Source organism: Colius striatus, chromosome 18, assembly GCF_028858725.1.
Source record: "Colius striatus isolate bColStr4 chromosome 18, bColStr4.1.hap1, whole genome shotgun sequence".
Lineage (NCBI taxonomy): Eukaryota > Metazoa > Chordata > Aves > Coliiformes > Coliidae > Colius > Colius striatus.
This window is the reverse complement of record NC_084776.1, coordinates 373,316-498,203: the sequence shown is the minus strand read 5'-3', so window position 1 is coordinate 498,203 and position 124,888 is coordinate 373,316. Positions and strand designations below refer to the sequence as shown.

The following is a 124,888-nucleotide window of genomic DNA, read 5'->3' as shown; positions in this document are numbered from 1 at the left end:
ATTTTGTACCTCTTGTAAGCAAAGGCAATCAGGAGGCCCTAGAGAGCAGAAGAGGCCAGTGTCAGGGCTGCCTGGCCCAGGGAGCCCGTCCACACTCCCTCCCCAGTGGGGCAGGGCCGGGCTCTGCTGCGGCTTCACTCACCCAGGAGAAGATGGAGAAGAAGCTGAAGGTGATGGCGGCACGGGCCGAGTCAGCCCCGATCAGCACAGGCTCAGCCAGCGTCCACTGGTTAGTCAGGAAACAAAAGCCAATGAACCAGAGGAACGTCCAGAGACCTGCGTGAGGGAAGGCGGCGTGAGGGGCCGCGGCCGCGGCCAGGCAGGTCCCCAGGCCCAACCCTGCTCCCACCGCGCTGCCGCTGCCACGGAGGGGAGGCCGAGGCCAGCGCGGCTCCCTGCGGCTCCTTGGAGCGCGTCCAGCAGCAGCGCATGGCCCGCGGGCAGCGAGCCAGCACGGAGCTGCTCCCTTTGCCAGGCACCGGCAGACACGTCACGGGACAAGGGCAGCCATTGTGGCAGGGGCGGACGGCGCAGCCCTGCCCTGTGGCTGCTGCTACCTGAGAAGCCGAGATCCGCCAGGACCAGGTACTTGCGGTTGGTGGTGTTGCTGATCTGGGGGAAGTAGATGTCCACCATGAAGAAGAAGATGCAGGCGAGGAAGGCGAGGACGCCGATGCCGATGCCGTAGCGGCAGGCGTCCTCGTTGCGGTTGAAGATGCAGAAGAGCTCGGAGGAAATGGGCGAGTTGCTGTAGCCTTCCCCGATCAGGCAGGAGAAGACGACCAGGGCGAAGACCTGCAGAGGAGGAAGCGGGTGTCCGGCGGGCAGCACCGGGGCCGTGAGGTCCCGCCAGGCCCGGGGCACCGGCCGGGGCTGGGCTGAGCGCCCGCTCCGCAGCTGTGCCGGGGCAGGGCAGGGGACGGCCGGGCCAAGCGGGCCCTGGGGCGAGCTGTTAGGACGGGGAAGCCGGGTCGGGGGAGCCCGGAGCCGGCGGGCGGGAGGGAAGGGAACGCTGTGCCGCGAGAGAGGCAGCGCGGGGGGAGGCCGGGCCCGGCGGAGCCGAGCCCGGAGTGGCCCCGTCCCGCCCCGGCCGGACTCACCGCGCTGGCGATCCGCGCCAGGACCTGCGGCTGCTGCAGGAACCGGCCCAGGTCGAAAGGGCCGCCGGCCTTGGCCGCCCCGTACGCGCCGCCGCCCTCCATCGCGCCGCAGCCGCCGCCGCGGTCGCTGCTGCTTCTGCGCGACACCGCCCCGGAGAGGGATGGGCCGGGATGGGCTAGGCAGGGGTAGGAGCAGGGGGCGGGGGCGGAGCGAGCCGTGCTCGGGCTGGAGGGACCGGCTCCGTTCCACAGCCCTGCAGCCGCACCGCCCCGTCCCTCCCGGTGCCGCGGCTGCGGGGACGGGGCAGCGCCGGACGGTTCCCGACGCCTCCCGCCGGTGGCGGGGCCCGGTGAGCGCGGTGGGCGCGGTCGGTGGCGGGAGCGACGGGCTGTGCGGGTGCCCTGCTCCCCGCCCTCTGCGCTGGGGCCCGGCCCGGGGCGCCGCGCTTGCCTCGTGCTCGGCGGCGGCGGCAGCCCCGGGGCGCGACGCGGCGGTTCCTGGTACCGGGCGTGCGAGGGGCCCCCGTGCTGGGACGGGGTCGGGCCGGGAGCGGGGCGCGGGCGGGGCGAGGAAGAGGGAGGGGAGGAAGGAGCCGGCGCGGGAGCCACTCTGGTCCCGGGACGGCGCTGGCAAACCGTCCGTGCTCCGGTGTCCTCACCCCGTGCCGGGCGGAGCTCGCCGCGGCTGCTGTAGGGGCGGGAAGCGGCGGCGGCGCCCGCCCCGGGGCTACGAGCCCACCGCGCCCTTCCCGAGCCGCCGGTGCCGCGGCCGGGGGCCGCTCGGACGCTCCCACGGTCCGGGCCGGCCGCGGCCCTGTCCCGGAGCGGCGGGCGGGCTCCGGGGCCGGTGCGAGCCCCCGCCGCTGCTCTGCGGAGGCTGCTCCGTGCCTCCGCCGCCAACTTTCCTTCCTTCCTGCCGCGGGCTCAGCCCCGCGCTGCCGCCCGCCCCAGGCGCCGCAGCGCAGCGCTGCCGAGCGCCGGCAGCTCCCGGGGGGCCGCGGGGGTCGAGGTGCCGGCGGTGCGGGGCTGCCTGACGCCGGCGCTCGCCGTGGTAGGGCCGTGAGCCGAGCCGGACGGGCGCGGGGCGCAGCGGGATGGCCCATCCGACCGCCTTCAGCTTCCGCGTCCCAGAGGACGCCGAGAGCGACGAGTGAGTGTGGGTCTGTCCTGCCCGTGCCCTCCCGCTGCCCGTGCCGCGGGACTCTGCGGGAGACAGCGGCCGTTGTGCCCGGCAGGCAGCCGGTGCTCGTGCCACAGTGGCGTGGCCGGGCTTTGGGCTGGTGCTGGAGCTTCGCCACGGCTCCATCCCCAAGCCCAAGCGCCCAGCCCAAGGTGAGCAGCTCTGTGTCTGCAGCCAGGAGCCAAGCCCGGACAATGAAGGAGCCCTGCACACCTCCTTCCACCAGCTCATCCAGGAGCAGAGCAGCTTGATAGAGGCGGATCTGGAGCTGGAGCTACAGGCGAGGGGCAGAGGTAAATCACCGTGGCTGCAGTGGGGTGGGATGGCAACGGTGTGTGCCCAGTCCAGCTGCTGTCAGACCCTGCCTGGGCTTGTGCCAACGCTGCAACCAAAGCCCACTGATGTCTTCACCAGTGCAGGCAGGGAGACAGATGTGTCCTTGGGGACGCTGTCCCCAGAGAAGAGGGTGCTCGAGCAGGAGCAGACAGCAGCACAGGCGCCTGGCCTCCATGCTGGAGCAGGGCAGCGGGGCCAGAGGGACTGGAGATGTGGTTGCCTTGGCTCTCACCAAATCTCTGTCCTGCTTTCCCAGTCCCAGAGCATGCAGCACACCTGCCCCCCCCAGATGCCTGTGCTGTGGCCTGGCCAGAGCCCGGGCAGGGCGACCAGCAGCCCGGCTACTCCTCTGCCTCCCTGCGCATCCTCGCCAGCATGCCCAGCCGCACCATCGGTAGGTGCCACCCACCCTTCCACCCTCCCCAGCCCCAGGAGCCCTCCGGGAGAGCTCTCCCATCTGCCCTGCTCTCCCGTGGCCTCCCACCCCCCGTCTCGCTGTCGCCCGCAGGCCGCAGCCGCGGGGCCATCATCTCCCAGTACTACAACCGCACGGCCCGGCTGCGGCGCCGCAGCAGCCGCCCTCCCCTGCAGCAGCTCTGCCGCTCGGCACGGCCCAGCCTGCGGCACTACGACCTGGAGACCGACCCTGCCAGGGCCACGCTGGAGGGTGAGCGGGAGCAGGCGGTGCTGGGCACCGTCCTGGTGCTGGGCACTGTCCCCACACTGGGCTGGGGATGGACATGCTGTGTCCTGGACAGCTGTGTCCCACTAAGCCTCTTGTGCCCCAGACAAGCGGAATCTGCTGGTGAAGGAGCTGCTGAACCTCTCACCCAGCCAGCGCAGCCACATGCTGCTCACCGTGCCCCTCAGCCTGGCAGAGAAACGCATCCTCCGGTAGGTCCTGTCCCGTGGGCCCCAGCCAGGCAGGGCTCCCGCAGCCAGAGCTGTCCCGGGGCCTGTGCCGCCCTCTGACATCCCTCTCTGCGGGGCAGGCGGGAGCTGAGCAGGCAGAGGGGCCCCCCCAGGCAGCACACCCAGCTCCAGGCCCCCTCCTCTCCGTGCGGGTGGTCCGGAGACTACATCATCCTCGTAAGTCTGGGGCAGGGGTCTGTGCAGCAGCTGTTGGGGGCTCTGGAACAGGCTCTGGCGCTGGTGCTCTCCCCAGGCTCTCTCTCCCCAGGGTTGCCGGGGTCTCTGGTACAGGCTCCTCTCGCTGCTCCTCGCTGCACAACCCTGGCACTATGCCCTGAAGCAGATCGGCAGCCGCTTCGGCTCCAGTGTCCTCTCCTACTTCCTCTTCCTCAAGACGCTCCTGATGTTCAACATCATCTCATTCCTCATCCTCCTCGTCTTTGTGGTGGCCCTGCAGGCTGTGTACCCCCCCGCCTCGGCCAGCTCCCAGCCCTTCACTGGCCTCGAGCTCCTCACAGGAGCGGTGAGCACCATGGGCACACAGTGCCAGCCCGTCCCCAGGCCAGGAGCTTCCCCAATCCTGGGGCTCAGCCCTACATCCCCCCACAGGGATGCCCCAGCCCTTGCACTCGCACAGCAAGGGCCCTGGGACAGCCAGGGCTGTGGGTGCAGAAGGGATGCCTGCTGCTACCCCAGCCCAGGGCTCTGTGCCACAGGGGATGGCACAGACGTGCAGGCTGGGCAGAGAGCTGCAGGCAGCAGCAGGATCACTGACCATGGGCCCCATCATGCACTTTCCCACAGGGCTACTTCACTCACTCGCTGCTCTACTATGGCTACTACAGCAACGTCACCCTCAACGACCCCTGCGCCTCGAGCCCCAACGGCAGCACCTGCGCCCTCACAGCCCCCCCGCTGCCCTACAACATGCCCCTGGCCTACATGTTCAGTGTTGGGGTCTCCTTCCTCATCACCTGCATCCTGCTGGTGTACAGGTGGGTCCCCAGCACCTCCAGCACCGCCTCCTTTGCCCCTTTGCCTGGGGCTGACACTCCCTTTGTTGCAGCATGTCCCGCTCCTTCGGGGAGAGCTACCGCGTGGGCAGCTCCACGGGGGACCTGGCTCTCAAAGTCTTCTGTGCCTGGGACTTCAAAGTGATCCAGAGGCGCTCAGTGAAGCTGCAGTGTGAGAACATCTGCACACAGCTGAAGGTGAGAGTCTGGGCTGGAGTCAGTCCCTGTGCCACGCAGAGCCAGGGCTCAGCACCCCTCCCCTTCCCGCTGCACAGGGAGCCCTGCAGCTGCAAATCCCCCCGACCCAGCCGTGCACCAGCCCTCTGGGTCCCACCTGGTGCAGCAGGACAAACCCTCGCTCCAGAGCCGAAGGCGGAGCGTGTTCAGCAGCACTGTCTCTGCTCTCTTCCAGGAGCTGCTGGCAGAGCAGCGCTCCCGCGCCCGCCCCCGGAGCCTCTGCCAGCGCCTGGGGCACTGGGCTGTGCTGCTCCTGGCCTGGGGGCTCTCGCTGGGCACGGTGCTGGGCTGTGTGCTGGCTGTGCACTACTTCTCAGAGCACATGCACGGGGTGAGTGCTGCCCCTTTGCCCTGGGATCTCCTGCCCTGTTCTTGAGGGGCTGGAGCACTGGGGAGGGAGGCAGGGGCAGCCGTGTTGCAGCTCCCTTCCCGGCCTGTCTGTCTGCTGCCCTCCCTGAGGGCGCTGGGCTGCTGGCAGCCACCCTTCATCCTGGTACCTGCTCGCCAGGTTCAGCAGGACCAGCGAGCACAGGGCAGCAGTGAGTGGCGTCAGGAAGCCATCCTGCTGCTCCTGCCCCTCGTTGTGTCCCTCCTCAATGTGCTGATGCCCCACCTGTACAACTTGCTGGCCATGTGGGAGAAGCAGGACTCCCCTGTGGCACGGGTCTACGTGGCAATCTGCAGGTAGGCTGGGGCAGAGCCACTGTCCTGCATCCCCTCCCCATGGCTTTGGGGTCCATGGGGTTTAGTCTCTCCACCCCAGGGCTCAGAGACTCACAGTTCCCCTCCTGCTCCCCAGGAACCTCATTCTGAAGATGGTGGTGCTTGGCCTGCTCTGCTACCAGTGGCTCAGCCGGAGAGTTGTCTGCTCCACAGAGCAGGTCAGGGCTGCCGCGTGGGGCTGGGCTCTGTGCAGGTCAGCACAAGGAGCACACGCTGCTGGCGTGAGACAGCTGGGCTGTGCCATCCAGACCATCCCTTGTGCCTTGCTCCTTGCCCGGGGGGTGGAGCAAAGCCAAGGCTGCAGTCCCAACACGGACAGGGCTCTGGCAGCAAAGCATCTGCTGGACAGCACTGCAGGCACCACCTGCGCCATTGCTGGGAAGGGAGGGTGACAGCCAGACATGGGCACCTCAAATGTGGGGTGGCTGGGGAAAGGGCTGCAGGAGGGGAAAAAGTCCCACAGGGTCCATGGGAAAATCATGGGGGAAGAGAGGCCCCATCACCCACTCAACGCCACCTTTGCTTGTCGCCCCAGTGCTGGGAGACGTGTGTGGGGCAGGACCTGTATCGCTTCGTGGTGATGGACTTCATATTCACCCTGCTGGACATGCTCTTCGGGGAGCTGGTCTGGAGGTACTGTGCCCCTGCTGGGGTGGCAGCCCCGTGATGCTGCGCTGGAGCCTCAGGCTGTCAGGGGCAGCAGGGTGCTGAGTGTGCCCTGCAGCGGGAGAGCAGGAGCTGAGCTCCCCTCCTTCCCAGGCTGATCTTGGAGAAGAGGCTGAGGAGAAACCAGAGGCCCGAGTTTGACATCGCCCGGAACGTGCTGGAGCTGATCTATGGGCAGACTCTGACCTGGTGAGGTGCCTCCTGCCCAGCACAGCTCATGGCTCTGCTGCCAAACGCCTCATGGTCCCCTGGGAGCCCTGTGGCTGGCAGGGACCAGCCATGGGGAGCTGCACATCTTGCTGAGGGGGGTTGTGGGAGACCCCCATCAGCTCTACATGGGTGGGATGAGCCAGACGGGTGGGCTGGCAGTCACAGCACCAAGTGTCAGCACCTTACAGCCACACACCCAGCCGGGAGGTCTGTGAGAGCCATGGGGAGATGCCACTTGCAACACCCGGGAGCTGCAGAAGCCACAGCTGCCCCGGGGTCAGTGGGATCTCACCCACTGCCCAGCCCCAGGCCCTTTGTGGAGTTTCTCTTTGCATTACCAAAGCCAGACCTGGCCGTGGGTGCCCTGTGGCTGCCCAGCTCTGCCCTCCATGGGGCTCAGACCCAGGACAAGCTCATCTCCCCCCTCCTCTCCCAGGCTCGGTGTTCTCTTTGCCCCGCTCCTGCCTGCTGTGCAGATGCTGAAGTTGCTACTGCTGTTCTATATCAAAAAGGTGTGAAGCCTCCCCACCCCTGCAGCTCCCCATGTGTGCCACGACGGGCAGCCCTGCAGTGATGCTCTGCCCTGGCACAGCCTCTGCCACAGCAGAGCTCGGTGCAGCCAGACCCTCCTGGGAGGGAGGAGGCGTTGCTGGGAACAGGGTGTCCCTGAACTCACCCAGGCTGGCGGGTGGGAGGATGGGCTGCTGAGGTGGGGGCAGATGTCCTGCTTGTGCTCTGTCAGCGTGTGGAATTCTGCTCCCTGTCTGCAGACCAGCCTGATGCAGAACTGCCAGTCCCCCAGCAAGCCCTGGCAGGCATCTCACATGAGCACTGTCTTCATCACCCTGCTCTGCTTCCCGTCCTTCCTGGGTGCAGCCGTTTTCCTCTCCTACACCATCTGGTCGTGAGTACCCCCAGAGCACAGCTCAGGGCACAGAACTGCCACCTGCCTGGCAGAGGGACGTGGGGAGACAACAGCTCCCTGGCCCTGATGGCACACGGAGCAGACGCTGCCCAGCACAGGGAGATGCTGCCCAGCAGCAGTTGGCCTGTGCTCACGTCTTCCAGCTGTTCCCACCTGTTCCTGATGCAGGAACTGGGGATGGCTGGGGCGGGCGAGGCTTGGTGCCTGGAAGGCTGCACAGCTGAGGCCAGGCCATGCCCTGGGCTGGGGACAGGGGCTGTCAGAGCTCTGACCAGCCCCCTCGGTCTGTCCTCTCAGGGTGCGGCCGTCGGAAAACTGTGGTCCCTTCCGAGGGCTGGAAAGTATCTACAAGTCAGGGAAGACCTGGGTGCAAGTGCTGGAGAAGTCCAACCCAAACATCACCTGGTTCACCTGGGTCCACCAGCACGTGGTGGAGAACCCCTCCCTCCTGTTCTTCGTGTCCGGGGTCCTTCTGTGAGTACAGACCCGAGGCTGAGCCCTGGGCTCACGCTTTGAGGCTCCCACAGCCCCAGCCAGGTACAGCATCCCTCAGCTTCCCGTCCTGCCTGTTGTTTCAGAGCCGTGATCTACTTCAACATCCAGGTGGTGCGGGGCCAGCGGAGGATCATCCGCCTGCTGCGGGAGCAGATCGCCAACGTGCGTGAGCCCAGCGCTGCCCCTCGCCCGGCCCCGCTGCCGCCCGCACGGCCCAGGCTGCTCACTGCCACGTCTCTGCTCTTGCAGGAAGGAGAAGATAAGATATTTCTCATTCAGAAGCTTCACTCCGTTTACCAGCAGAGAGAGAGACGTGCCTGAGCCCCAGGTGGGGGCTGCGTGAAGGGGCTCGGGGGCTGCCGGGGGGCTCAGCCAGTGCTGCCAGGGGCAGGAAGGTGCAGGAGGTGATGGGGAACTCCAGCATTTATTTTCCCCTTGCTCTGCTGGCTCAGAGGCTGGGAATGAAGGGCTGAGGGTGCTGGGGGGATGCCCAGGCTGCCCTGTGCCCAGCCTGTCCTGGGGACGCTGGATTCCTGCTGCTGCGGCTGCAGCCCGGGGCTGGCACCGGCTGCCAGCAGAGGTGGGACAGGGAAGGTGACAGGGACATTCAGAGCCCCTCCTCTCTGCTTTCAGCATGGGGCAGTGCTGTCTGCCCCTGGCAGCAGACATGTGGGGTCTCAGGGCCTGTATCTCTTCTCTCAGTGCCAGACCCCATGAAGGAACAGAACAGGATGCAGGACAGGGTCTGGATGTGGCCATCGTTCCAAGCCATGCTGGTGTAGCACTGGAAGCAGCAGGACTGGGGGGTAGTGGGGAAGATCCTGTCCTCCAGGCTGCAGTGGTCAAGGACCCACTGGGACACATCCTCTGGCAGCTCCCCTGTGGCAAAGGGACGTGGGCAGTGCTGCTGACAAGAGCTGCCGGGGCTGTGGCAGGCGCAGCAGGATGAGGGCCCAGACTGCTGCCACGTCCCAGGGCACAGCTCCCACACAGCCCTGTCCCATGCGCCCTCACTGCTGGCACAGCACAGCTCTCCCTTTGTCAACACCCCAGCTGGCCTGGAGAACAGCTCTGTGCTGTTTTCAGAAGCCATCAAGGGACAGTGACGCTTTCTGGCTGCACAGAACCTGCAGCCCCTTTGCAGTGTCCAGGAGCAGCGAGGCCTGAACTGCCCGGACCCAGCCCAGCCCAGCGCCTGGCTCGCAGCAGTTGGTCCACACCTTGCCCAGGAGCCCTCCAGGCTCCCCCAGCCTGGCAGCCCCCGGCACTGTCCCTGCAGGCAGGACGTGCTCAGAACCAGCGGTGCTGAGTTCTGTGCAGCAGAACCCCAAGGCTCTGTCTGCCCCACTGCAGGCTGACCTGGCCCATTAAAGTGTAGCTGTGATGGAGAGCTCCCAGCTGTGTGTGGACCTGTGCGGCTGGAAGCTGGCTCGTGGGTTTGGTGCGTTCACAGCAGCAGCCGGGGCAGGCTGTGCTGGGGCTCCTGGGGACAGCCCAGCTCAGCCCAGGCCACAGAGGCTGCTGCTGCTCTCGCTGTACACCCCAGGAGCAGTGCGGCGGCTGCTGCCCCAGCTCCCGACCCCACTCAGGTGCCCCCTGCTCTTTGCACACTTCCCCAGGATCCCCCACGGTGCTTTAGCTGGCACACGGCCTGCAGAGCCAAAACTGCAGCCAGGAGCTCTGTGTGCCCTCAGCGTCCAGCCTGGGAGCTCTCAGCAGCCCCTGCCCCGCTCAGCCTGGCCCAGGCCCCCCAGCCCCCCGCCACGCTCCCCGCGGCGCCCGCACAGTCTGGCCTGAGGCTCGTGCCCGCCCCCTCCCCGGAACACCAGCTCCCACCCGGGCGCGGGGCAGCCACCAGCACGCACAGTTCAGGGTCAGATTTACTGTCGAGGCCCCGCAGCCTCGTCCCCGCGTGCCGGGAGCCGCGGGGCCGCAGCCTGGGCCCGGGGGGGCTCTGCCAGGGCGGCCCGGAGCCACCGCAGGACCTCGGCCAGGCCGCTGCCGCTGCGGGCGCTGGTCTCCAGCAGCGTGACGGGCTGCGTGGCACAGGACACGATGTCCTGCATGCGGAACAGCGACTTCATCTCGGCCAGCGACATGTAGCAGGGCAGGTCACTGCGGGCGAGGGGCTGCGTTAGACCCCGGGACGGCTCTGCCGGCCGGGCCAGCCCAGGCCGCTGCTCCCCGCGGCGGGACGGGCGGCCCCGGCGTCACCCGAGGGAGCCGACCCAGCCCTCGTGCTGCCCCCGCCCCGGGCCGCCCCCCGCCGCCCTCACATCTTGTTGAAGAGGACCAGGACGGGCACGGAGGCGAGCTCAGCTGCGGACAGCACGGACAGCAGCTGGACGCAGGACGAGGACACCTGCGTGGGGTCGGCGGCGTCCACCACAAACTGGAGAAGGGAGAGCGGCGGTGTGGCTGAGCCCCGGGGCGGCCCCTCGGGGCTCGGGACGGGGCTGCCGCCGCAGCCGCGGGGGTCCCGGGACGCCGCTCACCAAGAGCGCGCTGCACTCGCCGTAGTAGCTGTGCCAGATGGGGCCCATGCAGCCGCCCACCTCCCGCAGCGTCACCCGCCGCGGCAGCCGCAGGTCCGTCAGGTTGGTGCCCACCTGCGGGACAACCGGCGGTGGCCTCGGTGCGCCCGCGCCGCGGAGCCCCCGCACCGCCCCCGAGGCCCCGCCGGGCCCCCTGCCTACCGTGGGCAGCGTGGCGGGAGGCTCGCCCAGCTCCGCGACGGCCGCGCCGGCGCTCAGCTGTGCGGCGGGTTAAGGACGGACGGTGCCCTGGAAGCGGCCCGGCCCCGCCGCCCCCGCCCGGAGCCTCCCGCTGCCCCCCGCTGCCCCCCGGTGCCCGCGGATATGGCGCAGCCGCCGCGCCACGAGGCTCTTCCCGCCGCGCGCGGGGCCCAGCAGCAGGCACGTGGGCACGCGCCCGCCCGCCGCCGCCATCGCGCGCGGCCCCGCCCGCCCCGGCACGGCCCCGCCCCGCCGGAAGCGGCCCCGCCCCTGCCGGAAGCGGCCCCGCCCCTGCCGGAAGCGGCCCCGCCCCTGCCGGAAGCGGCCCCGCCCCTGCCGGAAGCGGCCCCGCCCCTGCCGGAAGCGGCTCCGCCCCTGCCGGAAGGAGGAAGCGGAAGCGTAGCGACGGGGCGGAGGGCGGCCCGGGCCGGCGGCGGCGGCGAGGAACACCATGGGCCGCGGCGGCGGCACCTTCGAGCGGCTCCTCGGTACCGGCCTCCCCTTCCCCCGGCGCGGCGGGACGCGGGTGGGGCGGGGGACGCGCGTCTCGGCAGCGGGGCCGCGGCTCGCTGCCGCGCGGGGCCGGGCCAGCGGGAGTCGGGGCACCGAGCGCCCGGGGCCAGGGAGAGCTGTCGCGTCCCGGGAGGAGCTGGGGCCGGTGGCCGCGCGGCCCTGGGGCGGCGGGGCCGCGTGAGGCAGCCGGGATCGTTCGTTCCCCGCAGACAAGGCCACGAGCCAGCTGCTGCTGGAGACGGACTGGGAATCCATCCTGCAGATCTGCGACATGATCCGTCAGGGAGACACGCAGTGAGTGCGGCCGGGGCCGCGGGGCGGGGGCGCGGACTCTGCCCGCCGGAGATGCGGCTGCTTGCCCCCTCCAGCGGGTGCCGGAACGGCAGCACGGGGCACCCCAGGCGCTGCCCTGACCTCGGGAGCGGCGGGTCGCCTCTCGCCTCAGGTCCTCAGGGAGACCCAAGCTGGAATGTGCTTCCCCCTTCCCTTCCTGCGGTGCCCCTGAGCTGACTCCTGTGCTGGGGGCAGTGGGTGGCCATGGCGTGCGGGGCCTCTCCCTGGGCCCTGCTGACCCAATGTGTGCTGTTTCCTTACAGAGCAAAATACGCTGTCAATGCCATCAAGAAGAAAGTCAATGACAAGAATCCACACGTGGCTCTCTATGCACTGGAGGTAACGTGAGCCACAGCTGGGGCTGCTCTGCAGCCTGCACAGACAGCCCTGGGGGCCTGGCCTCCAGTTTGCCTTCTGCTGGCCCCAGCACCAAGGGTTTACGCCTGATCAGCAGGCTGGGATGTTCGTGTCATTCCATCTCCATTGGAACAGACAAAGCTGGGGCCTGGGACAGTGTCCCTGGGGCTGTGTCTCTGCCCAGGCCACTGCTCAGCTGGAGTGTGGCTGATGCTTTGTGGTGCTGGGGCTTTCCCTGGCTGCACTAGCACTGCCCTGGCACGACTGAGTGCTGCAGCGGTGTCCCACTGTGGTGTGCTGGCCTCGGGGAGCAGGAGCAGGCGCTGGAGTAACGCTCTGCTCTGCCCTTGCAGGTCATGGAGTCGGTGGTTAAAAACTGCGGCCAAACTGTCCATGATGAGGTGGCCAATAAGCAGACCATGGAGGAGCTGAAGGAAATACTCAAGGTAAACAAATCTGAGGTTGCTGTCGTTTGTGAACGAGGCTGGAAAGGAAGCAGCAGCAGACGTGGGCACCCGCTGCCGTTCCCTTCGTGTGAGGAGCAAGGGAAGCGGTCTCAGGGGTGGTGTGACGGGGGGAGGGCAGCAGTGGGCAGAGCCTGCTGCAAAGAGAAGATGCCACAACAGCTAACGTTGGGCTGCACAGAGCAGGGTAGGAACATGCTGCAAAGGCCTGGCCTGTGCTATGGGCTGCAGTGTTTGGCCTGGCTGGAGACAGCAAAGGGAGCCAGAGGTGATGGTCAGATGGTTGCACTGAGGACCTGAGCAGCAGGGAGGTGAATCCCCTGCACAGCACAGTGAGAGACACATTGGGATGTAAGCAGTCAGGTAAAAACTGGCAGAAGCTTCCTCTTTATGGTGGACATTTCCTTGGCCCGTGGACCTGCTGGAGGAGCTTTGCAGGTGCAGGCCTGGCCACTTCCACTGACGAGCTGCTGTCACAGGCTGCTGCTGGTTCACCACGGCAGAGCCCTGCAGGAGCTCCCCGTGTCTCAGGCTGGAGCCTTCCATGGGTGAAGTGGAACTGGGAAATTGTCTCCAACAGCAATGCCCAGACAACGCCTTGGCTGTTCCTTCCTCACAGCCTCCATCTTCTGCCAGGGATAGAGTGGATGACCCAGAGAGTTGTGAACATGCTGTGTGGGTCCTGTCATCTCTCACAGCACAGGGGGGTGTCCTGTGTCCCTGCTGCCAGGGCTGGCTCTGGCTCCCTGCAGCATCCCCCATGGTGGGTGCAGCAGCACAGACACTCTGAGCACTGAGGTCAGATCAGGACAAGACTTGGTGTTTCTCTCCAGTCCTTGTCTGCCTCTGTAGCTTCGTAACTGCTATAGACTCCTTCTCTCCTTACACTTGGAACTCTGCTGCTTGTGAATGCCCAATGTGGGTGAAACCATCTCAGCCCTGGTTCAGGGCTGTGACGTCTGTGGAATGCAGGGTTTTGCCAAATCTTGTGGAAGTTTGGAGCTCCTGGTATCGTCAGCAAGTCACACTGTGTGGGCTGAGCTCTTGGCTGAAACTGGAGCTGCTGCTTCCTGGGGATTCTGGAGCAGCCGGTCATGTGAATGTGTGATGACTCGGTCAGCTGATGACGAAGCTCTTCTTGGAGCTGGCTGGGAGAGGAACAGGCTTGCCAAGTTTCCTCTGGCTCCTTGAGCTGTGACACAACCTCCTTTGCCTCCAGAGAGCAGCCTCCCGGCTGTCCTAGGTGGCTCTGGGTGTCCCTGGGCTGGAGTCTGGCAGCTGGAGGTGCTGACAGCCTGTCACAGACACTCTAGCTGTGAGCTTTTGGTGCCTTGTCAGCGCTGTCCTGGGGAGCTGTAGGTCCCACAGCTTTCTGAGTGGGGACAGGAGCTCTGGTGAGGAGGTGAGCATTGGCTCAGGTGGGCTGAGCCACTGCCAGTCAGTCCCTGCTGCACTGAGGGAGGTGGGACATGGGGAAGCTGAAGGAGTGTGTAGTCCTTGCTGTGAATTGTCCTTAGTGCAGCTTTCTGACAGCTCTTACCTTACACGAGTACTCTACAGTCTGTCTTTCCCTGAGTGGTACTTCTGGCATCTCTTCTGGGAGGTTCACACCAGCCTTTGGGTTTCAGGGTCTTTTCATCGGGTGTTTTTTTCCTCCTGTCTTTGTGCAGAGGCAAGTGGAGACGAGTGTCCGCAGTAAGATCCTGTACCTCATCCAGGCCTGGGCTCACGCCTTCCGCAACGAGCCCAAGTACAAGGTGGTGCAGGACACTTACCAGATAATGAAGGTGGAAGGTGAGCACTCTGGTGGCAAAGGTGGGTGAACAGTTGGCCTTGCAGGAGAAGGAACGTGTGTTAGGACCCTGCCTGGTGTTAGCTGAGCTTTCCTCAAACAACATTGAGCTTTTTCTTGGTGCACAGTGCCCAGGGAACCTCTGTGAGTGACTGAATCATGCTGCAGGGAGAGGACAGCCCTGTTGACCCAGAACTGGGGGCTGCCTTGCTCTGGGTCTCCAGTCCAGCTAGCATCTCAGGGCTGGCAGCAAGGCCTTAAAACCAGGAGCTGTGAATATTCTTCAGGAAACTGGCAGCAAATCAGCGTGTCCCCTGAGAAGGGATTTGCAGTGAGGCTGTTCCTCCCTCCCAGGATTCCATTAGTACTCCACTTTCTGACACTGTCAGCATGGCCCTTTCTGTCTTGTCCCAGGCATGGCAGCGTTCCCTGACAGCGTTCCCTGACGTGCTGCTGTCGCTGCCTCTCTGCACCAGAACCTCCCTGGGCAGTGGCAAAGCCTGGAGGTCCTGGTCCCCCACCACACTGGTGTTACCACACTCCTGATGTTCCAGGGATGAGACCCAAAGTCCTGCCTGTCTCTGCTTTTCTTCTGCCCATGTTGAGTTCAAGGACATTATCCAGAGGGCCCCAATGTGCCTCACAGGCATGTAAGGGAACCCAAGAGAGCTTTGTGCTGTGTGTTTGAGAGCGTGGCCAAGCCCAGCTCTCTGCAGGCAGCAGCGAGCACTGCCCTCTGGCCCCTGCCTGGGGAGGACTGCTGATAGCTGTGTCAGTCAGGGAACAGGCAGGCAGCGGGGCTGGGCTGCCTCTGACTGTATGGCTGTGACACAAGGCTGTGGGCACCACGGAGCCTTCACAGCCAGACACTGTCACTTCTCCCACAGGTCACGTCTTCCCAGAGTTCAAAGAGAGCGATGCCATGTTTGCTGCAGAAAGGGTGAGCTCTGCTGCTGGGAGGGAGATGGCACTGCAGGGCAGGCAATTTGCTCTTCTGTCCCCTTCCTACCAAACCTTCAGTTCCCACATTCCTCCCCTGCCTGTGGCCTGGGGCCCTGTCACACACAGACGGAGGGGGAACTGACCAGGACCAGAGGGAGTTAGTCTCTTCTTGCCCTGCTGGGTGACCTTCCAAGAGCATGGCATGATGATCTAGGTGGGACCTGATTTAGCAGGGGAGTTGGACTGGATGATCTTTAGAGGTCCCCACCATTCTGTGATTCTGAAAACTTAAGGAGATAATTTGTGGGGATCAGAATTTCCTGTTGTGCTGCAAATGCTTTCAGTCTTATTCATAAGCACACCTTGGCTAGTGCAGGAGCTGCTGAAGGGCTCTGTGGAGACACTCTCCCTGAGGCCCTCCTTCCCTCCTTACATGGTTTCCCTTGACCCTGGCAGGCTCCAGACTGGGTTGATGCTGAGGAGTGTCACAGGTGTCGGGTGCAGTTTGGCGTTGTGACGCGGAAGGTGGGTGCTGCTCCTGCCCCTCCGGGTTCCCTGGTCCTGCACAGCCCCCGGGACCTGTGGGACTCCCTGAGCCTGCTTGGAGGTGTGTCAGGGCTGAACTGTGTTCCCTGGCCACAAAGTGTCTGAGGGATGTTGTCTCATGGTGAAGGAGTGTCTTGGTGCCACACTGATGCCTCCCATCCTTTGCAGCATCACTGCAGGGCCTGTGGGCAGATCTTCTGTGGGAAATGCTCTTCCAAGTATTCCACCATCCCCAAGTTTGGGATTGAGAAGGAAGTGAGAGTCTGTGAGCCCTGTTACGAGCATCTCAACAAGTCAGTACATTTGTGATGTGTTTCTTTGCCTACAACAGCTAGGACTGTGAGGGAGGAAGCTTGGTCTGGAGCCTGCTAACTGCAGAGCGGAGCAGGGGTTGCAGGCTGGGCTGGGCTGGGCTGGGCTGAGCCTCCTTCCTGCCTGGGAACAGGGGTTACAGCTGTAGCGTTGTGCAGAGCTGGGCTCCAGAGAGGAGGAAGAGACATCTCAGCCTGCACTGTTGCCTCTTTTCTGCCTACAGGAAAGCTGAGGGTAAAGCTGCTGCCACATCTGAGCTGCCTCCTGAGTACCTGACCAGCCCCCTCTCTCAGCAGTCCCAGGTGAGTGGCTGCTTTGCAGGTCATCCAGTGTTCCTGACCTGCCTGGTGATCCCTGTACTGACCACCTGCCCATCTTTCCTCTTGCAGCTGCCTCCAAAGCGCGATGAGACAGCTCTGCAAGAGGAGGAGGAGCTGCAGCTAGCTATTGCCTTGTCTCAGTCAGAGGCCGAGGAGAAGGAGAGAATGGTTTGTGCCCTGCTTGGCGCCTGGGAGTGGTGGTTGCTGTATGGCCCGGATGTGCTGGGCATCTCCTAGCTGTGTGGTAACAGATCTCCAGGCATGTCCTGGCGTGAGCAAGGCACAGGGCCTGTGGAATGAGAGGGCGGAAGCAGAGCCAGGCACGTGCTGTGTCTCGGAGCAGGCTGTGCCCCAGCTGCAAGCCCTGGGACACACTGGCCTGTGGGATCGCTCCAAGCATGAGGCCGGGTCTGCTGGCCACGGCCAGGAGCCTCACGTGCCCAGCCTGTTGCTGACTGGAGGAGACTGGGCAGTCCCTGAATTCACTGTTTTTCCTCCTACAGAGACAGAAAACAACTTACTCCATGTACCCAAAGGCTGAGCCCACACCCGTCACATCGTCGGCTCCCCCGGTCAGCACGCTCTACTCTCCCCCCGTGGTACGTTCACAGGAGCCCTTGGACATGCACTGGCAGGACACAGGCTCCTTCCTTAGCCGAAGTTTGCCCTGATGGGATTAGGTTCAGTCCCTGTTCTGAGACAAGAGGTTTGCCCTGCTCAGTCTCTCGCTCTTTCACAACAGTAGTGTGTTTTTAGCAAATCCTCATCCGGCATTTAGGTGCCTCCAGTGCCTCCCGTGGCTGCAGGGTGTGCCTGGCTGAAGGAGATGGCTGGCTCCTTGCAGTCTCTTGCTGGTGCTCAGCACTGGTGGCTGTGCATGGCCAGATGCAAGCAGGACATCTCTGAGGGAGCTGTGGGGCTCTGCTTTCTCTGAACTGTATTTCTCTCTTTCCAGAACTCCTCTGCGCCCTTGGCTGAGGACATTGACCCAGAGGTGAGGCTCCTGGCCTAGTATTCCACAGCACAGGCTTGCTCCTGAGCCTCGGATGCTCATCTCGTGTCTCTGGCAGCTGGCTCGGTACCTGAACCGCAACTACTGGGAGAAGAAACAAGAGGAAGTTCGCAAGAGCCCGACGCCGTCGGCACCTCTGTCCCTGAGTGAGCCCCCTGCCCAGCCCGGGGACGCCCACCCTGCCCCACTCGGGGTTGTGGAGGTAAGGAGGCACCTGGACCTGTGTGTAGCAGCTTCTGAGGGGAAAGAAGTGTCTGACTGCCTCCCTCAGCCCAGTCCTGCAGCGCTGCGGGCCTTGCTGCTGGGAGAGCCGTGCTGACGGGCTGCCCTGTCCTTCCAGCAGCAGTACCAGAACGGCGAGTCTGAGGAGAACCACGAGCAGTTCCTGAAGGCGCTGCAGAACGCCGTCACCACCTTCGTCAACCGCATGAAGAGCAACCACATGCGGGGCCGCAGCATCACCAACGACTCTGCCGTGCTGTCCCTCTTCCAGTCCATCAACAACATGCACCCGCAGCTGCTGGAGCTGCTCAACCAGCTGGACGAGCGCCGGCGTACGTGGGGCGAGCGGGCGGCTGCCCCTTTGCTTGGTGTGGCGGGGGGGCCCACAGGACCCTGAGGTGTCTCTTCCCCTGCAGTGTACTACGAAGGGCTGCAGGACAAGCTGGCGCAGATCCGGGATGCGCGCGGGGCGCTGAACGCGCTGCGGGAGGAGCACCGGGAGAAGCTGCGCCGTGCGGCCGAGGAGGCAGAGCGGCAGCGCCAGATCCAGTTGGCCCAGAAGCTGGAGATCATGAGGCAAAAGAAGCAGGTGAGGCAGGGAAGCATTTCTGGGGCTGTCTGTCCTGCAGGAGGGACGCTGCCGTGCCCCAGCTCCCAGCCCTCACGGGCCTGTTCCCGCAGGAGTACCTGGAGATGCAGCGGCAGCTCGCCATCCAGCGGCTGCAGGAGCAGGAGAAGGAGAGGCAGATGCGCCTGGAGCAGCAGAAGCAGACCATCCAGATGAGAGCCCAGATGCCAGCCTTCTCCCTGCCTTATGCCCAAGTACGGCTGCCAGGCCAGAGACCCTCCCTGCCCAGCCACCAGGGTACATGGCCTAAAGCTTGCTCTCTCTTCCCTGGGCAGCTCCAGGCCATGCCTGCAGCCAGTGGGGTGATCTACCAGCCCTCTGGGCCCACCAGCTTCCCGGGCACGTTCAGCCCGGCCGGCTCAGTGGAGGGCTCTCCCATGCACAGCGTGTACATGAACCAGGCGGCGCAGGGGGGCACGGGGCCCTACCCCACCATGCCCGTCACAGGGACAGGTATGTACTGGGCCCATTCTGTGGGGGGAGGCTGAGTGTGGGATGGTCGCTTCAACCTCTTCTCTCTCTGCCCCAGATCCCGCCATGGTGAATGCCTACATGTACCAGGCAGGGGCAGGCAGCGGGCAGGGGGCTCAGCAGGGGCCAGCAGTGCCCACCACCACCCCAGCGTACTCATCCTACCAGCCTACCCCCACGCAGGGCTACCAGGCAAGTGAGGGCAGAGCCGCCGGTGCCCGGCTGGGGCGAGGGCTCGGGGGTGTTGTGTGGGGCCAGTGCAACTCTCCCCATCTTGGTGGTGGGGTCTCTGAGTGGGGGGAGGGAGAAAGGGCAGCTCAGTCTCAGATCTGCTGCTTTGGCTGTGCGAGTGGGTTGGGGTCTGAGGCAGTTGTGGGCTCCCCACAGCGCAGAGGGAAGGAGAGGCGCTGGTTCCAGGGCCAGGCTGCAGCTGTGGGTGCTGGTTTGAGATGGGCCAAACCAGCCCCTGCACTGCCTCTCACCAGCCTTTCTTCCCCAGAGCGCTGCCTCCCAGTCGCAGAGCATCCCGGCCATCTCCCAGGCACCCCAGTCAGGCGCCATGGGCTACATGGGCTACCAGCCCTACAGCATGCAGGTCAGCACGGCCTGCGCCCGCGGGGGGGGTGCGGGGGGTCTCTGTCCCATGCAGCCTTCCTGGGCCCGTGCTGCTGGGCACGCGGGAGGCCCTGCCCCCTGCCCTGCGCGTCCCCGGGCCCCTCTCACCGCCGCCCCCTCGCTCCTGCAGGGCCTCATGTCCGCGCTCCCGGGCCAGGAAGCCGCACTGAGCAGCCTCCCGGCGCCGCAGTCCTACCTGCCCGGGCAGCAGCCGCTCTACCAGCAGGTGAGTGCAGTGCGCCGGGGCTGGGGGCTGGGGGGGCCGCACGGGTGACGCAGCCGTCTCCTCTGTTGCAGATGCCCCCGGCCGCGGGAGCTGCCCCGCAGCAGCAGCCCCAGCCCCAGCCAGCCCCCGGGCAGCAGCCCCCGGGCAGCGGCGAGGCACAGCTCATCTCCTTCGACTGACGCCCGGTGCCGGGATCCCCATAACACTACGGTCCTCTGGAACCGCCCCCGTCCTCCGCCTCCTCCTCCTGCCCCCGCCGCCCCCTCCCCGCCCCGGGCGCCGCGGGACCCCGGTCTCCGGGCCGCAGCGGCTGCGCTCCGGCCTCTGCCCCCTGCTCCCCGCCGCCTCGGGCACCGCGCTGTCCGGCGGCAGCTTCGCCCCGTCCCGTCCCCGCCCCGGCCCCGACTGCGCCCTCTTCCCGCCGCGGGCCCGTCTCTGTGGCACGGCCGCTGCCTCCCGCTGCGGGCGGGGGAGACCGAGCGCGAGCGGCGATAATAAAGTGTTGGGAACGAGCTGCGGTTCTGTCCAGCGGTGCGGGTACAACACGGGCTGCGGTTCCGTCCCGCGGTGCGGGTACAACACGGGCTGCGGTTCCGTCCCGCCGTGCGGGTACAACACGGGCTGCGGTTCTGTCCCGCGGTGCGGGTACAACACGGGCTGCGGTTCCGTCCCGCGGTGCGGGTACAACACGGGCTGCGGTTCCGTCCCGCGGTGCGGGTACAACACGAGCTCCCGTTCCGTTCCGCCGTGCGGGGCGCGGGGCGGGCTCAGTGCGGGAGGCTGGGGCGAGCGAGTCTCGGCGGCCGCGGCTCCGGAGCGCCGCCTCCTCCCCGGCGCCACCAGCGAGACGCGGCACAGAGCGGGCGCGGCGCGGGGGCCGCCGGGAGCTGCGCGGGGCCGAGCCGAGCCCGCCGTGTCCTCTGCGGCCGCCATGCTGCCCGCCGCCCGCCTGCCGCTGCCCCGGGCCCTGCCGCTGCCCCGGGCCCTGCCGCGGCCCCGGGCCCTGCCCTGCCGCCCGCCGCACGCCTGGCGCTGGGCCGGGCCGCGGGCGCTGTGCACGGGCTGCGCTCGGCGCTCGGAGGCGCTGGCCGGGGCGCCGCTGGACACGGCCGCCAAGGAGTATTCGCCCAAGGTGCGGCAGCTGGTGCGGGACATCGCGGGGCTGACGCTGCTGGAGGTGGCCGACCTCAACGCGCTCCTCAAGGTGGGTGGCTCGATCGCGCCCGGCCCGGCCCGGCTCCTCCCGGCCCGCGTGCGCCGTCTCACCGGCCGCCCGTGCCGCTGCTCTTCCCATAGGAGACGCTGAAGATCCCGGACGTGGGGGTGATGCCGGTGGCGGCGGCCGCGTCCCTCCAGCCCGCCCAGGCGGCTCCGCAGGTACCGGGCTCTCGGGGGGGTGGGTTCGGGAGGCGGGGCTCTGTGCCGGCCTCGTGGGTCCCCACGCGTGGGGTCAGGGAGCAGGGCTGTGGAGCCTGGCTGGCTGCCTTCAGCGCGTTCTGGCTGCTTCCAGGAGGAGGAGGAGGCCATCCCGCTCAAGAAGGAGAAAACACATTTCACCGTCCGCCTGACTGATCTGAAAGCTGCTGATAAGGTGAAGCTGATCAAGGAGGTGAAGAACTTCGTGCCTGGAGTGAACCTCGTGCAGGTGAGGAGGGGGCTGCCCGAGCCACCCGCAGTCAGAGCCCTCTTCTGAAGCACATCCTTGGCAGCAGCCTCAGCTCTCTGTTCCAAAGGGAGCCTGGGTGTCTGCATTTACAAGAGAGAACAGGCTGCCTGTAATAAGCAGTAGCAGTTTCTGTTTATTCAGCTCCAAGGAAGGTGTAAAATCTCTTATTCATACCCCAGGATTTGCAGAAAATCTTCTGACCTGCTCCCATTGACATGTGGCAGAGCAAACAAAGAATTGTGGGGGCAGAGCACACAGTCCCCTAACACAGAGCTGTGGGGACAGAGCACACAGTCCCCTAACACAGAGTTGTGGGGACAGAGCACACAGTCCCATAACATGGAGCTGTGGGGACAGAGACGTGAGTTTCCTTGGCTGACCATCAGCTTGGGTAGTCTGGCACTTGTTTATTCATTATCAGCCCCAAGCAAATGTTAAAATACCAAAAACCTGTAACGGACACGATCAGTTCAAAGCTGCCTGGAGAGTTGATGCTAAATCAGCTTGGCCCAGTATGTGGAACCTGTCAAGCAGGGTGGTGACTGTCCTGATGCAGTTCCAGGGTTGGTAGGTCCAGGTTACTGCGGGTAAACCTCGTCAAGTGTGACTTACCTGACCTGGAGCTTTGCTTCACACACTTAACAAAGCTGCTGAGGCTGGCTCTGCTTGTAGCACCTTCAGGTGTGTCCAAAGCATGGCTCATACATTTCCATGTACATTGTCTTGCCATCCAGTTGAGGCATTTTTAGTGAGATCTGCAGGGAATCTGTTCTTGGCTTGTGAGGCTGATTTGGAAGAAAGCATTGCTGGTGAAGTCCCTGGACGCTGACACTGATGTGAGTGGAGCAGGACAGCCCTACAGGAACGGCTGCTGCTGAGCCAAGTGTGTGAGTGTATCCAGAGCCAGCACAGCAGCGTCTCACATCAACACCTATCCGGTGCCAGTGCTCCTGTGTGTGCTGCTGAGGTTGGAAGCGTGTGGCCCCCTGCCCCGTGGCTGTTTCTGTGCTGGTCCAGCTTGGCTCAGGCCCTGCTCTCTCCTGCTGGGAGCTCTGAACTGTTGCTTCCTTTGACCGAGGCTGCTCTAGGACAGTAGTTAAGCATTAGTGAGCAAGGACCTTAAACAAATAACCTTGATTGTGCTGCCTGTCCTCATCTCAGCAAGCCAGAACAGGCTGCTGCCCAGGTGCTGTCCTGGGCTGTGGTGCATGGCAGTGTGCCTGCCCTGCCTGCCCTGCTGCACCTCCCATCCCCAGCACGGACACGCCGTCACTGCGCCCAGCGTGAGCTGCAGCAGCGGGACCTCTGTCAGCGGTGGTCAGGGGAGCTGCACAGAGCAGTGCCACACAGCAGAGAGCTGGCAGTGCCTCCACCTGAGGAACGCCCCCAGGCTGTGCTTTTGTGGAGCTCTACGGCTTTGTTGTTGCTCGGTCTAAGAGCAAGACCATCTGACTGCAGCAGGAGCTCGTCCTCTCAGGCGTCCCTTCCTGGTTTTTACTGCAGGAAGTCACTTTAAATCACTTCATCGACTTTTTGACTTGCCTTAAATACCATGGTGCTGTGTATTACCGGTTGTTTTGTGTAAAAAGCCCTGAAAACACCAAGACTGTGTTGACAGGCATAGTCTGTCCTGGAGCCCTTTCACCCTGCACAGCAGGTTCCTGCACAGCTGTTGCCAGAAGCATGCAAAACATTCACCCTGAAAAAAGCCAACCCAAGGCAGGCTGGTGGCCACCTCAGCAGGTTCCTGTGTGTGTCTTCAACTGAGGCTGCACTGCTGTGCATGTGAAGGGATTTATGGGCAGTTAGGCACTGAAAAAGGCCTTCCTGGGTTAGAGGGGATGTGCTGTCGCTTGCAGTCGGGTTTGGAGGCTTTCCACTGGAACATGCTGTGGTTCAAGTGAAAGTTTTAGAGCAGTCAGTGAGTTTCGCTGGTCAGCTTTACCCAGAGGTCAAGCTCATGGCTCTAAATCTGTTAATCCAGTTAGCGAAAGCCCGTTCACAAGCCGCGTACTTTGTCCCTCCCGCAGGCAAAGAAGCTGGTGGAGTCCCTTCCGCAGGAGATCAAGGCCAACGCTTCAAAGGAGGAAGCAGAGAAGATCAAAGCAGCACTGGAGGCAGCAGGAGGGACTGTAGTGCTGGAGTAGCAACCTCTGTCTCACCACGAAGGGACTGACACAGCCGCAGCCCTGCCCGTGTTACCGGGCAGGCGCCGGACATTTCCAAGCACGAGACGCCCCCCTCCGAAACGCTCCCCAGAAGCGATCCCATGCGGTTTGGTGGGGTCTCGTTTCCGACATCGCCACGAACTCTGGTAAATGTCAGGAGAAAAAGAAAACACACCCCCTTCCTTGATGAAGTGGTTTGAATCTGTCAGTGTCAGCGTGCATACATCCCGTCGGGTTTGAGGAGGTGGGAATGAAGTGCTTTGGAGCCCGGGGTCGTCGTGGCAGCTCCCCCGCGCCGCGGAAGCGGCGTCGCCCCCGGTGCTCGGGACGGCGGCCCCGGTCCCGCACGCCCGGTCCCGCGCGGGGGCGGGGCGTGGCGAGGGGCGTGGTTTGGGAGGGGGCGGGGCCTTGGAGGGGCGGGGCTCGCGTAGCGCAGAGCCAGCGCCGATGGCGGAGCGGCGCGTGTCGCGGTGGTACTTCGGCGGCCTCGCGTCCTGCGGGGCCGCTTGTTGCACCCACCCGTTGGACCTGCTGAAGGTGAGGAAGGGGGTGAGGATGAGCGGTTGTGATGGAGGAGGTGGAGCTTGAGGGAGAGGTTGTGGGAAGGGCGAAGCGGGGGGAGGCGGGAAGCGGCTGCGGGAAGGGTTGTGATTGGGGGGAGGGGATGGGGAAGCGCTTTGGGGGTCCGGGATGGGTGGGAGGGATGGGGAAAGGGTGGTGAGAGGGTGATGTTGAAGGATTGGCTGCGAGGGGGGTGAGGAGCCGTGCTGGGAGGTCGGGAGGTGGGTGCGGGGACGGCTCCGAGGGCCGTGAGAGGACGGTGCTGGGGGGGGTGGGAAGCGGCTGTGAAGAGACGGGGAACTGCTCAAGGGGTCCGGGAATCGGCTGCGGGGACGGCTCCGAGGGGCCAGGGAAAGGCTATGAGGGGACGGCGCTGGGGGGTGCGGGAAGCGGCTGTGAGGGGCTGGGGAACGGCTGTGGTGCGAGGGGGATGCGGGAGACAGCCGTGGGAACGGTTCTGAGGGGCTGGGTAACGGCTGTAGAAAGGACGGTGCGAGGGGTTGAAGGAAACGGCCGTGGGAACGGTTCCGGGGGGCCGGGAAACGGCTGCAGAGGAGCAGGGAGACGGCTGCCGGGGAGAACCGGTTCTGTGAGGACGGCTCCCGGCTGCCAGGGGACAGCACTGAGGACATGGCTGTGGGGCTGGAGCACGGCGGGGTCAGGGCCGAGGGGACGCGGGGACAGGCACGAGAGGGACGCGTTTGAGGAGATGCAGGTTGGGGCCGTGCCGCTGAGGGCTGCAGAGGACACCCTGGTCAGCCCTGCCCGGACGCCTGCCAGAGGCACGGCGTTGGCTTCGGGGCCGCTGGCGTTGGACGCGGGCCCACTGGGCTCCATGTGCTCGGGCCAAGGTGTCACCCAGGCGCCGCGGCAGCCTGGCATCGCCGCCGCCACACAAAGGGCAGCGCGCGCGGCCCCGCGCTGCCAGGCCCACAGACGGGGCTGCTGCCAGCGCTGCCCTGTGCTCTGACCAAGCTGCCGCGGGTCTGGCGGCCGAACAGGGAGCGGGAGAGCCCAGCCCAGGGCCTGCCGGGCCCCACGGCGAGGCTGGGGACGGGCAGCCCCTTCCCACCCGCTGCATGGAGCGAGGGGCCGATGTCCCAGGAGCGGAGCCAGCGCTGGCAGGGGGATGCTGCTGCCTGCTGCCGTGCCCAGCTGTCCCCATCTGCACAGCGACGGTGGCCGGCAGCCCGAGGGGGCTCCTGGAGGGTGCCCTGGCCAGGCGCTAAGAAGGGGAATTAGTCTGGCACATGCCTCTAGGCCCGTCTCTGCCTCTGAGCCAGCCGACAGGTGCAGTGTTGTCTGTGTCCCTACACACTACCCCTGCAGATGTGTGTTCCCTGCGCGACTGCGAGCAGCCCAGGACAGCGGCTGCTTCTGACAGGGCTCAGCCCTGATTGCTGAGTGCAGACCTGCCTTTGGCCCAGAGCTCCCCTGCAGCCGGTGCCAGGCCTGTGGGAGCACGAGCGGCCTCTGGGTCTGGCTGGGCAGGGGACCAAGGGTGTTTTACTGCGCCTCTGGACCTTGTTCCCTGTGGAGGCCTCAGCCAGCCCGGCTGGAGGGTGCCACTGCCCGCCCACGGGCTGCCAGCGCCGCGGCAGCAGCCACAGTGCTGCCCAGCTCCTCCCCTGCCCGCCTGCAGGCCCTGCCCGGGGTTGGGCAGGCCATGCCTCAGCCCGGCTGCCCGGCAGCCGCTTGCCCAGCTCCTTTGCACACCACGAGCTGTGGTCCCGGCATCCGAGCTGCAGGCGCCAGGCTGGACACAGGCGCTGTCCCTGCACCCCGCCGCTGCCCGCAGGATGCAGAGGCTGTTCCCAGCCTCCTGCTGCGTGTCCCACGGCCCGGCCGTGCCGGGGCTGCGGTAACGGGAGCCAGGCCTGGGCCCCTGCCAGCGGCACTTTGCTCTCTTTAATTTTATCTCCTGGGGCCTTTGACCCACATGTGATCCCCGCAGCGTGGGGCCGGCCGGGTGTGCTGAGGGCACACACCAGCATGGCCTGACACGGCTCCTGGGGCCGGGGCAGCCCCCGTGCTGCTGCAGCCACCAGCCACGGTGGCAGTGCCGGGCTGCTGTGCCCAGACGCCGCGGCTGTGCCTGGCCGTGGCAGCAGCCGTCTGGGCTGGTGAGCGGGGCTGCCAGGTTCTTCCTGCCCTGTTCCTGTGCTGGGGAGGAGGGGAAGTTGCTTCTGGCAGCCTGTTGCCTCAGTGGTGAGGGCGTAGGGCAGTTGGAGGTCACAAACTCTCAGGCCCTGTTGTGATCCCTCTGAGCAAAACCAGCTCTGTGTTTGCTTGCTTGCTCACGTGCTTCAGGATCCTCCCTGCCCCAACACGGCCCAGGGGCCTTCCTGGAGGAGCAGACGCTATCGCTTCATCTGCTGAGGCCACCAACCTGCTCCTGCTGCCAGCCACCAAGCACCCTGGCTCTGGGCTGGGCCGGCTCCCAGGCGCTGCTCAGTGCGAGCCTGGAGCTATCACTGTGTGCAGGGAGGCTCCTGCATGGGTGATAACAAGTGACTCTGCCTTTGTGCCGAGCCCCGGGCCCGGGGGCTCCGCACCGCGCTGGGCTGTGGCACTGATGCTGCTGCGCTGTGCCCCAGGTCCACCTGCAGACGCAGCAGGAGGTGAAGATGCGGATGATGGGGATGGCGATGCGCGTGATCCGCACCGATGGCTTCCTGGCTCTGTACAACGGGCTCAGCGCCTCGCTGTGCCGGCAGGTGAGTGCCAGCGAGCGGCCCCTGGTCCCCGTGGCCAGCAGCTCCTGCCGCTCGGCTCGGCTCGGCGCGGCGCTGCCGTCCCCGCTGGCGGCCGGGCTGGCATGGGCAGGTGCCCGGCGGGACGCGCTGGCTCATTGTCCCGCGCCGGCAGATGACGTATTCCCTGACCCGCTTCGCCATCTACGAGACCGCGAGGGATCGCCTGGGCCAGGGCAGCCAGGGGCCTCCCCCCTTCTACCAGAAGGTGCTGCTGGGGGCCGTGGGAGGTGAGTGAGCAGAGGGTCCCTCGGGCCTGGGCTGCCCTGTGCGGCAGAAGCCCCCTGACCTCAGCTCTCCTTTGGCCGCAGGTTTCACCGGGGGGTTTGTGGGGACCCCAGCAGACATGGTGAACGTCAGGTCAGTGCTGGCTGCGTGCCGGTGAGGGAGGCATGTGGCAGCAGTCAGGATGGTGGAGTGCTCCTTGTGCTCCTGACCCCCATCCTGACCAGGCTGCCCCACGGTCAGGAGCCCAGTCCCATGGGGAGCTCTGTGCCAGCAGGGCCCGGGGTTGTTCTGCCGCTCAGGGTGACAGCCCCAGCCCCCCACCAGCTTCTCTGGGGAGGGGGTGAGGGGGGCTGGAGGCAGCTTTCTCGTCCCTTTGGGAAGTGGCAGCACACTGGGCTGGGCTGTGCCCGCGGTGCTGAGCGGGGCCAGACACCGCGCCCGTCTCACCAGGCTGCTCTGCCTTCCAGGATGCAGAACGACGTCAAGCAGCCGCCTGCTCTGCGGCGCAAGTGAGTCGGGGCCGGGGCAGAGCGAAGGGGACTGGAGGAGGGGCTGCGAGGGTCGTGCGGCCGCGCGGGGGCAGCACCGCACCGGCGGCACCGCAGCGGCAGTGCGGCTCAGGCACGGGCGGTGGGGCTGGAGCTGCAGCGCCCGCGCGGCGCCTGCGGAGCCCCGCACCCTGACACCTTCCCGTCTCTCTCCTTGCAGCTATTCTCATGCCCTGGACGGCATGTACCGCGTGCTCCGGGAAGGTGAGGCCGTGCCAGCCGGGGTAGCGTGAGCCCGCCGGGGTGCCCTCGCTGGCGCTGGGGAGCTGTGGCAGAGCAGGGAGCTCTGCGGGGGGCTCCGCTGGGGCGGGGAGAGGGGACAGACGGGCCAAGGGAGCTGAGGCTCAGGCAGGGCCCCGCACCTTGAGGTATGAGCAGTGTCCCAGGAGCATGCTAATCCCAATCTGCCTGTCTGCAGAGGGCTTGAAGAAACTCTTCTCGGGAGCTACAATGGCATCCAGCCGAGGGGCCCTAGTCACTGTTGGGCAGGTAGGACAGCTCTGCTGGGCAGCAGGTGCCCGGGGTAGGGGCAGGGGCAGTCCCTGGCATGGCAAGGAAGGGGGGCTGTGTCGCTAACATGCTGTGTCTCTGCAGCTCTCCTGTTATGACCAGGCCAAGCAGCTGGTTCTCACAACTGGGTTGCTGTCAGACAACATCTTCACTCACTTCCTGGCCAGCTTCATCGCTGTGAGCAGGGCTGGGTGCAGGGAGGCAGGACTGGGATGGGATTTGCCTGCAGCCAGGCTCAGGACCCCAGGCTGAGGCTGCCAGAGCTGCTTCTTGGGACTCTGCTGAAGCAGGGCTGGGCACAGAGGCTCCTGTGAGGCTCCCCATCTGCAGAGCTCCGGGTCTCTGCAGCGACTGGCAGCGCCTGGGTCTCCTCCATGAGCGGGAGCTGCTGACCCCTGCTGACTCTCCCCAGGGTGGATGTGCAACATTCCTGTGCCAGCCCCTGGATGTGCTCAAGACTCGCCTCATGAACTCTCAGGGCGAGTACCGAGTGAGTAGCCCATCCTAACCCCTCTGCACTCTGACCTCTGCCTCCCAGCACCTCCTCATCCCTCTCCCTCTCGCTCCAGGGTGTTGCCCACTGTGCTATGGAAACCGCCAAGCTCGGCCCCTTCGCCTTCTACAAGGTACATGGAGGCTGCAGGATGTGGGCTGGAGGGGACTGGGCTGGGCCAGATGCATTGACCCGTGACAGCCCTGGGGCAGGAGCCCTCCAGGCTCTGTTGCTGGCAGCCTGGCCCAGGCAGCCCCAGCATGGGGGAGCTGTGGTCACCTCCAGGCTGCAGCCTGGGTGCAACTTCCCACAGCCGTGCTGCTGCCTTGACACCTGCTCCCCGGTGCTTCCAACCTCCTCCTGCTCCCTGGGGTTTGGGCTACTGGCCACCCTTGGCCCTGACGAGAAAGCCCAGCACCAGGCACACTTTGACTCTCTCCATTCTTGCTGTCCCCTTCCAGGGCTTCGTTCCTGCTGCCATCCGGCTCATTCCTCACACCGTCCTCACCTTTGTCTTCCTGGAACAGCTGCGCAAATATTTTGGGATCAAAGTGAGCACCTGAGTAGGAGGGATAGGACCCTGCCTCACCCTGGAGGGTGAGCCTGTGGGTCACTGCTGACATCCCAGAGCCCCTCTCCACTGCCTGGGGCCGGTGCCAGTCCTCCCCCTTCCCCGCTCCTGTGCCTTGCCAGGGCGTGTGCCCAGCTCCTCTTTTCTCTCTCACCCCCATTCTCAGCACCTCATTACTTTTGGGCTGTTCCCAGGCCTCTTGTCCCCCTGCACTGTTGGTTTGGGGTTGGCCACGAGGTCTGTCCTTTTCCACCAAGCCCTGACGTGTCTCTGCGCACAGGACTGTGAGTCCTGATGAGGAGGGAGTCACAGCCCAGGCCGCAGGGGGCCTGTGCTAGGGGCAGGGGAGCACACCGCCAGCCCCACTGTGAGTGGCAACCCGACCCTCCAGCATGGCTCAGGGAGCCAGTCTTGGTGGCGTTGGCCCCATCAACCCAGGGCCTCCAGCAAGTCCTGCCCCACTGCCTCTGCCTGGCCAAAGTGCCCCAGCGCCCGCCGGCTGCTGGGCTCCTCAGGGATTGTGCCTCATACCAATGATGGGGGAAAGCAGAGCCTGGAGTGAGGGGCAGGGCCCGGACCCCTGCCCAGGCTGCAGCCCCTCTCACTGCCCTGCCTGTGCTTGGGGTAGCTGCCCCCCTGTCCCCTGGCTCCAGCCAGGGCCAAGTAGCTCCAACTTGGGCTCTGGGGCTGCTCCCCCTCCCCCCTGACCCGGCCTGGGGTGGGCACATCCATCCTGTCCCCCCGTGCCCTCATCTCCCATCCCCGTGTGCCCCCAGGCTGCCTCGCAGCCCCCTCGCCCCACTCTGCCCTGCACATGGGGGCTGGGGGCACTGCCCCCCCGCCACATGTCCCCTTGTGTGAGGTGGCCCTGAGGGATCAAACAACTGGTACATCTGTGACTTTGATACGTAATAAATAGTGGAACAAGGACTGGGCCTGCTGTCCTGGGGGGCAGGGGAAGCTGTGCCCCCTCCCACGGCGGGAGGGCTCGAGCTGGGTGCCGAGCAGGGCTGTGTGTGGGGGGAGCTGTGGGATGGGCCCCCCTGCACTGAGCTGTGCCCAGTCACAGCGGAGCTGGCAGCGTCGGGGCAGGGGGTGCTAAGGGTGCCCACTCGCCGCTGCCTTGGCCAGGAGCTGCCTCCTGGATGTGACACTAATTGGGCAGCGGAACCAAGCCAGAGGGGGATGGCAGGGAAGTGAAAGCTCGTCACCTTAACAAAGTCTAATGATGCTGGCTGGCACTGCGGCTTTGTTCCTGCGCCTGGCCCGGGTGGGCAGGTGAGCGGGGCCAAGCTGCGCCCTCTGTCCCGGCCGGGGGCTGGGGGCTGTGGGCTGTGTGCTCCTGCCCCCAGCCCGACGTCCCACGCTGCCGGGAGCTGCTCTGCGCCCACGCCAGAGGCCGACGAGAGCGGGGAAGAGATGGAACCACCGGCCTCGGCCCCGCTCGAGGCATCAGCCCTGCTCAGCCCCGCGCTGTCCCGGGCCAGGGCCCTTCCAGCCAGGCCACGGCCCCGCAGCTGCGTCAGCCCCGCGCTCCGGCGCTCGCTCTGCCCACGGCCCTCATGGCAACGGAGCTGCGCCGCAGCCGCGCGGCAGGACGGCGTGTGCCAGACACAGCCCGGAGCACGGAGCGTCCGGCAGCTGCGGCGCGATGAGCTCTTATCTGAGCATCGGCAAACGCGAGCCCTCGGGGCCGTCAGCAGCCGGGTGCCAGCGGGTCTGAGCTCGCGGAGCTGCTGCCCCCGTGGCCTCATCCTGCCAGGGCCCAGGCCCCCGCTCTTCCCCCGGTACTGAGGCAGCCCCCACGCCCTGCCGCTCCCCCCGGCCCCCTCCTCTGCGCGCAGCGTCCCCCCGGCTCAGCGGCGCGGGGACCATCTCCGCGGGTGCCGCTGTGGGTCCGAGTCCCGGCGCTGGGCCGGGCTCCGGGCGGGAGGGCGCAGGGCGGCTGCCGGACCCGGCTGCGGGGGCTCGGGCGGGCCCGGGGCGGCGTCTCCCGAGCGGTGCTGCCGAAAGGCCGCACGCGGCGAACACCGTCCCGTTCCCGCCGGCGGTGACCAGACCGCGGGGGTCGGGGCCGCTCCCGGCCAGCGCGGCAGAGGCTCGTCTGCGCCCTCGAGGACGGCGGGACCTGCTGCCGCGGCAGAAGCGGCCGGCTCCGTGCACGGGCAGGACCGGGGAGCTGGGCTGGGCCGGCGTGAGGGTGTCCGGATCCACCCGGGGACCGCAGGACAGTCCCGCTGCGCCCGGGGGGGACGATCCCGGTGGAGCCCGCTGCACCCAGCGGGGGCTGCACCGGCTCCTCCGGGGCTGCGGGAACCCCCGTCCCCGTCCCTCGGGGGCCAGTGCGGTCCAGCTGCCCCCGCCGCTGCGCCCGCCCCGTCCGAGCCGGCGAGCACAGCCGGTACCCGGGAGCTGGGCGGGGCGGAAAAGCCGGCGGCGGGGATAAACGCCGGCGCTCCCGCAGCTGCCGCTGATGCGGCCGCCGAGCGCCGCGCCGAGCACCCGGGGCCGGCCGCGCCGGGCGGGGCGGAGGGCACCGGGCTGCACCCCCCCCATGCCGGCGGGAGGAGCGGGGCGGCGGGACGCGGCTCTTTGCCCACGGTCCCTCCCCCCGCTCCGGTCCCTCCCCCCGAGCCGCCACAGCCGCCGCCGCCGCGGCTCCGGCAAAAGTTTACGCCGGAGCAGCCGAGCACGCCGGTCCCGATCTCCGCCGGCACCGAGATGCGCCCGGGAGCCGCCGCGAGCACGACGCCAGCAGGTACCGGGGGCGGGGGGAGGCAGGAGGGGAGCGCCCATCCTCGCGGCTCGGGGCTCCCGGTCTGGCGAATGCCGCTCGCCCCGTCGCGTGGGTGTAAACTCGGGTCGCACATCCCCGGGACTGCAGCCTGAGCCCCGGAGCGGCGGCTCCTACAGCCGTCCTGGTACCGAGTGCCGCTGCCGGCACGGCAGAGCCCCGAACCGAGGGGTGTCCTGGGCCGAGGAAGGGCCCATCTGGGCTGTTCCCCTCCCTGCCTGAGACGCTGCCTCTGGCATCCCTGGGAGGGGGCTCTGCCGTTGGGCAACTTGGCACCCCTGGGTGCTGCCGTGGCCGTTGTGAGCCTTGCGTGACGAGGGCAGCTGGGCTCTGACTCGGAGCATCTCGGGGAAGCCCCTCGCCGAGGTGGCTGCTGGATCTGTTGTGCCTGTGGCTCCTTGCCGGGGGACAGAAGCAGGGGAAGCTTTTCTACCCTTCCCAGGGCTCCCGAAGCTCTGAGTGCTACAGGGGCCCATCGCAAGTGCCCTTTGTGACTCTGTCCCCGGCTCTGCTGTGTCAACACGCTGTTGGTAAATGGCTTTGTTTAACCAGGACATGTTGGGTATGTGACCTTGCCTCCCTCCTGGTTGGGAGCGCATCTCCAAAGCAGCCGCCGAGATCACCTCTGCCTGGCGCTCCGCTTCCAGCCCTGCAGCTCCCTCAGGGCAGCGAGGGAGACCCGGGCAGGGGGGCGGCCAGCCCAGCTTCCCCTGAGCCGTGGCGGTCGGATGGGCAGAGGACAGGGCGTCTGCTGCCACTGCCCGCCCAGCACCCTGCCCTGCACTCCAGACCGCAGCTGCCTTGCCCCACGCGGTGCCTAGCAGCAGATTCTGTGGATGTCCTGATCCGTGCCAAATTCTGTGATTTCCCCGGCTTTGTCAGTGCATCAGCAGGAAAATTTAGGGCCCGCAGGACCCCTCCTTGGCACGTTAGTGCCGCCCCAGCTGCCAGCCGCTGTCCTTCCCACCAATCCTGGTTCCTCTCTGCATGCCTCGGTGCAGAGGGTTTTTTTATGTTCTGTTGCCTGGAGAGGGGAAAAGAGAGAAGGCTGACAGAGAAAAGGCAAAATGTGGATTAAAAATAGTTAATGAAAAAATGTGACCGCAAGCCCCGATGAGCACAGCCGGGCTGAGAGCAGCCGCCCAGCGCAGCCTGCGCGGGCTCGGCAGCGTCTGGGCCAGGCGGGCGCAGGGCAGATGCCATGGCAGCTCTGCTCTGTCCTCCCGTGCTCCTCTCTCAACTGCATCCTGTCCTGTCCTGCATCCTGCACAGCCACAGCCCCATCCTTGTTTGTTTACACCAGCCCGGGGGATCTGGGGAACCTGGCTGCAAGCTGCATGTATTGCCCTACCTGGGTGCTTGTGGGTGCATCAGGAGAGGGAGGGACCTTGCTGGGACCCCTTCCAGGATGGACTGCTGCGGGGCAGCTCTGTGCAGTGGCACTTGCTCATCTGCACCTCAGCAAAATAGGGCTGCTCCTTGCTGAGATACTGGGAGGATGATCACAGCATCCATTTGTGACACAAGGTGCTCTGGGGAGGCAGGTGCTGAGCTCCTGGTGCTGAGCTCCCAGTGCAGGCATGTGTGTGCTCACACCTGTCTGCACTGACCTTTTCCAAAGCTTTTCCCAGCCCTGTGCTTCCCCTGTGGCACGCTGACCACACGTGTCACGCTGTGTCTCGTGCCATCCTCCCGTGTTTCACAGGTTTTCAATGTGATGAGTAAGACAAACTCATTTCCCCAAGCCAGGACCAAGGTGCTGTGTGGCTCAGCATCACCTCACCAGAGCCGGCCATGCATCAGGGTTATTTGAGCACTGCCTGGCCGTGGCTGCAGGTCACACTTCCTCTCTGGTTCTGGGCAGCTGTGGAGGATGCCCTTGGCCATCTCTTTTGGTAGCAGAGCAGTTGTGGAGGTGATGCAGAGAGCGTTTGTCCTGATGCAACAGGGACAAGTGCTGGTTGTTTGTGTCTGTGTTGCTGTTGATGAACCACTGTCAGGCTTGGTTTAGGTTTTCTTGGTCCAAAGCGACACAGAACCTGACATTGTTGGTGCCTGGTGACGTTGACTCTCACCGTGTGCCCCTGCTCCGTGTTGCCACAGTCCTGTAGCTCTGTGTGAACAAGCTGTGGTCGTGAAGCACAGGGGCTGCTCCAGGCAGTTTGGCTGTTCCTCTGCTGCCAAAGTTACTTGGTTACAAGGTATTTGCTTCAAAGGGGGTGACAGGAGCAGTTGTGAATCACAGGTGGGGAGCAGGAGGCATCCCCAAGCTCAGGGCAGGGACACAGATGGGGACAGCGTGGGACTCAGACCTCCTGGGCCTCCCCACTGTGGTGATCTCTCCCACAGCTTGTCCTGCTCACCACAGCCCTGGGTGGAAAATGGAGCAGCATCTGCAGGGAGGGCCAGGCTCGCGCTGGCATTGCATCAGCTCTGGCTCTGCACCGTCCCCTTCCCTGCCAAGTGCCGAAGCCCCTGCCGCGCTGGCTTGTAGCTCTCAGCTCAAAGCCAAGCCAGCTGTGGCGAGCACTGCATTAGTGCACGGGGGGCTAATCCTTGTGTCTGGAGGGCTCACAGCCCCCACTGCCGCCTCCTGAGCCGCCCGTGAGCGCCAGTGCGGGGCTGTGCTGGTGAGGATGCCGTGCTCCTGCCCCGGCCGGGGACACGAGGGCCCTGTGTGGGGACAGGGCTGCACTGGACTCTGCCGACCTCCCAGCACTTGTGCAGGGCTGTGGCTGAGCCACAGCGCTCCCAGGTCACGTTGCAGATGCCCATGATTGTCCCCATGGAGGCTTTGCTGAGCTGCTGATCCATGTGGCAATTGGATGCAGTGATCCCAGATGTGGAGCTTGTTCCCTCACACGTGTGATGGCAGCCAGAGCTGGGCGCTGGCCAGAGGGGCTTGGGGCAGAATCCCCAAGGGAAGCCACCCTGGGTGGGAGGAGGAGAGCCTCTCCTCTTGGCAGAGTTGGGCACCAGCAGGGGTCCGTGCAGGCACAGAGCTGCTGTGGGGCAGTGCAGGGGCTGCACCCCCACAGATGGGAGGAAAACTCCCAATGCTTTTCCATCCATTCCTTACAGCCTGGTGTGATGCAGCGTCATGTGCCCCAGCACTCATCTCACCCTGTCCTCTCCCAGGCTCTGCCCCTTGCCCCAGCCTGCCACCAAACACCGGGGCCGGTGGCTGCCAAAACCAGGAGCTGCCAGAAAGCCAACCGGGGGAGACAGGGGCCTCACTTTGCCCCCACCACCGCAGAGTTTGGCACTGCTGGTGCTCAGGGGCTCAGGCACCAGAGGCTGCCCCCATTCACACCCCGAGGGTAGATGATGGTCCTGTGTCTGACACCTCTGGGGTGCTGCATTGACCCTTTCCCTGCCCGGGCACTGCGTCCGGGGGCTGGTTTCTCTTTCCTCCTCTCTTGTCATGGGCACAAGACCTCTCCTTGGCAGCTGCAGCTGCAGCAGCACCGGGTGTTTGTGGCCCAGCCTCCGCGGGGGTCAGCAGCCGCAGAGCTGTGACACGGGAACACGCGGCATTGCCCAACGCCGGCGTGGGGCAAAAGTCCCCTGTGCGGCCCGGCCCGGCCCGGCACGGCCCCGGCAGAGGCACCGCTGGCAGGCCGGGAACCCTCCACCCCACGCCCGTGACGGCGGGGCCGGGGGTCCCCCAAAGCCCGTCCCCGCTGTGGGTGAGGTGCTGCGGTGGGGGGCTGAGGGCCATGGGTTAGCGGTGGGCTTGGCAGTGTGAGGGGAGAGTTGGGACTTGATCCTACAGGTCTTTTCCAAGCGAGGTGACTCTGTGGTTGATTCTGAGTGTGGCGCCGGGAGCGTCGGGCACTGCAGGGAGGGGACGTGGCGAGGCAGAGAAGGGGCTCAGGCACTGGCGGCTGCGACACGTCCAGGCGGTGCCTCGGGGGGCTCGGGGGGTGCCGCGGCTGCGGCTGCGCGGCGCTGCAGGCAGATGGAGCAAAGGGCCCGGGCAGGGCCCTGCGGGGCAGGGGGAGCCCCGTGCCGAGGGCGAGCAGCGTGACCGGCCGCGCCAGAACCCCTCACCCAGTGCAGTCTGCCCAGCTTGGCCGCGGCGGGGCCCCGGGGCCGGGGGAACGGCTGCCAGCCCGGGGGGAGTCTAGGGCAGAGGCCTCCCCGCTGCTAAATCCCATTGCAGGCAGCTAAAAATAGAGACACCTCTGCCCCAAAGCTGCCTCCCCGGGACTGGGAGAGGGGCTGGCAGCGGCTTCGCCCGGCCGCGGTGCCTGGGAGCGATTCCGCCCCGACGGGGATGCCGGGACGCTCCCGCGGGGCCGCGGGCAGGGTGAGGCGGGTGGGGAGGGCAGCGTGGGGCTGGCGGGCAGCAGGGACGGAGGAGCAGGGCATGGGCTGACCAGGACAGGCAGGAGGCCAGCGAGTGCCCACTGAAGGTCCCCGTTCCCGGAGCCCACCCAGTGAGGACCATCCCAGGAGACGGTTCCTTCTGCCCTGTACCTGCCTAAATCAGGCGTGTGCGGCAGGTCCGGCTCCCCAGGATGCGTCTGGAGCCCCACGCACTGATTAATGAGCTGCTCGGGCAGCTTGCGACACGGCGAGTGGGTCTGCACGGAGGAAACGCGACTTTCCCAGGGATAAAAATAGGCTCGGGGAGAGCGCCGAGCCCTGGGAGCAGCGGCGGAGCGGCACCGCGGCGCTCTGGCTGTGCCGGGGGCGCGGCACGGGGGTGATGCCGCAGTGTCCCACCCCCCGGCTCGGCTGCCCTCGCCCCACACGGCTGTGCCGTGGGGCTGCCGACAGAATGGCCCCTTGTCGGAAAAGGCCAAATCCTGCTCAGGAGCACCGTAACCGGCTTAGGGGGATGGAGGGAATTACGATGCCGTGTGAGCCGGGCTTTGTGTGGGAGCTCCGTGTCAGAGGCGGCTCCGTGGCACCCACCTGAGCTGGGGGTGATGCAGCCACGGTGACACGGCCACACTGAGCTGGACCCGGGGCCGTGGCTGTGCCGTAAGCCGGGGATCCCTGTGGGTAAATAGTTGCCCACACCAGGACTCGGATCCATCCTGTCCTAGGGCTGTGGGCTCCCTGCCCTCCTCCATCCCCAGGTGGGTGCCACTGCCAAGACACCTGTGGGGCCAGGCTGAGCCAAGGGCCACCCCACGGGGTCATCCCGGGGGCCACCCCCACAGCTGGAAGCGGGTAACAAATTGGTGCTGCTGTGAGCAGCGGTGCTGAGGAGGTGGTGGGGAGAGTGCTGGGGTCGTGGGCTCTCAAGGCTCAGTACTGATGCACAGGTGGGCACCAGCACCGGTGGGGGTGAACCCAGCCCGGGTCTGGGGGGGCAGTGGGGGATTGATCCTGCACTCTCCTGTCCCTGGACCGGTGTCCCCTGGCTCTGCCCTGGGATGGGTCCTGCTGCCTGCAACTCATGTCCTGGCATCTCATGCAGGGTTGCCCACGTGCCAGGGCCCTCGCCACCAGGACAGAGGAGCTGTCGAGGGCCAGTAGGAAACCAGGCACGCCACGCAGCTCCTCATGTGGCTTGCAACCTGGCGGAGAGATGTCCCAGCCGCGGCTCCTTGGCCTCCTGCTGCTGCTGCTCTGCTGCCAGGTAAGGATGGGCTGTCCTGCACGATGCCCTGTGCCGCATGCAGCCCGCTGCCCGCCCCTGTGCACAGCAGCCCCTCCTCAGGTGTGCCAGTGCCCAGCTCTGCCTGCCCTGCCACCAGCACGGCACTGCCCGGCACTGCCTGGTGCACTGACCTGCGCTTGAGTGGGGCCACTGCCCAGCCCAGCGTGGTGGCTGCTGTGGGCAGAGCACGGGTGACTCTCCCTGGTGACTCCCCACCAGGGCCCCTCTGCTCAGATCACAGATTCTCTCTTTGAGAGCTGGAAGGCGTACAGTGAGGAGTGCCAGCGCAACATGAGCCGCCTGCCCGCTGCCACAGGTCAGTGCTGTGTGCTGGGGCTGGGGGCCGGCAGGGGCCCGGCGCTGGGCAGCCCCATGCGGGTGGTGCCGGTGCCGCTGCCACATCTCGTCCCTCCACAGAGCTGGTCTGTAACCGCACCTTTGACAAGTTCTCGTGCTGGCCCGACACGCTGCCCAACAGCACGGTCAGCATGCCCTGCCCCTGGTTCCTGCCCTGGTACCAGAAAGGTAACGGCAGGGTGAGGATGTGTGTGTGCATGTGTCTCTGTGTGTATGTGTGTGTGTGTGTGTGTGTGTGTGTGCATGTCTCTGTGTGTGTGTGCGCACAAGCGTGTGCACGTGCTGCTCGAGGCTGTTGTGCCTGGGCCAGTGCACAATGCTCGTGGTGGCCTCATCATGCCCCCGTCTCCCCCCTCCCCTTGTAGTGAAGCATGGATTGGTGTTCAAGACCTGTGGCCCGGATGGGCAGTGGGTGACAGGCCCCCAGGGCCAGTCCCTGCGTGATGCCACGCAGTGCAAGCTGGATGCCAAGGACCTGGAGGCGCAGGTGGGCAGAGCCAGGGGTGGTTGGTATGGGGTCCTTGCCTGCCCCTGCCCTCACTCGCTCCCTTCCCCACCAGGAAAAATTTGCCAGGACCTATGGCAGCTTCAAGGTGATGTACACCGTGGGCTACTCGGTGTCGCTGTGCGCGCTGCTGCTCGCCCTGGGCCTGCTGCTGGGCTTCAGGTGGGGGTGCAGGGGCAGATGGGCCACGGCCATGGGTGGGAGGTGGGGGTCCACAGGGGGCCATGCTGGGGCCTTGGGTGCAGGCACTGACGGCAGCTCCTGCCTCCACAGCAAACTGCACTGCATGAGGAACTACATCCACATGAACCTCTTCGCCTCCTTCATCTTGAAGGGCGTCTCTGTGCTGGTCATCGACGCTCTGCTCAAGACCCACTACAGCGACAAGATTGACGACTACAACGTGCACATCTGGCTGAGTGACGAGGTGAGTGGCTGGGGGGCTGGAGGCTGGGGGGGCTGTGGGGTCTGTGGGGGGCCGGGGCAGCAGGGTGTCCCTGATGCCTGTGTGCAGGCAGCTGCGGGCTGCCGGGCGGCCACAGTCTTCATGCAGTATGGCATCGTGGCCAACTACTGCTGGCTGCTGGTGGAGGGGATCTACCTGCACAACCTCCTGGTCGTGGCCGTCTTCTCCGAGAGGAGCTACTTCACTCTCTACCTGTGCATCGGCTGGGGTGAGTGTGGGTGGATGGGCTCCTCACCCACAACCCTTGACCCCTGTGCCCCACCGTGGCCCACTGTGACCCACCTGCCCCCTCCTCTCCAGGGGCACCTGTGCTGTTCCTCATCCCCTGGGTGGTTATGAAGTTCCTCTATGAAAACATCCAGTGAGTATCACCCACTGCAGGTTGGGACTGCTGGGTGTGTGGGGCGCAGGAGGTGCACCCGGATGCACTGAGGGACGGTGGGAACAGTGTGACAGCACCGGGGAGACTCCACATTGTTACCTCATGCAAGGAGCAGGGTGCCAGGACCTGGTGCTCACTTGGCTGGGGCTGCCAGTGGCTCACCAGGCTCCAGCAGCTGCCCAGCTGAGAGGCTGCACCACAGTCACCAGCCCTCCTCTCTGCAGGTGCTGGACCACTAACAACAACATGGGCTTCTGGTGGATCCTTCGCTTCCCCGTGTTCCTGGCCATCCTGGTGAGCCGGGGACTGAGGCAGCTGCAAGGGCCCAGACCCAGCTGTGAGAACGGCTGCCCTGGTCTGAGGGCAGAGCCCAGCCTGCCCCTGCACAGCTCTGCCCCCCATGGCTCACTCTATTCCATTGCAGATCAACTTCTTCATCTTCATCCGCATCATCCAGATCCTGGTCTCCAAGCTCCGTGCACACCAGATGCGCTACACTGACTACAAGTTCAGGTGAGTTGGGCACAGCCCTGTCCCTGCACACCCGCGGTGCACAGGCTGCTGCCAGCGTGAGCCCACCCCACAGCCCCCGCTCCACGCAGGCTGGCCAAGTCCACGCTGACACTGATCCCACTGCTGGGCATCCACGAGGTCGTCTTCGCCTTCATCACAGATGAGCACGCCCAGGGCACCCTGCGCTACGTCAAGCTTTTCTTTGACCTCTTCCTGAGCTCCTTCCAGGTGAGCTCAGCCCCACACAGGACTGGCCCTCTGTGAGGACCCTCTGTCAGAGCAAGGTTAGGGGGCAGGGTCTGGCCATGCATCTCTCACACCTCTCCTCCTTCCAGGGGATGCTGGTGGCCATTCTCTACTGCTTTGTCAACAAGGAGGTGAGTGGGCTGCATGGGAGGGGGCAGCTGGAGGAGTGGGACAGCCGGGGGCTGGGGCAGCCGGGGGCTGGGGCAGCCGGGGGCTGGGGCAGCCGGGGGCTCGGGGCCACGCCGACTGTGGCTGCCCACAGGTGCAGGCAGAGCTGCTGAAGCGGTGGCAGCGCTGGAAGCTGGGGAAGGACCTGGCAGAGGAGTACAAACACACCTACAGCCACGCACCCAGCGCCCGCAACGGCGCCGGCAATGCCTGCGAGAAGCACCAGCTGGTGAGTGGCTGCACCAACGGGCTGGGCCGCGGCGCGGCCGCCACACGCCCCGGCACACGCTACCTCGAGAGGAGCAGCCGCGGCCCCGCCGAGCACCTCGCCATGGCAGAGCAGCACCACTGCTACGAGTTCCCTGAGACCACGGCCGAGAGCCACCTCTGAGCCCGGTGCTGCAGCCTCTGAGCCCGAGGCGTGCGGGACTCTATGGCCGTGGGGACACGGTGCCCGGCACATGGACATGGACATGGCCACGCCGGCTGCAGGCGAGGCACGGCGAGAGGGGCCTGGACCTCTGCGGGAGGGGATCTGAGGGGTGGGGGGATCTGTGTGTGGGGTGGGGGGTTAATGGGGGGTGGGATCTGTGTGGGGTGGGGGTTCCTGCGTGGTGCTGCCCTGTGAGACCCTGTGCGCAGTGCTGTAATTTATGTGTAGCTGTCAATAGGTGTGAGCCCGGCCGGGCTGCAGCAGCCCCTGCGCCTCTCTGTGCGGCACCTGGGGAGGGGCACAGCGCGGTTCCGGCCCCTGAGCCCCCAGAGTGACGGACCCATGCACTGGGACATGGGCCACCCAACGTGTCTGCTGGCTGCCCCAGGAGACAGCCCTACTGCCTGCCCCACAGCCCCTCTGCCTGCCTCACAATCCCTCTGCCTGCCCCACAGCCCTTCTTCCTGCCCCACAGCCCTTCTTCCTGCCCCACAGCACCTCTGCTTGCCCCACAGCACCTCTGCCTGCCCCACAGTCCTTCTTCCTGCCCCACAGCCCTTCTTCCTGCCCCACAGCCCTTCTTCCTGCCCCACAGCACCTCTGCTTGCCCCACAGCACCTCTGTCTGCCTCACAATCCCTCTGCCTGCCCTACAGCACCTCTGCCTGCCCCACAGCCCCTCTGCCTGCCTCACAATCCCTCTGCCTGCCCCACAGCCCCGCTGCCTGCCCCACAGCCTCTCGCAGGTGAGCAGTGCGGGCAAGGCAGCGCTGCTGAGGCTGCAGCTCTGCCAGCACACACTCTTCTCTGTCCACTAATCGGCTCTGTCCTTTCGCTGCCAGGAGCCCTTAATTAAATCATTTGGCTCTGCCTGCTGGCACCCCGCTCTCCTGGGAGCTGGCCCAGGCCGTGGGCCGGGCAGCAGCCGCCGGCAGCGCCGAGCACAGGCAGCAGAGCCGTGGGCAGTGGGGCTGCGGGTGCGCTGTGCTGGGGGCCGGGTGGGTGCCGTAGCGGGGAGGGAGCGGCAGGACCGGGCCGTAAGCTGCTTGTGCCGCGCACGTGAACGCTAATTCCCGGATGCCGCAGCTTTGGACGCCACAGTCACCCAGTGTGAGGGGATTAGGCGGCAGCAGCTCCGCCGTGGGACGGGCGGCCGCCCTGTGACCCCGTCCTGCCCCGGGCACGGGCGCTGCCTGTCCCCAGGCGCGGGGCCCTGCCTGGCGCTCGGGGATGATGGCTCCCGGCCGTCGGGACCCCACGCGCAGCCGGCACAGGCGCCGTGACGAGCGGGGCGGGCGCTTGGAGCCGTGCCCCGGCAGCCGCTGGCAGCCCCACACCGTAAACAGCAGCGCTGGGAGTGCGGCGGCCCCCAGAGCCCACCCTGCCCGCCCGCGCCGGGAGCCACGCTGTCTGCATGGAGTGGTGAGGCCGCGGCCGCTGCCATGGCGCGGGGACGCCGTGCCCGCAGCAGTCGGCCCAGCACGCAAGAGTTCTCTTGTTTACATGCGCCACAGGACACGGCGTGGAACGGTTTGTGCCGCAGTGCCGGGCGCTGCAGCCCGTGGCCAGTGCTGTGGGAACACAGAACCCGTGAGGGAGGGGAGCTGTGGGGCTGGGGGCCGCTGCGGGGGGCCGCGAGCTGCCTGGGCACCGGGGAGTGCGGGGATGGGGTCAGGGATGGGGTCGGGGATGGACTCTGTGCAGAGCTGGGCTGGCCAGGGCAGCCCTGCGGAGCCGCTGGCCCCCACGACTGCTGCCATCGCTGCGGCCTCCTGACGTGGTAACGAGCCTAATTGAGGCAAATTGCTGGAGCACGAAGCGGTTTCTGGGAAGGTAAATATGGTCATCGCGTGGCGCCGGGCCCTGGGCTTGTTGCTCCAGCGTTGCCACAGCAACACCCCACTGTCGTCCCAGTGAGGTTCCGGGGGCTAGGCCTGTCTCACAGCCCCCAGGGCACAGAGACACCCAGACCTTGCCATGACTGGGACCCTTCAGGGACCCCAAGCCTGCCCCAGCCCACAGGATGTCCCTGTAGATGCCCTATGTCCCTTGGAGCTGTGTGGCAGCCACCAGCACTGCCTCATGCCCCCCCCCCACACACACATGGACTCACACACACAGGCACACTGACACGAACACAGACAGACACAAACAGGCACACTGACACACAGAGACACACACACACACACACACTCTCACACACACACACACACACACACACACACACACACACACACTCTCTCACACACACACACACACAGGCACACTGACACGAACACAGACAGACACAATCAAACAGGCACACTGACACACAGAGACACACACACACGGACACAAGCACACACACACACACTCACATTCACACACACACAGGCACACTGACACGAACACACATAGACACAATCAAACAGGCACACTGACACACAGAGACACACACACACTCACACTTTCACACACACTCTCACACTCCCACTCACAGCCCTCGGCTGCTGCGGAGCCGCTGGCAGAGCCGCAGAGTCACGGGGCGTTGGGGTCTAAACAGACACTTAAAGCTCGTCCAGTCCAGCCCCCTCCCTGGGCAGGGACATCAACTAGATCAGGTTGCTCAGAGCCCCGTCCAACGCGACCTTCAATGTTTCCAGGGACGAGGCATCCATCACCTCTTTGTGCAACCTGTGCCAGTGTTTCACCACCTTCACTGGAAAAAATTCCTTGCTTGGAGTTGCCTCGGGGGCACAGGTCAGCCTCGGGCACAGCACCAGCCCCTGGCCGGGGAGCTGAACCCGGGGTGTGGAACGGGGCTGGAGCAATGACCCGGCACCCGGAGCCCTCCCGGCTGCAGCCGCACGCCCCGCGGCCGCGGCGCCTCGCAGGAATATTCCCACTTTATCAAGCGAATTGAGCACTGCAAATTGGTCTTCTAAGCAGATTCTGCCTGCTGCCGTGCCCTCTTCTCACAGCTTAATTCAATGATACAACACATACCTCGCTTCCTCCCACCCTTTAATCTAATGATCAGCACCATCTCCGAGTCACAGGGAAAATAAACCCTTCCCCGCTTCGATTTTTACAGGTAAACAGCCTGATTTCTGTGTCCTGCGGCCTCGGCCCCTCGCAGCGCACCCCCAGCCCACCTGCCACCGGCCTCCTGCAGCGCCTGGCCGCCCTCCCCCGGGCTGTGATCGCTCTTCATACAAATCCCCTGTTTATAGAATGGGTTTTGCACGGCGTTTCATTAGAGAGCAAGCGGGCGCTTCGCCCCGGGCTTCATGGGGCCCCAGCCAGGACAAAAACAAAGGCAGAGGCCAGAGGGGTTGGGCTGAGACCCCCTGAATGTCCCCCTGTGCTCAGGGGCACCATCGCAGCCCCAGCACCACGCCGGCCGAGGCCCATGCCACGTGTCCAGGCGCGGGCAGGGCCGTCTCTGTGCCAGCCGGCAGCCGCGGTGGGCACGGCCGGCAGAGCTGGCCCTGCCCAGCTGCCAGCGCAGCCACCCGGCAGCTCCCTGCGCAGAGCTGGGGCAGCCACAGCCCCTGCCACGCAGACAGCCGTGTCCTGCTGCCCTCACCCCATGCCATGAGTCGCCTTCCTGCAGCACCAGCGGCCCCGGCAGAGCCCACAGGGCCCATCCTGAGCCATCTGAGGGGAGCTGTGACAGCAACAACCGCCACCTCATGCCCCTCTCCCCACAGGCACCCCCTGCCTGGGAGCTGTGGGCCCAGGGCCCTGGGCAGCGCTGGGGGAAGCGGGTCCAGGGGCCGCTGTGCTGCAGCCAGTGGCTGCCCCGGCACCGGCACAGCCCAGCGACGCTTTGGTGATGGGAGGTAAACAGGGTCATGACTCCATGTGGAGATGCACTTGAGGAGAAATTCTAGCAATGCTAAGTATAGTTTAAATGCCAGTGAAGGAAGGGAGGGAAGAGGATACGAGTGTATTAATAGTGTCAACATTTAAAGCTTTGGTCCAGCAACAGCTCTGAGGATGCTGGCTCGCAACAGCCCTGCCAGGGCCCAAGGGCATTGTGCTACCAGCACGCAGCCTGGGCTGCACATGCTGCGGTGAGAGCCAGAGCCTGGAGCAAGTGCAGGGGCAGGAGCCCTTCTGGGAAAAAAAATAAATAAAAAGTGAGAGGCAGGTTCGTGTTACCTCTGCTCAGGAGCCTGTTACAGGAGTCAGGCCTGAAGAGGCACGGAAAGCCCTGGCCTTTAAAGCCAGCCAGAGTCTGAAGTGGAAAACATCAACAAAGGGCTTTGGCAACAAAACAGGAACGTTTTGGAAGTCTAAAAAAGGGTGGAAGTAGGGCTCTGTCCCAGGAAAGACCAGTGATAACAGGGCAGTGGGCAAGGGCAGTGAGGAGTCACCAAGGGACTGGTCAGGGAAGGGCTCATCTGAGACAACCCTCTCCTGGCCTTCTCAGCACAGCACTGGGCACAGCTGGGTGCTACCATGGACACAGCTAGGTGCTACCACAGGCAGCACCACGGACACAGCTGGGTGCTACCATGGACACAGCTAGGTGCTACCACAGGCAGCACCATGGACACAGCTGGGTGCTACCACAGGCAGCATCATGGACACAGCTGGGTGCTACCACAGGCAGCACCATGGGGCGGGGCAGGAGCTGTGCTGGGCAGAGTCACGCAGAGGCAGACCCAAAAGGACACCAGCTTTTATTTACAACACTCCTCAAGTGACAGACAACAGAAAAAAAAAAGGGCACAGAACAGCTCAACGACTCAAAGGAAAGGTAACGGCAGCCCCAGCTTCCCCTGCAGGCCTCCTGCAGCCCCCTCCCCACGGCCTGGGTGGGCTGGGGGCCGCTCCTGCTGCTCCCGAGGGCCACCTGTGGGCACAGGGTAACCCCAAGGCTGGCACAGCCGCTCTGCTCAGGTGGCTCACGATGGCACAGTCGCTCGCCCTCACTCAGAGGCAGAAAGCACCCAGGGCTTGCTAGGAGTGAGGGTCCCTAGAAAGCCCCCCCCGCCCCAGTGTGAGTTACACTGACCAGGCAGCCCCCCCGTGACACTTCTGCCAGCTGGATCTCTTCCAAAGGTGCAGGCCTGGAAAATGGTATCAGCACAGAAGAGCACGGCGCTGCTCTGACAAGGGTGCCAAGAGGCTTCTTTCCACAGCGTCAGCACCAGCCGCCCTCCCTGCTGCTCCCTCCCACGGCGCTGAGGCAGGAGGGCCGGATGCGGCCCAGCACCCCCTCAGGTGCTGACACCCTGAGCCTCTGCGTCCACAGCAGGAGGGCAGCAGCCCCACCTCCAGCACCCCAGAGATCTGGCCCAATCTAAGGCCTCGGGTCTGGCCCCGAGAGCCGCAGCAGCACCGGTGTGTGCCGGGCACTGGCAGCCCAGGTACCAACTGAGTCCTTCCACACGGGAGTAAAGAGCAGCCAGAGTGTAACCTGCCCAGCAGCCACCTGTGCAGAGGGTGCTGAAGCGGGGCTGCCTGCCTGTCCCAGGCACCAGCACAGAGCCAGCTCTCTCTCCCTCGCCTCCCGTCCTGGCCCTGCAGCTGCGGATCCAGAGAACCAGCACAGCCCCGCGGCCCTGCCCGCTGCTCACCGGGGCCCAGGGAGCTCTCACAATCAGCAGGGGCAGAGAAGGGAGGAAAAGGGGAGAGCTGTGACCCCAGTGCCAAGTGGGGAAAGACGCTTCTAGGCCAGAGAAAGCCGGGGCTGGAATCCTTTGTGACAGGCTCTGGGCATCCTCAGCGAGCCCCTGAGCAGCTGTAATGTCAGGTAGCTTCAGAGCCAGCCCCAAAGCTGACCGGCTTCCCGCGGGCTTTGGGAGCACAGACCAGAGGAGGAAATCAACACAAAATCTCAAATTAAATCTGCCTGAGGACCTTGGGAGCAGCCGATGCGCGGGGAGGACCTGCCTTAGGACTTCTTGGCATCCTGTGTGCTCCTCCTCTTCAGATCACCCAGGTCGACAGGTTTAAACGCTGCAGGAAAGACAGCAGAGCCCGTGGCGGCAGAGGCCGCAGCGCAGCCCCCTCCCACCCGCCCGGGCGCCCCGGGGCCGGCCGTTCCCACCGGCGGGGGGCCGGGGGAGGGTGCCCCGCTCCCCCGCTCACCTTTGAGACTCGGGTTCGGCATCTTCTCCACGTACTCCTCGACCAGGCCGCGCTCGGAGCCCATCTGGCTGCGCAGGTCGCGCTCCACGCACTGCCAGGCTGCGGGGACAGGGTGAGGGGCCGCTCGCCTCGGGCGGCCGCGGCCGCCGCTCCCCCCGCCCCGCTCCCTCGGGCCCGCGGCCGCCGCCTCCGCTCACCCTCGTAGATGAAGCGCACGTTCTCCTCGTGGGCCGGCGTGAAGATCTCGCTGCCGGCGCCGGGGGAGCGCGGGCCGCCGCTCCGCTTCCCGTTGTAGACCACGCGAGACACGGGGGAGCTGAAAGCGAAGCGCGGGGCTGAGCCGGGCCCGGGGCCGCGGCCGGGCCCGGGGCCGCGCGGCGCTCACCTGGCCATGGCGTCGTGCGTGCGGCGGCGGCGGGCGCGGGTCGGCGCGGCTGCGGGAGAGGGGCGAGGCCGGGCCGGGGCTCAGGCCGCCATGGCAACGCGCCGGGGCCCTCGGCTGGGCCCGGTCCCTGCGCCGCCGCTCGCCTCGGGCCGCCACGGAACCGCCGCGCGCACGCGCCGCGCCGCCCCGCCCGGTGACGTCACGGGCGGCACGCCCCGGCGCTGACGTCACCGGCCACGCCCCCGGCGCGCGGACGGGACGGGACGGACGGGGACAGGGATGGGATGGGATGGGATGGGATGGGATGGGATGGGATAGGGACAGGGGCAGGGACAGGGCTGGTATGGGATGTGGACAGGGATGGGACAGGATGGGACAGGGACAGAGACAGGGACAGGAATAGGGACGGGGGAAGGATGGGATAGGGACAGGGACAGGGCTGGGATGGGCTGTGGACAGGGACAGGACCGGATGGGATATGGACAGGGACGGGATAGGGACAGGATGGGATAGGGACAGGGACGGGACAGGGACAGGGGCAGGAACAGACCGCGACGTTCATGGGATTTATTGGAAAAGTACAAAGTGGTTCCGAGACGCGGCACAGCCCCGGCACGGCCCCGGCACAGCCCAGAAAGGCCCTAGCACGGTCCCGGCACAGCCCCAGCACGGTCCCGGCACGGTCCTGTGTGGCTACGGGCAGCCCCGCCGCCCCAGCCCCTCGAGGCATGAGCCTCGCCACACCCCCCTTCAGTCCATCGTGGTGGCTTCGAAGAGCTCCACCAGGTCCTTGTACTCGGGGTCAATGAGGTCTGAGGGCTTCTCCCCGGCGTCGGTGGTGGCCTCCAGGCTGGCCCCGAGGGAGAGGAGGTACCTGCAGGGGACAGCAAACTCAGCCCCAGCAGCTCCCCTGGCTCCCAGAGCTCCCGCTGCTGCCGTGCAGCCCTGTGCATCCTGCAGAGACCAGGCACCCTCCTCCTCCTCCTCCTCCCTGGAGCACCAGAGCCCGCGCCCACCGCACGCTCCTCACCTGGCTATGTCGGCATAGCCGTCGCTGCAGGCCATGTGCAGGGGCGTCCACCCATCCTCATCTCTCTGGTGGATGTCAGCGCCGTATCTGACCAGGAGCTTGACACAGTCCAGGTTTCCAGTAAGCACAGCTTCATGGAGGGCTGCCATGCCTGGGAGGAAGGGACTCGTTAGCCCTGGGCCAGGGAAGATATCATAATGCTGAGGAAAGAGGGGTGCCAGCAAACCCTCACTATCAGGGAGTCTGGGGAGAGAAACAGAGACTTGACAACGTACGAGGAGCTGCCACAGGTTCTGGTTCCCCTTTTATAGCCCAAATACCCAGTGGAAGCACCAGCACAAACACCCAGTGCAGCACCCACCTGCCCCCTGGGCTGGGTGTGACATGGATGGAGGAGGAGCTGCCCTCTCCCACGGGGCTCCTGGCCAGTGGCTGCCCCGGGCCCAGACAGGACTCACGTGGGGACATGAGATGGGTATCTCTGGGGTCCTGCTCTGTCCTAGTTCTGGAAGCTCATTATGGAGCAAATATTGAAGCAATCGGTGTGGATAGGAGGAACCCCCAGCGTCATTTGAGACCCTGTCTCCGTGGCCATGTGATGGAAGCTGAAGCCAAGCACAAGAAAGGGACAAATCTGGGCTCTGCACCAGCCAGGACGGATCAAGGCATTCCATGAGCAGTTGCCAGTGAGCTTGGGTGCAACATGACACAATGCCTTTCCCACAAACATAAATGCCACAAGTCCACAGATCCAGATTTGCAAGAAAGAACAACGCTTGTGAGAAACGGACAGAGCCAGGAATGAAATGTGGAGCCTTTCTTCTCCCTGCACTTCCCTCAAACCAGGGCAGAAAGCAGGGACCCCACCATCCCATCTAGAGCTCCACAGAGCAGCCCGCGCTCTCTGCTCTTCTGGATCCCACCACACTGCGGGTGCCCCGTCGTGCCTTGAAGGGACCCAGGGGCCAGGCTCCCCCCTTCCTGCAGCCTATGCTGACCATACTGGTGAGGGGAGACGTTGGGGCGTGGGGCTCTGCTGGGCCCCGCTTGGCAGTGCTGGAGGCGCTTCTCCGCACTAGGAAGGAAAGTGGCTGCATTCCAGGCCGTGCCCCTCGAAGGCAGGCAGGGGGTCCCAGCTCTCGCCTCCCCGGCAGCCCGAGCGCTGCCACTGCGCCGATTCCAGCTCAGCACTCACCAGAAGGGTAGATGGTGTCCAGCGTCACCTTCCTGGCGCGGATGAACCTGCCCACCTGCTCCAGGTCCCCCTGTCGGATGTGGTCCTGGAAGACGATGTCGTTGGGGAAGCGCACGGTGCGCGACGCTCTCAGCCTCTGCGCGTAGCGGCTGCACCGCGGCATCGCGACTGGGCAGTAAAAGTCCTTCATGCCGACGGCAGCCTCCGGGTGGCGCAGAGGAGCGGCAGCCCGCGGGGTGGGAGCGGTGGGGGCGGCTCGGTGCCCGGGCGCCCGCTCGCCGGCCCCGAGCCGCCGCTCTCTGCCCGTCGGGTCGCTCCTGGCCGCGGGGTGCGACGGCACCGCTGCGCTCCGGGGGCTGCGAATCCCCTCGCTGCCGGGCGGGACAGGCTCTCCTACACCCCCATGCTGCCCTGGGAGGTGATTCTGGGGAGCACACAGGTCACCTGCAGGCGCCCGGCTCAGCACTGATGGTTGTCCCGGGGCAGAGTGTTATATAGGCTCCCGTGGGTTATTTTTGGGACGTGCAGCTCATGCTATTTGCCATGATACTTCGTAATCGAGCCGCCCAGGCCTGCAGCCTCCCACTTTTGGGCAGAAGTTGGTGTATCATCTTACCACCCACCTGTTGATGTGCCCATCCAAGGGCTCAAATCTGCTCTTGCTTTTGCCTGAGTAGCCCTTCAGGGGAGCAAAGCAGAACTTCCCAGCAGCAAGCCCACACACACACTCACACATACGTGTGCCAGGGAAAAGGGACATGCACAGTCACCCAGTGAGGGGATCCAGACCAGCCAGTGCAACACAGACACGCCAGAGCTACAGTGCCAAATGCATTCAGGGCTGAGTCACACTCCTGTAGCTGCATCGGGTGGAAGGAGCAGCATGAGCTGTGCTGCCCATCATGACTGTGAGACAGTGGGCAGCTAAGCGTGGAGAACATCACCAGCATGTTGGGTATCTGGTATTCTCTGATGAGGACAGAGGTGCTGCTGATGCAAGCCCAGAATAAAAGCCTACAGTGTCAGCCCAGAGTGTTCAATGTCCTACTCCAGATTTGGAACCAGCTGCTACATTAGCTAGTAGCTTCAGAAGAGCATCAGAAGAGCAGTAGCACCACCAGACAATCCCTGCATTGGTTACTCTCAGCTGTAGCTGTCAAAGGCCCCAAATGGGCCATTCATCACAGAGGAATCCTTCAGCTCCATCAAGGGTTCAAGCAACAAATACTCCTCCATGCTTTTTCCCATCATCAGCTTGGTCATTTCAGCTACATGAGCATATTGTGCTGTTTCAGGCACGTGTGTCAGCAGCCATCGAGATTTCATCCCACCCTTCCTGTGGCAGATCCTTGTCCCAAACCCCTGCGAGCAGCCAGGCTCAGCATGGTCAGCCACAAACCTGAGAAGTGCCTGCACTTGTTTATCTTCTGGCGAATGCATTGATCGTTGTGATGAGCATCTCTGCCCAGGGTTACGTCAGACAGGACGCTGGGCGGGAGGAGGCTGCGCTCTCTGCTGTGCACACAGAACACTTTTAGCCTGTTTTCTTGGAACAATAATTAGCTGTGTAGACACAATGACTCTGATGGAGTCCTGCTCTGCCAAGAGGGGCCTTGGTGTATGAGAAAAGCACCCCTCCAATTTGAACAAGTCTCAGACCATAAACAGAGGACTATGGCAGAGCTCAGCCTTGTTTACTCTTTGTCTGGCTCCACAATACATATCTTTTTGAGCAGAGTTCTATCCAGCACCTTCCAGCAGAGCACACCACAGTGCTCCCTTCCTTCACATGCTAAAACACAAGGCTGGTACTACTAACAAGCCCTGACAGCAGGCACTGCCAGCTCCATGGGGGAACAGCCATGGCAGTCAGGCTACACCGAGAACAGCTCCTCTGCTTGTCTTCAGACATGCCAAGGTCACAGCTCTGGGGAGACACCTTCACTGATCCTTCTCCACATAACCAAAGGTAACAGTCCCCAACACAGCTGTTGAGCAGAAGAGGGAGGGAGCAGCAAACACCACAATGCCAGGGCCAGCAAGTACCTGTTGAGCCCCAGGCCATGGCAGAGCTCTGCTCCCCAGGGAGCCACAGACAAGTGTACAACACTCCTGCTCTACCCTCCAGCGCCCTCGGTTCAGTGACAGGCACTGGGAGCCTCCCACACTGCCCTCTAGCTCCCTGCCCTCCCCTCTGACATTTATAGCATATTTTCTTACAAAAATATTTTCAGCAGGGACCGGTTTGGAAATAGCAGTGTAGCTCACTGGGTCATGTGAGTCTGACTAGCAGAGCTCCAGGCAGCCACAGGTCTCCCTGTAGGCAAACCCCTTGGTTAACTGTTCAAGAGCAGAGGTCCCCTCTCCCCTCAAGCCACCTGGCAAGCAGAGCCCCTCGTTCTGCAGAGCCCAGCCACTGTCCCCTCACTACCAGAGCTGGTGGGTGGCTGCCCAAGCTGCTTTAATCAGGACATATGGTCATCTTGAAGTTCTTTTCCTTTTTCTTTGTAGATTATGAAAAATGTTTCTTCAGGCTAAGGCAGCAGAAGCCACCTGTGAGAACAGACGTGTTCAGGAAGTGTAGTTTCTCTCAAAAATGTGGTATTTAGTGAAAGAGAGAGTTGGCACTCACACCCTTTTGGCAGAGACCCTTGAGCAGCATGCTAGAGCTGATGCCCCTTGAGGCCAGGCTCAAATACATTCATCCCACATTCTGATAAAGAGACAGACATGATATTATTAAAATCTCAACTTTATTTGGCCGACAAATTTGGTTCCAATGTTAGTGCAGCAGAACGCTGAGAACAAGCCTGATGCAGCTCAGGCCTCTGAGGCACGCCCCTGTTCAAGTTCCTCCCCAGACCCCAGTAATTGCAAATGTCCTATCTGATCTACTTTATCAGACCCGCCCACACCACCCACCTACCTGGTCAACCCATTCAAAATAACATGGAAAGTGATTGCAAAACAGTCTGGCATTTGATCAAGAGGATGGCAAAACACCTCAGCCTCATCCAAGCTGGTGAACCGGTGACCATCTCCACCCCCAGAGCCTGCCACAGCCAGTGCACACAGTATTCCACCCTTCTAGGTGTCTGGAATAGTCATCTCCAAGTGTCTTAAAGCAGAGGGGAAAAACATCTGGCCAGCATGAAGAGAAGCACCTTCATATACACCTTTCACCAGGACGCCACCAGCCCATTGCCTCTTCCCTTACATCTTCTAAAGGCTGATTCTGGGGAAGAACAGCCAAGACCATTAGGGACCCAGCCAGGTGCAGAAACCAACTATGGCCTCGAGTTTTAAAAGAAAAAAAGGAAAAAGCTTTCTTGGAAGATGTTAGTGGCAGGGCTCCAGAACAGTGGGCCATTGAACTCATGCTACTGCTTCTCAATCCGCTTCTACCCCAAAGAACAGAATACTTCAAACAAGCTGTGTACAAAAAAAGTACATCACAATACAAAAAAATGAGCCCAGGTGGCTGGGCTGGCTACCTAGTGACAGATCCCTTCTCAAAGCAAAAAGAAAGAAAAGACTCAAATGTACAGACAAGTGAGGGTAAAGTGTTACTTTAAAAGCCAATCCCTGGATTTCCAGTCATTCACCTTCTGCTTTAAATCTTAATGGGTTTCTGACTCACTGTGCTGCACAACAGCAGCCAATTTAGTGTCTGATTTTTGGGGTGACGTAGATCAGTCTTCTCTACAATTCATCCTTTTGGATTTTCTGCTCATCATCATCACCTTCCTCGAGGTCTGTTTCTTCATCTGTCTCCAGGTCCTCCAGATCCTGTACAGGTTAAAGACAGCTACTGGCTTCTGGCACATTATAGAGATCCAAAACCAAGCACAGAACAGCATCTCTGATCTATTCACTGTTCTCTGATGTCACATTAACAAAGCATCCAGAGACTTCTACCAAGAGCTCTCAGCTTGGGCTGTGAAGGATTAGAAACCCCTGGAAGCTGGTACTTGCACCTGTAGCACCCTCCACTCTGTCAGGCAAGGAGCTTCCTACTAGAACATTGCACATGCTCCAGGTGCTGACCAGAAAGCCTCAAAGAACAAGTCCTCTAAGAACTCTCATCAGTTTTCACAACCACCAGAGATAGTTTGTGCAGATTCAGATGCTGATATCAACAGTTTCCATGCCTAAACCTCCCAAGAACATTTATTTCCCACCCAGTTGATGTGTTCTCACTGAGTCCACTACAGGCCAAGGGCTGCACCGAACAGGTGGGTTTGTGTGGGCAGGTTTTGGTAGGGGGCCTACACTGTAACCCTGTGGGAAGCCCACACTGGAGCAAGTTCCTGGCAGCACCTGGGAACCTGTGGAGAGAAGCCCACGCCACACCAGGTTTTCTGTCAGGACTTGTGACCCTGTTGTGGGGGGGACTCTGCCACACCGGGGCAGTTCATTCCTGAAGGACTGTTTTCCTCATGGATGAGACCCATGTGGAGCAGTTCATGAAGAACTGTAGCCCACAGGAAGGACTCACATTGGAGAGGTTCATGGAGGACTGTCTCCCACAGGAGGGACCTCGCACTGTATCAGTGGGAAGTGTGAGGAGGCCTCCTCCTGAGAGGAAGTAGCAGCAAAGTCCATCTGTAATGAACTGACCATAACCCCCATCCCCTTGTGCTGCTGCAGGAAAGGAGAAACTCAGGAAGGAGAGGTGGGGGAAGGTGTTTTAACATTGTTTTTACTTCTCGTTTCCCTGCTCTGCTCTGATTGTTAATAAATCAAACCATTTCTCCAAGCTGAGTATGTTTTGCCCATGATGGTAACTGCTGAGTGATCTTTTTGCCCTTAACTCAAAAGCCCTTTGTTGTATTTCTCTCTCCCTTGTCTAGTTTAGGAGGGGGAGTGACAGAACAATTCAGTGGGCACCTGGCACACAGTCAGGGCCAAACCACCTCAGTGTTTTACCATATGGATGCTTTTGTTCACCAGTAGTATCCTTTCCTTCCATATAACAGCCCAGGATCTTACTTAGGACTGAGAATTCCAGCACAGCACCAGATCCAACTCATGTTCCATATTCTGAAGGCCCAGAGTGCTGTATTAATGTTACTCACATCATCAGCTGCTGCACCATCCTGACCTCCACTCTCCAGGAACTTTTTGAAGCCTTCTAGTGTCCTCTCCCCATTATAGTCAATTACCTACACAGGGAAAAAAATCAGGATAATGGTTATGGGCACCTACAGAACCATGGCCCTGGAGAGGAGAATTCTCTTTATGAGCAACAGTTATCATGCCAAGCAAAAGGGAATTTAAAAATTCACCTTCACCCATATGAGACGAAGGAAAACAGCTCAGCCACTAGACTTCAGAGATCACTGCGAGGAAAGAATAGCCTGCAGATGAGCACATTGTCTCTGCTTGCTCCCTCTTTCCCCCCTTCCCACCCCCACCAAACTCTGTCCTACAGCCCAGCCCTCCCCAAAGGGTCTCAGACGTCCTGTAGACTTGATGAGTTCCATTCCTACAGAGCAGAGAGCCCTCCCAGAGGCCTTGCCCAAACCAGAACTCAAGCAGGCAACTAAGCATGTCCAGCACTCCCTTGCTGTGCCATCTGTGTAAAGGTCAGCTGCCTTCTTACATTTCTGCCAGAGCCTGCAGGGAAGAACTTGAGTGTGGGGAAGCTGTGGATTTTCACTGCCTCCACTTCATTGGCTGTCGAATCCATCTTGGCAATGACAATGTTCTCATGGTCCCTGTAGGTCTCTCCCAGCTTGTCCCAGATAGGAGCCAGCTGCTTACAGTGACCACACCAGGGAGCATCTGTCAATTACAAAAAGCAGTTAGCACCAGCAACTTCAGGTACCATCACTCTTCCCTAGCGCCCCTGCCAGACAGTTCAGACATCAACTGAAGCACTCCCTTTGTGGCTTAGATTCTGAAAGATGCCTTCCTCTCTAATCCTGGTCATGCAGTATTTTGGCACTCCCTTCACGCCAGTTACTTGGCATCAACTGCCCGAAGATACTTACAGAACTCCACAAAGACATTTTTGTCCTCATCAAAAGCAACTTCTTCAAAGTTCTTCCCAACTAGAACTTTGACAGGCTGCCTGTCCCAGTCTTCAGGAAGATCTTGACTCATCAGGTGGGGCTGGAATAAGAAGTGAAATTCAGAGAGAATTTGCTACACAGCTGCTTGGAACATGCATGCAGTCACATATCCTGGAAACCCCAAGCTCACACACGCCCCTTCCAGTGCCTCAGCCACATGTGCAATCAGATGAATCTGTCACTTCCTCTTCTGCTCAGTCTCCCTCCCACCCTGAACAAGGGGAGTAGCAGGTGCCCTTCTGCAGAGCACACTGCAGCCCAGCTCTGCAGGAAGGAACCACCACTGCTGACAGCATCATTCCCACAGGACTGAGCTGATCTCAACAGTCACTACTGAGGCAAGTCACTTATGGCTGCCTCCAACAGATGATAGCTGAAAGCTTTAGGCTGTGCCACACAAGTTCACACCTTGCAGAGTGCTGTCAGAAAGAGCAAATGGGTAAAGACCAGAGCTGCCCTAAGCAGAGAGCAGGCTCTGCCTGTAGGGGTGCCTGCACACAGATCCCTTTCCTACAGCCCTCATGCCCCACTAGTTTTGCCCTTCATTTCTCAGCACAAAGCCCGCCAGATACGCTGTGCAGTACTTGGAAACACTTTCTCCAGGTGACTCACACAACTGCTCAGAGGGAGGATTTTTTCTGCTTGCCCAGGCAGCAGGTTTACCATCCGCTGCATTTATCTACATTACCTTGATCTTTCCCTCCAGGAACTTATTACAGAATTCTTTGATCTTGTCTGCTGTGAGCTCATCTGACTCAGGTTTGTACTTGGTCATTTCTTCCTCCAGTGTGATCAGACGCACAGCTGGACATTCCTCTTTCTTTAGGCCAAAAAACTCCAAAATCCTCTGGTTGTCACTGTGGTCACTGTCTATGAAGATGAACAGGATCTTTGGAGGAAAAAGAGGCAGTGTGTTGAAGACAAGCACCTCTTAGTTATCGACACTTTATACACACACTTGCACTGGGAGTAGCTGAGCTAGCCCCTCCTCCTTCTCCAGGACGATTTTGGGGGCACCTGTGAGAGCACAAGCACTGGAGCTGCATCAGTTCAAGTAGCACATGCACAGACCCAGCACAAATAAGGCAGAGTCAGATTTGCATCCACAGGACAGTCGGGAGTTAACTGCTATTCCTTCAGTAGTTGTGCAAGCCAGTGACTCAGTCACCTATTATCTGCTAGGGAGAGGGATCGCTTCAGGTCCTCCTCCACAGCTATGAAGCTGATATAGAGCTATACTTCTCTGCAGGAGATGGTCACTTAATTCATAACCCAAGAAATCCACCTCACCTTCCCCTTGAAGTTTCCAGCTGCACTCTTGAAGTTGTCCAGTTTCTCTTGATAGTCAGACACACTTTTTGGTAGAAACAGCAGAATGTGAGTCTTGATCTCTCCTCCAAAGATTTTAGGAGCAGTCTGAGAAGCAGAAAATAAAGTGAGGTAAATCAGTGTCAAGATCAACTGGGCCCTGCTACTCTGACAGGACCACAGGGGCCTCCAGTACTACATGACTGCTCTGAACAACAGGTTATGCATCCTTCCCCTGGTGTCATTCACACACCTCACTACTGTCAGCTCCAACGTAAAACACACACAACCCACAATTCAAGCCTTGCTGTACGAGTGTAGTAGCTACTGGAGGAGACCTACCTGCTCTGTGAACTCTATGACTAGAGGCAGCGCATTGGACTTGATGAAGTTCAGTAAATTATCTTTGGTGAGATCCCCTTCAAAGTTGTTACGGCCTTCATCAAACTGCAAGAACAGACATTGCATCAGAACATGCCCCATATCCCACACACAGCTCCCAGACAGTCACACCACAGCCACCACCCCGGGGTCTGGGCTGCCCTTGCTCAGAGCAGACCATCTCCCAACAAGGCCACCACGTGAAGCTGGATTCCTGCCAGACAGATCCTTAAAAGCACCCCCAGCAGCAAAAAGTGAGTGGCAACAAGACTTGGATTGAAACAAGTCATCAAGGAGGGCTTTCAAGAGGCGCTGTGCAGCTCTGCAGGTGTCCAGCAGAGCAGGAAGAGGCTGCCCAGGCAGAGACAGCTCTGCCATATCAAAGCAGACACAGACACTTCAACCAGACTGTGCTATGAGAGGTCTGACAGCAAAGCTCACCATGGTCTGCAAGTAAATAGCCATTTATTCAGCTCTGAGGGGTTGTCTCAGGCTATTAAGAGACAATAGCATGTGTTTAGCACACTCAGAGGTGTCAGATCCCTTTTTGTATCAGGGCATCACTCATATCCCTGACCAGGATTCTCAGAACCCTCTCTGGCAGCCTGGGGAGGGGCAGCTGCAGAACACCATCAAGGTTAGAGAGGATGTGCATGGTAACACAGCAATCCCATGGCAAGGCAGCACTCAAGTTACTGGCAGAAGCAGGAGTGGACTCAGATAACCTTCTGTTAGAGGAAGCCTCCCAGTTTCAGCTGAAAAGCAGAGCTAAGCACTCAACATTGGAAATTAACTTCACAAATCCTTTAGAGTATTGGACATGGCCTTAGTGCCCTCAGAAGAATTGTCTGAGGATCTCTGCAAGCCTGGACAACTCACCCACAGAATGAGATGAGAATGACTCGCCAAGGAACCCTCTCAGGAGGCTGAGTCAAAGTCCAGAAACAGAACTGTTGGTAAAATAAGCCATCTGGTTCTTTTGCTCTGGTATTTGGTTACCACTGGTGCTCATTTCCACTGTGGTTTGTATTTGAGAGCTCTCATGGCACTACCATGACATGCACCAAAACAGGACAAGGTGGAAGTCATCCCAACACCGTTCTCGCACGTACAGCAGAGCACTTGCGCTGCACCTCAGGCCTCCAGGGGCTCAGGAACAGCCTTTCAGACCAAGGTCTCTCCCACACAACAGAACAGCTGCCAAGTGAGGAAGTGTTTTTCTTTCCAGATGTACCCAAACTGACTAAACTGAGGGGAAAATCCCTTTCCTGTTAAAGGCCAGTCCTGCCACTGCCCCAGTTCTACAGACACAGAGGAAACCTTAAGAGAGCTCACAGGACTTAAGGGTTAGAGGACAGCACATGAGCTCAAACCACTACAACATTCTACAGAGCACTAAAGATAAGATGTACAAGTAACTAAATAAACCCCAGGGCAAGAACCCACCAGTGCCAAGGCCTGAGCTGTGACCTGCCCACTGCGAAGCCACCCGTGACACAGCCCAGCTCACAGCCCACTGCTGGTGCCCCCACAGCCCCAGGGAGACGTCAGCTCTACAGGAATGTTTGTTTGGACCTGTGTTTGCCAAGAGACGAGAACAGAAGCTGAAAAAGCCACGTCAACAGATATTTCAGTCCATCATTAGCCATGAATAGAGCACCCAGAGTACAGAAAGCTATGCAGGAGAGAAGAGTAAGATACAGGTAGTAAGTCAGCCAAGATCAAAATCCTGCTCCCTTTGCCCACCTCAGCTTTCCTAGATGCAAACTCTCAGCATTCCAAACTCATTAGCCAGCTAATGGTCCCTCAGACATATTGATCTGAGGGACCTCTGGCTGAGAATTTAAGTCTACAAGCTTCTACACCATAAAAACAACAACTTCAGAGGTGTAGGGCAATAAAATGCTATTTCAGCTGAATAAGAAAGTGAAAGAATGAAATAAGAATTCATTCAACACTTCAGCCTGCCTTAGGTCCAATCAGTCCGATAAATGACTGATTAGATTACAGATTAATCATAATAATCAACTCTCACACTCTTCACCTCACAAGAGTGCTGCAGGCTTCACTCTCCCCTCAGGCTCTGAGAGCTGCCAACAGACCCACAACACAGGACCTTTCACTGTTTTGTCCAGAGCTGCCCTCACTGGAGTCTGACTCAGGGAAGACTCAGTTGTGGTGCTGATGCCCTGCACCAACCAGTACCTTCTTGAAGAGGACTACACCATCCTTGCTAAGCTGGTACTTGGTGAAGACATCAGCACTGGAGGAAATCCCAAAAGGAATGTCATCCACAGCCTCTGCTGCCAGCAAGAACTCCTTTGCAGCCTCTGATGTCAGATCCTAGGGAGTAAAGAAAGGTGGGACACATCAAACCAAAGCACAATCATACCAGGGCTCAGCAGCCAGAGAACTGGAAGATCAAGTAAGGCAGGAGAGCAAGCGTTTCACAACTTGCAGAGAGCCTTCCCTGGCTGTCAGGGGCCCACAGGGCAGGAAGCAGGGAAAGCCCTGGACATACACAAGAGTTTCTCAAACAGAAGCACAAACTCTACCTTAAAGAATCCAATCACAACCACTTCACTGGAATCCACTAAAGTCTCTGCTGCAGCAGCGTCTGTCAGCGTAGTCGCAGCCGGGCCCGTGCGTTTCTTCAGCCAGCTGACAATATCATCTGCTTCTCTGCCAGCTACACCAGAGAGACAACAGCACCGGGTTCACTTCTTCCCCCGGTCACGTTTAACAACAGAAAACCTCTAAGCTTTGAGACAGAACATTCAGCAGCTGGCCCGAGGTCCGGAATAATCGAGATACCATTGTACAACTCTCTTCCTTTCAGTCCTACTGTAGCTAAGCTAATCCCTATTTGTGAAGTCAAGGTACGAGGAGCTCCCAGGAACCCACATGGCTTGTGCTGCTAGCCTAAGCGTTTTCTTCAACTTTGAGCAGCAGTAAAGCACTTCCCCAAGATGCTGCTGTTTTCCATGCAAACACGTCACCTTTTTCTCTCAAAGCCAGTGTTCTGCCTCAGTGTTCAGCACCCTGGGCTGAATTCTGCTTGTGTTGGTCTTTGCTGCACTTCTGTCTCACGTTTGGGGCTGCTCCCTTACCCAACTACCCAAGCCTTTTGTCAGCTCTGGGTGCTTCACTGCTCAAGTAAAATCAGGCTGAGCAATGAGTCAAGCCTGCTTTGCTTTGGTTTCCTGCACAACAACAATTCCATCTGCCTCGGCTCGTGCCAGGGCTCTCCCCAGCTCCAGGTGAGACAGCCTGTGAGAGGCAGAGCTGCTGCCCACACCCCGAGCCCGGCGCTCCCCAGGCCACTGGCAGCGTGGACCTTGCTCGGCCGCGGCAGCGCACGGACCCGCTGCCACGTTGATGCCCTCTGCTCCCTGTGCTCCCGGGGCCGGGCACAGCGCCAGCGCCCCTCACCTGTGTACTCCTTGGGAGCAGCCTTGTCGCCGTTCCTGAAGAACTTGATGGTGGGGTACCCGCGCACCCCGAACTGCTGCGCCAGCTCCGACTCCTCCGTGGCGTCCACTTTGGCCAGGCGGATCTCCGAGCCCTCGGCCTTCAGCGTCGCCGCCGCCTTCGCGTACTCGGGGGCCAGCGCCTTGCAGTGCCCGCACCACGGGGCATCTGCGGGACGGGACGGGGCGGCATCAGCGGGCACGAACGGGCCGAGGACACCGGGCCCCCGCAACGCGCGGCCCCCGCGGCCCGGCCCCGCCTCCCCCCGCCGCGGCCCCTCGGCCCTGGCGGCCCCGCTCCCGGCCCCCGCCCGCCGCCCCGGCCCCGCGCTCCCGCGGCCGCCCCGGCCCGGCCCCGGCCCGCTCACAGAACTCGACGAGCAGATAGCGGTGCTCAGCCAGCGCCCGCTCGAAGGACGCGGCGCGCAGCACCAGGACGCCGTCCTCCTCCTCCAGCGCCGCGGCGCAGACGCGAGCGGGCGGCGGCAGGAGCGGCAGCAGGCAGAGCAGCGCGGCCAGGGCGCGGAGCTCCGCCATGGCGGCGATGGCGGCGGCAGGACGGGCCGGGGCGGGCGCGGCGCCGCCTCCGCTTATAAACCCGCCTCTCGCGGCCGCCGCCGCGCCCCATTGGTCGAGGCCGCGGCCCCGGGCCCGCGGAGCCGCTCCCATTGGCCGGCGCGCCAGACGCGCCTCCCGGCCGCCGCCGCGGGTTGGGCGCCGACGTCGTTGCCCTCGCGCGAGCCGCCATTGGCCGCCGGCCCCGCGGCGCGTCCCGCGATTGGTCGGCCCCGCCGCGTCGCGCGGCCGCTGCCCTGGAACGTGGCATTGGGCGGCCCCGCGGGCGCGTGCGCGCGGCCAGGGGAGCGTGGTGCGCTCTGATTGGCGGCTGGGCGGGCCACGTGACCCGGCGCACACGTCACGGCGCGGGTGGGGTCGGTGCCGGCACGTGCTCGGGGCGGCTCCAGCCGCGGCGCCGCGGGCCCGGGGCCGGAGGGGGGGGGGGGCCAGGCCGGGGCCTCCGCTCTTTGGCCGCAGCCGCAGGGACGCCTCCGCCCCGCTGGCCCCGTGACCGTGCGGGCCCGGCAGCCGCTGGCGCAGCCGCCGCCGTTACGGCGCTCCCGGGGAAGCGCGGGCAGCGGCTGCGGCAGCCCCTCCGCGGGCGTCCCGCCAACGGCCGGGCGGAAGCAGTGGCGCCCCGCGTTTGGAAAGCGCGGCCGCAGAGCCGCGGGTTGCGCAGGCCCCGACCCCGCTGCCCGCAGAGCGGCTGTTGGTGGCCGGCACAAGGAGCCTTTGTTCCCGTTATCAGCGCATCTGGGCTGCTCTAACCGACACCGGGCCCCGGCAGCAGCCCGGGGGGGGCAGCCCCGTGCCCGGCGTGCGGCGGCTCCTGCCCCTGCGGGGGCTGCGTTCCAGCCTCCGCACCCTCCCACAGCTCCTGTGAGCCCAAGCAGAATGGGGCCTGTGCTCTTCCCTCCCGGCACTGCCCAGGCCTCTGGGAGCACGGCCGAGTCTTCTCGAGCACTGCAGATCCTGGAAAGAGCTTTTCCCGGCTACACTTTTCTTAACACAAACATGGCACTTGCTCTGTAAACATCCACAGGCTCTTATCACACTTCGCCTCTCCTGGGCTCTGTTCTCCCTCCAATCTCCCCATGGCAGGAATTCCACTGGTGCCTGCAGCAGGGACAGCACAGGCTGCCTGGGGCTGAGCCCAGCTCCCACGGGAACCCCCAGCTTTGACCCCTCAGAGACCCACCATTTGCACCCCCTCACACCCTCTGACTGCAGCCACGGAAAGGGACAGATCCTGAAGACAAACAGAGGCTCTTGCCTCTTCCCTGGCAAGGAGCATCCCAGAGCTCGTTCACAACACAAGCCCAGGGATTCTGGTCTTCCCCCACTCCCTGTGTTTCCAGAAATCCCACAAGGCAGAAGTTCTGCCATCCCCTGCCTGTGACCCAGCACCAGGAAGCTCCAGAACAGAACCAGCATGGGCAGCAGACGGTCAGTTCAAAGATTTTATTTAACTGTCATAAAAGGAGAAGCGGGCAATGATTCCAAACCTGTTAACCCGGGCCTAGGATTTACAGACAATATGCACCAAATCAACGTAACAAAAATCTCTCTAGGGGCAGGGCAGGGGCGAGTTAGAGGCAAAGACGTAGCTACGAGAAAGCCACATGTACTTGGTCCCAGTTCTAACATGACCTCAACGTGGTAGGATCCAAACAGGAGGGCTGTGGAGCCAAACGTGCCTGCCTGGCCTCGGGGGCCTAGGGCCGGGCTCTGCCACGGGCACAGGGGAGCCGAGTGTCAAGGCAATAAATACTGACAGGCCAGGCACGGATTCTCAAGGCAGAACAGAGACATAAGGCATTAACCGCTTCTGGGTACTCGTCCGTGGCAAGCTCTGGAGCGTCAGGAGAGCAGCTGCAGAACAGACCAGCCCGTCCCCAGCCCGAAACAGCCGGGAGGGCACGAGCTGCCCTGGGGTTTCAGTGCTTTGCAGCCACCTCGGCTGCAGTGAGAGTGAGGCGATGGCACCCACCTGCCCCGTGACCCCCTCCATGCCTCGGAGGGGCTGAGGCTGCCAGAGCACGGAGCTCTGCGCCGTCAGGGCCGGGGCTGGAGCAGCTCTGGACAGCAGGAGGGGGCCTGGCAGCACCCAGGGTCTCACACCAGCCTCCCCTCGGGCGATGTCCTGTCTCGGGTGAAGAACGGACCAGCAGCAAAGCGGGAAGTTGTGAATCTTTCCTAATAACCCCTGTGGGGCGTGACCAAGAGGAGTGCCATGCCAAGGGATGGGCTTTAAAAAGTGTAACAAGGGCAGGGCCCCCTCCCTAGAGGATACATGTTACACATTAAGGCATCATGGTTACAGGGAACATCCACAAATGAAGCTGCCAGTGCTCCCAGGACACCGGCGGAGTGGAAGGGGCAGACTGGACACCATTTTAGCCAACATACACGTTTGATAGCTGCCTGGCATCAAAGTTCTTCAGCTACTCGGAGGCAGTAGCTACCCTGAGCTGTGCACAGGAAAGCCAAGCACAGGACATGGGAGTCTCCTCACTTTGGCACCTGCCCGAGCAGAGGAAGGTGAGAAGCAGGAAAGGGCCTGGCGAGGGAGCGAAGGCTCCCTGCTGTGCGCTGGGACAGCACAGCCCCGGGACAGGCAGCTGCAGACTGGATGCAGACAGCATGGTTTGGTCAATGCACTCAGTGATTCTCTGGGGAGGGGGCACATGACAAAACTGAGCTCTCTGGTCAAATTATAACAGGGGGTGGAAGGTAAGGGGGTTCCAATGTCAGCACTTTGGTACAGGGGGGGATTTCTACGGTAGCCACTGTCTGATTCACGCTCTCTGGGGTTTGGCATTGGGAAGGGCTAATCCTTCCAATCCTTCTTGATGGTCAGGTTCCACTCCCAGGACAGGTGGTCAGTCTTATCATCATCTGTGAACTTGGATTTGATGTTGTAGCTGCCCCGGGCCAGCATGCCCTTCGGGGCTTCCTCCATGGGGGTCAGGAACTCGTATTCCTCTGCTCGGGGGCCGTAGCTCCCAACCATGTATTCAGTCTTGTCAACTAGAGGAGAGAGAGGGGTGTATGGAGGCTGCTCAAGAGCCTCCCCTGCACTTGGGGCAACGCTCCAGCAAATGAAGGGCCTGTTACTGCCAGAGCGATGCACAGAGGAGCCATGAGACAGGAGCTGCCACCCACACCACCAGCTCTGTCCCCTCCTAGAGCAACCCCCACGCTCCCAGGGCTGCAGGGGCTGCTGGGGCACTGCAGGCCACCCGCATCTCCACCACGGAAGGAGCAGAAGGCCTTGACACAAAGAAGCACCCGAGGCACAGGGAAACACTTACTTTTGACGCCTTTTCGGAACGTGTGCTGGATGTACTTCAGCCCCGACACAATCTCCCTGTTGACCTGCAGAGACACAAGCAAGGGCTGTAGGACAACCTGTCCCCCACTACAGCAGGAGGCAACCTCCCCCACCACACTGCCTGGGGCTCAGGCACTCCCTGCGCTGGGCCTGCACAGCCTCCCGTCCCACTCGTTCTGTGTTCAGATCTGGGTTCTTACCCTGAAGGAGATCTTTATCCGGTACTCCACACCCTCCTTCAGCACAAAGGCTTGCTTCTTGAAGCTCTCCAGGTCACCTACAAAACAGGAGAGTGTTGCTCAGGGGCACTTTGAAATTACACTCTGGGCCCAACTGAAGGTGAGGGAGGTGATGAGGACGGGCTCTGCAGCAGCAGGGGAGGACCCTCACTGCCCCAACAGCACGCAGCTCGTCACGCCAGGACCCCCCTCGCTGCCCTGCCCACGCTGCCCAGGAGGTGAGCAACGGTGCCCTGTGAAAGGACCCTGCAGCACAGCAACACAGTTCATTCAAGAATGCGCCTTTGTGTCACCAGGCAGGCCGGGGCCCGTGGCTCTCCCACCCAGCACCTCCCCAGAGCCAGGGCTGCGGGCGGTGGAAGCAGAAGGGCCGTGTGCTGCACCAGGGACTGTCCCCCAGCACAAGGCACTGCTGCCAGGGGAGGGCTGGCCCACACTCCTGCAGTGCTCCCCAGGGCTCTGCCAGGCTCCACATTAAGCTGGCTTTGGGCTGGGACAAGGGCAGCCCCTCTTCCCTCGCTCACCTGTCAAGTCCAGCTCCAGTGGGCCGGGGGCAGTGGCACACACCAAGGTCAGTTTGGTCACCACCACATTCGGTGCGTTGGGATCTAGAAGACAGGCAAAAAGGCTGTTACACACCCATCCCTAATAACAGCTCCTTTTTCTTCCAGGGCATTTCTAGAAAGGGCAGGAAAACCAGTGAGAACAACATCCCCCTTGGTGAAGGTCTGGGCTCGCCGCTGCCTTCAGCCTGGCCTGCGACCTCCCCAGAAGCACCCCCGGCTCAAGGCAGAGTGCTGCCCCTCAGCCCCTGTGCCTTATCCTAAGGGCCAGGGAGCACCATGGATGCAGAGCAGACACGTGCCTCGATGCTCCTGGCTGGGCTCCTGCTGAAGTGCAAAAAGCAGTGGGGAGAACAGGGGACAGGGCAAGGACAGGGCTGGTGCTTACTGGTGGAGCTGTGGCTCGAGCGTGGGACAGCACATGCTGGGCTCACCTGCAGTCACAGTGACAGCACCCAGCAGTGCCTCCTTGTACTTGCGCAGGCTCTCATCATCCTTGTCTAGCTCCTGGATCTCCTGGATGCTTTTCTGGGCAGGTGGCTTATAGTTGATGGAGTGTTCGTCCTCCTCATTTTCAGCTGCAATCTGGGCCAGCTGCTCTGCCGTCGGCTCCTGCTCTGCCATCCTCACACAGGCAACTTACACTGAAATGGGAAGGAGAAGTGTAACTGCATCCACCCACTCCACCAGCGTGGGCTCTTTCCCAGCAGCGCAGCCAAATCCAGGTTTTGCACAAGCAAACCCCAGATCCAGCCCCCAAAGCACTACAGGCCCTTCTCTTGCTCCTGGACCTTCCCCCTCAGGCATCTGCAGCTTTCAGGAAATGAAAGTGACAGATTTTCAGTGAGAGCTTTAGAGAACTGAAGTCCCGAGTCACTGACTTCGGTAGACTCCAAACTCCGTGGCTGGGCCTCTTTGAAGGTAGGAGTCTAGCAGAGCTGCACGTGGCAGATGATCTGACAGTGCCACAGGCACAGCCCCAACCCACCGAGCCCCTTCCTGCAGCACCAGTGTCCACGGGTGTGTGTCAGCTTCCCATTTCCAGACTGAGCAGAGACAAAACTTCCAACAAATGGCCTGGCCAGCTCCTGCAAACAGGCCACAGGGGCCATCAGCCAGTCGCCAGGCAGCCAGCGCTGGCCAAAGGCAGCCCCGCACCTGCAGCGAAGGGGCAACGCTGCAGGGTGAAGGGGCAGCAGCAGGGCTGGGTCTGGAGCTCACTGACTGCACGGGAACAGCCTCAGCATTCTCAGTGCTGATTTCCAGCAGCTCAAACAGCAGCTGATTTCCAGGGTCAGGCATCCTGTCCCAACCCACCCTATCAGTTCCGAACTGTGTGAGTTCGGTGTCACCTGAGTACAGAGCTGCCACTCACTGAACCACCCTCCAGATGCAAGAGTTAGCTCCCACACACCACCAGCACCCAGCCTCTGCCAGCTCCGTTGGAGTAACCACTCCCACACAGGGGTATGTGGCAACAGCTCAGCTGCAGAGGGCACAGAAAGGAACCCCAACCGAAACCCCAACGCCCAGCCCCTCGGTTGCACTCCTGTGCCTCAGTCCTGTCATCCTGAGCTAAAGACACGACCATGAACACCCCCACTGACCAGCAGCCAGCCTGCTCCTCATGGGATCTCCTGAGCAGCAGGAGCCCACTAGAGACACAAACCAGCTCTTCCGACCAATATAAAGCACTATTCCGCCCAGGTCAGGCCAGGCTCCAGCCTTCTGAGGAAGCCCTGGAGAAACACCTTTTCACTCCTTCTCCAGGTGCAGCAGTCAGGAGAATCTGTGCCAAAGCCCCCGCTGCAGTGCTCCCCAGAGGGGGGTCTCCATTGCCCTGGATGAGGGTGAGAGGCTGGGCTGTAGAGCAGGGTTGCCTCCCACAGGCCACTGCAGTTCCTCACCATGGGCCACAGTGCCTTGGCCACTGCTCCAAACAGCAGCTTTTTTGGCTTCAAGCATCTATTACAGCTCAGGATGGGTAAACCAGAGCGTTTCCAGGGTGTGAAACACCAGGCACCACCCTGACAAACCAAGTGAAGCCAAAGGACTGCCACAAACTGCCCTCACACCTCCCATCTGTGCCAGGAACTGCACTCACGTCCCATCTGTGCCGTGCTGAGATGCCAGCAACCACACACCAGCAGGCAGAGGAGAGAGGACCTGCAGCACAGCCCTTGAGGGCTCAGCTCCTCAAGGAAAGCTTCCTGCAGTGCTGCTGATCTGCAGGTAGCTGCCTCGGGCAGCTCTGACACCTCAAACCCCAGGCTTCACTCTGAGGCATTTGGAAGGAAATTCCTCTGAGCTTCTTTTGACACTCAGGAGACTTACTTGCCTTGCTCTGCACTTCATCACAGTGGCCCTCTGGCTCGTCAGACTCAGCTGAGTCACAGAACACCAGAGCTGGTGCCTCACTAGCCCCTCTGCTCTGGGAACTCAGCCATGGCCAGCGAGGAAGGGCTCGGCCCACGCTCAGCCCGACAGCAAACCACAGGAGGTGGGCTCCTGTGCCATGGGGAGGCATCTGGGGCAACAGCCCCGGGCTCTCCTTGGGTCCTTGCGGATCACAGAAGCCTGCAGAAGGCAGCAGGAGGCTGAGTCCCTTCCCACCTGGGAACTCCCACTCGCAGCCTCTCCAGGGTTCCCTAAGCATTGTTCCGCAGGACAGGGGCCTGCAGCAGGGAACACAAGGCTGCCAGGAATATCCCCCTCTTTGTTTCCAGGCACACAGCAGTACACAGTGACTTCCTCCTAGCCCAGGATGAAGCTCTCAGGGCAGCAGTGACCCGGCGTTAGCCAGAGTCTCTGCAGATGAGCCGATTGGTGCCGGCCGTGCGCTGGGCCATGGCTGCCAGCTCCTGCGTCCCACCCTTCCTCCTTCCCTGCAGCCACACAGCACACCCAGCCCGTCCCTGAGCCCTGCTACAGGGCTGCATTCCAGGCAGATCAGCTCGCTGTGAGTGCTGCTGTGCTGCAGGGACAGGGAGCCAGAGCTGTCTCTGCCAGCCTGGGCTGTGCCACAGCACAGCAGCAGCTCAAGGGGCTGCATCAGGAACCAGCGGGGCACGGGCGGTTCCTGGGGCAGGGGGAGCACCAAAGGACACGCTGACAGTGCCGGGTGCCGAGTGCTGCCCTCAATGCCACCTGGGAATTCAGAGGCCAGGAACAGCCACACAGCAGAGGCTGCACAGCAGCATCCCAAGAACTGCCATCCTGCCTGATCCCCAGCACTGGCACACACAGAGGGGGCAAGGGCCCTGCAAACAGCCCGCTGCCCGCCAGGGACTCAGCGCTCCGGAGGGGTGCAGCCCTGGGCTGCAACTCGGTGTCACATCTCTCCCTGCCCAGGGCAAAAACAGAGGTGTGAGCACAGCTACAGGCTGCCAAGCTCAGGTTATCCCGCTCTGTCGGTGCCACCCCATGGCACACAGGGGTGTCACACAGGGAACGGGCTGAGCCCGTCTGCACCCACCGTCTGTGTGGGACCCCCCGGCCATGCTGCCGTCCCCACCGCGGGACACCCGGTGACGCTGTCTCTGCTCAGCAGCTACGGTACACGCCGCCCACCTGGGACAACATTCAGACAACCAGAGCAGCGGAGCGCTCCGGGGCAGAGCCGCAGCCTCGAGGCAGCAGCGCGGCTCCCCGGCACGGCCGGGAGCTCCTCCAAAGAAAAGGAGGTTCGGACTTTCAGCCTCGCTGCAAGGAGCGCCCAGAGCCGGGGGAGCCATCGGCACCTCCCGCTGGCTGTGAGCGACAACACCCGGCACCTCCCGCCGAGCCCGGCCCGGTCTCCAGGCACGTGCCCCGGCTCCCCCGCTCCCGCAGCACCGGGGGCTACACCGGCTCTTTTGCTGCTCCAACACGGAAGGGAACCGGCCCCGAGGAAGCTGCTTCCGAGTTCCTCTTTTCGTAGCCAGAAACCGTTTATGGAGCCGTGTTCGGGGCAAACGGCAGCGCGCGCGGCTCAGGGCGCCCCACAGGGCGGGAGGGGCCCGGCGGGAGGGCTCGGGGCGGCCCCGGCGCGGCCCGGCCGGGTCCCGCCCTAACGGCAGCCTCGGGACAACAGCCCGGCCGCCGCCCGGGGCACCGGCTGCCCCCGGCCCTCCGAAGGTCGCGCAAGGGCGCCCGGGGACCCGCTCCGCGCCTCGGCCGCGCCTCACGGGACAGTGCGGGGCCCACCCAGCCCGGCCCGGCCGCCGCGGGGCCCCGAGCCCCCGCACCCCACCCGCCGCGGGGCGCCCCGAGCCGCCCGCTGCCGCCGCCCTCTGCCGGCCCCGCGCCTCCCCCCGCCCGTCGGGGGGCGCCCCGAGCCGCCCGCTGCCGCCGCCCCCTACCGGCCCCGCTCCGCTCGCCGCCGACACCGGGATCCGCCCAGCCGCCCGCGCGCCCCCGCACTTCCGGGACACGCCCGTCACTTCCCGTTATACGCGGCGGCGCCGTGCGCCTCACTTCCGGCCGCGGCCCGGCGCGCTGATTGGCCCGCGGGACGCGCGCGCGGCGGACGATCGGGAGGGCGCGGGGAAAGCGGCGCGGGCGGGCACAGCAAGCGAGCGGGGAAAGCGGCGCGGGGAAAGCGGCGCGGGCGGGCACAGCTCTACACACGGTTCTATTTTATTACAGCAAAGGTGAAAAAGCCACCTCGGCCCAACAGGCAACCAGTAAAATTTATCCCAAAAATAACTCGGTACAAAACAGGTCTGCTTCAGAATTAAAAAAAACCCTTACAGGAGTTTAAAACCTATCCCAGAACCAAAATAAAACAAAGCCCCTGCTGGGGATGAGCCGCAGCAGCCGCGCCCCGGCTGCTCTGGCCACACCGGCTCCTCCTGCGCCGCCGCCGCTTTAGCTGGTGTCCATCTGCAAGAGAGGAGCAGAGAGTCAGTCACCTGCAGCCCCGAGCAGACCCTTGTAAAACCCCGACGCTCCCACACCGACTTCCCTCTGGAACCCCGCTCACGGCCCCTCTCCCTGCTCCGGCGTCGGTTCCGCCCCCCACGGGGCACACGCTCACCCGGCTCTGCCCAGGCCTCGGCCCGGCTGCGGGCACAGAGACGCTGGAGCTGCCTCAGAAGGCAGCGAGCGCCGTGTGTGGCTCCAGGCACCAGGGCTCCTGTCTGCCGTCAGCAGCGCTGACCCTGCCTCCTGCAGCACTCCACAAGGTTATTTCGCACAGCTTTCATTTTGTCACTTCTCCAGCCCCTCATCTCGGGGCTCTCTGACACAGCTGCTGTCGGCCACAGCTGCCACTCTGTGCTGCCCCAGGGCTGAGGCTGCACCGGGGCTGCTTCCAGCTGCTGGCAAGAGCAGGTGACAAAGTGTTCTGGAGAGCAAAGCCAAAGCCAACCACCGGCCTGAGGCACCGCTTGGCTTTAGCCCAGTGCCCTGGAAGGCACTTTCTCTCCCCTGTCAGCTCTGGGCTGCCCACGTTTCCCAGAACATGGTGCCTCAGCAAACTCACAGACAGCCTCCAGCAGCACTTACCCTGGCATTGTAAGCATCCAGCTGTGCATCTAGTTCCTCTGCGGAGAGCTGCTGTTTGGAAGTTCTTCCAGCTCCTCTGCCTCTCCCTCTGTTCCCGCCACGGGTACCTCGCCTGTTGCCACCTCCACCACCAAATCCTCCCGAAATACCACGGGTTCTGGTCATGCCACCTCTGTTTACACTGAGATTTAAAAATCAACTGTTTTTCCGTGTTCTGCCTCACCCAGCCGGGCCCAGGGAAGGGGAGCTGGGCCTGTGCTTCCCTCGCAGAGAGGGGCTGGGTGCAGGGACAACACCTCACCTCTGTGCTGGTCTCCTCTGTGTGTCGATCTGTGATGTGACCAGCTGGATGTTCATGGGGCGCCCTGGGGGAAGAGCAGCCCGTGAGCTGGGGGACCGTGGCCACGCTGCACGGGCAGCGCCGGGTGCCAGGCACTCACCGTCCAGGGGACCCCGTTGTACTGCACTCACCGTCCAGGGGGACCCCGTTGTACTGCTTCATGGCCTTCAGCGCGTCCGCCTTCCGCTCGAAGTGCACGTCCGCGGTGCCCAGGCTGCGGCCAGACCTGTCGTAGTGCACAGCTGCCTTCTTCAAGGTCCCAAACTCTGCAAATAGCTCCTGAGGGAGAGAGAGGGCACGGGCGTCCGTCAGGTCCCACTGCAGCCGCTCTGGGAAACCACCAGCACTTCCCAAACCCCTGGAGACACCCCAGCAAAGGCACCAGCAGAACAGGGGCACAGGCCTGGCGGGAGGGCTGCAGAAAGCTGCCATAGCTGCAGGAGGAGCAAGGGTCCCACTCAGCACCTGCTGGGTGCGTGGCTGCGGCCTCAGCTGGGGGGACGCTGCCCTGGGTGTGTTCTCAGGGTCTTTATGGTGGGGCTGAGTCGACAGGGTGACCACTTAAACACAACCCCAACCCTAACCCACTTCACAGGGGAAGAACCCTCTGTACAATGCAGAGATCCATGAAACCAACAGTTTTCTCGTGCTGGACTTTTTTTCCCCCTTAAATCTGAGTCTGGTGCCAATCAGAAGCACAGCACAGCACATCAGACACAGCCAAACCCCAGGTCAGGATTTGCCCCTACTCAGTGTCAGGAAGGGCAGGAATGAAGAGGCAGCAACAGAGACACTCGTTGTGTTTCAAGGCACCAGTGAGGACACCTCAGCTCAGCGGGTTCCCACTACACCCTGTGCCTCAGAAGCTTCCATCTGCCCCGGAGCTGCCCCAAGGGACGGGTCACATCCTGCAGCACCAGCAGCTGTCCCTGTCAGCCACTGCCCTGGCATCTGCACTCGCCTGCTCCTCCCTCTCCTGCCCAGGGCAGCAGCTTCTCAGGGCCCCAGGGCAGCTCCTCCCTGCTCCTGCTCAGAGCTGATGTCCCACAGCGCCTGGGGGCAGCCTGGGAGCAGCCTCATGGCACAGAGCGCAGCAGGGGCGAGGGGCTGCGGCTCTGCCCAAGGCACAGGGGCCACTGAGCAGCAGCGAGAGCGCCGGGAGCGACATGTGCGAGGCTCCTCCAGTCCCAGCACTGCCCAGGCTGCCCGGTGCCGCCTTCATGAGGGACAGGAGCTGAGAGCCAGCACCGCGCCTGGGGTTCCAGAATGGGTTGCAACAAGCAGGTGCGAAGCCATTAAGTCAGCTTTACTGTTAAATAAGCCATAGGTGGGAGTGTGTCCACTCCTCAGCCCAAGACAGTGGCAGACAAGGCTGAACCCAGCTGCAGCATCAAGTGCAGGAGCTGCACAACCTGTGCTGACCTCACAAAGCCACGTGTTACACGCTGAGGCCCGACTACAGGAGATGAGGAGCTTGCTTCAATCAGTTCTCAGCTTATAGGAGAAAAGGTGGTTTTAAGCACATAGCCCAGTAACTAGGTGACCTGAAAAAGCTCCCTGCCAACTCCCCAGGCACAGCCAGTCCGGCAGGGCACGGACTGCGATGAATTAATCAATGAAGAAAGCGCAAAGGGAGTTGTTTGTTTTCCCTGGTGAGGACACAAGGAGCAGAAGCCAATATAGAGGCAGCTCTGTGCAGCGGGACAGAGCCAGCACAGCCCCCAGTGAGGACACCAAGGATCATTCCTGCACAGCTCAGTGTCCTCACAGTCAGGGGAACAGCACACTGCAGCCCAGGCCCACACAGCCATAGGGACAGACCCTGGCAGGGAAGGTCTGGCAGGGTCTTCCCTGAGGCATGGCTGAGAGAAAGGACATGACAGGCAACTCATCTAGAAGCCATAACGCTCCAGGCACCAGAGGCACGGTGCTTCCCTCACACAGCAGCCTTCCCAGGCACAGAAGTGCCCACAGGACCCTCAGCGCTGGGCTGAACGCGACGGTACCAGAGCTGCACACGCAGGTCCCAGCGACACAGGGCACAGACACACACACCACGGCTGCACCACTGCTGCAGCCACACGGCCACGAGCTGACGCCGAGCTCCGGGTTCAGCCCAAGAGCCGCGTTTACCCGCACATGCCGCGGCCAAGCCGCTCCCAACGCAACGAGCTGCTGCTCTGCAGCTGCCGGCGGCCGCAGCCGCCTCGGGCCGGGCAGAGCTGCTGCCGGGAGGCACAAACGCGCTTCCCTGCACGGAGCTGCTCGCTCGGAGCCCTGCTTCCCGGGGCGGCAGCAGCTGGGCTGCGCGGAGCTCCCGCGGGGCCCGGCAGCGATACTGTGAATGAAACCCCCCCGCGAACGCCCGCGCGGGGCCGTCCGCAGCCCCCCACCTGGATGTCCGCATCCGAGACGCCGAAGTCCAGGTTGGAGACGAGCAGCTTCCCGCCGGTCTCCACGCCGGCGCCCGCCCCGAAGCCGCTGTCGAACAGGTCGTGCTGCCACTTCTCCGGGAGCTGCTTCGGCTGCAACGAGAGCGGGGCCTCGCTGAGCGGCGCCGGGGGCCCCGCCGGCCGCGGGCCGCTGCCGGCCACGCCGCCGGGAGCGGACAAAGGGCCGCCCGGCGCGATCGCCCGCGCCCCGCCGCCCCGTGCCGCGCCGCCCGGCCCCCGCCCGCCGCGCCGCCCCGCCCGGCCCCCGCCGCGCCCCGTACCCGGCTGTAGGGCGCGGGCCGGTTCCTGCCGCCGCCCCGGGCCATCACCGGCCTGTTCCGCACGGGGCCGCCGCCTCCCGCCCGCCCGGCTCCCACGCCGCCTCGGCCGGGCCCGCCCCCGCGGGTCGCGCCGCCTCGGCCCCGGCCGCCCCGGCCGCCGCCCCGGCCGGCCCCGCGCTGGCTGCGGTTCAGCTTAATGATATCGTCCAGGGACATGTCCATCTTGTCGGCCATGATGGCGGCTCCGCTCCGGGGCCCGCACTTCCGGCCGCGCTGCGCCGCCGCCGGAAGCGGAAGAGGCGGGGCGGCGGCGCCGGGATGCGGGTGCGCGTGCGGAGCTGGCACGGCGTCGCCTCCTGGCTCTGGGTGGCGAACGACGAGAACTGCGGCATCTGCCGGATGGCCTTCAACGGCTGCTGCCCCGACTGTGAGTGCGGCGGCCGCGGCGGCGCGACCCGCGGGGCCGGGCCGCGCCGGGGCTGAGCCGCCGTCCCCGCCGCAGGCAAAGTGCCCGGCGACGACTGCCCGCTGGTGTGGGGCCAGTGCTCGCACTGCTTCCACATGCACTGCATCCTCAAGTGGCTGAACTCGCAGCAGGTGCAGCAGCACTGCCCCATGTGCCGCCAGGAGTGGAAGTTCAAGGAGTGACGGCCGGTACGGCGGGGCGCGGGGCCGCGGGGCCGGGGATGGGCGGGCGCAGAGCGGGGGCCGGCGCCGGGCCGGGAGGGCGGGGCGCGGGCGGGGCGGGCCCGGCGCGGGTATAAAGGCGGCGGCGGCGGCTCCGGAGCGCTGCGGTTCTGCCGGCACCATGCGGGCTGCCCGCTGGCTCGGGCTGCTGCAGCTGCTCTGCCTCTGTCGCCCCGCCGAGCCCTGGTACAAGCCGGCGGCCGGGCCCCGGCACTACTCGGTGGGCAGAGCCTCGGGGCTGCTCTCCGGCCTCCGCCACTCGCCCCACACCCGCCGCTCCGACACCGACGGCACCGCCGAAGCCGGCACAGGGGCGCTGCCACCCGGCTCCGCCCGGCCGCCCGCCCGGCTCCGTGCCGCGGTGAGTACCGGGGCGCGGGGGGCACGGCGGGCTGCGAGGCGCCGGGCACGCGGTCGGTGCCGGGAAGGGACTCCCGGTGCCGGCGCTCCCCTCACCCCCGCGCCGCAGCGGGACCGGCGGCTGCTGGGGCACAAACGGGCCCCCCGGCTGCCCCTCCCCGCACCCGCCGTGCCGCGGGCCTGGGGACCCCGGTCCCTGTTGATGGTCTCCCCGCAGGCGCTGTGTGTGACGGATGTGGCCCCCGAGCCGCGGAGCTGCCGGGCGCTGCCGGGAGCCCCCGGCGCTCTCCAGTGCAAGGCCGACGTGACCATGTCCTGGGACCCGCTGGAGTGCGCGACTGCCTGAGCCGGCGCCCCGGCTCTGTGCTGACAATAAACGTGCTTGGGCTGGCTCCAGCGTGCGTGTCTGTGCAGGGGTGGGAGCTGCTGGGGGGACCATACCCAGGTCGGGGGAGCTTGGGGCTGCTGAGTGCACCCCCTCCTCCCCCTAGCTTCCCTGGCTCCCTGAGCCCCACAGAGCCCCTGAGGCTAGGGGCTGCCCCAGGTCAGGCTGAGCAAAGCTGGGATGTGCTGTGCCCTGGGTGGGACGTTGCACTGTAGCCTCAGAGACTGCTGAGGAGAGGTCAGCAACAGCCTGGCTGGGAGTGTGCGATGAGCAGCAGGGGCTGGAGCTGAGCACAGTCCCCAGCCTGTAGCTGTGCTGGAACCCCCGGAGTCCCCCATCACCTGCCCTTGTGAGTGTCATGATAGGAGGCCTGGTTGGACAACTAAGAAACACCAGCTGCCTCCTGCTGACTGCCTCAAGTTGGCCACTGAGCCCTGGGGACCTGTGACAGCATCAGCATAGCTATGGCCTCACAGCCCCTGCCCCCAGGCCCTGGGGCTGTTTCCCCTCTCCCCACTTTTGTAGGCTGAAGGGGCTCAGAGACCCAAGGGAAACAAACAGCAGGAAGAGCTTTCCTGTCCCTGCTGAGCCCCTGAGCTGCAGGAGGCCCTGGGGCACAGCTCCTGCGTGACACTGAGGTACCCTCAGAGACAAGAGTGAGGTGGCAGCAGCTGCCTCCTCCCTAGAGCAGCCCCCAGCCCGGGGCACAGCCCCTGGCCCTGCCTCACCTGGCACAAGGCACTTGACCCCGGGAGCCACCATGGTCTTGGTGAAAGGAGCCCAGCTGGAGGCTGGTGTCAGGGTCTTCCCAGGAAGATGAGGGCACACAGGGGACGTGGCCCAGCACCTCCCAGCATGACAGGAGTCAGCACCGTACCACGGAGCCCACGGGTGCCAGGTGGCTCCGCTGCTCCTGAGCTCAGCCTCATCTCCAAAACCCCAGAGGCAGCTCAGGAGCCACGGCAGCAGGGGGAGTGTCCCACGGGTGGCCAGGCTGCAGCTCCTCCTGCCCACGGCTGTGCCACAGCTCAGGGCTGCTGCAGTGCCGGTGCTGAGCCCCTGCCCTGAGCTACCCTGTGTGGGAAGTGGCTGCAGCGTCTCAGCTCTCCCCACGCTGTGGCACCAGCACCCTGTGGGGTCAGGCTGTGGTGGCCTCTGGCCCCTGGCACTGTCGTTCCCTTCAGAGCTCTGGGGATGAGCCTCATTCCCCATCCTGCTCAGGGGGCCCCACACCACGAGGCTGGGGATGAAGCTGTGAGCTCCCCTCAGCAGGGGCATGGCTGTTCTCACAAGCTTTGAGGTGCCTGCCACAACTGCTCAGTGAGTTGATTCCCCTCAGAGCTGTCAGCACTCACTGCAGGCTGCAGCACGGGGGGTTCTTCCTGGGGGTGGGCACAGGAACCTGAGTCGTGAGCTGCTGTGCTTGGGGGAAAATAAACAATAAAACCCTCCAAACCTAAAGGAAAAACGCAGAAAAGAAAGTAATAAACTTTAAATTACTGCCTTTTCCCCCATAATTCCACACTAATTTTCACCCCTCAGGACTCAGAAGTTGTCAGTAAACAGCAGCTCAGAAGAAGGGCCCAGAGGCACTTGGAGAAAGGAACGTCACACACAACCGTTCTCAGAGTAAACTCAGGAGCAGCTCTGGGAGGCCCCAGGGAACAGCAGCTCCAGCTGAGTGAGTGAAGTTGACGGTTGCACACGGATCAGTCACGCCAGCAGCCAGGGGCCGGGCACAGAGAGCAGGAAAAAGCACTTCTGACATGTTTTTAATAACGAAGGTGCCTGTGTGTGTCCCAGAGGCAGCTCGTTTACATGCAAATGCTGAGCCCGGGGTGGATGTGTCACCTGCATGAGTTGTTTGTTTTTAATGACAAACTCCTCTGTGGTCTCTCTGGGGTGGGAGGGGGCCACACTCAGCTCAGCTCTGCAGATGATCCAGGGCAGGGGCTGACAGCTCGGAGTTGCTGTGTTGGGGCTCAGGAGCAGCAGCTCTGTCAGCCCCGGCAGCACGGCCGATGTGCACCCAACCAGCGGGGTCTCCCTGGGCTGCAACGCGGCCTGGAGCTGAGCACCGGCTCTGCCCCAGCACCACGGGGTCCCAGCACACACGTCCCCTGTGCCAGTGCCCGACAGCTGCTCACTTGCACCCCACAGCAGGCAGGACCCTGGCCTGGGGCACTGCTTTGGGCCCAGACTCGTGCTGCTGTCACACTCCAACTGCAGCTGGAAAGGACAGGGCTCAGCCCCATCTCAGACCCTCGGGGTCTAATTCAATTTCCTAGTGAATGCAGCAAAACCCTTTTCCCACAGTGAAAACAAACAGCTTCTGGACAGCGTGATCCCCACTCCCTGTGCTAGAACAAACCCAACGTGCCACAGCAGCCTGTCCCCAGCTCCCATCAGAGCTACCTCAAGACAGTCTCCAGTCAGGGGCCTGTCCCCTTCCTGCTACCCGGGCTCAAGCCCCCGAGAGACCAGCACAGAACTCTTCAACGTTTTATTAATCATCAGGAACGAGAGTTTACAACAAAGAACAACAGAACTAGCACGGAAGGACTGTCCAGCACAGTGTGGGAGCAGCCCAGGACACCCACCACAGCACCCTGGAATGTGAGAGGCAGAGAGGGGCTGAGCCCACCGCCCGTCCTCCTCAGGCCCCGCACCTCCCTGCAGGGGCTCATGCCGCACACCAGCCTCAGAAAACAGCCAGGAAATTGCAGCTGGGACTCTCTCCCTCAGGAGACCCATTGGGCTGAAGGTGGACTCTGGTGCCAGCAGCAAGCAGGGCTCTGAGCACAGTCTACATGCAGCTCCAGGTCCTGCTGCCTCAAGCCAGGATGAGCCTCTTGCAGTACCTCAGGGCTCCCACACCTGCCCCATAGAACTCCTTGACCCACTGGGAAACCCCAGAACCAAGAGGCTCTGAGCCACCAGCCACCTCACCTGGGCAGCAAATGACTTGCTGGTGCCAGTCACAGCACAGAGACTTCATCCAGCTCAGCCCCGTGTAGCTTTGGGTCTAATACTTGTGCAGAGGCAGCAGCTGAGGCAGCTCGCAGCTGCGGGGCCGTGTCCTGTCCCAGCGAGGCTGTTCTCGCAGCCCAGCCAGTGCCCCCACAGACCCCAGCCAGGCAGCTGAACCTGGAGGGGCACAGGGAGCCCAGGAGGCTGCTCCATTTCCCTCCTACTAAAAGCGAGAGATGGCAGAAGGTAAAAGCACATCAACTTGTTAAAACATTAGTTATCATTAAAACTGTTCTCTTCTTCGTCAAATCTCCTTCTGCGAAGGGGACGGAGGATTAACGCTGATTAACGGAGGAAGAACTAGGCAGCAGGACCCCACCTCGTTACAACTGCATCATTAGTGCAGGAGGAGCCAGCACAGAAGAGGGCAGGGCAGGACAGCAGGTCCTGTGTCAGCAGCAGTGTCGGGTCAGGCGCCTCCTCTCCCAGAGCCGTCCGCTCCTTGGGAGCCGAGGCTGCGGCTGGCAGCCACGCACCAACTCGTCCTGGCCTAGTGCTTCTCCTCTTCCAGTCTCTTCATGGCCTCCAACACAGCCAGCTCTTTTGCTTCCTTCTTTTGGTTCCTAGCTTCAAACTCCAGCCTGCATCAATCACAAAATGCCCAGAGATTCTCAGCCATGTCTCCAGTAGGCCAAAAGCCCCTGGAACAGGGGGGCACTGCCTGCTCCTGTGCTGCTTTGCCCTGAGAACACTTCAGAAACCTCACCAGTAACCCCTAGATTCTCCTTCCAGAGGCAGCAGCCGGAGCTTCCCACCACTGTCACCATCACTCCGAAGCCCTAAGCTCCCACACTGGTCAAACACCACCTGTTTCTCCCTCTGCAGAAGATGCTGCTATTCCATGCACTCACAGAACACTAAAATCAAATTTGCCACTGCCACAAGCCAAGGTCACCAAAGGTGAAGGGCTCAGGCCTGAAAGAGCAAAGCTCTGAGAGAGGCAACATGCTGCTTTCCCCTAGAATACAGCAAAGAAATTTTATCTTTAACAGAGCAGTAAAAATAGCAAAATGTGCTGTGAAGCAGCTTCTGACACTGCAGAGTTCAGCCACTCCTCCTCCTGTACTGTCCAGCACATTCACATTGGAGCAGCCTGCCCAAGCTACAGAAGATGAAGGACCAGTTCACTCTGTGCCTTTAGATAAGCCCTTCTCTCCCCGTTTGATCCCATTAATTAGTCCTCAGAGAAGCTGAATGGAACAGTATGCAACAGAACCAGGTGATGAAGAAAAACCAACCTGTTCTTGATGATTCTTTGCACAATTAAATCTGTGGTGAGATTGCTGCCACTGTCCACCAGCTGGAAAATGCCACGTCTCTTCGGCTCCTGTGAACAGACACAGCGGACTCAGCGGTGAGAAACGCACAGGACCTCTGGGTTTACAGCTCAGTGGTGAAAGCTGAGCAGAAGTCATGGCAGGTCCCACAGGCACCCAGCCAGCCATGACACGAAATGATCTCCTAGGAGGCAGAATAAACAACTGCTGAAAGCAAAGCTTCACGTATACAGGAGCTGAGCAAAATTGCCCAGGACTGGCACAGAGCAGAGATGAGAGGATTTCTCATCCTGCCATGAAGGCATCAGAAGCACAACAGAACAGTGACTAAAATGGAGCTGTGCTGAACGATTTACAGTCTCTGCTCCACAAACCCAGCCTCAGGGGTGGATTGGAAACTGGACTTGCTTGGGTAGCATCCTCTGTAGTACAAGTTCTCAGCTGAGGAACACAAACAAAGCTTTGCTCCATCCAGCAAACACTGACAAAGCGGCACAGACAGTGGCGGCGAGGAGCTCACCTCGTATGGATCAGAGCCATCCTTGTCTGGCACCACCTCAGTCATCCCATGACACACAAGTGTTACCTGCAGGAGGACACAAAGCCACTGACAAGATCCAAAAGACGACAGGGACTTTCCCTGCCGCTGCACTCGCTGCAGCACAGCTGGAGAGGAACAAAGACACCTCTCTTGTACCTGTGCACCTGGAGCTCCCTGAAATCCTGCTGAGCAGGACCATCTCTCTCCTACACCCCTGTGTTTCCCTATACACCACTTCAGCTCCCTAAGCAAATCACACCCCAACACCTTCATGTATGTCCAGATGTCTCACCCTGAAGTGATCCAGCAGATCTGCAGTGACAGCATAGGGGGCTCCAATCACCACTTCTGAGACATACTACAGAAAAAACAGGTAGAGAGCCCAGATTAAAAAAAAACAAAACACAACAAAATAAACCAAACTCCCCCCCAAACCCCAAAGACAACAGAGGCCAGCCTGCCTCCCAAACAGACCTGAGCAGGACACCTGGTTACAGTTAGAAACTCAAGTAAGGGAACAGGAAAGTGGGTTTAGCAGCCACCACTTGTCACACAGCACAGAGGCAGCAACCCAATAGGCACTTACCCTACAGGCCAAGACACTGAGTGTTCTCTCGTGGATGTTCATGATAGGATAGTTCTTCCCTTTGTAGCGATTCACTTCCTAAGGCGAAGCACCACAATTAGAAGAGAGACAAAGCAACTCCCTTTCCCTCCCACTTTCTCCCAGCTTGAAAATCCTACACTGGCAAATACATCCCTTTCCTGTCTCCAGAGCACAGCTCGCTTCCTTTGTCTTTGGACAACACCACATACAGACCTGATCAAAGTGCAGCCCAGCGATGATGTAGGGTTTCTCTGACAGCTGGTGAACCTTCTCCAGGAAATCCACGTGCCCGATGTCTGCAGACCTGCTTAAGGAATTTAAGCTAACACAGAAGAAAGGGAAACCAAGACAGTGACAGATCCACTGAAAGTGGGAGGGAGAGAGTTAAACATCCTAATCTGGTGCCTCAAAACATGACAACATCAAACAAGAGCAACGCCACTTTCTTGACAGAAGGAAGGATACGGAAGAGGTCGAAGGCTCCGGCCACGTAGATGATGGTGTCCCCCGGCTGCGGCTCCTTCCCCGACGCAAACTGGATGATCTTCTGAGACGTCTGTAGGAACTGTGACACACCAGTCCAGGGGCTGTGACCTTTTGGCCCCTGCAAAAAACACACACCACACTTGTTTCCCTTTCAGGCTCCAGCGGTGGCTTGAACACACAGAATGCGGCTGCAGGCAGCTTGTGAGCCATGTCTCAGCAGCCAGCCAGTGTCTCAGCTCTCAGCAGCCAGCCAGTGTCTCAGCTCTCAGCAGCCAGTGTCTCAGCTCTCAGTGTCTCAGCTCTCAGCAGCCCGAACTTCCCACGTTCCTGGCACCAAATCTTTACGCATCTCACAAAAGCCCTTTTTGCCCCGACAAACACAGGCGAAATCGTCCCCCCGACGGCCAGCGAAGGAGACGCCGAGAGCAAAGCTCGGGAAGGGGGAAAGCCCCGGGGCAGTCTCTGCTGTCCGGGCTGGGCTCGGCTCGCTCCGGAGCCGACACCCGGGTCCCCGCACTCGCTCCCCCCGTGCGGCAGCGCCGGGAGCAGCCGCCGGCTCCCCAGCTCCCGCTCCTGCCCGCTGCCCCGAAGCTGCACCGCGGGGCTGCAGAGAACAAACGCGACTCATCCGAGACTGGGGAAGCCGCACAAACGGCGGCATGCGGGAGGGGGCTCGGCTGGCAGCGGCCATGCAGCACACCGGGAGCCCTGACGCTGTCCCAGACCCGAGCGCCAGGAAACAGCCACGCTGCAGCAACGGCCCCGTAAAGGCCTGCTCAGAACCCTGGCATGGTGGGAACAAAGAGGAGGATGACTCAGCCTTGTCAGGAAACCTCCTGTGAGTGAAAAAGTCTCATTCAAGCTGTAGGTTCAGGTGCTTGTTGATCACAGACAATCCAAGACTCAGGGATAAAAACGGTCTGAGAGCTCTTTAGAGGCAGCCCAAGCCATGAGCTGCACACGACGGCAGAGAAGCCCAGAGGATGCTTCCTGACCAGCAGGCAGGTGAACTCTGCAGCACAGCATGCTGGCTGCATGTCTGCAACCACAACGCTTCCCAGATCTCACACAACACTTCTAAAAGCAGGAGCACTAGAAGCAGCATCCACAGAGGCTGTCCCTAGGCTAGGACTGCGGGCACTTGGGCCCCAAAGGAAGCAGCAGTAAAGAATTTACAAGCAAGGCAGAAAGTTAGGGAAGGCTGAAGGGGTGCAGCAGCTCTGCTCGCTCGCTGGCCCGTGCGGCCGCTCTCCCTGTTCCCCTGGCACTGCGGCGACGTTACGGGGGCAGCAGTTTGCTGAGGTTACTAACAAACGTGGGTGAAAAAACAAGCCTACAACACAGGCCAGAAAGCACATTTGGAATCCTCAGACAGGACAACAACCAGACGTCCACAACCAGAACTCACATTACCTTCCCAAAGTTGTCAGTGTGCTTCCGATAGTCTAGGTCCTCATCCTGAAGGGAGATAAGAGTCAAAACGTTTAAGCACTCGTGCAGCTCATCCAACCAAGAACATGCTTGTGTGTGGCAGAAGTGCTGGGAAGTCCAGGCTCAGGTTGCACACCACTGATCCCTGGCACTGGATGCTGACAAACTTACTCAATATCTAAACCAGTCGTGTCCCAGCATGAGTCAGGCGAAACGTGTCCCGCTCTGATCCCAGCCTGGCACCACACAGTGACAGGGGCTCTTTCCCAACCTGCAGAACTGCAGGTGAGCATTGCACACCTACATCCTCCCTCAATTATGCAAGCCCATAGGAGGGCAGCATCCCTTCTTCTTCCACAGACACTCCACCAGTAGAGCTGAGATCTTTGCTGTAGCACTGTGCTGTAACTTACACGTTACAGCTCAGCCAACCCAGCAGCTCAGCACACCAATAGATCTCCTGTCCCTGAACTCTCTTTTGGGTGTCTCATCCCTGCTGTTATCTAGGTGTTTCCTTTCACTGGTTTGCTTGTTTACTGTGTCAGTTCAACTCATTAATCACAATAAAACCACTTCCTTTACTTTCCTTGGGTTAGGTTAAGCCATCTACCAGGCAGTGAGATGAGGAGACTCGAGACAGATTTGATTAGACCAGAGACAGCAGAAGGCAGAAGCACGCGGCTCAGTGGGAAGCAAGAGCACTTTCCAATTCTGGCAGCACCAGCCCGACAGATTGATGTGGCTGCACTCTGTAGTTTCACCTTTGCAGAAACCACGGGCTACAGTCTGTCATCCCCACAACACTCCCGAGGCTCACACAAGGCAGCGACGCTTTGATCCCCCCACACCCTTCCACAGGCGCACGGGCTGGGATCACACTGTGACCTCAGACAGACTTCAGCAAACGTGAGCAGGTTTCTTTGCTGCCGCTGACCATCAGTTGCCAGTTCTCTGTGCACCTAGGTGCCAGACCCAGGAGCTCTACCCACATCTGGAACAGCAAAAGGAGAGCTGGCACATGCCCTGGACTCCAGACTCCCACCCAAAGCCCTGTGACTCACTATGTTGCTGTGATGAGCCTTAGTCATGAGCAGCATGCGGCCAACCAGGTCGGTGGTGGACACACCTTGGGTGCGTTTGCATTCCCTGCAGGGAGACAGGCAAAGGGTAAAGCAGAAGCCACAGGAGCACGTGCCTCTCTTCCCACCGTTACCACAGAACCTGTGACACCTGACAAATCCACACCCGGGGCTCTCCTGAGAAAGTCTTTCTACCTGTTCCTGGTGTAAAGTGTAGCACTCATTTGCTGAGCCTAAGCATCTTCTTCACAACACAGTAACTGCTCCTGGGAGGAAACTTACCTTGCACAGACCTCTCAACAGACCCAATGCCCAGAGGGGCTTTAATACCACAACGAGCACCTGACAGGAACAGCAAGGCCCCCGACAGTCAGTCACTAGTCTGTGACACTTCCCAGGAGCAAAAACAGTGGAGGCAACTGAAGTTCTGACATTGACTACAGCAAAATTAAAGTGTGCCCTGAAGATAGCTGTGTCTCATCCGACTTCCCTTCAGAGCACAAACTCACAGAAACTGCCCAAACCAGGGTAAGAAGGTAAGCAGCAACAGGTTACCTGTATCGCCCTGCTGTCTTCACCTCCTCATAGGTATCTTTGCCATCTACAGTTAAGGTGATGTCATCTGCAGAGAGAGAAAAGCCTCAGCACTGCACCCCACACCTCCCTGCACAGAAGCTGTTCTAGAACAACAGCAGCAGCTGGACAGGTCCAGCACACAAGCCAGGCTGAAACTCCTGCCATCCTATGCCTGTGCACACATAGGCAGTACATCCCACACCCCGTGGAAATGCCAGGGGTTTGCCAGGCTGCTCTGTCTGGAGGCAAGCATGTTCCATTTGCCATCTGCTCCACTGATTTTTAGATAGTCCAGAACATCTGAGCTGGTCGCCCTTGCAGGAAATCCAGCAGCAGGCACGACCGAATCGTTGTCTGAACAACAATTAACAGCAACCATCAGCCTCAGCGTTAGAAAGCACCTTAACCTGAACGTTTCTAGGACTGGTTTTAGCCCTTGGTTCACGTTACAACTTCTTTGGTCAATTAAACAGTCCTCCAACAGCCAGTTCTTCCCCTCAGTGATGGCATTTCCATAGTGACATGAAGCCACCCTTCTATAGAGTTAATTCCAGTTCATCTTTGGCACAGTTCGCAATTCACCCTACAAAAACACCTCTCACTTACTTTCAGTGATAATATAAAGTCTTCACAAGTGAAAACCTGTGCTGGCTTCCATTGGCAAAAGAGGCAGTTTGCAGTGCAGAGGCTGGCAGCTCACTCGTGGGAGTGCTCTCATGCCAGGGATGGCACACTCAGGGGAGAGGAGTTCTAACACCCCGCACCCTCACCTCAGGGCACAGGACGGGGAGAACACGCTGCAAGCACAGCTCTGTGTGCCAGCAGGGGCAGAAACAGGGGGGTTGCTGTCTGGTGCCTTCCCAGCCAAGATCAGCTATTTCAGCTTATCTTTTGCATGAACATGACCTGGCAAAGCTGCAGCAAGGGTATTACTCAGGTAGAAGCACTGAATGATTTGGCAGGAGAATAAAAACAGGGCAACTGGAGTAAAGGCCATGAGTGCTTCTGTTGCAATAATCCCTTGCCAAGTTTAGCAAAGGGTCATGTACCCCCAAAACGTTCAAGGCCAATAATTAAGTTGACAAGGAAATTGATAGCCACCCTGTCCACATGAAAAAGCTTATCTTACAGGAAAACAATGATTTATTTGCATTTAATGAAATACTTGGCTTATTGACAGCAGGATCAGGTGAGGGGAGACGTGGAATGAGCGCAAAGACTACTCCTGATTAACCTAACGTAATTCCTTCAGAGGGGTGGGGAGGAGGGGCTAAGGCTGAGCACACGTAGCAGCCCCAGGAAGGGACAGAGTACAAAAGCAAGAATGTTTCCTCAGAACACTGGTTCTGCTGTAAACCAAAAAGTGTTTGTAAGAAGTAGGACTCTGACCACAGTCAGCTAAGTCCTTGAACAGCTTATCAGCTGGATAAAGAGAGAGCAGCTTTTCAGATCTGATCCCGTCCTGGAATAAGCAGATGTAACCACGATCGTATTTCTGCACATTTCCCTCTCCAATAGCCCTTTTCACATGTAAGTTCTGTAAAATACCTTCCCCTATGTGTGAATTTCTGCTGGTGCTCAGGGCAGCCTCAAGACAAGGGTCAGACACCATGTTTTACCTTTGTAAGTGAAAGAGACGCTTCAAGCCAAGGGATCCAGCCACACTCAGGGTGCCTAAGGCACAGAGGTGTCTCCCCAGAGCACCAGACCATGAGCAGCCATGCTGCTCAAGTGTTTGTAAGGCAGATCTCTACACACGAGGCAGCCCCTGATGGCCAGTGGTGGCCAGAGCGTTGCTGGGGCTGCAGCAGGGAAGGCACGAGCCCCGGGTGCCTGTGAACACAGCCATCACCTCAGAGACCACTCACCACCGTGCACACAGAAGTCACAGTTATATTTGTCCAGGGTTTCCAGTGTGGTGACATAGGGAGCTCCTGGAGCAATCTCATCCACCCACTTGATGGCTTGCACCATTTTGTACCTCTCCTCCTGTGTAAAGACAGGGGGGCCCTTGTGCTTGGCAATCTCCTCTGGGCAAGAAACAGAAAAACCCAGTTAGAAGCATGTACTAGAGCTAGGCAGAGCCTCACCTGCAGGAGCCTCGCTCATCGCGCTGCAGGCATACACTCAGCTGGTTTGCAGTAGAGAAGGAAGCCCCAGCTAGATCAGAAAAGATTTTAATTCTGTTGCATTTCCTAAAGGTGTAACAAGGGCCCTGGAATTCACTCAGAAGGCAAAAGGAAGGTCTCAGTGCCTCCCTATACTCAGATACTTCCTACTTGAGGGGACTACCTGTGCGTCCTGGCAGCCCCTGAGGAGAAATTCTCCTTTAAAAACAGCTTCATGGTAGAAAATACGCACCCATAAACCAATCTAAAATCCACCTTCACACACAAGAACTAGTTCCTCTCACTCAACTTGGAGATGGGCTTGAAACAAGTTTTCTCCACACAGTAATCTGTTTTATTGGAACACTGGTTTTGCAAACCAGACTGATTTCCAGCTGGTTCAACTGACTGAACTGCACAGGATGCAGATTCCCCCTCGAACAAAGCCAGCAAGCTCTGAACTACCCACCCCAGCCTTACTCTGTAAAGCCTGGAGGGGGTCACTCCGCTCCCTGACCCAGGGAAGACACTTTCTGTTTGGAGGACGCTGCTCCTCGCAGGGATGCAGGAAGAAGCCTGCTTTGTACAACTCCATTCTCTCAGGGCTAACGTCGCTAGGCGATTCTAGAGGCAGCACAAGGTGACAAGCCAAGAAAACCTCTTACCATCTGTGTGGACTCCGACAATCAGATAATCTCCCATGGCCCGAGCCTGGCGCAGCTGGTTCGAGTGGCCATAGTGCACCATGTCATAGCTAGAAAGACAACGGCACGGTTCAGCCGGGGGACGTGAGGATGCGCGTTGCTGGGAAGCTGCGTGCACTGACCTTCCCCTCGGCTCGTAGCTTCAAAGTCTCTCTCGTACGTGCTGCCACGGCCGGCGCGGCAGGACAGGCGGCAGTGCCCAGGCACCGGCCGGGTGTCAGCCGGGTGTCAGCCGCGGCCCCGGCCCGTGCGCGGCCACAGCGCTCCCGTCCCGCCGCCCCCTCCCCCGCCCCGGGTCACAGCCCCGGGGCCCGTCCCGCCGCGGTCACAGAGGAGCCGGAGGCGCCGGCGCAGCCAACACGGTTTATTCGCACTCACCATCCGTCGCACCAGACGCGCACAGGCCGCGCCGCCGCCGCCCCGCCGCCCCCGGGCCCGCCGCCCGCCGCCCCGTTGCGCAGCATGGCCCCGCCGCGGCCCCGCCGCCCCTCCCGCCGCCCGGCTCCGGCTCCGGCTGCGCGGCGCCGCCGCCCGTCCCCCGCCCCTCCCGCCGCGCCGCCCCGCCCCGCCCGCCCCGCGCTGCCATCTTGGGGCGCGGCGCTCAGCTGCTTTTCCTGCGCCGGGCGCCCTTGGCGCAGCCGCGGCCCAGCCACCCCCCGGCCCGGGCGGGCTCCTCCCGCGCCGCCTCCTCCCGCGCCGGCGCCTCCTCCCGCGCCACGGGCTTCCGCGAGTGCGTGGCTTCCTCTCCGGGCCGCAGCGGCTCGGCCAGCGCGAAGATGGGGTCGCGGGCCCTGCGGACACAGGACGCGCGTGGGGCGGGCTGCCGGGCGGGCGCCGCGGCGGGCTCGGGGCGGGGCCGGGGCCGCTCACCGGTCGTAGCGCGGGACGTCCAGGCCCAGCTCGGCCATCAGCAGCCGCATGACGTCGTCGCAGCGGCCGTGCAGCTTCAGGGCGGCCAGGTCGTCCTTCGGGGTCCACTGCGGGAGCGACGCCGGAGCTGAGGCCGCGGCCGCCCCCCGCCCCGGCGCCGGCCCGGGAGCGGCCGGGGCTCCCCCCGCGGTGGCAGCCGGCGGGCCCGGGCCCCTCCAACCTCACCTGCAGGTTCACGATGTAGAGCTTGGGGCGGCGCGGGGGGGGTTTGCTCATGCACCACAGGCGCGGGTACTTTTTCAGAACCTGCCACGGAAGAGAGGGCGTGAGCCTAGCCACAGGCCCGCGGGGCTGCGAACCGCATCGGCGAGAGGAAAAGGAATGTATTACCAGGAGGGGAAAGAGGGAGGAAGAGAGACTATCACAGGTGGTGGGCGAGTCCTGACACCAGAGTTTACAGTTGTCTGTTTGGGAGGAGACTGCTCAGCACCAAGGTGTATCACCAAGAGGGAAGGCTGCTAACAATCTTCACCGAGTCTCTAAAGTTACCTTTAAGCTGGAACCCAGACAAAGAATCACATCTGCTTTGCTTGCAGCTTCTGTTGCTGCTTCCCAGTTCAGGGGCTGCCTCAACGTCCCCTTCTCCCCAAAGTGGACGATTGTATCTCTCAACTGTGCCCCACACTTGTGGCACATCCTGCCAGTGTGATGCCTGTGCAGGGCTGTGCGCTCTGTCACATCAAATACTCGCACGTACTCTCTGTTGGGCGTGCAGGAAGTGCAGACCTGGTGCAGGACAAAGTAGAAAACCCGTTACATCGTTAGCATCTGGCCCGTGAAAGGCCGTGAGCAAGCCTGCCAGCCCTCCCAGAGAAACGCCCTTCCCGGGGACAGGAAGGGGGAAGCAGCAGAAGGGATCATCGGGGAGCAGGTGCTGACTCGGGAAAGCCTGGAAAACCTCAGCTAGCAAGTGGAATTACAGGGAGGCTGTGGGCTGTGTGGAAGGAGGGATTCCAGAGGGCAGAGGAAGAGCAAGCAGAAGCAAGAGCGCTCTGGGAAGTTCAGAGACAAAGCTGCAGGGCTGTACTGAACGCCAGTTTGGTGCTTGCTAACGAGGTCACCCCAAACCTGATGGCCTGAGGACAGGAACTAAACAGCCCCGGTACTAAATCCTCCTGAGCTGGGAGGAGGTGGTTTGCCTGGTTTGCATCCCCATCTGTGGGGCTGCTGCCCTTCTGGGCACTCACCTCTATGTACATGTTCCCGTGGAGCTCGGATATGGCTGCTCGGGGTAACCCGCTGCGCAGGTGCAGCCCATCACAGTTCTGAGACACCACATGCTGCACCTTGGAGAGAGGGAAACGCTGAGGCCTGGCATGCACGGGGCCTGGCGGCAGCCTCTGACCCTCAACACGCTCCCCAAAGCTCAGAGCAGAACCCGCAGAGGAGCGTCAATGGGCCAGATGCCAAGAGTCCCCTGCTGGGCTGAGCCCCAGGGCGCTGGCTCAATGTGGGGCAGGTCTCTGGACCAGCCAGGCCAGGAGACAAATACAAGGCATTAAAGGCACCAGGGAAAAACTGCCGGAGCTCCAGTCTGGAGCTAGAAAGGCTCATCTGGACGTGAGCACAGATGCTTTCTGCTACATGGCTGTGTAGCCACTTGAGTAAAAAACGGTTGGGCAATCTCATGGAAAGACCTTTTACCCCCCCCCCCCCCCAATTAGATTTTATTTATCATCCTTAGAGGAACAGAAGGAAGTGTGGAACAGACATCTTACCAGGTTGTGTTTGTGTAGGCAGGCAATGCTCATGTGGGTGAGCGTGGGCTCTGCCTCGCTCAGATCTGTGGCCCTGACAAGCAGCGTGGGGGGAAAGGAAAAAAACAGGCTGTGATCACCATTCCTCTGTGCTTCAGGATCAGGTTCCTGCTACACAGCTCAGGATTTGCCTCCCTACCTGATGCTCCTGCCCTTCTGCAGCAATGTCCAGATGCCATTAGGGCCTCTGTAGTCTGGGATAGAAGCTGCCTGTGTTATTGGGACAGAAAAAACAAGTCCTGACAGGAAGGTTCCCACCCCTCACCCAGAAACACATCAACCTGGTCTCTCCAGGACAACCAGACACACTCCATTCACAGCTGCCTTTTCATTCACTCCAAGTTTCCTAGCACAGTGGTTCCCTGGTTGCAGGAAAGCTTTCTTTTCATATGTCATCTCTCTCTGTCATCTGCCTGACAACAGCTCTCACTTTCACCTCCAGCATTTATTTTCTCCAGTTTCACCATTATGGAATGCACCCAGAACTCCTTCTGACCCTCAGTACTTCCCATTTCCCTACAGAGAACTCAATTCTCGAACCTGTTCTTATTTCCACCAGACCCTGATTTCTGGCTCCCTGCACTCGGCATTCTCCAGCAAGAACACCCGTGACATTAGCACTCATCCACCCTGCCCAGAACCCTGCTCTGTTCCAGCACAGACTGTAGGAAAGAGAAATGACAAGGTTCTCATTGCATTTGTCACACATCCCTGAACTGTGTCACCTTAGAAGAGGCAGAACCAGATTTCCATTTTCCCAGAAGCCACTGAAACCATCATTTCTAAGTTCTGTTCATCACTAGCTACTTCTACTTGCTCATTAACACAGGCAGCTGACTTCATCATGCTGTCATTTGGAAACCACAGGGCCCAGACACCATGCAGAGCTCCTGAAGGAGCCCACAAAGCTCCAGCCACTCACTCCCAGAGAGCCCTACCGTACTGATCCCAGCTCCTGTGTAGATGACGAGGTGCTTGGCGTTACGGACAGCCTTGGCCAGCTCAATAGCCTTTCTCTTCAGCTCCTCTGGCTCGTCACACACCTGCAGAATACAACTGAGCCAGTTCACACGTTTCTGTGATGCAGTGCACTGCTGAACAGCAAGGAACAGAGAGCTGCCTGTGTTCTGACACGGGCCTGGCCTGGACCGAGCCACAAAAGCATTATCGGAAATTGATTCTGGACAGAAGAATGCGGGTGCTGTCTGTGGAAGAGACAGCGAGAAGCTGCTGGCACAGCAGCCTCTGCACACCCGTGCTCCCAGGAGACCTGCCCACGCAGCGCCCAGGAACCGAGCTCGCGTGGGAAGAGCTTTCGGCGGCTGCCGGGCTCCCGCGACACCGACACGCAGACGGGGCTCCCGCTCCGCGGCACGGCGGTTTCGCGCCCAGGCCCGGGGGCCCCGTCCCCGCCCGCGGGCTGCTCCGCGCGGCGAGGGGCAGCGGCTCCGTCCCCGCCCTCCCGCTCCCCGCCGCGCACCTCCTCCTGCCGCCGGCGCAGCCGCTCCCGCCGCTTGCGGCGCCGCTCGAGCTCCCGCACGATGTCCTCGCTCTCGCTCAGGACGTGGCTCTCCTCGGGACTGCGCTCGGCCGGCGGCTTCCTCCAGATGCGGGACACCTGCGCGGCACAGGCGGCGCGTCACGGCGGCCCGCGGCGGCGGGGCGGGCGCCGGGCCCGGGCCCGCACGTACCTGCCTCCGCCGGTCCCGCTGCTCCTCCTGCTGAAGGATCTCGGCGCGCGCCGCCGCCTTCCGCTCCGAGCGGCTGAGGCTGCCGCCGGCCGCCATCGCCCCGGAAGCGGCCGCTTCCGCTGCCGGCCCCCGCCCCCGCCCCGCGCCGCTTCCGCCGGCGGCAGCGCCCCCCAGCGCCGGGGCGGACCGCGCCCGAAGGAAGCGCGAGGCGCTGCTGTTTGAAAGCGGTTTATTGTCACGTACAAAACGGCGGCCGCGGGCGGACTCTGTACAGCAATAAATAACGCCCGGCCCGCCCCGGGAAATAACTTAGCAATAAATACCGCCCCGCGCCGCCCCCGCAGCCCCGCGCCGGGCCCCCGCCGCGGCCCCCCCGGCCCGAGCCCCGGACAACGGCCCGGCCCGGCCCGCGCAGGCCCCGGGCCGCTTTACACAATTCACCACAAGATACACAAACCCCCGTGGCGGGGCCGCTCCGCGGGGTCGCTGCGGCCGGGGCAGCTCCCCCCAGCCAGCGTGGGAACGGCCCCGGGGAAAGGAGAAAGAAAACACGACACCCTTCACAGCAGGAAACCAAACGGACGAGCACCTCAGGAACAAGAACTGTCACACGCCAGAACGCTATATATGAGAGAGAGGTCAGCGTGACGGCTCGGGGTGGAGGAAGGCAGCCGGCAGGGCAGCGGGGCCCCCGGAGCGGGACAGGAGACTCCTTGGACACGGCACAAGTCACTCAGAGTCCAACACTTCACTGAAAACAAAACCAAAACCAAGGCAGTAGCGTAGGGAAGCAGCACTGAGGAGGGGATCTTGTCCCCACCGACCTCCAGCCCAGCGCCTGCAGAGCTTGTTTCACTACACAGGTGCCCTGTGGCCACGGCTTCGCACCTACGGCCTCCTCACCAAACACACTGGGCTGCTCGGAGCAGGCTGGGGCCGGGAGCTAGCAAGCACCGCAGAGAGGAGGACAAACAGTGTTTTAGCACCTGGTGGAGTCGGTGCTGGTGCCTGTTCTGTTCTCCTCACTCACGGTCTTGCTCCAGCCGGCAGGCAGGGCAGGACGTGGGCACTCCTTGCTGCAGAGTACAACAGAAGCAAGTCTTCTGTGCCTGCAGGGTTGCCTGTCATCAATCACCTGCTCTGATGATGGGGCTTTCTTCACACCGCAGCCTCCAGCCCCTGGAGCTCAGTTCCTAACCATCCCCACACACACAACCTTGGCAGCTCCCCCTGCTGAGGTCAGGCCTTCGGCTGGGTGCAGAATGTCTCTCTAGCCAGATTCGATCTCAGGCTGGCACCAGGAGGGACAGGGCTGGGACCGACACCCCAGACCAACTGGAACATCTCACCTCTCCCAGGCACCAGGTCACCAGCTGGAAGACAAAGGTTAGAGCCCAGAGCTCCGTGCTCAGTGCGTAGCCCATCCGGTGACTGGCTGGGAAGCAGCATGTCACACACTTCAGCTCAGAGAAGAAAAAGCCCAGGGTTGGGAGAGGGGAAGCCTGGAGGCAATGTTCTAACCTGCTCCTTGTTCACAAAGTTCACTTGGAAAAACATCTCAAACAGTATCTCCATATATTCCAGATCAATCAGAGCAAAGCTGATCTTCCTCTCCAGCAGGAAATCCTCACCAACTGTCTGCTCCTCTCCTGATGCCTTGCAGCTTTCATCAGGTTTACCAGCTTCTCAGCCCAGGGGACAGCAGCATCATTTCAGGTACACGAGAACCACATCACCAAAACCCACCCAGTACAGTGAACTCTCTGCAAGACTTGCAGCTCCACTTGCACCATCCTGGACTGCCCCCTCCACCCAGGAGACTTTTCAGCAGACAGGACATCACATTGACTTCACCCCCCACATCCTGCTTCTCTAAAACAGATCAGTAATCATCTCAAATCTTTGGGGAGGGGAGAGGAAGATCAAAACGTTTGTGGAAGCGGAGCCTGGCCACAAATAGCTTCTCACCTGTGTCACAAGGCTGTAGGTCTGAGCACTTTTCCAAGACTCACAGACAGAAGCTGCACTGGGAAGGACACTGACCACACCACAGCTTGATTTTCAGCAATATGTAGACACTCAGGACTAGTGCTGGTACCATGCTGCCTAGAAGGCAGGCAGACTCGCCCCTCTAGTCAGATGAGCCACGAGAGCAAACCAAGTTCTGACCACAGGATCCAATTCCAGAGCCACATCCCATCAGTCTCCTCCTAAACTCAGACAACTCTCCGTTCTTTCATTTCCCACCAGCTTTGCTGAAGGAAGGAGAGCGCAGCGCTTTCCCCGTTCAGCTGAGTTCCCTGTGTCAGCTGCTCAGCCAGAGGCTCCTGCAGCACCCTCTGCACAGAGCTGTGTGCAGGGCAGCCGCTGCTCCTGCAGCACCCTCTGCACAGAGCCCTTTGTTTTTGCCTTCAGAGCAGCGGCACCTTTGCCTGTGCGCTGGGATCCCAGAGAATTCAGAGATCCCGACTCCATCTCTCAGCTGAGCTTGGGGGAAACAAGGGCAGCATGAAAGGACAGCACATGGCCACAGCAGCCACCGGCACCAGCACAGCGCCACGCGAGAGCTCGGAGAGCACAGAGAGCGCAACACGAGGGGACACGACGGAAGCCAGCAAGGTCAAGAATAAGTCACTTTTGGTACAATTGCAAAAAGATATCAAACAGGACTTGCCTCTTTTTTTGTCTTTTTCTAAGTTTTATAAATAAAGTCTGATAACTCTTTATAAAAACCAACCTCAGAGCCACAAACAGGTTGCGGGAGGTTCATGAGAAACTTTAAAATTATTTCTTTATTAACTTTTAACTAGCAAAGTCTCCGAGAATATTTCCCCATTCCTATGGCCAAATATTCTCGCCCTCTCAGATAAAAAAGCTGACTATAAATACGCTCTCTCTTCTGTCTGATTTTAATTTTAAACTTAGATAATTTAATAACTCTTAAAACGATGTTTCTCTCTTTAAATAAAGGGCTATTTAACCACATAAACTGGTTGTGTAAACCATCACACTAGAGACACTTGATACCCTCAAAACACGGGAACAACTAGTGATTTTGGTCTTGTTCAGTGCAACACATTAGGCACAAAACCGGCCTGCAGTCGACATGGTACCTTCCCTCCCTCCCCTGGGGTGCTGGGCCCTGCGAGGGCCCTGCCCAGCTCCCTCCCCGCTGCAGGGGCAGAGGCAGCAGGGCACGACAGCATCTGCCTTCCCACCACTGCTCACGCACACAGCTAACGCAACGGACGGCTGCAGGAAACCCACTGCTTGGGCACAGAGGCACACCTAGAAAGGAATGAAAACCTACTACACAGAACACCCTGACTGCAACTACAGGTACCAAAAGAGGCAAAAGCAGCAGGTTGAGGCGCCTGGCAGCCAGGCACCGAGATGCACCACCTGGAAGAGCAATGAAATGAAGCCTTTGGAAGCAACCGAAGACGAGGGCTCCCGGCCCCTGGGAAGGAAGCCTCCCCGCAGGCCTCCCCCAGCCCTTCCACCGGCCACGCTGCGCAGACTTTCTTTGGCTACGAAACCAAGATCTGGCAGTCTGTCCCGAGGGCTACAGACTGCTGGGTGGGAGGCTCTGTCTGCACAGGACAAGGGACGCATCACCACTGCTCAAACCAATCTGGACACAACAAAATTAAACTGGAGTGACCATCAGGCCAGTCCTGGGCCGCGTAGAAGGAACCCGGACCCATGTGGGGAGGGTTTGTGCTTTGGGGATTCCAGGCTGGTTTTGTGCCTAATTGCCCTGCACAGACAAGCTCAGGCAACACTCGCTTCACTAAGACCGGGCGTCCGTTTTGGATTTCACTATTGTGATGACACTAGTGGTAGCAACCTTGCCAGGGACGAGGGGGCCCATGCTGGAGGCGAGCGGCCCCCGCGCCGGGGTCACAGGGCTCCGGGCCACGGTTCGCGCGAAGTTCTGGAGAGCCTCGTATTTGGAGCGGAGAGCATCGAGTTCCATTTTCATGCTGGCGTTCTCAGAAGCCAGCTTCTCCACCTCTTGCTGAAGCTCTGCCTTCTGCTTCTCCAGTTCCTCCTTCTGGGTAACACGCTTCACTCTGCAGCTGGCCGCGTAGCCCCGGTTCTTCAGCGTGCGCCGGCGCTGCTTCAGCTGGATGATCTCCTCCTTCGACAGGCCTCGCAGATGCTGGTTCAGCTCCCGCACAGACATGGTCACCAGCTCCTCGTCTGTCAAGCTGGTCCCATTCTCGCCCGGCTCCCGCTTCACCTGGAAGATAAGGCAGCGCACACATGAGAGACCTGGTACGGCGCCTGCATGAGCCCCCTGCACCCCCCGGCTCTGGCTGCTCCTTTACCTTCAAGGCCTTGTTTCCTTTGTTGGGGGTCGTCATAACACGACAGCCTTGTGAATCAGGTTCTGGAAGGAAAGGAAGGTCAGGTTAGCCCCCAGGATGCGGCAGAGGCTCTGACATTCCTGTGTCAGGGTCCAGCAGCAGTGCTCTGTGCTGCTGCACATCCACTGCCCCCTCCCCAGACGACCCTCGACAAGCACCCGACTGAGCTGGACTCACAAGCCACAGATTCTGTCCCTGAGGAGAACCTGCTGCCTTTCCACGCCCCTACTCCCACAGAGACTTTGTGGCAATGCTGCTTGGGTTTGCTTGGGGTTGGGGTTTTTTTTGCTTGAGGTGGGGGGAAATTAGAAAGCCAGGAGGAGTCAGAACACACGGAAGCCACATCGTTAAAAATAGCCGGTGAGGCAGCAGGGCGCAGAGCAGGGCTGCTCCCGGCCAGTCACGCTGACTCAGCACGCTGGCGCCCTGCCCTCCTGCCTCCAGCCCCATCCCCTCGCTGCTGAGCGAAGCCGGTCGCTGCAGCACACCCTCCCAACAGCCACCCGAGCACAGCCCAAGCTCCCCAGCACAAGGGTTCGAGGTGGCCCCAAGGACACAGGCAGTTCGGTTCAAGAACATGCCACCCTGGGCAAGGAAGGCAGGGGAAGCCTTTGCTTCGGAAAGCCAGCACATCCAGGTTCAAGTCAAAGTTCTGCACCCACCCTCTCCCAAGGAGCAGAAGGACAACCCGATCCTGCAGCACAAGGAAGTATTCGGGCACACTGGAATCCCCTTGCAAACTCAGCAGCCTTCACCTCTCCCAGTCCCACAAACCCAACCCAGCAGCAGCTTCCTTCTGGGAGAAAATCCCTATCACTGGCAACACCAGGGCCCAGAACCACTCTCTCTCTCTCTCCTTTTTCCTCAGAGCCAAGCAGGTCCACACATTAGAAATCAAAGATTAAGGGCAGCCAAAGCGAGAGGAGAGCAGCTTCCTTCCCTGCCACCAAAGACAGGACTTAGGACTGGTAAAAGCAATTCCCAGGTATGTTTTCACAGCGATTCATACTCCAGCTGCTGTTTCTGTCCCTACATACCTCTCCCCTCAGGCTTTAGTTCAGAGTGCTACTACACTGTCCAGTGAGTTACCCCAGGCAGCAGCAGCTTGCCCACCCGGAAGCTGCACCACAGCTGTTCCCCAAGCGCAGCTGGAACCCCACTGTGCCTGCTGTCTCTTCCGTGCCAAACGGTCAACAAAGATTTTATTGGCCACTGCTTTGCTGGATGCAAGATGTGCCGTTACAGCCAGGAACCAGGTGCACGGGTCAGCAAATACGAACGTACGCTCTTCCAGCAGCTGTGGCGCGGGCTCCCCACAATGCACCCACCACCTTCAGAGGTGAACGGGGTCAGCGTTCCCCAGGACAGCGCCAGAAGCACTCCCTCAGCCTCCAGCCTGCCAGGAGGCAAGGCTATTTATACCCAGAGGACAATGCTCCATCCACCTGACAGTGCTGGTGGAGAAAGGGTCACTTTGTCATCCAAGGAAGCTGGCTGCAATGAAGCGGGCTGACACAGGACAGAGAGCACAGGAGCCAGTGCTTGCTAAAATCAGTTCTTCTTGCTTTCCCGTACCATTGTGTTTCTCCTCTCTGCCCTTTCTTGGCAAACAACATGGCTGCTGCGAAAAGGGGAGAAGGAAGGGAACAGCCAGGGAGACCATCAGCCCCACAGCACCTCTGTGCACCGTCCTCTGGCAGTCACAGGGAGCCGAGGGCAGGTACAGCCAGGGGAGCACAGAAATTTGTCTGCCTTGTGGCACTAAAGAATTTCCAGCTGCTTGGCAAGCACTTCAAAGCTTCCTTTATTACAGTAGAGCTGAAATACATCAAACAAGGCAGCAAATGTGCTGCATCAGGCAGGGTGCTGGGCAGAGAGCTCCTTGGGGCAGGTTGTGGCATCGGCACAGTCCAGACCCTGCAGAGGCAGTGGCTCCTTCCTGCTGCTAAAGCTGAGACAGGGGCAGGAGAGCCGTCAGCAGACAGGGCAGGAGGCTGGTCCCAGACAACAGCAATTTAATTTTCTCTTTGAACTTTAAGGGTCAGGCCTTTTCACCCACAGGAATCCAGGCAGAGGCCTCCCACAGCAGCCATCAAAGCTGAAACACGACCATCCTCAAAAGCACCTTCTGATGCCACCTCTCTTCATCCCCCTCCCCAAGGGGATCAAAATGAGACGCATCAACACACAACTCACTCAGCAAAATGAGAACAACAACCCAGAGATGAGTTTTTGGCCATGTTCTGTGTTCCATTTGAAGGATCAAAGGACTGTGTGGCAGCTCATGGAGTGGACACCCAGGGAACTGGCACCAAGACAGAGACCAAACTTGGCTTAACTCTCTAGACTGCTGATTGCTCAGCTTTTGATAGCTTCCTGAAGAAAGATCACACTGAAAAGTGCCAAATGCAATGACTGCAGTGAAGAAAATGCAGCCTCAACACATTTCCCCAGAGCTCAAAAGGCCTGAACTCAGCACAAGCACAGCCAATTCTCCTCTCAGCTCAAAGGCAGCACCAGGGAGCTGACAGCACGGCACAAGATTCAACGCAGGCCCCATTCTCCACATTCCTGATAGCAGAACCGTGCCACGAGCCCCGTGTAAACACGGTGACGTCACCCGTTCCAGGCAGGCCAGCCGGGACACGGGGAGGCCCCTCTGCAGGGACGGGAGGCAGAAGAAGGGGCTGCGCTCCACCACGGGCACCGGGCGGGCAGAGGAACGTGGTTTGCGGCAGCAGCCGGGCACGCCACACAACTCCCTCTCCTAGTGTAGATTCCATACTCTGTTTGCTTTCTTGTGAATCAGTTCACACAGCCCTCCCAGGAATCCAAACACATCAGATGACTCCCAGAATTACACATGAAGTCAGGACAGCGACTGGTGCGCTCGAAGCCAATCCAGGGCACTTTGACAGCAATTCTTCCCTCAAGGAATCTGCCCACCCAGGTGGTTTTAACCCCACTTATGCGGATGAAGGGAAGAGCCGGCTCGGAGGCACCTCCAGCCTCCCAGCAGTGCCCTCCGCGAAGCACACAGCTCAAACGCTGCGTATCCCAGAGCGCGAGACCCCCGCAAGCGCTGACACACGGGGACCTCCGTGCCGGGCACCGAGGCAGCTAGCCCCGCAGCCCGAGGCTCGGCACCCGCCGCCCCCACAAAAAACACCCAGGCAAGAGGGCTGCCCACGACGGGAGCGGGGCGGGAAGGGCAGTCGGTGAGGAAACCTCCGTGGCCGCGGGCCCCTCGCACGCCCCGCGGCAGCGTCGCCGGTCCTCGCGGGAGCCGGGCCCGAGGACCCGCTGCGAGCCAGGCCGCGCCGGGGTTGGGGGGGGGGGGGGGGGCGGGGGCGGGCCCGGCCGGGGGCAGCCGGTCCGCAGGGGGATGGAGGCTGGCGGCAGGCACGGGCAGAAGGGGCGGGACGCGCCCGTAGCGCCCGCGGGCGGCCCCGGGGAGGCGCAGACGGGGACAGGCCCCGGGCCGGCGGCCCCGCGCACCTGTTGCTCGGCCGCAGGGCGGGGGCCCGGGCGGGGCGGGGCGGGGGACCGGGACGGGCGGCGCGGCCGGGCAGCCGCCGAACGCCCGCGCCGTGAGTCAGCGGCGACGGCCCCGCACGGCACCCGCCGAGCCGCCGCGGCCCCGGCCGCCACCCCGGGCCCGCCGCGCCCGCCCCGCCCCGGCCCGCCCCCGGGGACCGGCCCGCCCCGCCCGGCGCCAGGGCAGCGCCCGCCGCCCGCGCCGCGCCCGGCCCGCTCGCCGCCGCCGCCGGCGCTCACCTCGTGACGGGGCCGCCGGGGCCGGGCCGGGCGGGGAGGCCGCGCTGGGAGGGACCGGGAGCCGCGCGCTGCCGCCGCCGCCGCCGCTCGCGGACGCGTCACGTGATGTTTGGGTCACGTGGCTCCATTCATGAAGCGCCCGGCGCAACCGCCCCGGCCTTAAGGGGCCCGCGCGCCGCGGCCCGGGGCGGCGCCAGCACCGGAGCGCCCCGCGCGGCCCGGCCCGGCCTCCGCCTCCCGCCGGGCCCGCCCCGCCGCCTCCCGCCGGGCCCGGGGCGCTGGGGCGGCTCCAGGCGGCAGCCGCCGGCCTCCCGAGGCGCAGCCGGCGCTCGGCGGCGGGGAACGCGGCCGCTTCCCTCGGGCCGCCCCGCGTCGGCTGTGCCCGGCGACGAACAGCCGCGCGGCGGGGCCGGGAGCCGCCGCTCCCCCGGGCCGACCCCGGTCCCGCGCTTCAACTCGTCTACAGCGCGGAGGAGCTCGGGGCCGCCCGCCCCGCCGCGGCCAGCAGCACCCAGGCGTCCCCTCTGCCGAAGACCCCCCGGCCCCGTTCAGCCGCTCCGCTTTGCTGCATCCGCTGTCTTAAGTGCTGCTGAGAACGCACGGGCTAGCAGCAACGTCTGCACCGAAAACGCTGACTTGCAGCAGCCCTCCCAGGTACCGGTGACAATGCTGAAGCCAGCCCTGCATGAAAAGCGTCAAGACAGAGGCTGGCTCTTCTGTGAAACGCTGCTCTTCCAGATCATGCCTGGCTTGCTCCAGGTGTTCTGCTATAAATATGGGTCTATAAACATGGGTCCATAACACAGGAATATCGGTTACTGCATTTACTGCTGTGCTACAAGCAAAGCAGGGCTGACAAGATACTCATGCCACAGAAGGTGGAAGGTGCAGCAATGAAACTGGGAGTTAAGGCAATATCATGGAGAAAGCATGTTTCTTAGGAGCAAATAGTGTGGGCCCTGGGCATGCAGCAGCACCCTTGTTCTCTGCTGTCACACAGGGGATATGAACTTGCTGTATGTCTCTCATAGCCCTTGACGGGCTTGGGCTTCCACCTGCTGTGGCAGCCAGCTTTTACAGGTCTGCAGGCACCCAGCAAGTTGATCTACAGCTCTGCCTCTCTGGGGGTATGCTGCGGCAGTTGGCAAGCCTCCCTGCAGAGCACCTCAAGCTCAGCCATCCTGCCTTTTACTCTGAATTGCACTTTATCAGACAAGTGCAAACTCTTTCTGCAACACTCCTTTTCATTTCACAGCAGCCACTACTTAAGGCCAAGCTCAAAGTTGAGTGGCCACGAGCAGGAAATGGAGGAACACACAGCATCCACCCTCCTCCCGTGGAGCTTCGCATGCAGTGGCACAACTGTTAGGAAGCCTTAAGAGTCAGGAAGGGTTAACACTTCCAGACTTTCATGTCAGAGTTCAGCCAGGTTTTGCTCCTTCCATTCTCTTAAAATCTCTGACAACTGTTAGCACAGGGCCCCAGAATAACTTTTGTGTTGTTGCTCAGGAACCACAGGTGACAAGGAGAAACAGGCTGGTATGATTCCCAGTCCCATGCCCAGAAAAAAACAGCCTCAAAAGCTGGTTTGCAGCACATCTCAAGCAGGCTTGCTGTGGGTGGCAAGGACCAGAGGCATGAGACATACCCAGCCCAAACAGCTGGGATCAGACACAGCTCTCTGGAGAAGTGTTTATTATGTAAAGAGGAGTAACCATCTATCGTGCCTACAGGGTTGTACCCAGCTACCAGCCGAATGCCCAACACTAAAAACATTACTAGCACCTTTGACAGCCTCTGCATCGATACTGAAATGCCTTTTCTGCATGATCTGCACATCCAAGATTCCTCAGGAGACAATAAGCCCATCTTAAGTGCCCCCCTTTTTCCAGCACTCCCTCAGTATTTCCCAAGGTAGAATCAGTGTGACAGTTACCTACCCAAACACAGTCCATCCCCTCCAGACTCTTGCTCCCACTGCAGCCCCATAAAAGTGGTAGAGGCAGCTTGTACCTTTTGGCAGTTTTCTGGCTTGGGACAGGACTTGGGCTCTGACAGAAAAGTAGGGAGGCAAGAAAGCCTGCAGGGGCATTAACCATAAAGGAATCACAGAAAGCAGCAGACATTACCTTCTCTTTGCTGCTGTTCTGAGGCTCCGTGAAAGAAAGGTTAACTGTCCCTCTGTCTGACCAGAGCCTTGGTCCCTTCTGCTCTTTGAGCTTAACAACCCTCATTCATCCCTTTTCCCAGTGGGCCTAGGGAAGGGAGGTGCTGCAATGCCCTCAGCAGCACCAGCTGCCCCAGGAGCAGTGCGAAGGGGAAGGAGGATCAGGAAACACAGAGATGCCAAAACATATCCATGGGCACGTGGAAGAAGATTCTGCCCACAGAGAGCATGAAGAGGTGTCAGAGATGGAGGGAAAAGGAGTACTCAATAGCCCTCCACCTGCCCAAGCACCACTAGCAGCAAAAGAGGACGGAGACAGACACCAAAGAGAGAAAGAGAGCGTGGTCCAGAGGTTCACACCACCTGTCTAAGTCAAGGAAGGAGGATGGGGCAAAGGCACTTTGGTCCCTTCTGAGACATGCTTTAGGGCTCAGCCTTTGATGCAGTGCACAGCGTCCACTCTAGCTAATAGCAACAAGACACAAGCTCTGACAGCAGATGCAAGATGAGATGAGCAATGCAGGCCTGGTTCAAACCTTTTGAAACCAAAATGCATTCTGAAACCACTTTAAAAATCCTATTAGAAACCACTTCTGCATGAGACACCTTGAACACTGCCCAAGTCCTAGAAGTATCCAAGGCTTCTGGAAAAACAATGCCCTTGAACCTCTAATGATGGCACCACTCCCAATTGAGAGAGAACAGCAATACCAAGGACAGTTTGCACCAACCCCACTGCAGGTTAAAGACCCCCTGCTACAACATTGCACTGCCCACAGGTGCTGCAAGCCAAGAGCCAGCTACGGGGAACATCAACATTCAGATGCAGTGTTTTCCCTTAGACAAAACAGAGGAGACTGATGTTCAGCACAGCCAGACTACAGCAGTCTGGTCAGTTCTTCTTGCTGGTAGGGCTCTTATTGGTGAACAGACTGACTTTGTTTGCAGATGCCATGGACAGAGAAGGAGACTCCAGCTTCACCTTATCCAACAAAGTCTTCTTTATGGCTGCTGGGGAGATCTTCTCTCGGTCTGCCAAATGCTGCAGCTCCCTGCAATGGGGAGAAAAAGATTTAGCAAAAATAAGAGCGAGGCAGCGTGGGGGACAAGTTTGCAGCTCTTTAAGATTTGCTACATGCCCACCTTGTCCGGATGCAGGAAGCCTCCACAGCATTGATTAGGAGTGAGCGAAAACCACCGCTCTCCAGGAAGTGCAGGGCATGGATGGTGGCTCCTCCAGGTGAGCAGACGTGGTCCTTCAGCTGACCAGGATGCTGTTCAGATTCTAGCAGCATTTTGGCAGCACCCTGAGGTAAGGAAAAGAGGTGCCAAAGCTCTGTCTAAGAAATCGACTGTCAAGCACACCCTTTCTCTTCTGCACAGAGCAGCAACTAACACTCACAGTGGGCAAAACCGTGCTCCTGCCAGGAGCCATTTTCAGGCTGCCAAAACACTTTTTAGAACGGAAAAAGCCTCCAGAGGAGTCACGGTTCCCCAGTCCCCACACCACCATTAGCACCAGTACATTGCTGCTGTCCCCTCACTGGGAACCTGTGCAGTCAAACCAAAGGCAGTTTTTCAAGTAGAATCAGACAGTGGACCAGTGTATTTTAAACCATGATGTGCAAAATGCTCTGCATAGAGCAGGTATGAACTGCAATGTGTTCTGATCAAGCAAATACTGACCAGCAAAGCCTGTGCTCCGAGTCGAAGAGCCAGCCTGCGGGGAAGTCCCATTTTCACTCCCCCATCCGCCAGAGCATCCAGAGCAGTGAATGCCTGAGACCAGACAGAGGAAGAGGGTGACTGAAAGTCTCTACACCCCAAGACTGATATTCTTAGGGAGGAGAGAATCCAGAGCTCCAGGAACACAGTGTGACTTCTACTGCTTATGGGCTTGACAAAAACCTCCCCCTCTACTGCACACGAGCCACTGACGGGCTTCACACCCACTAGATCCAGCTCAGGAGCAGGGTAAATGGCAGAGATTCAGCTTCTGAGTGATACTAACTACAGGCCCATGTTTTACAACATGGACATAAGGACACAGCACACTGGCCATGGATTTCAGACTCAGACTGGTAATGGACTTCTGTTGTTGACCCAAACCAGTTATAAACTGGATACCTTGATTACATGTCCCCTTGCAAATGTGAGTGCTGAGAAAAAACAAGAAATTACAAACCAAAGTTGCACAGGCTTTCACCACATGCAAAGCCTCCTGTTCTCCCCAAGACTGTCACAAGCTGAGGAAGCAGCACATACATACGCAGGGCCACTGCCACTGAGCCCTGTTACAGCATCTATCAGGTCCTCTTCCACCTCGGCGCAGAAGCCTACGCTGGCCATCAGTTGTTCCAAGAGCTTTCCATCCTCCACATCTGCATGAGTCCCGGTGGCATAGACTGTAGCACCTTCCCGGACAATCACAGGGGTGTTGGTCATGCACCTGATCACTTTTGGTGTGGGGCAGAAGGTAGAGAGTTTCTTAGGGCGGAAGATTATTGGAGGAAAGGAAAGGAGGAAAGAGAGAAAAACGAGCTTTAGTGCATATTTGGCATACCAAAACCTAGGAAGGCTACCTAGGAAGGGAGTCTCCAGACATAAGCACAACACAAGCAGAGGGAGAGACTCCATATTCCAGACTCCCTGCTCTGAGCCACAGTGGCCAAAAACTCAAATGCAAAGTCTTCTACAATGCCAGCAAATAGGAAGTTAGGCAGAACTGCTGTTGGGAACAACACTCTAAACAACTCATTCCTACACCAGCTCTTAAGTCTCCAGAACAGCTTGTGCAGACACTTGGCATGAAGCCTGCTTAAGTTTGGGGACACGACACACCTCTGCTGAGAGAGAAAAGGTCTGACAGCACCTCATGCAATACAGGAGCTGGCACGGAGACTCTTACAGCTTTTTCTGATGAGGACATGCAGAGGTGACCCAAAGCAACGAGTCGTCTGCAGCACAACTCTAGCCCCGAGGAGCACAAGCAGCGCCTGTGCCACGCATCAGTTCGGGAGGCCAGAAGACCGAAGGCGGCTCCAGGCAGACACCTTCCCGGCTCTTGGGTATGCGGTCACGGAGGACTGTGGGACCCTGCCGAGCCCGTGAGAGCCCCCCCTCACCTTCTCGATGGAACTAATGGTGACACCGGCTGCGCAGGAAACCACGATGTGGCGGGCCTCGATGTCGGGGCCCACCTCCTCCAGGATGAAGGGGATAATGGGGGGCTTCACGGCCAGGAAGAGGACGTCGCTGCTCTTCACTGTGTCCTTGTTGCTCACCGTGAAGTTCACGCCCATTTTCTGCAGTGGTTGGGGAGAAACGGGACTGCTGTAGTCCAGGGCGGCCCGCGACGGGAGCGCCGCCGCCCGCCCGGCCGCACTCACCCGCAGCCCGCTCACGGTGGGCAGGTCGGTGTCCGGGGAGCTCGCCGTGATCTTGTGTGCAGCCAGGACCCCTGCGAACGGCACCGCGCGTCAGCGCAGTCGGCTCGATCCTGCCCTCCCGCCCGGCCCCCGCGCCCACCTGCCGCCGTGAAGCCCCTGGCCAGGGCGAAGGCCAGCTGCCCGGCGCCGATGAAGCCCACGCTCATGGCCGCGCAGGTGCCGCCGCGGGTCCCGCCGCAGGTCCCGGCGCCGCGCCGCCGGACACGTGGCTGCTCCGCGCGCAGGGGGCGGGGACGTGCGGCGGGGGGCGGGGCGCGGGCGCGCAGCGAATCAGCGCGCGGGGGGCGGGACCACGCCGGCTCTCCGCCACTCAGGGCCGCGGGGCGGGGCCGGGGCCGCAGCGCTCGCCAGCTATTGGCGCAACCGCCCTCGGCTGTTGCATCATTCGCCGCCGGCGGGGCCGCTCGGCGCCGGGCTCCGCCGCCAGGGGGCGCTGTCCTCCCGCCGCAGCCGCCGGCCGGCGCGCGCGCTTCTGGAAGCTTCGGGCGGCTGGTGCCGGGCGCGAGCCCCGGGGCCGCGGGGACGGGACGGGGCGGGACGGGGCGGCGGGAGCCGGGCGGAGGGCGCAGGGTGCAGGGTGCAGGGTGCAAAGTACAGCGTACAGCTCACAGGGCACAGCATACAGGGCAGAGGGTGCAGGGCACAGTGCACAGCGCACAGTGCAGAAGGTGCAGAGCGCAGGGCACAGCACACAGGGCAGAGGGTGCAGAGCGCAGGGCACAGTGCACAGCACACAGCGCACAGGGCAGAGGGGAGAGGGTGCAGGGCACAGCACACACAGCACAGGGCACAGCTGCTCTTCTGGACATCCCGGCGATGCAGCTGCTTCCCCCAGCACGGCCCCAGCGGAACATGCGGCGTGTCCCGGGACGGCCGAGCCCCGCGGGGCTGGGGCTGCGCAGAGCAGCAGGTGCGAGCACAAGGGCTCTGGGCCCTGTGCCTGCTGGTGCCACCGGTCGCTGCCCCTCGGGTGGGTGCCCCGGCAGCCTGAGGGTTCCACCGGGCTGGCCTGTGCTTGCTGGGGAGCGCCTGGCGCAGCCTGTGCCCCAGGAACGGGAGATTGTGCTTCTTGGCCGCCCCGGACGGGTCCCGTCATGCAGGACAACTCTAGGTCTCACACGCTGCTCAGTGACCCAGTGCCGGGAGCGGTTGTGTCCACACAGCCCCAGGGCCCCCTGGCAGCGTCCCAGGGGGGGCTATAGCATCTCTGTCCAGCAGCAGGTCCCGTCCCGCTGGCAGCACAGGTCTGCAGAGGTGCCTGGTGTCATGGCTGAGCCCAGAAGTCTGCAGCGATGGGCTGTGAAGGGACCAATGCACTTGGAAGTACGTCACTGTAAGAGCTGGGCACCAGGCAATGCAGGTTTTTTCCTGAATGGAATCTTATCATGCGCTTTTTTTTTTTTTATCCTGTCCTTTGCCCTTTTTCTTACCCTTTTGTTGAAAATCCCAGCATCTCTTTCGTGGAATGTTCTTAAACACTTGTCTTTTGGGGGTACTGAATCCCAGTCCTCAGGAAGAGAAGGGGAAAAAACCCTCAAACTAAACCCCAGCACATGAAAGATTCCGATTTTTTTTAGACATATCTATTTACATATTTCAGGCTGGAATCCTGTAGGAGCTGCCTACACCAGCTGCAAACACAAACCCACCATTCTGAATGAATGCCTGTACGTGGTGATGGTAGTTTACCAAAACAGTTAGGAATGGTTGGCGTCTGAGGAGCCTGGTTTATGTCATTACTGGATCATGATTTATTAGTTAAGGGGAAAGAGAAGCTCTAGAAATAAAAGAGGTTTTTTTAACCAATCGAGACATGGCAGGGTTGGTTAAAATCATATTAAGCAGATATCGGATGTTCTCTGTCCTAGATTGGGTAGTCTCATAGTTTCCAATGGTTAGTGACTGTTTTAACCACTGAAGCATGAGGTTTTCTTTTCTGTCTTTATTTTTTCCTCCTGAAGCAGTGGATTGTTGTCCACACAATCTTTTTTTGCCATTTTGACCGTACTAACATTTTTTGCTCAGCCTCTGGCTGGCAGATGAGAAGGCTAAATCTGAACACACTGTTCTTGGCAATGACTTGTCTTTCCGCTCCTCCAGTCAGTGGTATCATGATTTCCACATGAAATTCTATTTCCCCCTTATTGTGAAGGCACTAAATTTTACCGCCTTTGTTTCCCAGTTACCTGATTCTTTGGGCCTTTCTTTGCATCACTGGCACTGTGTAAGTTGCATCAACTTGTGTCCTTGGCAGCTTTCATCATATTCCTGCTCATCGCTCCTACTTGGTGCAAAATCTTCAGAGCAAGTAGCAAGCGTGCACTTAGCTGAGAACGTGTCAGCCAGCTGAGAACTTCCCAATAGATTCACTGCCCAAAGACCCGTGGTATCATCTCTGGGGACAAGCAGCCCCTGCCTGGCAGGCACCTGCCACCTCCTTCCTTTTCCCTGGCCTCCACCAGCCCCCTCAGAGCTGCTCCAGCACCTACAGGAAGGTGCTTTGGTAAAGCAATACTCCTGGTTTTGCAGGGTTGAATTTTGTAACAGAAGCCATGATGGTTCACAGTCACCTCTCAGATTTTTAGTGCTCCACAGTTAAAAAAACCACATTTTTTTTTCAAGTGTGAAAATTTTTGCAGCTGATGGGTTTAAAAAGGAGACATCACAAATGCTCAAGGATCCTCCTGTGCACAGGAGCTGTCTGGACACTGCCTCCTCCAAAACAAACAAGTTTCTTTCCCCAAGTTAGCATTTCCTATTTGTACAACCTCTTGACTTGTTTGGGTGTCAAGAAATAAAGCTCTACACTACCCTCATTTATATCTATTGTAGATAGTCTTGGGTCTTGCCCTAGAACGAGCTGGCTGGCCTCTTTTGGACCATTATCTTCCAGACTTACTGTCCTAATGGGGCCTTGCAGAAGAGAAAAGCCCCTTGGAAGGGTGCTCAATGCATTCCCCTTGTGCTGGGTACCAGTTATTGGCCTGTTTCAGGGGTTAATTATTCCCAGTGCTAAAGGGTGGTTATTACTCAGTAGCATAATTATCCAACACAATCCATCCCAATAAACTTTGCCTTTGCTCTCCAAGCCCTGTGGAAGCATTGATGAAAAGTAAGCTTCCTTCCTTTTTCCTGAGTGACTCTGCTACAAAGAGCCTCAGTCAGACGTCTCAACCATCTCCTGTATATACTCTTTTTTGTGGCTGCATTCAGGCTTCATATATGAAAATAAATTGAGCTGTGATTTCTGGCAGAAAGCAGAAGGGTTATGTCTGGTGAAATGAAAGCTGTGTGGAGAGCAAGGTGAAAGTATAAAACCTCTGGAGGTGTAGAATGCAAGTCTGCCATTCAGCTTTATTTTAACTTGGTTAAAAAATCAATCTTGCTGCTGACAGTCAGCTACTTCAGATTTGAGTCCAACCCGTGTCGCCCGCACGCGTCCTGCACGAGTGCTCAGACTGCTTTGGTTTCTCACTGGATCAGAAGGGAATTTTTCTTCCTATTAAGCCTGAAATCTGAGCTATGCGGTGTGGGACTTCACAGTGGGTGTTTTGTCAGGGATGGGTCAGGGAAATGCAGCTTCTTGGTGACGCAAAAAGCTGGGGAATCCCCGTGCCTGAACCGGGCTGAGGCAGCTCTCCCAACCTGTTGCCCCTGTATGCACGTCTCATCGTGCCCCGTCCTGTCCGCACCCCCCAGGTTTTGTCTTTTGTGTAGCACTGTGAGATCAGTTCACCTCTGCATCTCCTTCCTCCCTCCCCCCAGAATTTATCTTTAATCTTCCAGAAAAAAAACATTAAAGTCTTGAAATGAGTGTAAAGAACTGGTGACAACAACCCGAGCCACAGCCCACGCCAAGGTACCTGCTGTCCTGCTGGAGCAGGGATGCCCAGCTACTCACAGGTATTTTGCAGTTCAGCTCTGCTGTGCACCCTCTTTCCTGGGAGCACAGCCCCAGTTCTGCAGGTTTTCATTTCTGTAATGACTGAGTGTTTGCTGCATAGAATATCCCATCGCTTCCCCCTAAGGCATGTGCTTGAGGATATTCTTTTTCTCTGCTAAACAATGAAGGAGAGGAAAAGACTGGTAATCTTCAAAATGCTATTACAGCTATGATGTTCTTCTCAGAAACATCCCGACTGGAATTTCCCACACTTGCAAGCATTCATGTCTCACCACACAGCCCAAACTAACCCAAGCTCTGAGGGGGTGTTTTTCATCTCCAGAACTGGTGTTCCTTGATGCAGCTTTTAACTTTCCCACTTCCTGGACAGTCACTCGGTTCTGGTTACGCGTTGGTAACAGTTTCAAAACCCTTGGTGTCTTTCCTAACATTTGGCTCAGCAGCCCCATAGCCCGCAGATCTGCTGTTGCAGCAGCATTCCTGCTGCCTGCAGATGAAAGGCCATTTTGCGCCCTTTCATCTGCATCATTTCTTTGCTCTGGCACCAGGCAGTTGAGGCAGATGTTGAACGATGGGGGAGGTGGGCCTTTCCCAGCATCAGCTGCAGCCCACCCGCTGCAGGTTGTTAATTTGCTGGTGCAGTCAGTCTTGCCCTTGCGTTTGGGGTGATGGTGCTGGCGCGCATGCCTGGCTGGTGCTGCCCTTCCCCGCAGCCCATTCCCCGCTGCGTCCCCGGCCGCTTGTGCCTGCGGCACCGTGACGGCCTGGCAGCAGAGGATCCGTGCTTCAGAGGTGCGAGACGAAGCGGATGCGCTGGGAGTAGGCCAGGTCCGCAGCGTACAGCAGCAGGTTCACGTAGGTGAAGATGGCGATGACCAGCTGGCTGTCCCAGGGGCACTTGCCCTTGGCGCAGAGCCCGGGGCGCCGCGGGGAGCCGTACTTGCTGTCGAAGCAGAACACCGGCCAGATGACCGCTGCGCTCACGTACAGCAGCACAGCCACAAAGGTGTAGACGACCACGGCACGCTCAAAGGGGAACCACAGCAAGGCAGTCTTACCTGTGATGCTGAAGGCCACTACCACCACCGTCACCACAAAGCAAAAGCTGTAGACAGCCACACACCACTGCGTCGCCACATATTTGCCGTACTGGCTGTCATTCACCAGCGCCCCAAAGATGATGCAGGCCACAAAGGCCTGCACGATTTTCAGGAGCCCGGAGACGGTGGCCATGTAGCTGGTGACTTGTCCCGGTTTTGCCCTGGTCAGGAACACCTCAGCAGCGTAGGCGATGAACAGGAGGCCTGCAAAGACACTGGCTGCGATGCGGAAGTCTCTCACCTCACAGCCGATGGGGTAGCAGCCCAGCTGGACAAAGTAGAGCGGGTAGATCACGGCGGCCGTGATGGACATGAGCGTGGCGAGCATGGCAAAGGCGGCGGTGAAGTTTCCCCAGGAGATGCTCAGACAGCTGTGCAGATGCGTAAACTCACAGGCGACGATGAAGACGGTGGTGGCAAAGCAGAATGTCCAGACAAACATGCAGAAGGTTCCGTACGCGGCGCTGAATCCACCCTGGTGGGCTACAAGGCTGAACGTGGTGCATCCAAACATCACCTGCAGCAGGCGAGCTATTCCCACGGGGGATGTCACAGCAGCGGTGTTCAGATACGGCCCTCCCGTGCTCTCCATCATCTCTCCAATCCGGCAGATAATGCACTTAAAGCCCCCAACCCCCCACCACGTCCTTTCAGGCTTTTGCTGCTTTGCCCTGACTCACACCTGGTAGGGGATCGGCAGAGCGGCGGCTCAGGCCCCGCCGGGGCTGTGCCAGGGCTGGAGGTGCTGCGCCTGACGCTGAGTGTGCGTTTCTGGCCGTGTCTCAGCACAGACTCGCCGGCTGCAGGGAGGTTTCTGCCTGGCTCTGCCCACTGGCTGCGATCTCCGGGTGCCGCAATCAGTTCTCGCCGCTTTCCCAGGTCTGAATCCTGCCCTGTGTTCTGTCCTTTCTCTGTCTCCTTCCCACACTATGGCTCAGAGGAGGCTGACATTTGTTCCATTTTAGCTCTGCAGCTGTAGCTCTCTGCTGTGCTGTTTGCAGGAACCTATGAGTATTAATAGGGGCTATATTAATAGCTCTGGAATGAGTCTGCCCCTCAACTGCCTTTAGCAGGTGTTATTTAACATTGAGACTGTGAGCTTCATCAGAGGCTCTTGATTAACCTTCTGCAATTCCTCTATAAACGTTTGGGTCACTGGAACACCAATGTTCTCCCAGGAGATGCCCCACACCGTGGGGGTCTCCGATCCAGCCTTGCAGCAGAGACAGGAGCTCAGTCCCGTGAACACAAGGCCCCCTGAGCAGGGGCACAATCCCAAAGGGGTCACAAGCCCTATAAAAGGATTTAGACTAGAGACTAGGATAAAAGCTGACTCACTTTGCTCCATTTGATCTGGAGCAGTAATATCTTGCCCTAATGTGTGCTTTGAGCTTTAGTGAGAGCATGTGGTTGTGAAGATTTTGAGCGCTAGTCCTCATTGTCTCCACCAGTCCTTCCCTGTCTGTTTTACTTATATGGGAACCATTTATTCTTGTGTCTCTGAATGTCAAAACCAAATACAATTGTAGGGGGAAAACAAGGCAAAAAAAGCACTTTGGTATCCTCAGCTCTGTTGTGAAACATGGGTTTCAATATTTAGTGTCAAACCCTTCTCTTATTGGATCAAACCTCTCCCAGGTAGCCTTTTTTGATATATATTTCCTCAGACTTAGTCTGTCTAAAAGTCTCTTAATTCTAACTCTAAAAGCCCCAAATAACATTTCTGATGTAGTTTCAGAATGGTAACAATTAAAAACACAGAAAACTCCTCACTTACTGAGCTGGCAGCATTGCTGACTCCTCTCTGAGCTGGTCCCAGGGAGAAAGCAGGATCAGTCCAGGAGCTCTGCACAGGTGCAGGGAGGCACAGTGACCAACGACCAGCCCAGAGCCATTAAACCGTTCTGAATGGCTTAAGGTGTCATCAGCTGCACCTGTAACTTCCTAACTGGGAATTACAATCACCCTCACATTTGGCAACAACAAGGACTGCTGAATGTCACTGTTTCTTATTTGTAAGTTAATGTAATGGTGTGACATCCACCACTGAATCACCACATGCAGTGGTATGTGCTATAAAGAGGAGCTGACAGGAGAGAGTATGTGCCCCGACTTATGATCTTAGCATGCAGTTCTGAGGCAGCCTGGGTCATGCTGCTCCCCTTCTCCTCTGACCTTTCCTTGTGCTGTGGCTCTCAGGCAGCTGAAAGCTCCTGGGCCCCCTGGAAGAACACTGTTTCTCAGCAATTTGCTGTCTGCAAGGGCTGCTGGCAGGCAGGACCACCACCTGGGATGTGTGACTGCAACCGCTGCTGGGAAGCGTGGCTTTCCTCAGCTCTTTGCTCGGATGAAATGGGCTTTGGAGGCGATGCAGCATGTCTGGGTTCTGGCTGCATGTGCCCACCCGTCCACCTTCCTCCCTTGCTCTTTCACATCTTGCCTGTGCAACTGCTTCATGAGCTGGATCAGGTTACTAATCTCACAATATAAAAAGAACAGCAGAAAATCTGCACCTGGCAGGAATGATTTTTAACCTGTAGTCATCACTGGTCTGAGTCACGCTGCAGATGTGCAGAGTTGTGTTCACACCTCAGTGGCACTGACAGACAGCACAGCCATGACCAGGGGATTGGACAGAAACTACACTGATGTTGCTGCTGAAAGTCACTTGTGATCCAGCAGTGACTTAAGACAAGTGACAAATGGAGACAGACATAGTTACAAGAAGATTTCTTATGGTGAAAAGCAGTGGCTACAGAGCTCAGTTCCCAGTCAGCATTTTGTAGGCTGGGGATGACAACACAGAATGATTCTTATGAGAACAGTTCAAATTTTGTGGATGTTAAGATAAAAAAATGTGCTTCCCTCCAGTTTTGTCACCTTCTTGTAACCTCAATGTCTTTCACAAAAATCCCTCTCATTTTCCTTAAAAAGAGCTCTGGTGCTAAATGTAGAAAACCCACATTCATTTGAGTAGAAGTTGCTCAATTACCATCACAACAACCAGGAAATGCAGCAAGAGAGCCAAGGAGCTCCAGGTGAACCTGCTCACATCCTGAGTTCTCGCCCTTCCTGACTGTGATGTTAATTCTTCACTTCTAGTAGTTTTCCAGACTTTACTGTCAGCCTGTTACTGCCTGTATTATGGCATAGAACAGGGGGGCTGCTTTGCAAGGCAAAGGTATTGCTGCTGTTGGACTCATACTGTCTGGGGACACTTTTGCTGTCGCAGTGCCATCTCAGCACTCCATCAGTGATGCTCTGTTGCATGTAAACACAGCTGAAACCATACTTGTAATTTTTTTTCTTGAGCCCTGTCAGGAGTCCTTCTAGATTCCCTCCCCACACACACATCCCCCATTGTAGCATCTGGCTGCAACTGTACCACACTGGCTACGTGGGGTCACTGAGGAAAAGTTTTTGGTACATATATGACAGTCAAGTGACTTTACTGAACTCCAGTTACAGGAGAGCAATTCTACAGTTTATAGCCTACTGTGTTATTGCTGCATCACCTCCCATCTGGCCAGGGTCCAACATATTCACAAGCAGAGAGCAAGGGGATGCTCCATGGCAAGGCACACTTACCTTCTGGCCAGGCTCTGCTGCCACAGGTTGACATTACACAGTCACCTCCAGCTGCCTTCTGCCAGGGTGTTGGGTATGAATGTTCAGGTCTCTGGCTTCTGTGGCTCCTCGGGGCTGCCAGGTGCTGCCAGCAGCCTCATTTCCCAGCATCAAACCAATGCAGTGCCAAAGCATTAAGAGTTTCTTTTCACTTAGAAAATGCCCAGGCAGGTATCACATAGAAGGTCATGAATTAGAAGCCCACTACTTGCAGCCCATCACCTCAGCTTGTTGCACTGCTCCCTTGAGGCTGTTTTGCTGAACAGGGAACACTGCCTGTACAGTTTGAGGTTTGTTCTGAAAGGAGATGCAGAACCACAGACATTTGCTGGTGAATGTCATGGCAGCTTTGCAATGGAAACGAATGTTGAGAAGCCCACATGCCCACACAGCAGACCAGTAGCTCCTGAGTGGTAAGTCACAGCACCTTACAAAGTGAGATGTGGATTGGCACAGATCATGGGTACTAAACTGTCCAGACTTTTTGTCTGGGTCCCGCCTGAGAAGTGTGCAGCCAGGAAGAGAAAGTAGCATGGCCCAGCAGGGTGGGGTGAAAGCTTAATCAGGTGCTCCATGGCAGCAGCAGACAGCTGTGGAAGTCAGGAGACAGCAGCAGTAACACTGTCCCACTGCTGCCACCACCCTCTTGCAGTATTTTTGCAGTAATGCTGCTGCCTCCATGTTGCTTGTCCAAGGAGTGAGGCACCTTTGCCGTGAGCATCCTCTCTGCACCTTTACAGCATGGCACTTCCTCCTTTGCCCCAGTCTGGCACTGATCTTCATCCCCTCGCACTGGCAGAACTATCTGTGGCCTTCACTGTGTCACAGCTGCGTTTGGTGGGCATCACTTGCTCAGGTCTGGGATTCTTCTCTAAGAGGTCCAAGAACGGGTTATCTGGGCAAGTCAGCTTCTTTCAGGCCTTGCATATTGGCAACTATTCCTGTAGGGAACTGAGGCACGGGGTCCACCCTCTGACTCCTGACTGACACTGATGCCCCAGCCTGTGGCCACACAGTGCAAATCCCCACGTCCTGCTATCAGCTTTGGACTTCTTGGTTGCATTTTAATTCTGGTTCAACCATGTGATGCTTTTGGAGACAATTTTTCCCTCTCAGAGGGAAAGCATCTCATCTAGTCACAAGATCTGAGAGTGGAAACACATGGTACTGAATTCTTCCAGTCCTGCCCTGTTTGCCACTGGCTTCCGCACAGCAGACGTCACTGGGGATGAACTTAGAAGCGCCAGTTTAACAAAGGCTTGGGAAAACTGTATTTATTGCACAAGTACAAGAAGTATAGAGCTGGCAATGACATTTTGGGTTACAGATTCCAGTTTCCAGCTATGACTTGCAACCACATTGTATAATTTTTCTAATAAATTATCCAAGTTCCCCTTTAAAAATATTTCTGAGACTTCTCTCTGTTCCACGTTTTGAAGGCCTGTTGCAGAGGCACACTGAGCTGAGAGAGTGATCCTCAATTCCCAAGGATTTTTTCCTGTGCTTGAAAGGAAAATATTCCCTCCAAACATTCTTTGCCTTTTAGAAATTGACCTTTAAATTAACGTTTCAGACATCCAGGTAAGCAGCTCTGCAAAAAGTATTCCAGAATTCAACAATGTTATTTATACCTCACCATTTCCTAATGGAATTACACTGCTGGACACAGCCCAACGCACTTGCTGAATCTACAGGCACATTGACTTTGTGTGTAATCATCCTGCAAACAACTGAGACGCACAGTAGTTGCCCCTGGAGCTCCCAACTGATGAGTGGTGCACAGCAGAAATTCTGGCTACTGCTCAAGTATCAGCACTTTGACTGACTCCATGTGACTCCATCCCTCAAAGGAATCAATCCCACCTTCCTATGTACTTCTCCAAGTGTTGTCTGTACTGAAGAATCCTCTCAGCTTAGTGGCATGAAAAATGTGATCAGAACAATTTTAATTTATACCCAAGTCATTAAAACATAAAGGATATCAGTAACCCCTAGACTGATCATGGGGAAACGCTGCTTACAGTTCTGCTGGGAGCACCATTGATTTTCTCTTTAGCTACTTTTAAATGTGTACTCAGCCTACCTGGCAGAGTAGGATGGCTCAGGATTTCCTGTGTGGTACTGCCCAGCCGTTTGCTTCAGTCCATAAAAACAAACTGAAGGGCTGTGGCTTTGTTAATTTTGGGGTTTATACACCTAAGACAATGGACTTTACAAACAGCACTACCATCTTGAAAGTGCACGGATTTTTTCTTAAATTAGGCCCATTTTCTGTGGCTCACTTGTTGTGTAACAACAACATTGCACAACAGTGAGCAGATGCAAAATGGCACCAGGAACTCGTGCAGGATGGATGTGCATCTTGCTCCTTGTGCAGGTTCATCTACACCAGGTGCAGTGTGACACAGTAAAAAGGCTTTTCTGCAACTGCCAGTGTGCTCTCCCCTCTAATGAACAGTCCCTCACCCTCTCCAGCTTCAGTCAAACATTCCTGGTTCCTCCCTTGCTCTCCTCCCGTCACCATCAAAGGGGATTCTCAGTGTTCTGAGGTGGGTGTGTTTGCAAATGACTAGAAGAATATGAATATGTTGGTGCTTGTCTTGCAATCTCTGCCTTTCATGTTCCAAATGCTCCCCATTTCAAAACAGGCCAGGTGGTCCGATCAAATATTTCTCTCACTAGAATAGAGGCCTTTGCTGCAAAACCAAATCTCCCTGCTTCTTACAATGTAATGCCCTGGCATACCTGGCAAACCAGAGTCAAGCCAAAAATGCTGTGCAAGTATTGCAAACATCAGATGTTGGGTGAAAATCTCTGTACTCAGATCTCATATTACAACCTCTTCATCAGAGAAACAATGACAAAGCATGCTGCAAGGGGAACACAGAAGTCTACTTAATGTAAAATGTCAATACTACCCTCAGGCCCCTCCCAGGCACAAGTGATTGTAAGGATAACCCATCCAAATGAGCAGCATATACAACTTTACAAAGACATAGGTATGGTTCTCTGGTCAGCCCTTATAAATAGCGCTTTACATATTAAAATAAATATGTCCACGTTGCCCACGTAGCAAGAGGTTTCCTCGTTATTTAGAAAAAAATATGTTACAAAACAATATCATTTATATTTCTTGCTTAGTTTAAAAAAAAAGTAATAAAAAAGTCATTTTATAAAATAATACGAAAGTAAACTGAGTACAAGAGTGTCCATCCCTAGCACGTGTCCTGGGTTTGTGTGTTACGCCTCATCGCGAGATGCTGACCTCCAGGAAGTCATGTAATCACTCCTTCACTTCTGGTTGGACAAAAGAAATCCAGTGCTTGCTTTTTTCACCACTTGTATCAAGTCTATGATGCAAAATTCATGGCAACGAAAGAAGTCCTAGATCTGGGGGAAGTTCTCACTGCTGCTGTTTATGGCTTTGCTACTCCCTGTATCAAACTGCCTTGTGTAACACGGGACGAGGATGTGAATGGCCAACACTGAGCCCTGGAGGTAACGAGTTCCAGTCAAATATTCTAAGCCAGAAATTGTCTTTTTTTCTTTTCTTGACACATCCTAAGTGTGCAAGAGTGCAGGAACACGTGGGTGTACAGGTTGGAGCATGCGTGGGTGTGAGCGTGCATCTGCCTGCATGAGCGTAAGGAAGATTAGAAAGTGTGGGAGAAGGGCTTACAGTCTCCTCCTGATCTAATCTCTCTGGCCTGCTGAGGACCCCTTCCTAGTTACCACTGCTGAGCATCCCCAGAAGTTTACTGGGCTCCAGGCCCTGTTGCTGTGCCATCTTCTGAACATCAAAACCCATGTGCATGAGGAACTGGATCACATTCATCTCCTGCCCTGTGAACTGGTCCCTGATAGTGGGGCATGAGGGGTTGCAGTGAGGCCATGGACAGCTGTCAATCAGATGGATTGGGCAGCCCTTCAGAGGGGCTTTGCCATTTTTGTTGCTCTCATGGAGGCTTCGATCCCAACAGTGCAGGGCACGGGGTAGTGATGTCCCCTTCACCTGGATGTCTGTCCAGTGACTGAAAAGACAAACCATACAGATTGTATCAGAGGGGTCAGGCTGCCAGACCTTGCCAGTTCCCTGTTCACCTTTCATAGGATCTGCAAAAGCACTCACTTGCGTGTAATGATCTCATGGGACAGACAGGCAGGAGCAAAGCTAGCACTGAAGGGAAAAATGAAACACGGATTAGGTCTAAGAAGGACAAAGTTAACTCCTGACAAACAGAACCTTCTGGACTAAGCAGAGGGTGGAATTCTTGCTGCTCCAGTAAGACTTTTAAAAACAGAGATAACTATCACGATATAAAACCTGACTGGACTGGAAACTATCCAGAAGAAAAGGGGTTCCATCCTGCCTTACAGTGCACATTTGCAACAAGAGACTCCTGAAAGCTGCTCTCGTATGAAGCGAGAAAGTCACATGAACGGTTCCTCCTCTGTGGTCTCACCAGCTTTCTGGATGTTCTATGACCAGCATTTTCCAAAAGCTGCCTGTCAGGTTAATGGCTGTGCAATGGCCAGGAGTCTCAGACTTCACTGTGGAGGTGGGAAAGAAAAAAGCCCACATTCCTATCGATGCCCAAAGTTAGCTGAAAACTGAAACTGGAAATTACCTTGCACTTACCCAGACATGAAAAAGCCAAGATTCTTGATGCAGACAAACTGTTACCAAACTTACAACATTTGTTTCTGCAGAGATCTGAGAAATGCTGCTAGGACACTGGGTAAGAAAGTCTCTTAGAAATAAATGTGCCATATTTTCCTCAATTAAATACTTACGTCACGTCCTTCAAGGTGTTTCTCAGCTCTCTACCCAAATTCTGGATGTAGAGCCACTGCCCTTCCTGAACAGGCTGGCCAGTGAGGTGTACATTGTCTACAGTAAGCTGGGCTTCATCAAAGAGCCACTGTACCACAAAGACTGGGCCTAGGAAGACACAAAATTTGGGAACGGGGTTGCTGTAAGTTAGCTGCAGATACAGAGGAAACATCAGAATCCATTTCATCTCTCTCCTCTGACACTTACACCGAAGAGTGGGGTAAATCTTATATCCAAAAAAGCAGTTCCATTCCTCTCCCTCTTTGAACTGCAGCTTACAGCGTTCAGGAACAATACCATTCCAGTACCTGGAAGACAAAGCCGTGACGGAATGAAGGGCACAGCGCAATCCCAACAGTGGCCTTTCCACACCCCAGTCTACGTCTCCTCTGACCAGAGTTCCAACTTATTGACACCAGAGTTCTCCCTTGGCTACGTTGTCCGATCAACACATTTCAGAGCACCTACAGTTGCTTGCATTCTCTTGAACGTCTAGATTTTAGTCACTGCATTTCCCAACGAAATCACTGAAACCCCACTGATATAGAGGATAAATACTCTTGAACAATCAAAATCAGAGAAGGAGGACATCTTCTCCGTACTCTAATCTCTTCTAAAAGTGTACTTTGGAGCATCTGATTGTACCTTATTCCTCTCCTGATGGCTTCTGTTGGAGCACACGTTATGGTATCGATGCAGTCGGTTCTGCGATACTGTTTGTTATCCAGGAACCATCCGGAGTCGGCCAAGCCTCGAACCTGAATCCCTTGATAACCCATCTCCTCCAGCTGCTCTGCCACTCGATCCACATTCAAGAGCACTCCTGTCCCTCCAGCACTGCAACAACAATTTTAATACTGCAGTCATGGAACAAAATCCTGTTGTTATTTGTCCTTCTGGGAGGTATCTATATGCTTTGTTTCATTTGCAAGGGCTTTGGCTACTCAGAAACTGAAAGAATCTGAAGTGAGACAAATTCACTCTTTGCAACTTCTATCTTCCACCTCTGTGTAACATCACTGCTGTGCAGCACAGCATGACTCTGAGCACCCGTGTCAGCCAAGTCTGTTTTTTTACTTCAGGTGCCCCAAATCTATTCAGAAGAGGCCTGCAGCCCATAGTGGGGGCCAACAGGAGCCAGCATTTTTGATGCAGGGAAGAATAAACACCTTCTCTCCCTCTTACAAAGCTTCTACCTTGTGATTTCCTCCCGCTCTACCTCTTACAGGAGCAAACTGAGGGGTTTCCTGTATTAGTGTTACTCTGCTCCTACAAGAAATTTTTCAGGAGCTGCTGAGACTTCCTCCCAAACAGCTTTCTACAGTGGAAATCTCCTGTCTTTACCACAGGAAAACTTGTGGATACCTACCTGCTCCCTGCTAGCAGCAACACTTTTGCAGTGCTAAGACCTTTTCCCACCAGCTCCTTTATAACTTCCTGAATAATCAGTGCTCCCATGAAGGCATATTCATCTGGAAGAGATAGCTCAGTGTCAACAAAACTGTCTCCTGTCCAGGCTGAGTTTGCACCTGAGGCCAAATTCTTTTGTTTACAGCAGTGTATATCAACAGTAATTCCATTAAAGAAAACTCTTCACGAGGAGCTAAGCCCCCAGTGTTCCTGCAGACATTACTGCACCCAGCCACCCATCCTGCTCAAGCTGGGAAACCCAGAGAAGTACATGAGGTAGAACAATTAATTTCCATGTACTCCAGTTTACTCTGAAGAAGACTCCTTTAAGCAGACTCCCAGAGTTGTTCCATCCCAAAGATGACACACGATGTCTGCTTTCAAATGCCAAACATCCCCCGACAGAAGTCTGAAACTGAAGTCACTGCACTTGCCTCAGATCAGCTGCACACAGCAGACCACGGCTCCTCAGCTACACCATTTCATCTGCTGTGTGCTGGGGATTCATCTAAAAGGAATTCTGTTCCTCTAATCCTTGCACACTGCATCAGTGTAACATCTCTGCAAGCAGTGGCTCTGAACTATGTCAAAACAGCCTCAGTTAAAGAGATCAGGATGTTTTATCTGGAAGTAGCTTGATATTCTTTCCTGCCCTTCAGCAAGAAAAAGCCTGTTCTTCATTCATGTAATTTCCCAGAAGTCTGGCCATATCCTTTAATGTGTGATGTCTGAGGCAGCAACGGCCCATCAGCAACACTCACTTTTCTCAGACTTGGAAGAGGCACCGCTCCAAACATCACTTGAGCAATAAGGGATGAATCTGTAAGAGAGAATTGTGTGAGTACTGATGTTCCTTTGACATGCAAGGAGGGGTGAGGATAGGGTCAAGTAACTGGAAGAAAATTAAACCCTGTGGAGGGGGCAAGAGAAGTTTCTTGTCCAGTGAGGCAACGTACCTTCTGGCACACCGAGTGACATTTATACTGTCTTGGATTTTCTCCTGAACACTGGTAGCTTTACTGAGTTAAACCAATAAACTCCCATTTTTTCTTCACTAGATCACCCCACAACTCCAAGGAGACTGGACTTAAGTTTCTCCAGACTTTGCCAGGAATACTTGTTAGAGAGCTGAACTAGAGCATATGAAGAAACATAGTCTCCTCTCACAGGTGTTAGTCTTAATCTATTGTCTCTGAAGCATTCTTGCTAGCCTAAAAGTCAGGAGATGCCGTTTAAGTACAAATGTATTTCCCTCCGTTGTCCCTCCTTACACCATGTTTGCGTTCCACCAGTGGGGATTTTCTTCCGGCTGCGATGACAGGATCCCAGTTCCTGCAGGTGGGTACAAAGGAACAAGAAGCAGACGGATGACAGTCTGTGACTTCAGAGAGACCGTATGAGCCTCATGCAGGATCTCTGACCACACAGAAATCAAACACCCACGACAAAAAACATTGGCAAGGGAAGTGGAAGGAACGTTTCTGAATTTGCCCTTAGGCAGGTGGAACTTTGAAAACTTGATTTGTGCACTTGCATTACAGCAGAGATGAAGCCTGTCTAGAAGCCTCTTGTAGTAGAAAGAAGATCTTGAAACACTTAAAATTAAAACAATTAAAATTAAAATTAAGCACTTGCCCAAAAACACAAATCCCAGAGGGTGAATTCCAAGATATGCAATTATGAGATCTGTGTGAATGGCAGTGGTTTAGGCATTCAGAAAGCCAGACCATCAGCAGCAAGAATGAAGAGCAGCTCAGCATTTCTGCACTGACTCCAGAGCCCAGTGGTCCAGAGTGTGGGTATCTGGGGTGCAAATTCCTTTACGTATGCACCAAAGGTATGCTGTCACACAGAGAACTGCTGTACTTGCTGAAGTGACGTTACATAGCTGCCCTTGGTAAAATGGTGGAACCAGGCAGCTCTAGGTAAAAACCCACTTGATTTGATTTCTCCCCATGCACACAGGGCCAGTCCTACTACAGGCAAACACACACCCCGGGGCAGTGTGCAAAAAACTGCATTCTGTGCTGACAGAGGAAGAGGCACAAGAATAGTTTCTCTGACAGGATTAAGAGCAACACAACATCTTTCTCTAAACCAAAACACTGAAACGTGACTGAAGATTGCAGCAGGTTTGAGAGCACACACGTGCATTTAAAATAACGAGAGCATATGGGCCAAAGTTCAAAATCCCAGTACTAACTGTACCCCCAAAGGCACAGGCACCCCTCTGCTGTTGTAACTTTTTCAGAGAGCAGAGACTCCTGCTCATCCAGGCATCAGGAGCGAGAGCCTGTCTGTCTGTGCCTGTGCTGCTGCGGGAGCAGCCACACGGCAGGACCACGCTCCTGCAAGGACACCAGCACGGATGCTGCGGGCAGCTGCACCAGCCTGGCCCCGCGCCCTCGGGATCTGCGCCCACGAGGCAGAGGGGGACGACTCACCCACTCGGGTCGACGGCCACTCCCGGGAGCTCATGAGCCTCCGCATGGTCTCGTAGCGGGTGTCGCAGTTTTCCTTGTTGAAGCAGTACCACCCTCCTGGAGAGGGACAGAGAGAAGGTCAGCCATCCGCTGCCCTGCGTCCGCCGCTCCGCCCGTGGGCTCGGGCTGCGCATCTCGCGAGGGGCCGCTGCAGGGGCGCGGGTGGGCAGGGGGCCCCAGGACGAGCCGCCCGACGCGCGGGGGAACACGAGGCGCCGCCGCTCACCTTCCAGGAACAGCAGCCACCGCCGGCTGCCCTTGGACTCCTTGAGGTAGTAGCTGCGGAGAAACAAGCAGGAGGCGGCGCGGCGTTAGCGGGAGTCGGGCGCGACCGCAGCGCTTTGATGCCCGCGGGCCGGGGCCGCGCCGCCCGGGAGGCGCCCGCTGCACCTGTCGCCGCCGCGCCGCGCGCCGCCGCACGGTGGCGCCACAGCCCTCGGGGCCGCGGCCGGGGCGGGGGGAGAGAGCGCCGGGGCCGGGGCCGGGGGAGAGAGCGCCGGGGCCGGGGCCGGGGCCGGGGCCGGGGCCGGGGCGCGGGGAGCGCCGGGGGCCGCGCCGAGCCATCCCCGGGGCGCGCGGCGCAGGGACTCACCCGGCCGGGCTGCCGTCGTTGCAGGTGACCGAGGCGTTGTGCAGGAGGTGCAGGCGCAGGTCGTGCGGCAGCGCCTGGGCCGAGCAGGGGTACAGCGACTGCGCCAGGCTCTTGACCTGCGCCATGAAACTGTCCATGTTGCCCTCCACGGCGGTGAAGTCCAGCGGGAAGCTCTCGGCCGCCGCCGCCGCCTCGCCGCGCTCGCGGGCCGCCGGGCCCCGCCGCCGCCAGCCCTTCCTGCCCTCGCCGCCGGGCCCGGCGTGCAGCAGCCCCAGCAGCAGCAGGAGGTGCACGGCCGCCGTGCCCATCGCCGCCCGCCGCCACCCGCCGCTCGCAGCGGCGGCAGCGAGCCCCCGCCGGTGGGCAGCACCGCCCGCGCTCCGCCGCGCCCCGCCGCGCCGCCCGCGGGGACGGGGGTCGGCAGAGGGCGGCGAGGACAGCGCCGGCGGCGCGGGCTCGGCGGTGCGGCTGCCAGCGCAGGAGCCCGCCGCCCGCTCCCAGGCGGCGAGCATGACAGAGGGGCACGGAGTGCGCGGGGAGCGCGCCGGGGGCGCCGCCAGCCCGGGCGCCGCGTGGGGCAGCAGCCGGCCAGCCCCCGCCCTGCCCTGCCCTCCGCCCCCTCGGAGCGAGGCGGAGGGAGCGGGGGGGTCTGCGCCGCGCCGCACCGGCACGGCGGGCCGCTCCGTCGGGGCGCGCCCCGCGCCCCCCGCCGCCGGCGCCGCCATCGCCGCCCCTGCCGGCGCCGGGGCCGTGGCCGGCGGCGCCCGCCAGCGTCTCCCGCGGGGCTGCGGGGCGGCCTGTCGCCGGGGGCGGCCGCGGGGGGTAGGGCCGTGCGGGCGCGAGGACCCGCACGTGGAATCCCCCGCGGCGGCGCCCCCGGCCCGCGCCGCCCCCCCGCTCCCCCTTCCCCCCTCCCGCGGCCCCGACGGCGGCTCCTCCCCGGCTCCGCGTGGGCGGCGCTGCCCGCCCCCCCCCCGGGACGTGCCACCCCCTCTCCCCGCTCAGCGCTGCCCCGCGCCCGCCGTCGGTGCGGCGCCTCCCGGGCCGGCGCGGGGGTGGCCTCTGAGCCCTCGGGGCGCGGAGACTGCGCCACAGTGCCAGGCAGCAGCCTCGTCCCCGGCCCGCAAGGAGCGGCGGAGAGCCGCGAGACGATCATTTGGCCCAAGAGATCCTCGGCCGGGCCGGGTCGCTCGTGGACGGGGGATGCTGGGCAAGCGGGGACGGGGTGGTCACGGCCGTGTTCAGCGGGACGCTGGGCGAGGGCTCCGGCAGCGGGGCGGGAGGGGTGTGGGGCCGGCCGGCGGGTCGGCCCTTGCGGCGCGCGGCGGCCCCTCTTACCGCCTGCAGCCCCCCGGCCGGCGCGCGGCTCTCCGCCGCTGCCTTCGGATGCTTCACAGCTGGTGAAGTTTACCCCACAGCAGCTCTTCGGCTTTTCTCTGGGGCTAGGACACTTCCAGTGACTGCAAGAATAATTTCTGAGAAAAGACCTTGTTAAATCCTGGTTACCAGAGTGCCTGTCATCTGTGAGGGCAGGGGGTGTCGCCGAAATGTGTCTTTATCACAGACTTAGGTATTAAACGCCGAGGAAAACCAAAGAAAATACTAGGCTTTGAATAATTTCATTGCTGTTTACATACCAAAACAGACGGCTCAGGTCCCTCAACAGAGCAGGAAATGTAATCTATGTAGGATCAGAAAAGTTGAAAATACTGTAATCCTAGCTGAGCACAGGACAAATCTTAAAACAGTCAGTCGAGGCATTTGGATTTTTTTTTTTTTGTAGAGCAGGAATTAAGGCTGTCCAGCTGCTGCAACTGTGTGTTTTTACCTTAGTGTGTTTGGACTTGCTAAGTGTATCCTCTGACTTTCCTACACATATAGCACATGGTTTTTGCAATTTCCTTGTCATGTTGTGGTTCTTGTTTTTTTAAAAATCTTTCAGTTCCTCTTAGCTCTGTCCTCAGTCATGGTTTTCTTTGAATGCTGATAGTATCAACAGTATCTTTAACCCAGTAAATGCTACTAAACTGAACATAACCCTCTATATACGTGCTGCATTCACGCCGTTATATTTTTGGTCCCAGTACAATTCAGCA

General features: G+C 60.1%; 19 protein-coding genes across 29 annotated transcripts in view; 6 read left to right on the top strand and 13 right to left on the bottom strand.

Annotated features, from left to right (window-relative positions):
- SYNGR2 (synaptogyrin 2) overlaps positions 1 to 1,424 on the bottom strand; it is a 1,652-nt gene extending 228 nt beyond the window's left edge. The window contains exons 1-4 of the mRNA XM_062010771.1: positions 1,101 to 1,424; positions 558 to 795; positions 143 to 276; positions 1 to 38 (exon numbers count right to left, since the gene is read on the bottom strand). The exon at positions 1 to 38 is cut by the window's left edge and continues 228 nt beyond it. Coding sequence (XP_061866755.1) covers positions 1 to 38; positions 143 to 276; positions 558 to 795; positions 1,101 to 1,202 — 512 coding nt within the window. The 5' untranslated portion in view covers positions 1,203 to 1,424. The remainder of the gene's footprint in view (positions 39 to 142; positions 277 to 557; positions 796 to 1,100) is intronic.
- On the top strand, positions 1,247 to 9,180 carry TMC6 (transmembrane channel like 6). 2 transcript variants are annotated; one of them, XM_062010770.1, is made up of 21 exons: positions 1,247 to 1,450; positions 2,156 to 2,250; positions 2,455 to 2,573; positions 2,873 to 3,010; positions 3,125 to 3,283; positions 3,405 to 3,510; positions 3,609 to 3,705; positions 3,797 to 4,051; positions 4,333 to 4,523; positions 4,595 to 4,739; positions 4,954 to 5,109; positions 5,287 to 5,462; positions 5,578 to 5,659; positions 6,037 to 6,134; positions 6,261 to 6,356; positions 6,814 to 6,889; positions 7,148 to 7,281; positions 7,600 to 7,776; positions 7,881 to 7,959; positions 8,047 to 8,125; positions 8,922 to 9,180. In XM_062010770.1, exons 1-20 carry the CDS (start codon positions 1,262 to 1,264, stop codon positions 8,116 to 8,118), a joined length of 2,640 nt encoding a protein of 879 aa, XP_061866754.1. In that variant the 5' UTR covers positions 1,247 to 1,261; the 3' UTR covers positions 8,119 to 8,125; positions 8,922 to 9,180. The 2 variants fall into 2 exon arrangements, with proteins under 2 accessions (XP_061866754.1, XP_061866753.1); XM_062010769.1 differs by having other exon boundaries at positions 8,500 to 9,180.
- A 496-nt stretch (positions 9,181 to 9,676) lies between these two features.
- Positions 9,677 to 10,581, bottom strand: ARL16 (ADP ribosylation factor like GTPase 16). 2 transcript variants are annotated; one of them, XM_062010977.1, is made up of 4 exons: positions 10,494 to 10,581; positions 10,293 to 10,406; positions 10,074 to 10,189; positions 9,677 to 9,912 (listed from the first exon to the last, which is right to left on the bottom strand). In XM_062010977.1, the coding sequence occupies exons 2-4, from the start codon at positions 10,338 to 10,340 to the stop codon at positions 9,678 to 9,680; spliced, it is 399 nt and encodes a 132-aa protein (XP_061866961.1). In that variant the 5' UTR covers positions 10,341 to 10,406; positions 10,494 to 10,581; the 3' UTR covers position 9,677. The 2 variants fall into 2 exon arrangements, with proteins under 2 accessions (XP_061866961.1, XP_061866962.1); XM_062010978.1 differs by having other exon boundaries at positions 10,293 to 10,530.
- Positions 10,582 to 10,901: 320 nt separating this feature from the next.
- HGS (hepatocyte growth factor-regulated tyrosine kinase substrate) lies at positions 10,902 to 19,556 on the top strand. Of its 4 annotated transcripts, none has more exons than XM_062010659.1 (21): positions 10,902 to 11,020; positions 11,255 to 11,339; positions 11,642 to 11,717; positions 12,089 to 12,181; positions 13,870 to 13,993; positions 14,879 to 14,931; positions 15,390 to 15,458; positions 15,648 to 15,772; positions 16,015 to 16,093; positions 16,181 to 16,279; positions 16,615 to 16,710; positions 17,067 to 17,105; positions 17,182 to 17,325; positions 17,467 to 17,677; positions 17,762 to 17,934; positions 18,027 to 18,167; positions 18,249 to 18,426; positions 18,503 to 18,636; positions 18,944 to 19,039; positions 19,190 to 19,285; positions 19,357 to 19,556. In XM_062010659.1, the coding sequence occupies exons 1-21, from the start codon at positions 10,984 to 10,986 to the stop codon at positions 19,462 to 19,464; spliced, it is 2,256 nt and encodes a 751-aa protein (XP_061866643.1). In that variant the 5' UTR covers positions 10,902 to 10,983; the 3' UTR covers positions 19,465 to 19,556. The 4 variants fall into 4 exon arrangements, with proteins under 4 accessions (XP_061866643.1, XP_061866642.1, XP_061866641.1 ...); XM_062010658.1 differs by having other exon boundaries at positions 17,464 to 17,677; XM_062010657.1 differs by having other exon boundaries at positions 17,464 to 17,677; positions 19,339 to 19,556.
- A 660-nt stretch (positions 19,557 to 20,216) lies between these two features.
- On the top strand, positions 20,217 to 23,320 carry MRPL12 (mitochondrial ribosomal protein L12). The gene is made up of 4 exons (XM_062011163.1): positions 20,217 to 20,489; positions 20,582 to 20,662; positions 20,796 to 20,930; positions 22,982 to 23,320. The coding sequence occupies exons 1-4, from the start codon at positions 20,217 to 20,219 to the stop codon at positions 23,096 to 23,098; spliced, it is 606 nt and encodes a 201-aa protein (XP_061867147.1). The 3' UTR covers positions 23,099 to 23,320.
- Positions 23,321 to 23,545: 225 nt separating this feature from the next.
- Positions 23,546 to 29,713, top strand: SLC25A10 (solute carrier family 25 member 10). 2 transcript variants are annotated; one of them, XM_062010746.1, is made up of 11 exons: positions 23,546 to 23,656; positions 26,278 to 26,397; positions 26,549 to 26,663; positions 26,745 to 26,793; positions 27,129 to 27,170; positions 27,370 to 27,413; positions 27,628 to 27,698; positions 27,804 to 27,896; positions 28,132 to 28,209; positions 28,289 to 28,345; positions 28,674 to 29,713. In XM_062010746.1, the coding sequence occupies exons 1-11, from the start codon at positions 23,567 to 23,569 to the stop codon at positions 28,773 to 28,775; spliced, it is 861 nt and encodes a 286-aa protein (XP_061866730.1). In that variant the 5' UTR covers positions 23,546 to 23,566; the 3' UTR covers positions 28,776 to 29,713. The 2 variants fall into 2 exon arrangements, with proteins under 2 accessions (XP_061866730.1, XP_061866731.1); XM_062010747.1 differs by lacking the exons at positions 27,628 to 27,698; positions 27,804 to 27,896.
- A 7,409-nt stretch (positions 29,714 to 37,122) lies between these two features.
- On the top strand, positions 37,123 to 40,298 carry GCGR (glucagon receptor). The gene is made up of 13 exons (XM_062010783.1): positions 37,123 to 37,173; positions 37,414 to 37,510; positions 37,612 to 37,719; positions 37,917 to 38,038; positions 38,112 to 38,218; positions 38,330 to 38,483; positions 38,571 to 38,730; positions 38,823 to 38,883; positions 39,129 to 39,198; positions 39,329 to 39,417; positions 39,507 to 39,645; positions 39,753 to 39,794; positions 39,926 to 40,298. Exons 1-13 carry the CDS (start codon positions 37,123 to 37,125, stop codon positions 40,220 to 40,222), a joined length of 1,497 nt encoding a protein of 498 aa, XP_061866767.1. The 3' UTR covers positions 40,223 to 40,298.
- A 4,618-nt stretch (positions 40,299 to 44,916) lies between these two features.
- MCRIP1 (MAPK regulated corepressor interacting protein 1) lies at positions 44,917 to 46,883 on the bottom strand. The gene is made up of 4 exons (XM_062010790.1): positions 46,733 to 46,883; positions 46,545 to 46,663; positions 46,348 to 46,446; positions 44,917 to 46,215 (listed from the first exon to the last, which is right to left on the bottom strand). The coding sequence occupies exons 1-4, from the start codon at positions 46,738 to 46,740 to the stop codon at positions 46,151 to 46,153; spliced, it is 291 nt and encodes a 96-aa protein (XP_061866774.1). The 5' UTR covers positions 46,741 to 46,883; the 3' UTR covers positions 44,917 to 46,150.
- Positions 46,884 to 47,482: 599 nt separating this feature from the next.
- Positions 47,483 to 49,147, bottom strand: PPP1R27 (protein phosphatase 1 regulatory subunit 27). Its single transcript, XM_062011125.1, has 3 exons — positions 48,958 to 49,147; positions 47,763 to 47,913; positions 47,483 to 47,606 (listed from the first exon to the last, which is right to left on the bottom strand). The coding sequence occupies exons 1-3, from the start codon at positions 49,145 to 49,147 to the stop codon at positions 47,483 to 47,485; spliced, it is 465 nt and encodes a 154-aa protein (XP_061867109.1).
- Positions 49,148 to 51,693: 2,546 nt separating this feature from the next.
- Positions 51,694 to 60,769, bottom strand: P4HB (prolyl 4-hydroxylase subunit beta). Its single transcript, XM_062010811.1, has 11 exons — positions 60,562 to 60,769; positions 60,156 to 60,362; positions 59,279 to 59,412; positions 58,929 to 59,066; positions 56,685 to 56,789; positions 56,325 to 56,450; positions 55,723 to 55,923; positions 54,954 to 55,074; positions 54,563 to 54,744; positions 54,036 to 54,122; positions 51,694 to 52,746 (listed from the first exon to the last, which is right to left on the bottom strand). The coding sequence occupies exons 1-11, from the start codon at positions 60,728 to 60,730 to the stop codon at positions 52,660 to 52,662; spliced, it is 1,557 nt and encodes a 518-aa protein (XP_061866795.1). The 5' UTR covers positions 60,731 to 60,769; the 3' UTR covers positions 51,694 to 52,659.
- Positions 60,770 to 62,197: 1,428 nt separating this feature from the next.
- ARHGDIA (Rho GDP dissociation inhibitor alpha) lies at positions 62,198 to 69,306 on the bottom strand. Its single transcript, XM_062010883.1, has 6 exons — positions 69,228 to 69,306; positions 65,322 to 65,531; positions 64,849 to 64,932; positions 64,286 to 64,362; positions 64,066 to 64,129; positions 62,198 to 63,781 (listed from the first exon to the last, which is right to left on the bottom strand). Exons 2-6 carry the CDS (start codon positions 65,509 to 65,511, stop codon positions 63,582 to 63,584), a joined length of 615 nt encoding a protein of 204 aa, XP_061866867.1. The 5' UTR covers positions 65,512 to 65,531; positions 69,228 to 69,306; the 3' UTR covers positions 62,198 to 63,581.
- Positions 69,307 to 69,488: 182 nt separating this feature from the next.
- On the bottom strand, positions 69,489 to 73,846 carry ALYREF (Aly/REF export factor). The gene is made up of 6 exons (XM_062011107.1): positions 73,428 to 73,846; positions 73,108 to 73,239; positions 70,846 to 70,993; positions 70,676 to 70,739; positions 70,375 to 70,555; positions 69,489 to 69,750 (listed from the first exon to the last, which is right to left on the bottom strand). The coding sequence occupies exons 1-6, from the start codon at positions 73,659 to 73,661 to the stop codon at positions 69,736 to 69,738; spliced, it is 774 nt and encodes a 257-aa protein (XP_061867091.1). The 5' UTR covers positions 73,662 to 73,846; the 3' UTR covers positions 69,489 to 69,735.
- ANAPC11 (anaphase promoting complex subunit 11) lies at positions 73,718 to 74,866 on the top strand. Of its 3 annotated transcripts, none has more exons than XM_062011109.1 (3): positions 73,718 to 73,854; positions 73,930 to 74,081; positions 74,692 to 74,866. In XM_062011109.1, the coding sequence occupies exons 1-2, from the start codon at positions 73,746 to 73,748 to the stop codon at positions 74,073 to 74,075; spliced, it is 255 nt and encodes an 84-aa protein (XP_061867093.1). In that variant the 5' UTR covers positions 73,718 to 73,745; the 3' UTR covers positions 74,076 to 74,081; positions 74,692 to 74,866. The 3 variants fall into 3 exon arrangements, with proteins under 3 accessions (XP_061867093.1, XP_061867094.1, XP_061867092.1); XM_062011110.1 differs by lacking the exon at positions 74,692 to 74,866 and adding an exon at positions 74,343 to 74,429; XM_062011108.1 differs by lacking the exons at positions 73,718 to 73,854; positions 73,930 to 74,081 and adding an exon at positions 74,158 to 74,475.
- Positions 74,867 to 77,347: 2,481 nt separating this feature from the next.
- PCYT2 (phosphate cytidylyltransferase 2, ethanolamine) lies at positions 77,348 to 87,162 on the bottom strand. 2 transcript variants are annotated; one of them, XM_062010701.1, is made up of 13 exons: positions 87,077 to 87,162; positions 86,660 to 86,748; positions 85,755 to 85,916; positions 83,866 to 83,932; positions 83,293 to 83,377; positions 82,214 to 82,258; positions 80,780 to 80,918; positions 80,528 to 80,610; positions 80,294 to 80,371; positions 80,000 to 80,065; positions 79,687 to 79,752; positions 79,128 to 79,216; positions 77,348 to 78,470 (listed from the first exon to the last, which is right to left on the bottom strand). In XM_062010701.1, exons 1-13 carry the CDS (start codon positions 87,160 to 87,162, stop codon positions 78,380 to 78,382), a joined length of 1,146 nt encoding a protein of 381 aa, XP_061866685.1. In that variant the 3' UTR covers positions 77,348 to 78,379. The 2 variants fall into 2 exon arrangements, with proteins under 2 accessions (XP_061866685.1, XP_061866686.1); XM_062010702.1 differs by lacking the exon at positions 82,214 to 82,258.
- Positions 87,163 to 87,241: 79 nt separating this feature from the next.
- Positions 87,242 to 91,208, bottom strand: SIRT7 (sirtuin 7). Its single transcript, XM_062011105.1, has 10 exons — positions 91,077 to 91,208; positions 90,866 to 91,003; positions 90,324 to 90,428; positions 89,525 to 89,595; positions 89,347 to 89,419; positions 88,816 to 88,914; positions 88,118 to 88,354; positions 87,794 to 87,874; positions 87,569 to 87,675; positions 87,242 to 87,489 (listed from the first exon to the last, which is right to left on the bottom strand). The coding sequence occupies exons 1-10, from the start codon at positions 91,170 to 91,172 to the stop codon at positions 87,300 to 87,302; spliced, it is 1,197 nt and encodes a 398-aa protein (XP_061867089.1). The 5' UTR covers positions 91,173 to 91,208; the 3' UTR covers positions 87,242 to 87,299.
- Positions 91,209 to 93,841: 2,633 nt separating this feature from the next.
- Positions 93,842 to 99,368, bottom strand: MAFG (MAF bZIP transcription factor G). 2 transcript variants are annotated; one of them, XM_062011021.1, is made up of 3 exons: positions 99,227 to 99,368; positions 95,411 to 95,472; positions 93,842 to 95,322 (listed from the first exon to the last, which is right to left on the bottom strand). In XM_062011021.1, exons 2-3 carry the CDS (start codon positions 95,444 to 95,446, stop codon positions 94,870 to 94,872), a joined length of 489 nt encoding a protein of 162 aa, XP_061867005.1. In that variant the 5' UTR covers positions 95,447 to 95,472; positions 99,227 to 99,368; the 3' UTR covers positions 93,842 to 94,869. The 2 variants fall into 2 exon arrangements, with proteins under 2 accessions (XP_061867005.1, XP_061867004.1); XM_062011020.1 differs by lacking the exon at positions 99,227 to 99,368 and adding an exon at positions 95,627 to 95,881.
- Positions 99,369 to 102,194: 2,826 nt separating this feature from the next.
- PYCR1 (pyrroline-5-carboxylate reductase 1) lies at positions 102,195 to 105,052 on the bottom strand. Its single transcript, XM_062010999.1, has 7 exons — positions 104,922 to 105,052; positions 104,783 to 104,853; positions 104,519 to 104,698; positions 103,659 to 103,880; positions 103,080 to 103,172; positions 102,537 to 102,700; positions 102,195 to 102,445 (listed from the first exon to the last, which is right to left on the bottom strand). The coding sequence occupies exons 1-7, from the start codon at positions 104,986 to 104,988 to the stop codon at positions 102,286 to 102,288; spliced, it is 957 nt and encodes a 318-aa protein (XP_061866983.1). The 5' UTR covers positions 104,989 to 105,052; the 3' UTR covers positions 102,195 to 102,285.
- Positions 105,053 to 109,532: 4,480 nt separating this feature from the next.
- On the bottom strand, positions 109,533 to 110,444 carry MYADML2 (myeloid associated differentiation marker like 2). Its single transcript, XM_010209748.2, has one exon. It carries the CDS (start codon positions 110,439 to 110,441, stop codon positions 109,533 to 109,535), a length of 909 nt encoding a protein of 302 aa, XP_010208050.2. The 5' UTR covers positions 110,442 to 110,444.
- Positions 110,445 to 114,720: 4,276 nt separating this feature from the next.
- On the bottom strand, positions 114,721 to 123,115 carry NOTUM (notum, palmitoleoyl-protein carboxylesterase). Its single transcript, XM_062010726.1, has 11 exons — positions 122,793 to 123,115; positions 122,427 to 122,479; positions 122,162 to 122,257; positions 120,989 to 121,049; positions 120,479 to 120,537; positions 119,677 to 119,779; positions 118,953 to 119,144; positions 118,515 to 118,615; positions 118,268 to 118,415; positions 117,603 to 117,650; positions 114,721 to 117,504 (listed from the first exon to the last, which is right to left on the bottom strand). The coding sequence occupies exons 1-11, from the start codon at positions 123,098 to 123,100 to the stop codon at positions 117,198 to 117,200; spliced, it is 1,476 nt and encodes a 491-aa protein (XP_061866710.1). The 5' UTR covers positions 123,101 to 123,115; the 3' UTR covers positions 114,721 to 117,197.
- Positions 123,116 to 124,888: the final 1,773 nt, after the last annotated feature.

What these genes read in the sequence shown, in the direction of transcription:
- ANAPC11 (XM_062011108.1), top strand. Translation starts at nt 74,236, where the DNA reads ATGCGGGCTGCCCGCTGGCTCGGGCTGCTGCAGCTGCTCTGCCTCTGT. An exon ending in CCGCCCGGCTCCGTGCCGCG is followed by an intron (nt 74,476 to 74,691) that starts GTGAGTACCGGG and finishes GTCTCCCCGCAG; the next exon opens with GCGCTGTGTGTGACGGATGT.
- TMC6 (XM_062010770.1), top strand. Translation starts at nt 1,262, where the DNA reads ATGGGCCGGGATGGGCTAGGCAGGGGTAGGAGCAGGGGGCGGGGGCGG. An exon ending in TGCCAGGGCCACGCTGGAGG is followed by an intron (nt 3,284 to 3,404) that starts GTGAGCGGGAGC and finishes CTTGTGCCCCAG; the next exon opens with ACAAGCGGAATCTGCTGGTG. An exon ending in GTCTACGTGGCAATCTGCAG is followed by an intron (nt 5,463 to 5,577) that starts GTAGGCTGGGGC and finishes CCTGCTCCCCAG; the next exon opens with GAACCTCATTCTGAAGATGG.
- GCGR (XM_062010783.1), top strand. Translation starts at nt 37,123, where the DNA reads ATGTCCCAGCCGCGGCTCCTTGGCCTCCTGCTGCTGCTGCTCTGCTGC. An exon ending in CCGCCTGCCCGCTGCCACAG is followed by an intron (nt 37,511 to 37,611) that starts GTCAGTGCTGTG and finishes GTCCCTCCACAG; the next exon opens with AGCTGGTCTGTAACCGCACC. An exon ending in ACTGCTTTGTCAACAAGGAG is followed by an intron (nt 39,795 to 39,925) that starts GTGAGTGGGCTG and finishes GGCTGCCCACAG; the next exon opens with GTGCAGGCAGAGCTGCTGAA.
- P4HB (XM_062010811.1), bottom strand. Translation starts at nt 60,730, where the DNA reads ATGGCGGAGCTCCGCGCCCTGGCCGCGCTGCTCTGCCTGCTGCCGCTC. An exon ending in TGCTCCCAAGGAGTACACAG is followed by an intron (nt 59,413 to 60,155) that starts GTGAGGGGCGCT and finishes TCTCTGGTGTAG; the next exon opens with CTGGCAGAGAAGCAGATGAT. An exon ending in TCATAGAGTTCACAGAGCAG is followed by an intron (nt 56,451 to 56,684) that starts GTAGGTCTCCTC and finishes TCTGCTTCTCAG; the next exon opens with ACTGCTCCTAAAATCTTTGG.
- MYADML2 (XM_010209748.2), bottom strand. Translation starts at nt 110,441, where the DNA reads ATGATGGAGAGCACGGGAGGGCCGTATCTGAACACCGCTGCTGTGACA.
- SIRT7 (XM_062011105.1), bottom strand. Translation starts at nt 91,172, where the DNA reads ATGGCGGCCGGCGGCAGCCTCAGCCGCTCGGAGCGGAAGGCGGCGGCG. An exon ending in CAGGAGCTGGGATCAGTACG is followed by an intron (nt 89,596 to 90,323) that starts GTAGGGCTCTCT and finishes CCAATAACACAG; the next exon opens with GCAGCTTCTATCCCAGACTA. An exon ending in GTCTGGGTTCCAGCTTAAAG is followed by an intron (nt 87,875 to 88,117) that starts GTAACTTTAGAG and finishes CTTCCGTGGCAG; the next exon opens with GTTCTGAAAAAGTACCCGCG.
- HGS (XM_062010656.1), top strand. Translation starts at nt 10,984, where the DNA reads ATGGGCCGCGGCGGCGGCACCTTCGAGCGGCTCCTCG. An exon ending in CACCTTCGAGCGGCTCCTCG is followed by an intron (nt 11,021 to 11,254) that starts GTACCGGCCTCC and finishes CGTTCCCCGCAG; the next exon opens with ACAAGGCCACGAGCCAGCTG. An exon ending in AGCTGAAGGAAATACTCAAG is followed by an intron (nt 12,182 to 13,869) that starts GTAAACAAATCT and finishes GTCTTTGTGCAG; the next exon opens with AGGCAAGTGGAGACGAGTGT.
- SLC25A10 (XM_062010746.1), top strand. Translation starts at nt 23,567, where the DNA reads ATGGCGGAGCGGCGCGTGTCGCGGTGGTACTTCGGCGGCCTCGCGTCC. An exon ending in ACCCGTTGGACCTGCTGAAG is followed by an intron (nt 23,657 to 26,277) that starts GTGAGGAAGGGG and finishes GCTGTGCCCCAG; the next exon opens with GTCCACCTGCAGACGCAGCA. An exon ending in GCAGACATGGTGAACGTCAG is followed by an intron (nt 26,794 to 27,128) that starts GTCAGTGCTGGC and finishes TCTGCCTTCCAG; the next exon opens with GATGCAGAACGACGTCAAGC.
- MAFG (XM_062011021.1), bottom strand. Translation starts at nt 95,446, where the DNA reads ATGACGACCCCCAACAAAGGAAACAAGGCCTTGAAG. An exon ending in AAGGAAACAAGGCCTTGAAG is followed by an intron (nt 95,323 to 95,410) that starts GTAAAGGAGCAG and finishes CTTATCTTCCAG; the next exon opens with GTGAAGCGGGAGCCGGGCGA.
- PPP1R27 (XM_062011125.1), bottom strand. Translation starts at nt 49,147, where the DNA reads ATGAAGGACTTTTACTGCCCAGTCGCGATGCCGCGGTGCAGCCGCTAC. An exon ending in GGACACCATCTACCCTTCTG is followed by an intron (nt 47,914 to 48,957) that starts GTGAGTGCTGAG and finishes CCTTCCTCCCAG; the next exon opens with GCATGGCAGCCCTCCATGAA. An exon ending in GGCTATGCCGACATAGCCAG is followed by an intron (nt 47,607 to 47,762) that starts GTGAGGAGCGTG and finishes TGTCCCCTGCAG; the next exon opens with GTACCTCCTCTCCCTCGGGG.
- PYCR1 (XM_062010999.1), bottom strand. Translation starts at nt 104,988, where the DNA reads ATGAGCGTGGGCTTCATCGGCGCCGGGCAGCTGGCCTTCGCCCTGGCC. An exon ending in CAGGGGCTTCACGGCGGCAG is followed by an intron (nt 104,854 to 104,921) that starts GTGGGCGCGGGG and finishes TGCCGTTCGCAG; the next exon opens with GGGTCCTGGCTGCACACAAG. An exon ending in GCTTCCTGCATCCGGACAAG is followed by an intron (nt 102,446 to 102,536) that starts GTGGGCATGTAG and finishes TCCCCATTGCAG; the next exon opens with GGAGCTGCAGCATTTGGCAG.
- ARL16 (XM_062010977.1), bottom strand. Translation starts at nt 10,340, where the DNA reads ATGGGCCCCATCTGGCACAGCTACTACGGCGAGTGCAGCGCGCTCTTG. An exon ending in GCGAGTGCAGCGCGCTCTTG is followed by an intron (nt 10,190 to 10,292) that starts GTGAGCGGCGTC and finishes TCCCTTCTCCAG; the next exon opens with TTTGTGGTGGACGCCGCCGA. An exon ending in CTGGTCCTCTTCAACAAGAT is followed by an intron (nt 9,913 to 10,073) that starts GTGAGGGCGGCG and finishes CCTCGCCCGCAG; the next exon opens with TGACCTGCCCTGCTACATGT.
- MRPL12 (XM_062011163.1), top strand. Translation starts at nt 20,217, where the DNA reads ATGCTGCCCGCCGCCCGCCTGCCGCTGCCCCGGGCCCTGCCGCTGCCC. An exon ending in ACCTCAACGCGCTCCTCAAG is followed by an intron (nt 20,490 to 20,581) that starts GTGGGTGGCTCG and finishes CTCTTCCCATAG; the next exon opens with GAGACGCTGAAGATCCCGGA. An exon ending in CTGGAGTGAACCTCGTGCAG is followed by an intron (nt 20,931 to 22,981) that starts GTGAGGAGGGGG and finishes TCCCTCCCGCAG; the next exon opens with GCAAAGAAGCTGGTGGAGTC.
- MCRIP1 (XM_062010790.1), bottom strand. An exon ending in CGTGCGCTTCATCTACGAGG is followed by an intron (nt 46,447 to 46,544) that starts GTGAGCGGAGGC and finishes CTGTCCCCGCAG; the next exon opens with CCTGGCAGTGCGTGGAGCGC. An exon ending in GCCGAACCCGAGTCTCAAAG is followed by an intron (nt 46,216 to 46,347) that starts GTGAGCGGGGGA and finishes TCTTTCCTGCAG; the next exon opens with CGTTTAAACCTGTCGACCTG.
- ARHGDIA (XM_062010883.1), bottom strand. Translation starts at nt 65,511, where the DNA reads ATGGCAGAGCAGGAGCCGACGGCAGAGCAGCTGGCCCAGATTGCAGCT. An exon ending in GGATAAAGATCTCCTTCAGG is followed by an intron (nt 64,130 to 64,285) that starts GTAAGAACCCAG and finishes GTGTCTCTGCAG; the next exon opens with GTCAACAGGGAGATTGTGTC. An exon ending in GTTCCGAAAAGGCGTCAAAA is followed by an intron (nt 63,782 to 64,065) that starts GTAAGTGTTTCC and finishes TCTCTCCTCTAG; the next exon opens with TTGACAAGACTGAATACATG.
- NOTUM (XM_062010726.1), bottom strand. Translation starts at nt 123,100, where the DNA reads ATGGGCACGGCGGCCGTGCACCTCCTGCTGCTGCTGGGGCTGCTGCAC. An exon ending in AACGACGGCAGCCCGGCCGG is followed by an intron (nt 122,480 to 122,792) that starts GTGAGTCCCTGC and finishes GTTTCTCCGCAG; the next exon opens with CTACTACCTCAAGGAGTCCA. An exon ending in TGGTGGAACGCAAACATGGT is followed by an intron (nt 120,538 to 120,988) that starts GTAAGGAGGGAC and finishes TCTCTCTTACAG; the next exon opens with ATTCATCCCTTATTGCTCAA.
- PCYT2 (XM_062010701.1), bottom strand. Translation starts at nt 87,162, where the DNA reads ATGCTGCGCAACGGGGCGGCGGGCGGCGGGCCCGGGGGCGGCGGGGCG. An exon ending in TCAGTGTCTTGGCCTGTAGG is followed by an intron (nt 80,066 to 80,293) that starts GTAAGTGCCTAT and finishes TTTTTTCTGTAG; the next exon opens with TATGTCTCAGAAGTGGTGAT. An exon ending in CAAAGAATCATCAAGAACAG is followed by an intron (nt 78,471 to 79,127) that starts GTTGGTTTTTCT and finishes TGATTGATGCAG; the next exon opens with GCTGGAGTTTGAAGCTAGGA.
- ALYREF (XM_062011107.1), bottom strand. Translation starts at nt 73,661, where the DNA reads ATGGCCGACAAGATGGACATGTCCCTGGACGATATCATTAAGCTGAAC. An exon ending in TCTCGGATGCGGACATCCAG is followed by an intron (nt 70,994 to 73,107) that starts GTGGGGGGCTGC and finishes TCTCTCCCTCAG; the next exon opens with GAGCTATTTGCAGAGTTTGG. An exon ending in CAGAGGAGACCAGCACAGAG is followed by an intron (nt 70,556 to 70,675) that starts GTGAGGTGTTGT and finishes TTTAAATCTCAG; the next exon opens with TGTAAACAGAGGTGGCATGA.